At 51.3% G+C, this 140,442-nt stretch overlaps 4 protein-coding genes, 1 long non-coding RNA gene and 1 pseudogene across 9 annotated transcripts in view; 4 read left to right on the forward strand and 2 right to left on the reverse strand.

The window, feature by feature from the left end:
- MCAT (malonyl-CoA-acyl carrier protein transacylase) overlaps positions 1–3,971 on the forward strand; it is a 14,186-nt gene extending 10,215 nt beyond the window's left edge. Inside the window, exons 3-4 of the mRNA XM_040233148.1 lie at positions 254–471; positions 2,707–3,971. Of these exons, the coding sequence (XP_040089082.1) occupies positions 254–471; positions 2,707–3,135 (647 nt within the window). The 3' untranslated portion in view covers positions 3,136–3,971. The remainder of the gene's footprint in view (positions 1–253; positions 472–2,706) is intronic.
- A 3,921-nt stretch (positions 3,972–7,892) lies between these two features.
- On the reverse strand, positions 7,893–41,563 carry LOC120857677. Its single transcript, XM_040233361.1, has 7 exons — positions 41,313–41,563; positions 40,952–41,013; positions 26,744–26,912; positions 11,200–11,349; positions 9,849–9,956; positions 9,051–9,168; positions 7,893–8,410 (listed from the first exon to the last, which is right to left on the reverse strand). Exons 1-7 carry the CDS (start codon positions 41,561–41,563, stop codon positions 8,330–8,332), a joined length of 939 nt encoding a protein of 312 aa, XP_040089295.1. The 3' UTR covers positions 7,893–8,329.
- Positions 41,564–41,659: 96 nt separating this feature from the next.
- On the forward strand, positions 41,660–42,480 carry LOC120857678 (annotated as a pseudogene).
- A 6,867-nt stretch (positions 42,481–49,347) lies between these two features.
- On the forward strand, positions 49,348–85,774 carry TTLL1 (tubulin tyrosine ligase like 1). Of its 4 annotated transcripts, XM_040233151.1 has the most exons (12): positions 49,382–49,518; positions 52,530–52,562; positions 54,594–54,667; positions 58,767–58,883; positions 65,595–65,803; positions 67,176–67,356; positions 68,535–68,669; positions 69,900–70,008; positions 73,627–73,770; positions 77,756–77,842; positions 80,290–80,453; positions 85,485–85,774. In XM_040233151.1, the coding sequence occupies exons 4-12, from the start codon at positions 58,771–58,773 to the stop codon at positions 85,612–85,614; spliced, it is 1,272 nt and encodes a 423-aa protein (XP_040089085.1). In that variant the 5' UTR covers positions 49,382–49,518; positions 52,530–52,562; positions 54,594–54,667; positions 58,767–58,770; the 3' UTR covers positions 85,615–85,774. The 4 variants fall into 4 exon arrangements, with proteins under 4 accessions (XP_040089084.1, XP_040089085.1, XP_040089086.1 ...); XM_040233150.1 differs by lacking the exon at positions 52,530–52,562 and having other exon boundaries at positions 49,348–49,518; XM_040233152.1 differs by lacking the exon at positions 52,530–52,562 and having other exon boundaries at positions 49,383–49,401.
- A 1,454-nt stretch (positions 85,775–87,228) lies between these two features.
- On the reverse strand, positions 87,229–90,317 carry LOC120857561. The gene is made up of 3 exons (XR_005719696.1): positions 90,218–90,317; positions 89,986–90,130; positions 87,229–87,644 (listed from the first exon to the last, which is right to left on the reverse strand). It is a non-coding gene; the product is annotated as an uncharacterized LOC120857561 (long non-coding RNA).
- Positions 90,318–106,881: 16,564 nt separating this feature from the next.
- PACSIN2 (protein kinase C and casein kinase substrate in neurons 2) overlaps positions 106,882–140,442 on the forward strand; it is a 112,103-nt gene continuing 78,542 nt past the window's right edge. For both annotated transcript variants that reach the window (XM_040233154.1, XM_040233157.1), the window contains exon 1: positions 106,882–107,046. The gene's annotated coding sequence lies outside the window, so the exon portion shown is untranslated. The remainder of the gene's footprint in view (positions 107,047–140,442) is intronic.

Raw genomic sequence — 140,442 nt, forward strand, 5'->3', positions numbered from 1 at the left:
CCTGCACCAGCGAGCTCTGAGGCAGGAAGCTCCGTGGGTTCGTTTGTACTATGCCAGGGACCATGCCTTGCTCTCTGATGATCGGGGGACCATCTCTGCAGTTGGGATCCCTAGAACGGCGGCTTGTGGACTGGTGATGGATCCAGTACCAGCGTCTCCAGTGAGGGTGGAATTTGTGGTTTGTTTCTCAGGCCTGGGCTTCCCTTCTCCATCACGTGCCCTGATTTTTCCAAATGCGCTTCTCTCCGTGTAGGTCTGTATGCAGTGAAAATTCGAGCTGAGGCCATGCAGGAAGCCTCGGAATCCGTGCCCAGTGGCATGTTGTCCGTCCTCGGCCAGCGTCAGTCCAAGTTCGCCGTTGCCTGTCTGGAAGCCCAGGAACACTGCAAGACTCGGGGCATAGAGAACCCCGTGTGCGAGGTGGCCAACTACCTCTTTCCTGACTGCAGGGTGATCTCAGGACACCTGGAGGTTGGTGTTGGCGGGAGCAGCCTTCCTAGAACCCAGTCCGATGCAGAAGGTGGGACTTACTCCGCACCTGGGACCCTGCTGAGCCTAACGGGTGCTCTGCTCAGCCCTGGTCTTGGCAAGTGTTTGAGGGCCAGCGTGTCTGTGGTGGGGCGCGTGCTCCAGCGGGAGGCTGGGTACTGTCCCCACTCTGCCACGTGCTCCAGTGATGAGGGACGACCGGACCCCGGGCAAATCCCCAGCCCACGTGGAAGGTAAAGGGGCTGAACCAGGTCATCTCCAGGGCCTCCCTGTGATACGCTCTGGCCTCCTCTCAGCCTCTCGTCCCCTCGCTTCCTCAGAGGAGCAGCTGCCTCCTGCTGGGTTGCTCTGCTTTTCCTGAGGTGTCTGTTTTTGCACACTTGCCTCTGTCCAGCCTCCACTCACTGCCGACATCCTTTCTCGGGCCGAGGACACACAGAAAGATCAACCAGGGTTCCTGCCATCAAAGGAAGGCAGCTGTGAACGGAAAACTCCAGGGTTTCAGGGCACCGTAGGGGTCAGGCTGGCTACCAGATGGGCCGAGGAGGCAGCGCAGGGGGCGCTGCGCAGAGGGTGGGGTTGCCAAGAGCAGGGGCACCCCAGGCCGAGAGGCGCCCTGAGCAGCAGGGCCGGCTCTGTGGGGTGCAGAAGTCAGGCTGCTGCGGCTCCGTCCTGTCTCAGCCCATCCAGTCCTCACGGCCAGTCCTGTGCTCTGAGCAGGGCGGCTCAGCTGCAGGAAGCTGAGGCAGAGAGGCCAGCGCCCTGATGGTGGAGGCGGGACGCACCGGAGGCACGTCCTTTGGGGTGATGGAGACAGATGGAGCGTGGTCTTGGGTGTGGAGCCCCAGGTCAGGCTGGACTCTGCTGCAGTGAGGGCCAGACCCCGCTGTACTGCCCACACGCGTGGGTCACCCTCCGTGATGGCTCGCTATGCTGGGCTCTGCTCCACGTGGCTTTTGCTCCAGGGCTCAGACAGCTAAGTGAGCTTGGTGTGGAATAGACAGACTCAGGGCACAGGCTGGTGACCTCTGATGAGCCACAGGCTGCACTGGCCATGCGTGGGCACAGACTACACTCCTGCAGGGTGGGGCCCTCGGAGCGGACCGAATGAGCACCATCCAACCGAAAATATTAACCCCTCCTACCCTTTGGGGGCACAGAGAGCTACCCTGCTATATTTTTTCATGTTACCAATCCCAGGGCTTGGTAACAAGGCAGTAATTGCTAACCCTTCTGTAGAGCTTGTATACCAGGCATAGTTCTTATCATAGTCCTGAGATAACTATTGTTGTTATCCCCATTTTTACAGGTGAGGAAACTGAGGCAGAGAGAGGTAAAGCAAAATTTCCCAAGGTCACTCAGCTACTGTGACTTCCCTTGAGTCTTCAGGAGCAGCTGGCCCAGCTTCTGAGCAGGCCATGGGTGGCGTCAGGTTGGAGGGACACAGCAGACAGGCCTAGGAAGCCCTTTGCAGGATCCCAGGGAAGGGCTGTCAGGGTCGTAGGCCTTGGGCTGTGTCCTGAAGGCACAGGATCTCTTAAGAATATACACCGTTTCAAAGATATTTGCCAAGTATGTTGTGGTTCTGAGGCTGGGCCTGTTAGTCCTGGGGGCCCCTCTGGATGGAGGAGCCTTCAGGGAGTGGCTTCGGGCTGCAGGGAAGGAGAGCTTTGGTCTTCTCTAGAGAAACACCAGATGAGAGCTTTCAGACCCTGGATTGTGAGATGAGACTCGGAGCCTCCTGAATTGTCATCCTAAAGTTTATGGAGAACAAGGAAACAAGCGTCAACAGTTATGACGAGTAGCAGGGTAGATGCTTTTTCGTGTATTAGATCCTTCCACGCCTCCTGTCTGGTCACTTCCCAGCAGTCTTATGAAGTAGATGAAATTGTGTTCATTTCACGGATGGAATAAAAGAAGTTCAAAGACTTGCCTGGGGCCACCGAGCTAGGGAGTGACAGAGCTGGGGCAGGACCGCGTTTCCGGGTCTCGGCTCTTTCAGGCATAGGGCGGCCACCTGCCAGGTGGGGCTTGTGAATGGCCAGGAGGGCTTCTGGGACACCAGCTTCGCAATTGTGCGGGGTGAAATACGCGGGTGTGCAGAGAGACGCATATTCTCTACGGAGGACTGATGGCGTCAGTCCGAGGTGACCCCCTCGCTGTGTGTTTCTTCCCCTGAGACTCGCTGGCTTAAACCTCCCTTCTTTTTTCTTCCAGGCTCTGCAGTTTCTCCAGAAGAACTCCTCTAAGTATCACTTCAGACGCACCAAGATGTTGCCAGTTAGCGGTGGGTTCCACACCCGCCTCATGGAGCCAGCCGTGGAGCCCCTGGCGCAAGTGTTAAAGGCGATTGATGTCAAGAAGCCCCTGGTGTCCGTGCACTCGAATGTCGATGGGAACAGATACATGCATCCCAGACACATCCAGAAGCTGCTGGCGCAGCAGGTGGTCTCCCCGGTGAAGTGGGAGCAGACGATGCACGCCATATACGAGCGGAGGAAGGGCACCGCGTTCCCCCAGACGTTCGAGGTGGGGCCTGGGAAGCAGCTGGGCGCCATCCTGAAGAGCTGTAACCTGCAGGCCTGGAGGTCCTACAGCCACGTGGAGGTGCTGGAGGCCAGCAAGGACGCAGAGGGGCCCCTGTAGGGCCTCCCGCGGGCCCTGGCGTGGACGGGCCCCGGCCGAGGACTCGGGCTCTAGGGGGCTGAGCCCAGCCTGGCCTTCCTGTCAGGCCGCTGCCTCCGCGTGAGCAGGAGAGTAGTGTGCTTTGAATGCCCTGTGGAAAGCACTAGAAGCGAGTGTTTCTTCACACGCTGGTGTCCATCTCTCCCCGGCATGCCCGAGTGCTGGGGGCTGCAGCTGTGCTGGTCCTGTGAAGACCTGCGGGTTCCACCCCTGCCTCCTGGGCAGCCCACGTTGCCTCCCTAGGGCCCAGGCGGCTGCTCTGTAGGCAGGAGTGTCCTGAGGCCCAGGAAGGCCTGGCCTGCTGCCGTGTGGGCGCTGTGGGCCATGGCTTGAGGCCAGCGCCAGACACCCTCCTCTGCTGGCCCAGCCTCCCCTGGACACAACGCAGCCAAAACCTTAGCTCCTTTGCCCCTGAATCCAAAGGGCTTTAGGACCCAGCGGGCCTTGGCAGCCATTTGGTCCCCATGACTCAACAGTTGGGAGATGGTGCCCCATATGTTTACTTACCCAACAGAAAGCATCGAGTGCCTACTGTATGCCAGGGAGCAAGTGGCCACTGCCTTGGTGGGGAAAAAGGCCCTTTAGCAAGGCGGGAGCTGCGTGGGGAGGGCAGCCCTGCGTCCTCCCCCACCCCGACGTCACCCCTTCCGACTACAGTCACCGAGTGCCTACTGTGTGCCCAGGGCCGAGTTCAGCTCGGGCCCGCCCACCGAACTTATCCTCAGCCTGCTCCACACCGGGAGCACGGCGCAGGGTCCCCGCTCCTAATATCAGTATTAAATGTGATTAGTTCTCAACTTCTGGGGTGGTTTTTTCATTACACAGTGATACTGGGAAAATTTCACTGGGGATGAAATGTCTGAGCTCGTCTTTAAACATCACTGTCGTGTAGGCATACATCAAACCCTGGGTAGGGTGTCTTTTTTAATTAATTGAAGTCTAGTTAATCTACTAATCTGAAGATTAGTTAATCTAATCTAGTATTAATTTCTGGTGTACAGCAAAGTGATTCAGTTATGTATATTAATATATATATACATTCTTTTTCATATTCCTCTCCATTATGGTTTAATCACGGGAGAACTGAATATTGTTCCTTGTGCTGTACAGAATGATGTTGTGGTTTATCTGTCTCTTATGTGTAGTACTTTGTATCTGCGAACCCCAAGCGCCTAAGGGTTTCTCATTTTTAGTTCTGTTTCTCAACTAGAGTGCTGTTGGCCTTTGAGGAGAACCAGTCTTCACTGTGCGGGACAGTCGCGTGCTCGTGGGCCGCTGTCCTGGCCCCTAGCGATTCCACGGCAGTCGCATTTCTGGGGATTGTGACCCTAGCCACGCCCACCTGTGTCCACAGCCCGCAGCCCTCCCACGGCTGAGAATCACTGCCGCAGATCCTTGTTTCACCAAGGCCTAGGTTTGCATGCTCTTTGGAGCACAATGAAGAACTATTTCTTCAACTTTGTTTTATTCAGTTCAGTTCAGTCGCTCAGTCATGTCCGACTCTTTGCAACCCCATGGACTTCAGCATGCCAGGCCTCCCTGTCCATCACCAACTCCCAGAGTTTACTCAGACTCATGTCCGTTTAGTCAGTGACACCATCCAACCATCTCATCCTCTGTCGTCCCCTTCTCCTACTGCCTTCAGTCTTTCCCAGCATCAAGGTCTTTTCCAAAGAATCAGTTCTTCACATCAGGTGACCAAAGAATTGGAGTTTCAGCTTCAGCATCAGTCCTTCCAATGAATATTCAGGACTGATTTCCCCAGGATGGACTGGTTGGATCTCCTTTGTTTTGTTAGAGAATTTCAAATCTTCACAAAGAACTTTGATAAGTTTGTATTTTATTTATTTTATTTTTGGCTGTGGTGGGTCTTCCTCACTGCCCAGGCTTTCTCTAGTTTCCGTGAAAGGGGCTACTCTATAGTTGCAGTGTGCGGGCTTCTCACTTCTCTCTTGTTGGGGAGCACAGGCTCTAAGATTCAGGGCATGGGCTCAGGAGTTGTGGCAGGTGGGATCTTCCTGGAGCAGAGAACAAACCCATCTCCTGCACTGGCAGACGGATTCTTTCCCACTGAGCCCCCAGGGAAGCCCTCATTACTTTGTAAACAATTGCTGGGTCTGCTGGAACCCCCTTGGCTGAGAGCTTTCAGTAACAGGCAGCCTGGGAGACCAGGCTGTTTCCACAGTCCAGTCCAGGCGCAGGCATCTGGCTGTGCCTCAAGCAGCTCTGAGGAGCACAGCCCCACAGGTGGGCGGCGGAGGGCGGGCTGTCCAGGCTGCAGGCCTCACTGCTCCTCTGGGCACAACTGTCTGTCTCAGGGGCCGCCCAGTAGGAGTCATGTAGCCAGTGGGTGACCACGTCACCCCTGCCCTCTGCCTGACGGGGACAAGCCTCTGGCTCTCCCTTTTGGACACTGGAGAGTCATTTCTGGTGGTGGTGTGGACACAAGATTGAGACCGGTGTCAGCTCCTCTGCTCCTGTGGAAGCTGCCACGTGGAGCATCCAGAGCGGGTTTCACTCTGGATCTCAATCTGACTGGATTGGAGGATCCTGGGGTGATGGAAGTCTGGGCCACCTCGGTCAAGTCCCCTGCCTCTGGGCCCCAGTTTCCCCCATCACAGGTGCAGTGGGCAGGGCTCCACCTCTGCTCCAGGAGCCCTTGGTTGGGGGGAGGGGCCCTCTCCCTGCCCAACCCCCCAACCTCCAGCTGAATCCTGCAGAGATGGCAGATTGTGCCGGGAGTTACAGCAATCATCCTGGGGTGAGGGCCCGGGACCTCAGTGGGTCCTGCATCCTGTTTCTCGGCAGGACCTTGGTCAGCTCCTGCCCCCACGGGACGATACCAGCGCTGTCCTTGGTCTGAGGGCTCTCACTCACCCTGAGGTGGGACTCGCACCTGCCACCACCTCTCTGGACCCCACGTCAGTGGAGAAGCTTGGAGTGCTTCTCTTTCCAGCCACCTGCCTCCCCGGGTCTGTCTGGGAAGGGGCACTGTGCCCTCGGTGGTCTGCGTGTTCACCGTGCATGCAGCGTTGCCCTGGGGCCTGCCAGAGACCTGCCGCAGGAGATGGGGGGTGAGAGGCATTGTGTGAAAATTCTCTAGGAGTCATATGGCCAGTGGGTGACCACATCACCCCTGCCCTCTGCCTGACAGGGACCAGCCTCTGGCTCTCCCTTTTGGACACTGGAGAGTCGTTTCTGATGTTGCTTGGACTCAAGATTGAGACCGGTGTCAGCTCCTCTGCTCCTATGGAAACTGCCACGTGGAGCAGCCAGAATGGGTTTCACTCTGGATCCCAATCTGACTGGATTGGAGGATCCTGGGGTGATGGAAGTCTAGGCCACCTCGGTCAAGTCCCCTGCGTCTGAGCCTCAGTCTCCCCCATTAGGGGGGCTTATCCAGGTGGACAGGAGTGAAGTGCTGGCCCTCCACGGCCAGATCCACATCGGCTCAGAAGGTCAAGTGCCATGTGGGAGCTAGAGCTGCGGCAGGCAGCTAACCCAGGCCCGGGCTGGCGTGAACCAGGAGACACAGTGGGGCCGACGCTCGCCCGTCTGCCTCCACGCCCCGGCCTGTCCCCGCCCCAGGGCCTTTGTACTTCAGTCCAGCTCCCCCAGCCCCTCTTCGGAGAGGACTCACCTCACCCTCTGCAGGCCCCGGCGTTTTCTCAGTCCCACACCCTTAGCCATTCTACAGTGGGCCCCTGGGCCTTGGAGTCAGCAGCTCACACAGGGTGAGCCCGCGGGTCACTCCCGGGTCTACAAGCTTGGTGGGAATGTGGTACCAGCCTGGGATGGAGAGTGAGCTCCCCAGACAAAGCCGGCTGCACAGATGGGGCATCCCGGCCATTGCCTGGGAACAGGGAGATTCTGGGCTCCACCCCTCAGCCCCGCCGGGAGGTTCTCGGGGCCTGACATGGTGACACCTCACAGGAAAGGGAGTGAAGTCAGGCCTCAAAGCCATGGAGGGCCAGACCTTGGGGAGCTGCAGCATAAGGCCTGGGGCAGTCCCTTCAGTTATGAAGGTTGGAGGTGTGCAGGGGCTCAGGCAGGATGGAGGGGCAGGGTCTGACTAGCCAGTGGAAGGTGGCGGGTAGCTGCACCTACTGGGTTGGCGCCAGGGCTGAGTGGGGGTCAGCAAAGACTCACCACCCCTGAGTGCTGCTGGGGGTGGAGGGCGAGCAAAAGATGCTGAGGGCCGGGGAATGGAATGGGGCTGGGGGAGCTGGAAGGTGGCGCACTCCAGCCCAGGGCTGGCACGAGGGGGTGGGGAGAGACAGCACCAGGGGAAAAAGGGCCCGCCTCTCAGGGTTTAGAAACTGCCCCGGGTCAGGTCTGGGGTGGGCTGAGCCCACAGGGTGGGGGCCTGGCTTCCTGCCCTGGGTGCCCCTGCCCAGCCCGCTCTGCACCTCGCGGGCGTGACGATCCCCAGCAGGGAGCCCTGGATGAACAGGCATGAGGAGGGCAGACGGCCCGATTGTAAGAGGCGCTGACAGCCGAAAGGAAGGTATCCCTAACGGCAGGCTTCAGGCACCAGGACATGAGGAGGCAGTAATCCAGCTCATGTAGGCCAAACAGCATGCCAGCCGTGAAAGGTGCAGGAAGGAGCTGGGAGCCGGGTGGTACCGCAGGCGCACTGGTGACCCGGAGCACGCCCTGCCTTCCCCACACCCCACCGGCAGGATGCAGCCCACTGACCCCCAGAGAGGACAGAGGCCGGCTGGAAACCAACATTTTATTGAGCTCTACTCGCCCCGCAGAAATCCATTCCAGCAGATTCCCTGTGTCACGGGCATCCCAGACACGGGGGTGTGACCAGCACTCCCCCCGCCACCCCCTGTTCAACCAACCCATGAGAGGGAGGCTCCGTCTCAGGACAGGCCACCGCAGAGCAGGCTGGGGCCGGGGGAGTGGGTCGTTAACCAGTAACGACCCCAGAGGTATAATAAATTCATTTCTCTTACAAAAAAAAAAAAACAGGAAAAAAAAAAACTAGTATGAACCTCAGTGTCCCAGCACTCAGAGTTTAAATTAAAAAAAAAAAAAAGCATCATCAGAAAACAGTTAAAAGACAACACCGCCAAAACAGGGCCACCGCCAGGGTGGTGGTCGAGGGGGAGGAGCCAGCCCCACCCCCACACGAGCAGCCGCTCGGTCAGTGGAGGCGGTACCCCCAGCTGAGCATCGCCACCACCAGCAGGGACAGCGCCAGCTCAGGCCACAGGCCGGGCGACACCTGTGGGATGAAGGTGGCAACAGGTGAGGACCTTCAGTCGGCAGGAGGCCCGCCCATTCAAGCCCCCGCCCTGCAGACGCAGGGAGCCAGCCAGGCGAGGGTGGGAACGGGGGTGGTGTGGGGAGTCGTCGGCTAACGTGGGGGCCGCAGGAAGAACTGGGGGGGTCTGGGACGGGGTGACCAGAAAGATGAGAAACACGGGAGGGGTAGGAGAGGACCGTGGCCCGGAGGGTGCAGCAGGAGAAGAGGCCGGCCCACTGGGGGCTGCTGGTCTGCCAGGAAAACCGGTGTGATATTGACAGAATGGACTGGGGCATTCAGGCCGCACTAACGGGGTGGGAAGGGGTGGGGTCCGGAAAGCTGCTCGTCGGGACAAGAGGCAACTGTGAGCAGCCGGTCTGCCTGATGAAGGCAATTCCTGGCAGAGGGGGAAAAACACAGCCCAGATGAGGAAGCAGATGCGTGCATCCAGCCCACGAACCACAGCCTCAAACCCAGAGGCCCCTGGGGACCAGGCAGCGGTAGAAGATGCAGGGAGCGGGCAAGACAAGACAGTCGGGAGTGACATCCGGGAGGGGGAGCCCCAAGCAGCCGCTTCAGAGCAGTCACCACTCACCGGATGGAAATCAAGGTCGCTTACCTGGTCCCTGAGAGTCAGGAAGCTCCAGAGCCTTCGGTTCTCCCTGAGGTTGGTGAAAGCCACCATAAAGCTTCTCAGAACATCCCTGAGCCCTACATGGCTGTAGGGGAAAAACAAGCTGCAAGACAGAAAAGGGGGCAGGGCCGTTACACAGGAGCAGGGGCAAGAGGTGGCCCCCAGGGACCGCTGGGGAGGAGAGGGCCTGTCCCCTCCCACCCACTGTCACCCGGCCCTCTGGTTCTAAATTCATCCCGTGGGGATCTGGACTTTCGTCCTGGGAGCTGGGCGACGCCCCACCGCTCATGGGCTCCCAGAGGCTGGTGCAGGAGGAGTCGCGTTCCGAGAGAGACCTGGGCCCCTCTAAGGCAGGCTGCTTCCCTGGACACCAAGACCCCCTGCCAGCTTGCATCCTAGTCTTCAGTAGTCATGGTTCTCTCTGGTCTCACCCGGGCAAGTCTGCGAGGCTCTGAGAACCCACAGGGAAGCTGGCAAATGCTGGCAGCTGAGTCTTCCTGCAAGGACCCCCACCCCCACGCAGAAGGCTCTGCCCATAACGCTGGGCAGAGAGCTCCATCCCGGCTCCCTGAGCACTTCCTGTCGTCTTCAGTCAAGACTCTCCTGGAAAGGGGCTATCTTGGCTTGAGGGGAGAGGGGAGAGGAGGGCACTGGGGTCTGCGGCCTGGGACAGCTCCAGGGACTAGAGGGCTCTGGGCTCCGGGCCGCCCCCAACACCGGGAGTGGAGCCGAGAGGGGCCAGCCCTGGTCTACGGGCGTGCTGGGCCCAGTGGGGCTTGTCACCTGTACATGGTCATCCAGAAGGGCTCAACGAACTGGGGCAGCAGCAACCTCAGCTCCATCTCGTCGGCAATGGAGGCCAACTGCATGGCCAGGTAGTGTGGACTGTCACTGTGGGGAGGCAAGGAAAGGGGCCTGGGGTGGTTGGGCTGGTGACCCCATGCCCCCAGACCCCCAGATCCACCAAGGTGGGGGCAGCAAGGTGGGGGCAGGGAACCCTCACATGCCCCCTCCTCTGGCTCCTACTTTGCTTCAGAAGAAGCCAGTGAGGTCCCATCCCCGGGGGAGGTCCCTGGAGCACAGATGCTGGACCCTGGGGAGGGGGCTGCCCTGGTGGAGCCTGCCCCCACCCCCCCACTTTGTGGGAGGGCAGGGAGGTACTCAATGCCTGTGACAACAATTAGCCTCCCTTCCCCTCCAAGGTAATCCGAGCACCCCAGAAAGTCCAGGGAGGCACCCTGGGACGTGTTTCCCAGCCCCTAATCCCGAACCCACCTCTGATGTCACCACCCCTTCTGAGAAAGGAGGGGCTACGTGGCCCTCCCCCACCCCTGACTCCCTGATGGAAATGGAGATGCTCACATTCACACTCTGGGCACCTGGGCCAGCTTCAGCCTTGCTTCCAGGGTGCTGCCCACATTCCAACCTGGTGACTTGGCTGGAAATTCCCCTGACTCCAAGTCCCTCCCAGCCTAGCCCCGGCCACCTGCCCAGTCTGGGCGGGGAGGTGGGGAGGAAAGGAGGGGGGACGGTGACGCTAGGGAGGGCCGGCAGGCAATCAGGTGGCAGGCTAAAGTCAGGACGACACCGCCCCCAACTCCATCTACACAGAGGGGAAGGGGGCAGGTTCCCAAGTCCCTCCATACCTAAGATTCCAACCAGCCCCAAGCCCACGCCCAAGGCCTAATGGCTAAGAGTTTTCCGAGGCCTGAAGCAGGAGGGAAGCCTCTAGAAGCCTGGCACTGATGCTGGGACAGTCTCCTCCTCCCTGCCTTGATCGCCAGGGTTGGGAACTGCATCTGAAGCCACCTCCTGCTGGTTCTCTAAAACCAAATCCATCTCTTATGAGACCTTGATGTGACTGTGATCAGAAGGGCCAGGAGGCACTCTGTCAAGGCCACGAGCTTGAGTCATTCTGATGGCCAGCACTGCAGGGTGGTCCTGGGACTGACTATGCTGGGTGCTCGGAGGGGTTCCTCTGTGAGCAGCTCCGCCCAGGGCGCTTGCCTCCGTGACCACGCCTGGGGAATTTCCACGCTGCAGCCCTGCCCAGAGAATGCAGAGGGCTCTGCTAACCACCTGCCACAGTCATTGACCAGGAATGAGGGTGGGCCGGGCCCAAGGCTACCCCTACCTGTAGGGGGAGATGGGGTGGACCTCCAAGATACTGGTCACGCCGGGAAGCCCCGAGTCTTGGTCATCCAGGAAGCCTGGGCCATGGTTTTGTAGGAAGGTGTACAAAAAGAGGTTCCTAGAGAGGGGTCTTGCTTGATACATTTCTTCTCTGGAAGAAAAAGACAAGGACTGGAGGCTCAGAAGTGTGCAATCTGGGGTATCACTTACTAGTCACCTTACCTCCACCCCGGCTCCTCCTAGCATGAATTCTGCTGTGCACCTCTGGGAGGGTCACCATGCCTCTCTGTTCTCTCTCATCCATCTCTCAGGGATTTGGAGATTTATAAGGGGTCTCGCCTTCTTCCTTTGTGAAAAGAGAATCAGGGACTTCTTCCCTGGCGGACCAGTGGTTAGGACTTGACACTTTTCACTGTCGTGGCCCAGGTTCAATTCTTGGTTGGGGAACTAAGATCCCGCAAGTCATATGGTGTGGCCCCCCCAAAAAAGAGAAAATCAGACTATAAATGCAAGGCTCTAATGCTATCCCCAAGAGGCCTATAGTCAAACAAAAAATCCCAAATGTCTGATGTCATAGAGGACTAAAGCTGGGCTCCATCCAGAGTGCCAATTCCTTGGATTCTGCCAGCTTCCTACTGCTACTGCCCCTAAGCAGAAAGAGGCAAATATCACAGGCTAAGCAAGGAAAAGTCACTCACAATCCCAACTCCCAGAGAGATAGTGTCAGTTTTTAAACACATGCACAGCACAGCACACACATTTTCAAAACCGGGATCACGCCTAGGGGTGGGGTTGGATGAACTGGGAGATTGGGATTGACATATATCAAAGCTGTGGTTTTTCCAATAGTCATGTATGGATGTGAGAGTTGGACCATAAAGAAGGCTGAGAGCCAAAGAACTGATGCTTTTGGACTGTGGTGCTGGAGCAGACTCTTGAGAGTCCCTTGGACAGCAAGGAGATCAACCAGTCCATTCTAAAGGAAATCAACCCTGGATGTTCATTGGAAGGACTGATGCTGAAACTGAAACTCCAATCCTTTGGCCACCTGATGTGAAGAACTGACTCACTGAAAAAGACCCTGATGCTGGGAAAGACTGAAAGCAGGGAAGAGAAGGGGACGACAGAGGATGAGAAGGTTGGATGGCATCACCGACTTAATGGACATGAGTTTGAGCAAACTCTGGGAGATGGTGAAGGACAAGGAAGCCTGGCGTGCTGCAGTCCATGGGGTCGAAAAGAGGTGGACACCACTTAGCGACTGAACAACAAAATGTATAAAACAGATAACTAATGAGAACCTTTAAAAAAAAATGGGATCACTCCTTCCGCAGTATTTTACAACCTCCTTTCTCCAGTTGACAGTCTCGCCTCTCCACTGCCCGGGCTCCTTGCTAATAGAACTAGCTTTCACTGGGGTGGCCCTGACATGTGCTCATCTACGCCAGTTCTAATACTTCTGTTCTCACTTTCCTGGGCATGCCTTGCAGCTAGTGGTGGGCCTGTAACCCACTTCTGGTCAAAGAGGTCTCAGTCTGAGCCGGGGGTTGAAGGGGAGCAGACACAGACTGGGCAGCTCTGTTTACATCATCAGGTGTGACAGCTGGTTAGGCCTATGACCGCGCTCACCAGAATTTACCCCATGCTGTATCAAACAGCCTTCGCTCCAGAACACAATGAAGAGCCAAAGGGCCCGAGTTCAAATCCCAGCTCTTCCACTCAGGAGCTGTGTGACACCACAGTTTTCTCATCGGCACACCCCCCCGGCCCACTAGGCTGCTGGGGGATGAAGGAACCTCCTTTAAGTGTCAAAACAGTTTTGAAAACATTGATCCATTTATTTGGCTCGGTGTTGGGTCTCAGTGTATCATGTGGGACCTTTCGTTCCGGTGCTCCGACTGTCTAGTTGTGACGCGCCCGTTTAGTTGCTCCAAGGTATGTGGAATCTTCGTTCTCCAACCAGGGTACGAACCTCCATCCCCTGCACTGCAAGGCAGATTCCTAACCGCTGGACCATCAGGGGCGTCCCAAGTACTGATACTCTGAGCACAGTCTGGTGGGGAGCAGCACTGTTATGACCTTGTACCTCAATCCATTATTCTTTCAATAACAATTGATGGTGGGGACTTCCCTGGAGTCCCGTGGCTAGGACTCTGTGCTTCCACTGCAGGGAGCACCAGTCCCACTGCTGGTCAGGGAACTAAGATCCCACATGCCATGGATGTGCCCCCCGCCAAATTAACTGTATCAACAGTCAACTGGTTTACACCCAGGCCTCCTGCTCCCCAGGCCAGGGTGGACCAATGTCCATTCCTGACTGCGGCTAAGAGGTACGCAAGCACAGGGACGCAGAGCCACACACAGAGCGCACGTGCTCTCAGCGCTAAAGGGCGACGGCCGGAAACACAGACAGGGCAGGGGCTCGTGGGCAGGCAGGTCAGTTTCCTGGGTCCTCCAGGTGCCGCCGGGCGAGTCTAGACAAGTCATTCTCAACAGTGCGAGCAAACTGCACGCAGAGATGGACATGCCATCATCTGACGGCGCACACAGGTGTCTGGGCGTCTGGGGCACCCTGGCCTTTGAGAAAGAAAGCGCACAAGGACAGCATTGTTCCACAGAGAATGCGTGGCCAGAGCCTGCATCAAAGGGAGCGGCCTGATTCAGTGTCCTGGGAGAGAAACAGTTCTACATCTGTTCCAGATGAAAGCGAGACGTGAAAGGCAGGTCGCGGGCGCTGGGGCTGCAGAGAGCTGACGTGTAAACACAGCCACGGGGGCCACAAAACAGCCCCAGTCTGACAGGTGCCACCCGCACCTGTCAGGACAGCCCCTTCCCCCGTGGGCTGAAGGGCGATGTCAGCTCAGACCTGGTGGGTGGAGCCAGGAGGTTGGCCCCTGGCACCCCAGGCGGGCTTCGGGGAATGGTGCAGCCACCTGCTGAGGGCGCCTGCAGGCAGAGTGTCAAAAGCAGGCTGCCCCCGCTGCCAGCGACCCCACCCCAACCCCGCTGCCAACCAGCAGGCCCGCCACACAGACAGGGAGGGTCCCGGGGACGTTTCTAAGACCCTAAAAGGCTGTTAGCAACACAGACACCCAGCGCAGGTGGCACTCTGGGTGCCTAAATCTTCACCCCTTCGTTCTGGGGTCTATCAGTTAAAAGCTATGGAGTGAGTCCAGATCCACCTGCCACACTGCCCAAGAGTAGATGATATAACTAGTGCGGTTTGAAGCCACTTCTGTAGCCAGGGATGACTCTTATCCCTTCCCCTTATGATTAGGAGTTGCTGAACCAGGGCCACAGACCCTGCTCCCAGGTCAACCCCCCTGGAAGGAGGGGCACTGATGCCATGGTCGGGGAGGCGAGTGGACTTGTTAGATTTATGGGGAAAAATGGTAAATGAGTCTTTTTCTTTGGGGCCTCCCTGGTGGCTCAGTGGTAAAGAACCTGCCCGCCAAAGCAGGAGACTCAGGGTTGATCCCTGGATGGGGAAGACACTCTGGAGGAAGAAATGGCCACCCACTCCAGTAGCCTTGCCTGGGAAATGCCATGGACAGAAAAGCTTGGCGGGCTACAGTCCATGGGGTCACAAAGAGTTGGACACAACTTCCTAAAGAATGATAACAACAAACTTCTTCTTTCTTTTTTGGGCCATGGAGTGTTAACCACTAGACTGCCCGGGAGTCCCATAAATGAGTCTTAACAAGCTAGATCAACACAGAAAAATCAAGAGCATTCCTACAAGACAACCTGAAAATATTGTAGACAGTAAATACAACTGTGGAAATATAAGGTTTCTGATCAGGAAATAAATGATTTTTTTTTTAATCTAAGAAAGGATACTTAAAATCTGTATGGACAAGAACTTCCCTGGTGATCCAGTGGTGGAGACTCCCAGCTTCCACTGCAGGGATCACGGGTTCCATTCCCTGGTTGGGTAATTAGGATCCCGCATACTGTGCAATGCAGGGGGAATGACCCCCCCAAAAAATGCCTTCATGGATAAATACAAATTCCATTAAAGGACTTAAAAGATCCAGATAAATAGAGACAGGTTTTAACATTAAACAGGTTCTAAGCCCAGTGAACTTGACCTTGTGTTCCAGCATTTCAGGAACTTGACCAGGAGCTCTCTGAGTGTCTATGCAAATGGCCATTTTCAAGGGAAAGCTGCCCCAGCCCTCATTTGCATCTGTCTCCCTGCTCCCTTAGCCCCTCACTCCCCCTTCAAGCCCCTCTGCATGGGGCTGTTCCCTTCCCAGAGATGGCTTGTGCTCCCACAGACACCTTTGCCCCACTGGTAAGGGGTCGCTAGGGGACTTCATTGGGCACGTGGCCTGAGCTTCACCTTGAGCCATTATCCCAACATCCCTCAGTTCCCAGCAGACATGCCTAGAATCCTTGGGCACCTTGGGTACCAAAGGATGAGGGTCCCTGAGTCCTATAGGACCAGTGCCTGACCTGGGACAGTGACGACTGGCAGCTCGGGCGTGAGGCCTAAACTGCGTGTGACCAGCTTCGAGGTGGCTGAGCATCATGAGTGGTGCCTCCTCAACTGGACTCAACGTCTAGGGGCAAGGCCTGCCCCTTCTGCACCTTCATGTGGGTCCCCAGACCCTTCTGGACCTCTCTGATCAGAGCTGGCTTGGGATAGACACCAGACTCTCCTCTTCCCTTGATCATCATCTGAGCCCTGCCCTGATGCTCCAGAACAGGTGGGGGGATGTTGAATTGACATCCTAACCAACCACTCACTTGCAGTGAGATTCCTTATCTGCTAAATAGGCATAATGGTCCCATGCTAATAGGGTTCCTTTTCCAGGCAAGAACCAGCACTAGAGACTTCCCTGAGGGTCCAGTGGCTAAGACTCTGCACTCCCAATGCAGGGGGCCCAGGTTCCCTGGTCAGGGGACTAAAGATTCCACATGCCACAAGTAAGACCCAGTGCAGCCAAATAAAGAATATTTTCTTTAAAAAGAACCAGCCCTGTCTTATAATCCTGGCTGATGTTTGGGTATCAGCTATGGTCAAGCACTGATTTAAGCCCTGTACGTGAATGAAAATGCTCACCACTTAACCCTGTATCTATTAAAAAGAGAAGTGAAGAAATTCAAGTCCTTAGCCTTCTTGCCCCAGTCAGTCAATGGTTCTGGCTGGTACTAAAGGAAGAGAATCAACAAGTAGACCTAGGCTGGCCTTGGGGCTCTAGATCCGAGCGAGAGGACAGTGTGGCCAAGAGTGGGGACAGGGGCCTTGCAGCAGCCCCCCAGAGCTGGTCCCTCCCAGCGGCCGCCTCCCTCCAGTGGAGGCTGAGGGTTGGGCCCGTCCCGTCTGGCGCATCTCCTGCTGGGGGCCTCCAATCTGACCTCCACGCAGCAGCCTCAGATCTGACCCCTCCACCTGCTCCATCGCTCCCCAGGCCCCTCAGGGGACACTACCAGGAGCTGCTTCTCCCCCTGGTCACCTCAGCCCTGCTGCCCCAATCCTAACCCAGCTCCCACCACACTAAACATGTCAGGCCTCCAGTCTTCGCCTGGGCAGTGCCGCTGGCCATTCTCGCTCTCCTCTGACACCCCTGTTGGCCCCCGCTGGGTGTCCTGGGGGACAACCCCTGTGCCCAGCTCCCTGACTCCTCAATGAGGACACCAGCAAGAGCCATTCCACGGGGGACAACCAGGAGCTGGGACTTCCCTAGTGGTCCAGGGGTTAGGACTCGGAGCTTACCCTGCAGGGGGCCCGGGATTCCATCCCTAGTTGGGGAGCTAAGATCCTGCAAGCCCTGCCTGTGGTGCAGCCAAACAAAAGTTAAAAAAAAAAAGGAACTGCCGTCACTATCGTTATTAATGCCTGCTTCCCAGCCCCCAGCACCGGGCAGACAAATGCTTGTTGAGTGACTAAACGGGGGGCGAAAGCTGACATCACTGCAGCTGCAGATCCAGGAACCTGGACTGGTTTCAAGCGTCTATTTTTTTTTCCCAGCGTATTTGCAAAGGAGGAGTTTAAAACTCTTCTTTGGTGTAAAGGAAGGCACACTCACGCAGGCGGCAGCCCACGCTCACCCTCCTACACACGCAGTGGAAACCCATTTTCCGCTGGATCTCAGGATGCAAATTGAACCTCACTGCCCCCACAGTCACGAGGACGCCTGCGGGGCTTGGAAGGAGGGGGCATCAGCTCTGGACCAGCCAGGCTGCAGTGTCACGGGCGTGCCTCTTCCACACACACCCTGGGATGGAAACAGCTGCCCCCGCCTTGTGGGGGTGTGAACCCTGAGTCGACCCCCAGCCCAACCTTCCCCATGTCCCTGAGGGCCTTGCAGCAAAGCAGGAACAGGTGAGGCCCCCTCTGGTAAGTGAGTCCTCTGGGCCAGGCTGGTGGATGCTCTGGACCCAGATGCAAAGCCCTGGCCCCCAGTCTTTGCCTTCGAGGGCCCCCACATACACATGGCCCCTCCAATGCCATGGCGTACAAAGTACTCAGTGCCCACAGCATCAAGCAGAAAAGCCCTGACTTGGACAGGACAGAGGCAGGTTCCTGTCCCAGCCCTGTCACTGCTGTGAGACCAGGAGCAGTCACCCAGCTCAAAGAGAGTTCTCCTGCACAGAAGCAGCACAGCCTCCAGGGTTACAAAGAACATCAAAAGATACAACGGTTGCCCATTTTCTGCCACCTCGCGGGAGCGGGAGGCTCCATAGCTGGTTAAGGAATCAACAGATCCAGAAGGGAGTGAGAGACCGCTAGTCCCTACTTCTCTGGGGGTCAGTTTGACAGTGTCTATCAAAGTCACAAGCGCACAAGCCCTTTGATTTCTAGAAATGTGTCCTCTGCGCAGGCCTGCATGTACCTGGCAGGTACCACTGCGCCAAGATCTTGAAGGCACGTGAACACAGCGGGGAACGCAGATTAACTCTGCTGGATTATTACTGTTCAGTGGCTAAGGTGTCTGACTCTTTGCCACCCCATGGCTCCTCTGCCAGGCTCCTTTGTCCTTCACTATCTCCCGGAGTTTGCTCAAATTCGTGTCCATTGAGTCGGTGATGCCATCCAACCATCTCATCTTGTCATCCCCTTCTGCTTTTGTCTTCTGTGCTGCACACATGTTAAAAAAAAAAAAAAAAAGACAAACACCTCTATCTGCACAGATCCATCTCCCAAAAGAGAAAGATCAGGAAAGAGGGGAAGGGGCCTCTCTGGCACAAAGGTAAGAAGGAGACTTAAATTTTTTTAACTCTATATGTTTCTATCTTCCTGAATGTTGGGGTTAGTCTCACTGATTCAAAAAATCGAGCAAAAATAATTGTTTCCAGTTCATCACCTGAGTTTTCGTTCTGAAAGGATGATGTTTGTCTGAAAGGGTGATGTTTGTCTTCAAGGTCTATTTCAGGAATCGAGCATCCAACCCGTCCCAGCCCCCACCCCACCCACGCCCTCCCCACCTGGCAGGGGAGGCCAGACTTAGGAACCTGCAGATGCCTGAAGCAGCTGGTCTCAGGTGGGCGGGACTCACTTCCCTTAAGTGATGGAGAAACAACGGGGTGGGGGGGGTAGGGGCGGGGGTGGGGCTGGGGGGGTGGGAGGGAGATGAGATGAAGGTAAGAGGAGGGAAAGGTATTTTAAGCAAAAGGCTGGAAATTCAGCGTAGGAGTTGGAAGCCAGCAGGGTGACAGCCCGCTCCAGTAGTCTTGCCTGGAGAATCCCCATGGACAGAGGAGCCTGGCGGCGCTATGGTGCACGGGATCACAGAGAGCCGGACATGGCTGAGCCACTGAGCACAGCTTGAAACAGGCTTTCTCAGCCCTACTACTGCACCAGCATCTCAGCCCTCTGCCCCGAAGCCTGGCGCAGGTGCTGCCCTGGGCCACCTTGAACCAGGTGCAGACACTGCAAGAGATCCAACCTCAGGACTGCCCTAGGAGTCCAGGGGCTAAGACTTCGAGCTCCCAGTGCAGAGGGCCTGGGTTCGATCAGGGAACCAGATCCCACTTGCCAAGACCCGGCGCAGCCAAATAAATAAGAATAAAATATATTAAACAAAAGAGAGAGTGAGAAAGCCAACTTGGCTTCTGGCTAGGGTGGCCTCGGGCAAAGGCTTGCCCTCTCTGGCCTGTAGTTTAAAGCTCAGTAACCCCACGCCCTTTTGATTTGCATCTACTGAGTCCAGCCTCCCTCGGGACCAACTAAGGGTTAGAACAGTGAAGGGCTGTGAGAGACTATTGGATGGATCTGGAAGGTGAAATAAAACCAGGAAGAAAAGGTACTTCTTTAAATCCTGAGCAATGGAGCCAGCTGAAGGAACAGATTTCTGACACTGGTGATGCAATAAGAAAACCGTAAAATCAGAGCCATATAAAGCTTGTACTGTTCTAGCTGTTTTAATCCGTCTCTTACATTGGTTTTTGTTTTCTAAACATTATTTTCCAAGCTACTATATATCTGGATTGCGGGACAATTTGTAAGATAAATACTTTTTTTTTTTTTTTTAAGAAATGTGCATTATTAAAAATGTTCAGGACTTCCCTGGTGGATAAGAAGCCGCCTGCCAATGCAAGGGGAAATGGGTTCGATTCCTGGTCTGGGAAGATCCTACATACCTCAGGGCATCTAAGCCCAAGCAACTCCAGTGCAGCCAAAAATTAACTTAAAACAATATTCTGAGTGGAGCTGAAACAAATAAAAACGAACAGTGAAGGGTTTGTCGCCCACTTAAGCAGAGGAGCTCCATGAAATCTGGCCCCAACTCCAGGACACATTCTTGGCCAGAACTGCTGTAAGATGACTGGGCTCCAGGTCCCCAGGGCCTGACCCAAGGATCTCAGGATGTCAGCGGAAAGAGTGATGCAAAACCAGTGCCCCCTTCTCCTCCCAACCTGGCAGGTTGACGGCCTCCGAAATGGAAGGAGGTGGGCCTCCACGTTTCATGGAAAGAAGTCAAGGTTAGCTGTGATTGACAGGAGCAAGACATGGAACCTGCCCTGAGCTGTGTTTACATCTCACTGGTTACACATTATTTATGAAGGAAAATGCTGAGCCAAGGGGCCCTGGGCTGCAGGCACACCTGGGTTCTGGTCCAGCTTGGCTGTGGTCCTCTGGACAAATTCCTTAGCCCCTGTGCTCAGTCGCTCAGTCGTGTCTGACTCTTTGCGACCCCCTGGACTGTAGCCCACCACGCTCCTCTGTCCATGGGATTTTCCAGACAAGAATACTGGATCCGGTTGCCATTTCCTCCTCCAGGGGGATCTTCCCAACCCAGGGATCCAATCTGCTTCTCTTTCGTCTCCTGCATTGGCAGGTGAATTCTTTACCACTGAGCCACCAGGAAATTCCCACACTACACTTGATCTTAGCCAAAAGCCCAGCTGGACCCCCTAATTCTTCACTCACTAAACAAGCACTGGGGACAGATTCTTTTCTGTTCTTTCCCACTCAAATATACATTAAAAAAAAAAAAAAAAAAGAGAAAGTGTAACAGATGAATAATTCTCTTGACAACTGATTTTGAAATTGGCTTTAAACCAGTCGGCTGAGGTCTGAAAGTTTTTGCCCCGCCCCAAATTCCTCTGTGGAAAACCTAATGCCCATGATGGAGAAAGGAGGGGAGGGCCCAGGGAGGCAAGGAGATCCCGAGGGCTCTGCTAATGGGTTAGGACTCTGCTAAACCAGGCCCAGGAGTGCTCCCTTCACATATTCCACTGGGGGCACAGGAAGTCTGTGGCACCCTGACCTTGGACTTCAAGCATCCAGAACAGTGAGAGAGAAGTATCTGTGGCTTATGAACCACCCAGACTACAGTGTTTGTTAGAATGCACACGTCATGAAGTGAGGAGGAACCGGGTGGGGGAATCACGGTGAGGAGACTTTGCAAGCCCAGTCCGGAGGGGGTCCCAGTGGACCTCGTCCCTGTTGCCCCCTGAAAGGGGCCCCGGGCTTCCCATCTCATTAGAAAAAGAGCGGCCATCAAGGTACTGCTTGGGCCTGCCACATACGTTTAGAAAGGCTGTATGTCACACAATAAACGCTCAAGAGGGTGTGGGGAAAGGGAGCCCCCCGACACTGTCGGTGGGAACGGAAACTGGTACAGCCACCATGCGTGGAGGCTCCTTAAAAAACTAGAAACAGAGCTACCATATGATCCAGCAACCCCACTCCTAGGCACACACCTGGGAAGGATGAAAACTCATATTCGCACTCGTGCTATTTACAATAGCCAGGACATGGAAACAATCCAAGTGCCCATCAACCGATGATTAGTTTAAGATGTGGTGTGTGTGTGTGTGTGTGTGTGTTGCTGTTGTTAAGTTGTGAAGTCATGTCCGAGTGGGTTGGGCTGCCATTACCTTCCCAGGGGATCTTCTCGAGTCAGGGATCCAGCCCCCACCTCCTGCATTGCAGGTGGATTCTTTTGCTGCTGAGCCACCTGAGAAGCCCCCCCACACACCTGGGAAATCCACCCCCAACACACACACACACATGAAATATTACTCAGTCATAATAAGAATGAGGGCTTCCCTGTGGCTCAGACAGTAAAGAATCTGCCTGCAATGCGGAGACCCAGATTCAATCACTGGGTTGGGAAGATCCCCTGGAGAAAGAATTGGCAACCCCCTCCAGCATTCTTGACTAGAGAATTCCATGGACAGAGGAGCCTGGTAGGCTACAGTCCGTGGGATCGCAAAGAGTCAGACACGAGTGACTGACTTTCACTTTTTTTTTTTCCCCCAAAAGAATGAACTATTGCCATTTGCAGCATCATGTACGAACCTAGAGATTATCATTCTCAAACAGAGAAAGACAATTGATATCACTTATATGTGAAATCTAAAAAAACAGTACAAATAAATCTATTTACTAAAGAGACTCAGCCATAGAAAATTTATGTTTACCAATGGAGAAACAGCGAGTATAAACCAGGAGTGTTGGATTAACAGATCTACACTACCATACATAAAACAACCAAGGACTTACTATATAGCACAGGACACTACGTTCAGTGTTCTGTGATAACCTAATAGAAGAGATTATATATATATACATATATATATACGGATATCCAAATCACTTTGTTGTATACCTGAACACAATCCTGTAAATCAAATATACTTCAATTAAAGTTCGTAAGAATTTACATGAAGGACTATGTGCTCCTGGGTCCAGACACTAAGGGCTCAGAGAGACGTGGCCCTCATGGTCTCCTTCCTGCCAGACAGTTTTGGGTCTCCCCAGCGCTGCGGGGTCTCAACCACTTACCAGATCTGGACATGGCCCCCTCCAGTCGGCAGCCTTAGGGGCTCCCCTTTCCGAGGACAGATCCTGGGCTGCCTACTCCTCTCTTTCCACGCCCTCAAGCCCACCTTTACACCTCCTGCTACCTCCCCAGGTTGGCATCAGGGACCTGCGTCTTCCTCCAGGCTCAGAACTCACCTCCTCCCAGGACAGAATTAATTGCTCCTAACCCAGCACCTTGTGTAAACAGACCTGGATTAGGCACACAGCCCATGACAGTCTCATTAAATGTTTACCTGTCTGTCTGCCCTGGCTCAGAGCAGGAACTAGTGAATGAGGACAGCCCAGGGGAACCAGAGAATACAAGGTCCAACAGAACGAAGAGACTGGGCTCCCAGGACAGTCAATTCCTGGCCAGGGCACGCTGGACTGGACACACTCAGCTTTCGAGAGGAGGCAGAGGTTGCATACATGTTATACAGCAGGGTCCCAACCCCTGGCCCACAAACCCGGACAGGCGTGCGGCCTGCTGACAACCCAGCCACGCAGCAGGCGAACGAGCAAAGCCTCATCCGCTCCTACAGCCGCTCCCCGACGCCCGCATGACCACCTGAGCTCAGGAGAACAAGCTCGGGGCTCCCACTGACTCTGCATGATGGTGAGCTATATAATTATTTCATTCTATATCACAATGGAATAATAACAGAAAGAAAGAGCATGATCAGCGTAGCGTGCTTGAATCATCTCCAAACCATCCCCTCCCCGCAAGTCGGTGGAAACCGATCACTAGTGCCAAAAGGGTTGCGGTATACAGTCAGTGCTCGCTAACGGGAGGCTCTTGGTCCATGAACTTGGAGCTGAGCAGAGGTGCACGCCCACCCAGTTCACCGCTGGGATTTCCCGGATGCGTCATTGTCTGCAAATGGGAAATCCGCCCATCTCCCTGGCTGGCCTCGAGCCTTCGCTGAGTTCCATGCCAGACCCAGCGCCTCTGCCCAGAGAGCCAGGTGGGCTGCCCGCTTTGGCCCCAAGCTTGCCTCTCCTCTCAGACTCTGGGTGACCCCGTGTCTTCTCCCACCTCCAGAAAAACAGGTTTACCAGCAGCGCCTGGCAAGGCCCAGCGGTGTTTTGTGTTGTCACAGCCCAATATTGACACTAGGGAAATCAGCTGCCCTCCCCAAGCCTGCCCCAGGGCCCTGACCACCAGGCCCGGCCTCTCCTGCCCGCCTCCAGGCCAGCGAGGGGCTCCGGCCGGGGACTTATTGGCTTATATTCTGTATTTCACCCAGGGCCCGGCCCCAACCAACCCACGGCAGGACAAAGCGCCAGCCGCACACGTCCACTCAGACCCGCCGCAGGCTTCCTGGTGGCCGCCGACAACAAAACCCAAGCGTGCCGGGAACTTCCTTGAAACACCGAAGAATTGTTCTGGGCCAAGAGAAAAACAGCCCGACTCTCGTGGGATCCACTACGGCCACGGGAGGGGAAGCCAGAAGCCATTAATTGTCTACAAACTTAATGGGATCACTAAAAACAGGATGCTTTCCAGGGAGAGGGGGAAACACCTCGGAGGTCAGGGTCAAGACTCACTGGTGGATGGAGCCGTTCACCGAGGACCCCCGTCCATTTCCTAGACGACCAGACGTGAGAAGGCAGACGACCACTGCTCTCTCCTTTCTTTGCAGCTCAATTTCTGTATCTACGCCTGTGCTCAGTCGCGTCTGTGACCCTGTGGACTGTAGCCCGCCAGGCTCCTCTGTCCATGGGGATTCTCCAGGCAAGAAGACTGGAGGGGGCTGCCATGCCCTCCCCTCCAGGGGAGCTTCCCAACTCAGGGAAGGAACTCAGGTCTCCTGCATTGCAGGCAGATTCTTTACCGTCTAAGCCACGTGGGAAGCCCAGTTTCTACACTTACTGACCACCTAAGAAAACTTACAATAAACATATTGATACATACAACCAGCTATGTTTAGAAGCTCTAACCAGCTTCTTCCCAGAGTGCCCAGGTTGTGACGGGCAGAGGGGATACTCTAGTGTGATCTTTCTCAACTCCTGTTATGGGACTTCCCTGGCAGTCCAGTGGTTAAGACTGCACTTCCAGTGCCAAGGGGCTCAGGTTTGATCCCTGGTCGGGGAACTAAGATCCCACAAGCTGTGCGGCATGGCCAAAAAGAAAAAGAAAAAAATAATAATAAATTCCTGTTCCAGTGGAGCTATGGGCTTGTGTAAATCAGACTAAGTGAGCATGTGTAATTTCCACACTGTCTTAGAGTCCCGAAAACAATTCAGTAAAATCCCCGGCCAGCCCACACTGTCAGTAGAGTGTATTTCTCCCAAGGCCGTTCTCACTATTCTCTATTCTGTCTACGGCATGTGTATCTCTCTAAATAAATTCACTTCTTACTTATCCAAAAAAAAAAAAAAAAAGAGAGAGAGAGAGAGCTTTAGGGCAGAGGAACCCCCCGGGAACAGAGGGAGGGCTGCAGCTCTAGACCAGGTATTCACAGAAGGCTTCTCGGAGGAGGAAGCAATTGAGACAGTGAGTCTGGCATCCACAGGGGCGCTGTTACAGTGCATCACTCCACTTATTTTAGGCCTCACCCGCTCCCATGGAAGGCTGCACAGAACCTCTGGTGCTTAGAGAAACATTCCCATCACAAAAATAAAATAAAGTCACCTGGCAGCCATCTTAGAGGGTAGATTAAAAATGTTTCCTGCCCCGAAGGACATTCCAAGGCCCTGCCCCCCAGAAACCACTCTCCCTAGACCCCACTCCTCCCAAACCAAACACAAGCAAAAGTAAACGTGTACAATCTAATGTTGGTTAGGCTGGAGAAGCCACAGTGACCTTGAGGTTAAGACGGCGGGAAATCCCCAAATCCTGGACTGAGAAGGGAGGGGAGATGAGACCGTGGGGAAGACCGGCACCACCAGCCCAGTGCTAAGACTGGGATCCCAGCCACTGAGGCATCAGGTGCCAATCGCCCCAGATGTGCCGCTCCTCCTAAGAACTCATTCCAAGGGCAGCCCAGAATAAGTAGAATAGAGTTAAAGAGCTAACTCCGGAGAAGTCACTAACGGCCACCAACACTCGGGAGTGTTATTCCTCCAGCCCTGGTGGGAAACCTCATGGACTCATTTTACAGAATGAGCAACTGAGGTTCAGGGGTGCCAGAACCCACCGAAGACAACACAACCAGAAAGTGGCTGAGTGGAGAGCTTGGCTTGGCTTTTAGGAAACAGCTCTGGGCTTTTTGGCTAGACAGCATTTATAATGCCTCCTGAACTCAGGCTCAGTTTCTCCAACCGTACAAGGAGGCCTCCCGTCCTTGGAGGCCGGCCAGCACAGAGCCCTCCCTAAAGTGGTAAGGATAAAGCCATAACCCTCCCTTCCCGGGGAGCTGCAGCAAAGCTTAGGAAGGAAACCAAGCCGCATAGGTGCTCGGAAAATGCTACAACAGCAGCAGCGGCAAGAACAACAACGTCCTGGCAAAAACTATAGTAACAATTAACGGTTTACAAAACGACTCACACCCAGGAGGTGGGGAGCCCGGAGCCTCTCGGGGCTGGTCCTGGCCGCGCGGGGCTGGCGACGGGACGCCTCGCGGTCCCCGGATGGGGCGCGCCCGGTGGTCCCTGCTTTGCACCAGCGGCCCGGGCGCCTTCCCCGCGGGGCGCACCTGCCCCGGGCGTGGGCAGGCAGAGGGCGCCGCGCCCGCCCGGCGCGCAGTTCCTGTTCCGGACTTCCCCGCGTCCCGCGTCCGGCCGGGCCCGGGCCCCCTGGCCGGTGCGCGGCTCCCGGGCACCCCGGGGCCGGCGGGAACCGGTGCCCGACGCCATCTTCCTCCCCCCGCCCCCATCCTTTTTCTTTTTTTCTTTTTTTGGTGGCCGCGCTGTCGCGGCCCTGGGCTGGCAGCCCTGCGTTCGGGTCCGATGCCCAGAGGACCTGGGAGTCCAGCCTCGGAGGGAGGAGAAGGGCGATCGGGCGCCGGGTCCCCCGGGCGCGGCGCAGACCGGCCGCCCCATTGCACAGATGCGGAGACTGAGGCCCCCAGGGGGCCGCGGATGCCAAGATCGCCCACCGGGAAACTGGAGCCCCCCTCCCCCGCCACCTCGGCCAGCGAGATGGGTGTTTCGGAGCCGGGGTCCCCAGACGTCGCCCGCAAGTAAGTAATCCAACCGGGACAGGAAAATATGGGGCCACTGGCCTCTCTGCCTTCCAGCGGGCGCCCAGGGCAGCCCCGGGGCGCTCACCTGCCGGGCTCGGACTGGGCGGAGGGGCGGCTGGCAGCGGAGCGAGGGTCACAGCAGGGGCGGGAGGGCTCACCTCGCGTCCGGCGGTGGCAGTGGCGGCGGGTGGTGACGGCGGCGGCGTCCACAGCGCTCGAGCCGCGAGGCGTATTGTCTGCGGCTAGGGGCCCGCGTGCGCCCGGGTGTCAACCGCCGGCCCCGCCCCGGCCCGCCCCCAGGGCCGCCTCCTCGCCCGACTCCAGGACCTAGCGGGGTCCAAAAGGCAAACAGAACTGCTAGGGGGTGACCTGTTTACTGGTTTAGTGTCTGCCTCCTGCGCTCTACAAGTTTGTGGTGCGCTCCACAGAACTGTCCGGATGAATCCCCCTGACTGCATTTGGGTGGGTGATCCAGGGTCTTGACATGGATTGCCTCCAAGAAGTCCTTAGGGCTTCTTGATGCCTTTTTTTTTTTTCATCCACATGCAAGAAAGAGAACTTAATGACCTGCTAAATGACAGCGTGACTTCAGTGCTCAAATATCCCAGCTCTCTGTGCTGGCAGCTTCAGGAGTTCAGTTTTGTTTGGGTTTGTTTTTTTCTTCAACATTTTTTTTTTAATTGCGTGGAAACGCACAAAACAGAATGTACCGTCTTTACTATTTGGAAGTGCACTGTGTAGTGGTGTTCACATCGTTGTTGAGTCCCTACAGTCGTGTCCGACTCTTTGCAACCCCATGGACTACAGCACGCCAGGCTTCCCTGTCCTCCACTATCTCTCAGTGTTTGCTCAACTCATGTCCATTGAGTCAGTGATACCATCCAACCATCTAATCTTCTGTTGCCCCTTTGCCTCCTGCTCTCAGTCTTTCCCAGCATCGGAATCTTTTCCAATGAGTCAGCTCTTCAAGGGTCATGGTGAAGAGTTCTGACAAAACGTGGTCCGCTGGAGAAGGGAATGGCAAAGCATTTCAGTATTCTTGCCTTGAGAGCCCCATGAGCAGTATGAAGAGGCAAAGCACATAGTGCTGTTCAACCATCACTACCAGCCATCTCCATAACTTCCCATGTTTGAAAACACCTGCTAAACAATAACTCCTCCTCCCTCCCCCAGGCCCTGCAACCATCAGGCGTTAGGCTTTTTTTTTTTTTTTTTACAATTTATTTATTTATGGCTGTGCTGTGCCTTCATGTTGCTCCCGTGGACTCTTTCTAGCTGTCTGCGCTTCTCACTGCAGTGGCTTCTGTGGAGCAAGGGCTCCAGGCAAGTGGACTCAGTAGTTGTGCTGCAGGGGCTTCATTCCTCTGAGGCATGTGGTATCTTCCCAGGCCAGGGACTGAACTTGTGTCCTCTCCGTTGGCAGGTGGATTCTTTCTTTCTTTATTTGGCTGCGCCAGTTCTTAGTTGCAGCATCAATTCAGTTCAGTCTCTCAGTCGTGTCTGGCTCTTTGCGACCCCATGGACTGCAGCACGCCAGGCCTCCCTGTCCATCACCAACTCCCGGAGCTGCAGCATGCAGGATCTTAGTTCCCTGACCAGGGATCGATCCCCAGGCTCCGTGCGCTGGGATCTCAGAGCCTTAGCCATTGGACCATTAGGGAAGTCCCAGCAGGTGGATTCTTAACCACTGGACCACCAGGGAAGTCCAGGCTTTAGGTATTTTTAAGTCTTTTTCACAGATGTGAAAAGTCAGACCCCAGCTCTGTAGAAACAGCCTCAGCAGCATCCTACCAAAGCCAGGGGTCTTCCTGCCCCTGCTTCCTCCCACCCCCTATCCTTCCAGCTGTACCATCCACCTCACCTATGTTCCTATTGCCATGGTGAGGACAGCCCCCCATTGCTCTGGGGCTCCTGGGTCTGGGGGAAATGGGTGGCAGAGAAGGGCCCCAGAAACCTCCCAGGAGAGAGGAGACATCAGAAAAATTCCAGGAGGGGTGGTCCCCAGCCCTGGGATGGTTAGGGAGGAGTAGGGTCTTGAGTTCCCAGCCTGATATTAAGCTGGAGTGTGTGGAGGTGAAGGAGGGCAGGGCAGAGCACTGGGATTACAAAGTAGCTGTTGTCCCAGGAACACGCAGGCTTGTGTGCCTCCATCCTGCTGCCTCTTCTGAGAGAGAAACAGCAGGTTCCAGGGCGCTCCCCTCCCCTGAGTTCTGCTGTTTGCTACCTACTGGGAGTCCCCCTGCCCCTTCTCCCCACCTCTGGATTGACGACATGGATATACATATGTCTTTTTTTCTTCATTGTTCTCATCTGTAAAATGGGATGGCGGCATGCCCCCTCCCACCTCCACCCTACAGGGTTAGAGGGAGGGTCAGAGGAGATAATCATCAAAGTGAAGTGAAGTGAAGTCGCTCAGTCGTGTCCGACTCTTTGCGACCCCATGGGCTGTAGCCTACCAGGCTCCTCTGTCCATGGGATTTTCCAGGCAATAGTCCTGGAGTGGATTGCCATTTCCTTCTCCAAGGGATCTTCCCAACCCAGGGATTGAACCCGGGTCTCCCACATTGTAGACAGACGCTTTACTGTCTGAGCCACCAGGGAAGTCAATCATCAAAGGTTTAGTGAATTCCCAGTGGAGTTTCGGCTTCAAGACCCCTCCTTCCCTCTCTTCTGGCCCTTCTGATTTTGTAATCCCTTCTGTGAGAGCCTCTCAAATCAGGTGAACTCCAAACCCTACAAAGCCTGGATTGTGCTGGGCTGCTTTACAGACAGAAGGAGGAGCCTTCCAAAATAGGGACTTCTCTCTAAACGCGCTCAGCAGGTGAGAAAACAGATGCAGAGAGAGGAAGCACACCCCCCTGCTGGTCCAGCGGCTGAGGCCCCATGCTCCCGATGCTGGGGGCCTGGAGCTCATCTCTGCTCAAGAAACTAAGTCCACTTGTTGCAACTAAGACCTGGCACACACAGCCAAATAAATACAAGTAAGTATTTTTTTTAAAGAGAGAGGTGCGAAGCAAGCCATGATCTCATTGCTATGTGTAAGAATGTTTCCAGAGGGGTCTCCAAGGTGAAGACATGGTGTCAGGCAGATAGTAGGTGTGCTGTGCTCAATAGGTCAGCAAATTTGGAAAACTCAGCAGTGGCCACAGGACTGGAAAAGGTCAGTTTTCATTCCAGTCCTAAAGAAGGGCAATGCCAAAGAATGTCCCAACTATTGTACAACTGCACTTATTTCACAGATTAGCAATGTTATGCTCAAAATCCTTCAAGTTAGGCTTTAGCAATACATGAACTGAGAACTTCCAGATATAGAAGCTGAGTTTAAAAGGCAGAGGAACCAGAGGTCAAATTGCCAACAGTCACTGGATTTTGGAGAAAGCAAGGGAATTCCAGAAAAACATCTCCTGCTTCATTGACTACACTAAAGCCTTTGACTATGTGGATCACAACAAACTGTGGAAAATTCTTAAAGAGATGGGACTACCAAACCACCTTACCTAACTCCTGAGAAACCTGTATGTGAGTCAAGAAGCAACACTTAGAACTGGATACGGAACAACAGACTGGTTCCAAATTGGGAAAGGGGTATGACAAGGTTGTATATTGTTACCCTGCTTATTTAATTTATATGCTGAGTACATCATGAGAAACGCTGGGCTGGATGAAGCACAAGCTGGAATCAAGATTGCCGGTAGAAACATCAACAACCTTAGATAAATAGATGATACTACTTTAGTGGCTGGAGAAGGAAAAGGCAACCCACTCCAGTCTTCTTGCCTGGAGAATCCCATGGACAGAGGAGCCTGGCGGGCTACAGTCCATGGGGGTTGCAAGGGTCGGACACAACTTAGCTACCAGGTCACCACCACCACCACTTTAATGGCAAAAAGTGAAGAGGAACTAAAGAGCCTTTTGATGAAGGTGAAAGAGGAGAGTGAAAAAGCGGGCTTGAAACTCAACATTTAAAAAACTGAAATTATGGCATTTGGCTCCATCACTTAATAGCAAACAGAAGGGGGGAAAGTGGAAGCAGTGACAGATTTTCTTTTCTTGGGCTGCAAAATCACTGGGGACAGTGACTGCAGTCATGAAATTAAAAGACGCTTGCTCCTTGGAAGGAAAGCTGTGACAAATTTAGACAGCACATTAAAAAGCAGAGACATCACTTTGCCGACAAAGGTCCGTCTAGTCAAAGCTATGGTTTTTCCAGTGGTCATGTACAGATGTGAGAGTTGGACCATAAGGAAGGCTGAGGGCTGAAAAATGGATGCTTTGGAATTGTGGTGTTGGAGAATACTCCTGACAGTCCTTTGGACTACAAGGAGATCAAACCAGTCAATCCTAAAGGAAATCAACCTTGAATATTCATTAGAAGGATTGATGCTGAAGCTGAAGCTCCAATACTTTGGCCACCTGGTGGAAAGAATGACTCATTGGAAAAGACCCTGATGCTGGGAAAGATTGAAGGCAGGAGAAGAAGGGGACGGCAGAGGATGAGATGGTTGGATGGCATCATCGACATGAGTTTGAGCAAGTTCTGAGAGATAGTGGAGAACAGAGGAGCCTGGTGTGCTGCTGAGCAGTCCCTGGGGTCACAAAGAGTCAGACACAACTTAGCAACTGAACAACAACAAACATTAGCAGAACAGATAGAGGAAAAAGGACAGTTTAGGGACAGATAGGGGATAGAAGTGCCCAAGGAAAGGGTGGGTGAAAATATTTGCCTTGCAAGATTCCCAAGTAATATGCAGATTAAATGGACAGGAGGAAGCAAAAACTGTTTGAATAGGAATTGGGCCTGTAGAAGGCCTTGGCTTCCTGTCAGTCCAAAAAAGGATCAGATGGCACATGATAATAGCGATAACAATAACAATAGTAGCTGCCATGATCCATTCAGATCCCCCAATCCCAGTGCCAAGCATGTTCTATTATTGCCTGCAGTCCTTACCTCTGTCCCACGTTACAGACACCGGTGCACATGAACAGTCCACGTATCAGTACAGGCAAGAGAATCCTGGTGGCCCCATCTTACAGATCAGAAACCTGAGGCTCTGAAAAAGGCCAGCCACTTGTCAGAGACCAACCAGCCCATGGACAGCAGAGGCAGATTCAAGCCCGAGTCTCCCTACTCCTGCTACAGTGTCCTTTCCACCCACCATAGCTGGCCTCAGCTTCCCTTTCCCAACTGAGATTTGCTGGCCTGTCCCAGGGCCAGTGGACTGTGGATCCTGTTATCAGAGAGCAGCCCAACCCCACAGGGAGTCCCTTCCTCGCCTGGGAGCCTCCCTCCCAAAGACTCTCTGGATCCCCCCAACCCTAGGTAAGCCCCTCCTGCTGGGGCCATAACCACATCTCTCTGCAATTCAGGGATCCATGGGCCAGCAAACCCTCTGTGCCAACTTAGGGTTGAATTTTATTCTTACTGTGATTTGCTTTGATCATTCATTTAGCAAATATTGACTGACACCTACTGTATGCCTGGCTGGGGTGTGGGTGATGGAGATCTAGAGATAACGCGTTCAGGCAGTGATACAGGGCTCACTGCCAAATGGGGGACCCAGTGGAGGAGAAACCAGCTGACCAGAAAATAGAGCTCTGGGCAGCTGCGCACACAGCAAGCACGCAAGGCAGAAGAGTAAAGCCAGGGAGTGCAAGGAGAGTGGGGGAGGGGTGGGTCCTTTAGCCACGATGTCAAGGGAAGCCACAGTGAGGATGCAGTCTTCCTGAAAAGACTTGAGAGACGCGAGGACATTCCCATGTTGAAGGCCCAGGACAGAAGGAGAGGGCAGCTGGGAACCCCAGGGAGAAGGTTGACCAAGCATGTCTGCCAAGCTCTGGCCTCGGCATCCAGGGCCCACCCTGGGGACCCAGGGGTCAGAGCAGGTTTTATTTAATTTTATTTTTCTTTACTTTTATTTTATGCCTTGCCATGAGACATGTGGGATCTTAATTCCACCACCAGGGGTCAAACCCATGCCTTCTGCTTCAGAAGCATGGAGTCTTAACCATTGGACCGTGGAGATGACCCCAATGCAGGTTTAGAATGGCTGTCTCTCCATGTGCTATCCCAGACTTTTGTCCCAGCCTTGGGAACCTCTTGAGAGTTCCTTGGACTGCAAGGAATACAAACCAGTCAATCCTAAAGGAAATCAACGCAATATTCATTGGAAGGACTGATGCTGAAGCTGAAGCTCCAATCCTTTGGCCACCTGATATGATGAACTGACTCCCTGGAAAAGACCCTGACGCTAGGAAAGATTGAGGGCAGGAGGAGAAGGGGACGACAGAGGATGAGAGGGTTGGATGGCATCACCGACTTGAAAGACATGAGTTTGAGTAGGCTCCAGGAGTTGGTGATGGACAGGGAGGCCTGGCATGCTGTAGTCCGTGCAGTAGCAGAGTCAGACACAACTGAGCGACTGAACTGAACTGACTGGGAACCTTGTCGGGAAAATCCTGCAGCTTTGACAGAGACTCTGTGATACCAGGAGAGACCCATCGGAGGGTTTCAGGGTTCTCTCCTGAGCTGGGCCTGAGCTCCTTGCCAGGAGCTAGAGCAACCAGCTTCTTACAGTGTTCCACTCGTGCCTGCTTGGTGGACGCTTTGTGGGGGCACCTTCCCAGGACGAGAGGCCATTGAGAGCCTGGTGGGCTGGGTGTCTTGCCTGGATGGCCCCCTGCAGGGTGGATCACCCCATTGCAGAGGTGGAGAAACTAAGCCTCAAAGAGGGGTCCTGATGGGTCCACAGCCACACAGCCAAGAGACTGGAGGGCTGGGGCTTGAACCCAGGACTCTCTGACCTGTCTGACCTGGGGGTTTGTAGCTAAGCTTTGGGAAGTCTGTGAACCCCTTTGTTCTTCAGTCGCCCCACCCAGTCCTGTCCGACTCTTTGTGACCCCATGGACTGCAGCACTCCAGGCTTCCCTGTCCTTCAGCATCTCCCAGAATTTGCTCAAACTCATGTCCATCCAACCGTCTCATCCTCTGTCGTTCCCTTCTCCTTCTGTCCTCAATCTTGGGTAAAAGCATTTTCTGAGTCAGGAACCTGCAGCCTGGTTGGCGAGGGCTGAGACTCCGGGTCACACAGCCCTGAGTTAGAATTCTGTCTCTGCCAGCTATAACTTGTGTAGCCTCAGGTAGCAATTGGGCCTTTCTGAGCCCATCCTCTGTGAAGTCCCCATCTCCCAGGGCTGCTGTGAGGATGAACGCACAGTAAGCTCTCAGCATGATGCCCGATACATAGTAGGTGTTGGATAAACCCAGAGGATGTTATTGAAGACAGGGTTTAAGAACTGATGAAGAGTTTGAGAGAATCCCCTGGTTGTCCAATGGTTAGGACTCCACGCTTTCACTGTCGAGGGCGTGGGTTCAACCCCTGGTCAGGAACGAGGATCGCACAAGCTGCATGGTGTGGCCAAATTAAAAAACAAACAAAAAAAACTGATGAAGAGTTTGACATTTCACACAGAAACTGTTATCTTAGAGGTACATCATCTATTTAATGAAATACGCTTTACAAATCAGTGTGTCCAGTATAGTCCAACATTTAAAGGAAATCCATACAGAAAATTCTGGAAGGAAATTCAGTCCTGGGCTAAGACCCCACGTGAGGGGTGTGTGTGTAACACTTCCGTGGTCATCCCTGGAGCTGTGGGGGAAGGAAGGAGTATTCACGAGGAGCCCATGGGGATCGGTCTCTCTCGAGCCTGGTGATGGTGGTCGAGGGTGGGAGAGTTGAGCGTGTGCGTGGGCAGTGCCCCCTGGGCCTTGGGCTCAGAGCCTGGGCTAGCCCAGCCCCACCTGGACTTGCTGCCAGGCTGGTGTAGGCTGACTCTGCAAGGACCAGGCTGTGTGACCTGTGTTGCAGCAGGACCCCGGGCTCCAGGGTGTGGGGTCCAGGCTGTGTGACAGCTGCGGGCACTCTGAGAACTCCCAGGGACCGCGGGGCTGACTGAGATCTAGACTCAGGGCTGGGACCTCACCGTGTGGTGGGCCTCCGGCCAGGGGCCAGTGGACATGGAGAGGAAGTTGGAGGTGGGTTGAGAGCCCTGGGTGCCCGTCTGGAACCAGATACTTCTCCAGGTCCTGGGGAGAGGCCTCTGGGGACACGAGACCGCAGCAGTGAGCTTCTTTTTGAAGGTCAAGGCTGGTCCTTGGCAGCCTGAATGACACCTGGGAAGCCCAGAGGAGGGAGGGATCCCCGCCGCCATTTCCCTCAACTCTCCCCCGAAGCTTTGGCAGGAGCCTCCTCACAGCCCTGAAGACACATGCCGACGGATTTCTGCCCTCCGCGGCCCCCTAGAATCTCCCATCTGTTGCAAACCCCTGAAAATGAGCCAGTCCGGCCCAGGCTCCCCGGAGCTGAACTCCTGGGCCCCTTGCAGCCTCAGCCGGCTCTGCTCAACCAGGGCCTCCGAGCGTGAGGAGCTGGTGTGGGGGGTGCGGGGGGCACCAGACGCAAGAGAGGCTCTGGCCTTGGAGGGAGGCCACAGCGCTGGCTGGTCTACAGCTGGAGCGCCACAGAGAGCGGGACACCAGGGCCCGAAAACAGAGGGCTAAGACCGCCCCCACCCCGCCCCGCCCCCGGGAAATGGAGTGGCGAACAGAAGTAGGCACATCCTAGACGACAAAGAAACTCCTCCATCTTGCAGCCCGATCTGGGGGCCCTTCAGCCCCCGTGCAGCCAAAGGAAACTCACACCCCACCAGCTTACATCTCGCCCAGTCTTCCCATCTCAGCCGAAGGCCGCTCTGACCTTCCAGGCACTCCAGGCAAAGACTTTGGAATTGTTTTCGGCTCCTCTTTCTCCCGTCTTCCAGCTTTCCCAGATCTGGGGACCGTTTTCTAAGGAACATAATGTGAAAGTCTGAGGTCGACCCACCACCACTAACTCAGAAAGCCATCTGTACCTGTGCCGTCTCAACTGAGATTCAAAGGCTGTAGAATAGGTCTTAATATAATGTGAGTCGATTCACATAGAAGACTATTTTTCATTTGCCTTGAAAGTTGTGTGGCTCAGTTGGTAAAGAATCTGCCTGCAATGTGGGAGACCTGGGTTTGATCCCTGAATTGGGAAGATCCCCTGGAGAAGGGAAAGGCGACCCACACCAGTATTCTGGCCTGGAGAATTCCACGGACTGTATCCATGGAGTCGCAAAGAGCCGGACACTGAGCGACTGAAAGTTGTGTAAGGAACATACCAGAAGGTCAAGATCGGATAACAGGTGTGGGGATCACTCAGTGGTCTTTTCTTTCTCTTGTACAGTATTTGTAACTTTTGCTATGCATATGTGTTATGTTTCTAGTCATGAAACAGTAACTTTTTTAAATAAAAAATTTTGACTGTACCATGCAGCTTTCGGCATCTTCAGTTCTTAAACCCTGTCTTCAGTAACAGCGTTTGGGTTTCTCCATCACCTACATCATGCTGAATTCCCCAAACACTAATTTTTTTAAAATATATGTATTTACTAATGCATTTTATTTTTGGCTGCACTGGGTCTTCGTTGCCGCGAGGGCTTTTCTCTAGGCGCGAGGAGCAGGCTTTCATTGCGGTGGTTTTTCTTATTGCAGTGCATGAGCTCCAGGGTTCTCAAGCTCCAGAGCGAGGGTTCAGTAGTCCTGGCGCTCGGGGCTTAGTTGCTCCAGGGCGTGAGGGATCTTCCTGGATCAGGGATCGAGCCCATGTCTCCTGCAATAGCAGGCTGATTCACTGAGCTTCACCGCTGAGCCACCAGGGAAGCCCCCTCAACAGTAAGTTTTCAATAGACATTATGCTGAGTGAAGGAAGGTGAAAGAAGACACAAGAGAGAACACACTGTCTGATTCTGTTTGTATGAAGGTGGAGAGCAGGCGAAGTGCGTCTGTGTGATGGAGGGGCCAACAGCCACCTCTCGAGGTGGGGTGGGTGTTGGCTGGAAAGGGGCACGAGAGAGATTTCTGGGGATTTCTGTCCCACATGGTGGTTGGAGGGGTATGTGTGTGCGTGCTCAGTTGCTCCGATTGTGTCCAACTCTTTGCGACCCAAGGACTGTAGCCCATCAGGCTCCTCTGTCCATGGGGTTCTCCAGGCAAGAATCCTGGAGTGGGTTGCCAGGCCCTCCTCCAGGGGATCTTCCGGACCCAGGGATCGAACCTGCATCTCCTTGCAATAGCTGAATGCTTCAGATTTGTGCACTCTGGGGTTTGTAAAGTAAAGCTTTTTACAAATTAAAATGCAATAAAACAAAACACAATGAATCAGACCTGAGACAGCCAAGAGTGAGGATTTACTCAAGATCCAGATTCCTGGCTGCCAGGGGGTACTTGGCAAGCTGAGCCCATGGTGGAACCTGAGGAGAAGCCAGCGGTGCTGGTGACAAGGGGACTATCACAGTTGAAAACAGAGCCAGCACGTTTCAGAGCAGATTACGAGGCTTAACCAGCCAGGCCACTCCACTCAGAGCCAGGACAATTTAATAGACACGCGCTCTGGCCAAGAACCGAAATGGCCGGTGTGACCAAAATAACCTAATCTCCTGCAACCTGTCAGGGGGATGGAGACCAGGCCTCCACTCTGTCAGACAATTCCAGGAATCCGGGGTCAGAGAGGGGGTGATATCTGCTCCTGAAACACTGTGGAGGCCCTGGGCAGCCGACTGTGGACATCCTGCAGCGATGGCCACCAGTGTCCCCTGCCAGGAGCAGGCTCAAGGCCCCAGGTTATCGCTCAAGTCGGGTCTGGCGGGAGGGACGAGACCCACGTGGGTGCCGGCAGGAAGGAGCCCCGGTCCTGCAGAACCTCCCTTCACCCAGAAATAACATCCCTCCTGACAGCCGAGTTTATCAGCACGATAGCAGATTTTTTCAAAACAATAACAGAGGTCCTAGCGGCTCCCTCGGCCCACACTCGGCAGGGATGACGGGCCATGGTGTCAGCAGCCGCTGCTGTCCACGCCTCTGCTCCAGGAAGGCCCCGTCTGTAAACCCCTGGAGGGGAGGCCGTGTACGCGTTCACCCCACTGCACCCCGCATGATGAGCCCTCGGTAAACGTCTGTTTCACAGATGAGTGAATTTCCCCTTGGCCATCCTGGTTTTCATTTTGATGTTATTGATTTGTTTATTTTTACATGTACACACTGCTCTATATTTCTGGCTGCGTTGGGTCTTCATCACGGCACGTGGGCTTTCTCTGGTTGGGGCGAGCGGGGGGCTACTCTTCCTTGCGATGGGCGGGTTTCTCGTTGCAGTGGCCTCACTCGTTGTGCAGCACAGCCGCAGAGTGTGTGGGTGTGGTAGTTGTGACACACAGGCTTAGTCCACATGCCCTGAGGCATGTGGAAACTTCCCAGACTGAGGGTCGAGCCTGCGTCCCCTGCACGGGCAGGAGAATTCTGAACCCCTGGACCACAAGGGAAGTCCTTCCATCCTGTTTCATCATCAACAACAACCCTATAGGATGAGACCTGCAGCTCCCATTTTACAGAGGAGGAAACTGAGGGCCCGCAGGTGATGAGGTGCATGCAAATCAGGACCCGGCTTCTCATTCCAGGTCCTGGGGTTTCCTCGTCTCACAACTGCTAATCATGGCTATCTCAGCTTCCCTTCCCCTGCCTGGAAGAATGATGAGGGGCTGGGAAACCACAGCATTCAGAGCTGTTTTCTCTCATAGGAATTGTTTATTTATTTATGGCCTCCCCACCTAGGGATCAAACCTGGACCCTTGGCAGTGAGAGTGCGGAGTCCTAACCACCGGACTGCCGAGGAACTCCAAGGAAATAATTTCATTTTATTTAAAGTCCTGCAGGGGGAAATTCCCTGGCAGCCCAGTGGTTAGGAGTTGGCAGTTTCACTGCTGAGGGTGTGGGTTCAAGCCCTGGTCTGGGAACTAAGATTCCCCCAAGCTCACTGGAAAAGACTCTGATGCTGGGAAAGACTGAAGGTGGGAGGAGAAGGGGACGACAGAGGATGAGATGACTGGATGTCTTCACCGACTCAATGGAGATGAGTTTGAACAAGTTCCAGGAGTTGGTGATGGACAGGGAAGCCTGGCATGCTGCAGTCCATGGGGTTGCAAAGAATTGGACACGATTGAGTGAATCAACTGAACTGAACTGAAACTTCACGGAGCAGCCAAAAAAAACGATGTTCTGCGGTCTTGTCCTGTTTTCTGAAGAAGCGTATGTCCCCATGAATAACGAAAGAAAAGCACATAAAACAATACTGATACCGCCCAACGTGTGAGCCGTTGATAACACCCCACGCGGGCAGAACTGCGGAAACCCTGTCTTCTTGGGCAGCTGTACTGGGAACACACATGGATGCAGCCTCTTGGGAGGGCAGCTCGGTGTCTCAAAACATGCCAAACGCACGTTCTCTGACCCTGATCATTCACGGGGGGACATTCTGGGCCGGAGGGTAGTGTGAGCAAAGGTGTGGGGGCTGGAAGCTCAAGAGTGGACGTTTGCCTTGGAAGGAAGGGAGCTGCTCACCTAGCAGGTGAAGGGACTGGGCTGAGCCCCCCTGAGTGGACCGTGCTTCCAGAGAAGCAGAATTCTGGAGAGGAGGCCCTGGCCTGAAACCTGGTTGTAGTGTTGTTCAATGGTTCAGTCGTGTCCAACTCTGCGACCCCATGAACTGCAGCGCGCCAGGCTTTCCTGTCCTTCACCATCTCCCGGAGTTTGCTCAAACTCATGTTCACTGAGTCCGTGATGCCATCCAACCATCTCATCCTCTGTTGCCCCCTTCTCCTCCTGCCCGCAATCTTGCCCAGCATCAGGATCTGGAAACCTGCATAGCCACCTGCGTTGAGCTGGTGCCCACAGCCCGAGGAGCCCGTGCACCATGGAATTCTCTTCTCTCTAATCTGGGGAAGCACTCTTTAGGAGCCCAACTCACAGATGAGGAAGCCGGCAGGCCAAAGCCCCAGCTGGAACTCGGGTGGGACTGACTCCCAGCTTCAGGGTCCCTCACCTGTTCACTCCCAGCCTGCCCTTGGTGTCTCCCCTAAGCAGCCTGACTCTGGAGACAACACAGGGCATCCAAAGCCCCTGTCCTTGGCGGCCTTAGCATTTAGTTGGGTGGTTGGGTTTGGGAAAAACTATTCAGCCGACCGTGTACAGGTCTGAGTCCTCTGATACCCAGCGTCTGTGAGGTCGGACTATTGATTCTGAGGGAAAAAGCGAAGCCCCATGCAGCCCAGTCAGGACCAAACATCCGCCCCTGTGAATCTTCTGTGGGGCCTGGGCCAGATCTACATGAGCCCCAGGAGAGCCGTGGGACCTGGGGCTTCCCTGGTGGCCCAGTGGTCAGAGTCCGCCTTGCCGTGCGGGACTTGTGGGCTCCATCTCTGGTGGCCCAGTGGTCAGAGTCCGCCTTGCAGTGCAGGACTTGTGGGCTCCATCTCTGGTGGCCCAGTGGTCAGAGTCCGCCTTGCCATGCAGGGCTTGTGGGCTCCATCTCTGGTGGCCCAGTGGTTGGAGTCCACCTTGCCAAGCAGGGCTTGTGGGTTCCATCTCTGGTGGCCCAGTGGTCAGAGTCCACCTTGCAGTGCGGGACTTGTGGGCTCCATCTCTGGTCGGGCACCTCTGATCCCACACGCTGCAGAGCAGCTAAGCCCACGTGCCGCAGCTAAGACCTGACACAGCCTGATAAATAAACTTTTTTTTAAGTTTTTTTTTCTTTAAGAAGTGTGAGGCCTGGGCCAGCCTCCTTGCCCCCATGAGCCTCAATTTCCAGCTGTGCTGAACAGAGAAATGGTGTCAGCCTTTGCAGCCATGGAGGTGTGATGCAGAGACCACGGTGTGAACTGGGCCAGGGGTGGGGGGCGCCATTTAATTCATCAGCCGCTGCTTAGTCGCTCCATCATGTCCAACTCTTTGTGACCCCATGGACTGCGGCCCGCCAGGCTCCTCTGTCCATGGGGACTCTCCAGGCAAGAATACTGGAGTGGGCTGCCATGCCCTCCTCCAGGGGATCTTCCCGACCCAGGGATTGAACCCACGTCTCTTGTGTCTCCTGCATTGGCAGGTGGACTCTTTACCACTAGCGCCACCTGGGAAGCCCACTCATGGGGTGAGGACCCAGTAACTTATGTTTCACATGAATTGTGTGCTTTCTAATGCTGGTCCTGCCCTCTGAACAGAGCTCACAACCCACTCTTGGGCAACCACGGTGTCAAGAAATAAGCTATTCCTGAGAGGTTTTCCCAAGGGGGTCCAGGTCTTGATTCCCTCACCATTTCTGTTCTCACTCATTTCTTTCTTTTTCTGGCCGTGCTGTGCAGCTTATGGGATCCTAGCTCCCCAACCAGGGATTGAGCCCAGGCCCTTAGCAGTGAAAGCAGAGAGTCCTAACCACCTGACCGCCAGGGACATCCCCTCTTACTGAGCTCACAGGAACTCTGCTCCTTTGGCTCCAGACCAGATGGCTCTCGCCCCCGACTCCCACTGTGGGTCAAAAATGGGCGTGACAGAACCAGGGCTGGTACCAGAGCCCAGCCCCCTCCTCAGTCCTTAGAGCAGGGGTCCCCAACCTTGTGGGCACCAGGGACCAGTTTTGTGGAAGATAATTTTTCCATGGACCAGGGTAGAGGGGTGGCTTCGGGATGATTCAAGCACATCATATTCACTGTGCAGTTTGTTTTTATTATTGTTACATCAGCATCATCTCCGATCATCAGGCATAAAATCCCGGAGGTTGGGGACCGCTGTCTTAGAGGATGCTCAGTCTGGATCTTGGTTCTGGCCTTCTGGCCTCCACACAGCAGGGGATCCGAGTGAGGGTGCTGGAGGCCTGGCTACACCAGGGGCTGAGCGTGGCACTGAGGCTGTAGGAGGCTTTGGGGGGGTGGGACAGCATTGGTGGGGGGCAGGTGGGGCGGCTGTGCAGCTGAGGGCCGTGTGCCTGCAGGGCCAGGCGTGCCGGCTGGCCTGAGTCTAAGTAGGGTGGCGGCTTGTGCTGGTTGTCGAGCAACACTGGGCACCCCTGGAGGTTCATCATGGCCTCAGGGAACTGGGCTGGGGCTCCACCAGAACCCTCGAGTGGTTCTCGCTGGCACCTTGACAGTGGCAGGCTGGCCTCCTCCTGACCAACATGAGTCGGTCAGGGCAATCAGTGACCATCACAGCTGGACTGATGATACGAATGGACTTCATGGCCTTGGGCAAGCTATTTCCTGCCTCCACGCTTCAGGTTCCTTTTTTTATTTTTTCAGATACCATATTTAAAGAGTAGGGAAATCATACCATATCATCCTTGCTACTGAAATAAATAAATAATAAACCTAACAGCAGGAAATAAGTGTTGATGAGGATGTGAAGAGATTGGGACCCTTGTGCCTTGTTGGAGGGAATGTAAAATGGGACTTCCTTGGTGGTCCAATGACTAAGATTCTGAGTTCCCAATGCAGGGGGTCCAGGTTCGAGCCCTGGTCAGGGAACTAGACCCCCACACGCTGCAACTAAGAAAAAAATAAATGCTGTAGCCAGGGTGGTCAGGTGTGGAATCGGTGGCTGTGGCCTCTGGGCCACCAGGCAGGCAGGGGAGCCGGGCAGGACCCACGGCCAGTAGAGCCGGCGCTGCTGGACTGATCACTCCTGCTGCAGGAATTGCAGGCCGTTTTATGCCTCCACTCAGGTCAGGAAGCATATGGAACCTCAAGCAAAACAAGTGTTTCAAAGTCTACCAAAATGTGCCTTCCATGGTGGTTATGACAGAGGTGGGTTTGAACCCAAAAGGACAAAATGCGAAGCAGCACCAGAACTGGGTGTGAGTCTTACTGCCAATAAGGAAAGATGAGCAATGTTTATCAGTGAATTATGCTTTTAAATCACAAGTACAGGGAGAATCTCCTCACATAGCAGTCGAAAATCAATGATGCTAAAGATTTACTAGAGGGTCAAGTTAAAACATGAAGTAAATGGATGATGAATTTTTTTTTTTTGGCCAAGCTGCACAGTTTGTAATATCTTTGTTCCCCAGAGATTGAAATCAGGCCCTCCACAGTGAAAGTATGGAGTCCTAACCACTGGACTGCCAGGGAGTTCCTGTATGGTGAATTTGAAGTACTTATTCATTTATGTACAAGCTTTTTGGGCTTCCCTGGTGGCTCAGATGGTAAAGAATCCACCTGCAATGCTGGACACCTGGGTTCAATCCCTGGGTCAGGAAGATCCCTGGAGGAGGGCATGGCAACCCACTCCAGTATCCTTGCCTGGAGAATCCCCATGGACAGAGGAGCCTGGCGGGCTGCAGTCCATGGGGTCGCAAAGAGTTGGACATGACTGAACGACTAAGCCCACACTCACGCACCAGCTTTTTTTAATAATGTGCCTCAAAACTTAAAAAAAGTTGTAGCCACTGTGGAAAACAGTATGGCAGTCCCTCAAAAAAAATGACACATAGAATTGTCAAAGGATCCAGCAAGCCCATATTTGAGAATATATCCAAAAGAAATTGAAAGCAGACCCTTGAACAGATAGTTGAACACTCATGTTCAGAGTTATTCACAATGGTCAAAAGGTCATTCACAACTCAAATCCATGTCCACTGGCTGATGAATGAACAAACAGCATGGTGAATACATACAGAGGAATATTACTCAACCTTAAAAAGAAAAATAAACATTCCCCTACAGGCTACAACAGGGATGAAGCGTGAGGATATTATGCTAAATGAAACAAGCCAGTCACCAAAAGACGGATTCTAAATGTTTTCACTTGGGTGAAACACCTGGAGGAGTAAGATTCGTGGAGACAGAAAGTAGAATGGTGGTCGCTAGGGCTGGGGGAGGAGAACAGGAATGAGTGTTCAGTGGGAAAAGTTTCAGTTTTGCAAGATAACTAAGTTCTAGAGATTGGTTACCCATGGATATACTGGATCACAACACTGAACTGAACACTTTAAAATGGTTAATATAGGAAATCAGTCCTGACTGTTCATTGGAAGGACTGATGCTGACGCTGAAGCTCCAATACTTTGGCCACCTGATGCAAAGAACTGACTCACGGGAAAAGACTGTGATGCTGGGCAAGACTGAAGGCAAGAGGAGAAGGGGACGACAGAGGATGGTTGGATGGCACCATCGACTTGATGGACATGAGTGTGAGCAAGCTCCGGGAGTTGATGATGGACAGGGAAGGACAGGGAAGCCTGGCGTGCTGCAGTCCATGGGGTCGCACAGAGTGGGACACGACTGAGTGACTGAACTGACTGATTGATAGTAAATTTTATGTTGCATGTATTAATATTTTACCACATTAAAAAAAGTATGAGATAAAACCATTCACCAGGTAGGGTCCTTGAGAGGGTGTAACGAGGGGAGTTCTGGCAAAGATCTTAGGGTGCTGTCCCGTACGCAGGAGGGCGGGCTTCATGGGCTGGCCACATGGGCAGCCGCCCAGGGCCCCCATGCTCAGATTGGCCCCTCACATGGTTAATGCTGCTGTAGTTGTTTTGAAATTCCTAATAATTTTTGAACAAGAGTCGCCACATTTTCATTTTGCATTGAACCTCAAAATGACGTAACTGAGAGTTCTGGCTCTCAGTCAATGAGAAGCTGGTGGTTCTTAGCAAAACAAAGACACCGGGACAGACTTTGTCATCAACCTTGTTGGGATGAGCTGGGTGAAGGATGTGCCGTGTTCAGGGTGGAGAAGGGTGTGGGGGCTGCATGAAGACAACACCCCTGCCTGGGGAGGGGTGGGCAGCAGGACCACCTGCCAAGGAAGCAGAGGGCCATAGACAGTAGGGGCTGGGAAGGGGCTGGGCCAGATCACCCCAAGGTGGGGTCTTGACCCCACGGTGTTGTTCAGTCGCTGAGTTGTGTCTGACTCTTTGTGACTCTGTGGACTGCAGCACGCCAGGTTCCTCTGACCTTTACTATCTCCTGGAATGTGCTCAAATTCATGTCCATCGAGTCACTGATGCTATCTAACCAGCTCATCCTCTGTCTCCCCCTTCTCCCCCTGCCCTCAATCTCTCCCAGAATCAAGGTCTTTTCCAATGACTTGACTCTTCGCCAGAGTATTGGAGCTGATCCCACTTCTTGCTGCTATTTCAAGACTCCCTTGGCGGAATATGACCCCGAGGAACCGGCCTCAGAAACCAGTCACTGCAGGGACGTCTCATCTGGGAAACAGTGTTTATTGAACCCCTGCTACGAGCCAGCAGTAAGCACATCATCTGTGAACTTCTGGTTCTCATTATCTCCCGGGGTTAAGGGCTGAGGCGGGAACCAAGGCGGAGCAGGGGCAGCAGCGGGGTGCACATTAACTCTGGCTCCACTAGATGGCGCCAAACACAAATGCTCATGGACCCAAAGCACTCCCCGGGCCTGAGCAAGGCAGTGCGGAGGCCTCCGGAAGCCTGCAAAGCTCAGAGCATCACCTTGAAAGTGCACCCATCTCTCCCGGAGGTGGCTCTTTGTTTTTTTGCTTTCAGGAGGCAGTAGTGTGAACCATCAGCCTTTGTAGGTTCAAATCCAGACTCTGCCACTTAAAAGTTCCACACATTTTCACAACTTAAAACTTTTATTTATTTGCTTAATGTAAGTTTTATAGTCTCATTAGCTTTTCATTACTTTTTTTTTAAATTCACAATTTTTAATTGATTAAATCAAAATAGAATAACAATTGAGATCTACAAATGAGACGAATGGATTTCTTTGGGGGTAGGAGGGGAGATAATTTCACTTATTTGGGGTACAAAGTTAGTGTGTTCGCTATCATCAAATCAGTTGCAAGTGGTCACAAGGAAACAGCATTCTTAGCTTTCTGGAGAAGGTAGTGGGCTGGATTTGACCGATTGTTTGCTGACTCTTGATCTTGTGTATTAACTGTGTTAATATAATAGGGAAGAACATTTTTGTATTCTATTACAAGTTAATCACTGAAGGGATGCTGCCTATAAACTTAAGTCATACATAACGGCCCATCTCTGGGGATCCTGCTCTCCGGTAAAGAGTATTAAGCTAAAATACCTTTGTTTAGCTCATAGGAAACCTCCTGACCAGGCCCACCTGTGAATGGTGGCAGGAGGGAGAAATTAACAAATCCCATCTGGAGGCTGACAGAAACCAAGAAGTGTTTGACTTTACTCCCTTCCCTTTTTAGTACAGGAGGAGTCTGAATTCTAACTCAGGCAAGGTGGTTCTTTAGGACACATGCCTACCATCTTCTTGGTTAGTCGGCTTTTTCAATAAAGTCATTATTCCTTGCTCCCAAAACCTGTCTCTCGATTTATTGGGCTTATTGGCCTGTCATATGACAAGCAGTATGAGCTTAGACTCTGTTTCCTTGGCATTGTTTGTTTTTTCCAATTAAAGGTTTGTTTTCTGATGTCTAGACCTACATGTGCACTAATTATAAAAAAGTGTTCTAAGCAGTGAACTACTGCAGAACGATACGCATGGCAGCTGCAGATTTGTGCCCTGTAATAATGACGTTGGTGATTAACAGATTCAGAAGAGTGACAAACACTAATGCATTTTGCATGTCATAAATAATGAGTTACTCTTTCAGGAACAAATGCTAAAAGAAAGGTAAAAAAAGAGAGAGAGACTGCAGAGCAGGTTTGTAAATTGTTGCTCCTGTTTTCACGCTGCCTTCAAGGATATTTTCATGGCTGACAGATGTCTGGGGTACATGCTGTTTTATTGTGTATGAATTCAACAAATATTTGAGCAACTAGTGTGTGCTATACAGAAGCACCTTTTAAAATTCCTTTAAAACTAATCTTCCCAACAACGCTTCAATGTAGGTGCTATTGTCTCCATTTATGAATAAGAAACTGAGGCTCAGACAAGCGACCTGACCTACCACAAGCCACAAAGCTAGTGCATTCTGGAGTGAGGATTCAATCTAGACCTACCTTCAGTTTTAAATTTATCACTAGCCAGGTTGCCTTTTCCTAACAGATGGAGTTTTAAAACTTTTCATGCAAAGTTGGGCACAATGAAGGACAGAAACGGTTTGGACCTAACAGAAGCAGAAGATATTAAGAAGAGGTGGCAAGAATACACAGAAGAACTACACAAAAAAGATCTTCATGACCCAGATAACCACGATGGTGTGGTCACTCACCTAGAGCCAGACATCCTGGAGTGCGAAGTCAAGTGGGCCTTAGAAAGCATCACTACGAACAAAGCTAGTGGAGGTGGTGGAATTCCAGTTGAATTATTTCAAATCCTAAAAGATGATGCTGTGAAAGTGCTGCACTCAATATGCCAGCAGATTTGGAAAACTCAGCACTGGCCACAAGACTGGAAAAAGTCAGTTTTCATTCCAATCCCAGAGAGGCAATGCCAAAGAATGTTCAAAGTACCGCATAATTGCACTCATCTCACACACTAGCAAAGTAATGCTCAAAATTCTCCAAGCCAGGCTTCAACAGTATGTGAACCATAAACTTCCAGATGGTCAAGCTGGATTTAGAAAAGGCAGAGGAACCAGAGATCAAATTGCCAATATCTGCTGGATCATCAAAATAGCAAGAGAGTTCCAGAAAAACATCTACTTCTGCTTTATTGACTACACCAAACCCTTTGTGTGGATCACAACAAACTGTGGAAAATTCTTCAAGAATGGGAATACCACAGATGCGAATACCAGACCACCTTACCTGCTTCCTGAGAAATCTGTATGCAGGTCAAGAAGCAACAGTTAAAACTGGACATGGAACAACAGACTGTTTCCCAATTGGGAAAGGAGTATGTCAAGGTTTATATTGTCCCCTTGCTTATTTAACTTATATGCAGAGTACATCATGCAAAATGCCAGGCTGGATGAATCACAAGCTGGAATCAAGATTTCCGGGAGAAACAGCAATAACCTCAGGTATGCAGATGACACCACCCTATGGCAGAAAGCGAAGAGCAACTAAAGAGCCTCTTGACGAGAGTGAAAGAGGAGAGTGAAAAAGCTGGCTTAAAATTCAACATTCGAAAAACTAAGATCATGGTATCTTGTCCCATCACTTCATGGCAAATAGATGGAGAAACAATGGAAACAGTGACATAGTTTATTGTTTTAGGCTCCAAAATCACTGCAGATGGTGACTGCAGCCATGAAATTAAAAGATTCTCGCTTCTTGGGAGAAAAGCTATGACCAACCTAGACAGCATTTTAAAAAGCAGAGACATTACTTTGCCGACAAAGGTCCATCTAGTCAAAGCTACGGTTTTTCCAGTAATCATGTATGGATGTAAGAGTTGAACCATAAAGAAAACTGAGAGCTGAAGAATTGATACCTTTGAACTGTGGTGTTGGAAAAGACCCTTGAGAGTCCCTTGGACTGCAAGGAGATCAACCCAGTCAATCCTAAAGGAAATCAGTCCTGAATATTCATTGGAAGGACTGATGCTGAAGCTGAAACTCTAATCCCTTGGCCACCTGATGCAAAGAACTGACTCCTTAGAAAAGACCCTGATGCTGGGAAAGACTGAAGGCAGGAGGAGAAGGGGACGTGACAGAGGATGAGATGGTTGGATGGCATCCCTGACTGGGTGAACATGAGTTTGAGCAAGCTCCAGGAGTTGCTGATGATCAGGGAAGCCTGGCGTGCTGCAGTCCATGGGGTCACAGAGTTGGACATGACTGACCAACTGAACTGAACTGAACAGGAGTTTTAAAAATCTAGTTTGAGGAATTACACCTGTCCCATGCTCAGGGAACACTTCATAAATGAGGTGACCTTTGAGTAGGCCACTTACTACTACTTGCTGATCGCAACTTGTATGTTATCCCTATGACAAGCCCTACGTAGTTGGTGCTATGAACAGTCCTAGTTTTACACATACTGAAGCTGAGCAACAGAGATAAAGAGAGGGACTAGAGCCCAGGGCCCCAGGCATCATACCTGCTCTACCTGCCACTATCAGGCTGGATCCCAGGCCCCGATCCCTTGCAGTCTCATTTCTGGGCCCCTGAAGGTTGCGAGACCCCTGGGGATGGTGGCCTGGGTAGTTCCTCGCAGAACATCAGTCAGTCAGTTCAGTCGCTCAGTCGTGTCCGATTCTTTGCAACCCCATGGACTGAAGCACACCAGGCCTCCCTGTCCATAGCCAATTTCCAGAGCTTACTCAAACTCATGTCCATTGAGTCGGTGATGCCATCCAACCATCTCATTCTCTGTCATCCCCTTCTCCTCCTGCCTTCAGTCTTTCCCAGCATCAGGGTCTTTTCTAAAGAGTCAGTTCTTCGCATCAGGTGACCAAAGTATTGGAGTTTCAGCTTCAGCATCAGTCCTTCCAATGAATTCAGGACTGATTTCCTTTAGGATTGACTGGGTTGATCTCCTTGCAGTCCAAGGAACTCTCAAGAGCCTTCTCCAACACCACAGTTCAAAAGCACCCATTCTTCAGCGCTCAGCTTTCTTTACAATCCAACTCTCACATCCATACATGACTACCAGAAAAACCATAGCCTTGACTAGACGGACCTTTGTCGGCAAAGTAATGTCTCTGCTTTTTAAAATGCTGTCTAGGTTGGTCATAGCTTTTCTCCCAAGAAGCGAGAATCTTTTAATTTCATGGCTGCAGTCACCATCTGCAGTGGTTTTGGAGCCCCACCCCAAATAAAGTCTGTCACTGTTTCCATTGTTTCCCCATCTATTTGCCATGAAGTGATGGGACCGGATGCCACGATCTGAGTTTTCTGGATGTTGAGTTTTACGTCAACCCCCGTGCGTAGCGGGCTGTGCAGGTTGGAGGCGCAGCTGCAGAAGAGGGGACAGTCTAACCCCGGAAGCAGTCGCGGCGCCGGCAACGCCGCGTCTTCGGTTGCCAGGGCGCCGCCCCGGAAGTAGAGCGCGGCGGGTGGAGGGCAGGTCCGCGCCGGGTAAGCGGGCCGTGTCCTCCAGCGATTGCTGAGTGGGGCTGGAGGCGGGGCCGGGCCGTGGCGCGGGGCCGCCGTGCTCCGCGCTCCCGGGCGCTTCTCAGCGCTCTGCGCCCACAGGTGAGGCTCAGCCACCGGCGCCGCCGCCTCCGGGACCGAGGGTGTGGCCGTGCTGGGTGGGCGAGTGCGCATGCGCGAGCGGCTGTGGGCGCTGGTCTCCGGGGTTTAGATGCTGCTGGCTGGACTCGCTGTCCCTGGGGGGAATCCCGCGCTGACCACTGTGCTCCTTTTCTTCCTCCGAGTTCCTATGACTTGTGCCTCTCGATCCTTGTAATTGCATTCCTCTTATCAGTTATTCCAGAATTTAATTGTGCCTCGGCTTTTTCATTCATTTGCAATCTGTATTGTTTCTGTAGGCGTCTTGCAGGGCGCAGTGTACCTGTGGCTAGCGCTCTGGACGGGAGACAGGAGATGAGTGTCCCGCTCCGCTCGCCTCTCTCTGGGGATCTGAACGTCGGCGTTTCCCCTCTTTTCCCTCCCTGTTTTCCCATCATTAGAGGGGGTGGGGTAGACATACCCCCTTACAGTAGCCGAGGCATAGGGGGATTCATTCTGGAACTAAAAGTATCTTATTGCTGTAAGCCGTTTGGGGTTTGCAGAGCGGTTTTTCGTAAAGGGAATATTCAGAAGCGTAATTGGGGACTGGGTTGTGGCGGTACTAAAAAGATTGGCCCTGCCCTGCTCTCAGGGAGTTACGTGCGCCGGTAAACACGTGCGAGCAGTGGGAATGAGGAGACTGACCCGGCGACGGCGACGCAGCTGCAACCGGATGCATCGCGCCCATGTGAAGTTTGCGTTTCTCTTATGATTTTATTTCTAGGTGGCTCTTTTTTTTTTTTTCCTTCAAAAAAGACAAGCTAAAAAGGGATGCACATGTCCTGGGATCCTGGCACAGCTGGGACTTTATTGAAACTGATAGTGATCAGACTGACTGGGAGAGTGGGATGAGGGCAGGGCAGAGAGTGTGTCCATGGTCCTATAGCTGGAAGAGTGAAATGATTCCCGCGAATGTGGGTTCTGCCCACAATCTGCTGTTTCTCCTGAGAGGTTGTTCTGGCTTTTGTCCGGGAATAGTCGTAACTCCAGGAGGTAGAGGCCTCTTGGCAGAGTTCTGTCCTCCCTGGGCACAGAGATTCCCCAAGACGTTCCACTGTTCAGCGGAAATCAGCTGGACTCCCTCCCGGCCTCCTACTTCTCGCCCGGATAAATCTGTAGAAGTGTTTACGGATGATCGTTTCCTGGGTGTCCCCCCTGCGAGACTGATGGCCACTGTAGGGCTAGGCTGAGCCTGCTTCACTGCTTGGATCTTGTTTGTGTGTGGCGGGAATTCGTGCCTTTTCTGGCCTTGCAGGGTCTTTTTGCGGCATGTGGGATCTTCAGTCTTCATGATGGCATTCGGGATCTTTAGTTGTGGCATGTGCGATCTGGTTCTCTGACCAGCGATAGAACTTGGGCCCCCTGCATTGGGAGCACAGAGTCTTAGCCCACCAGGGAAGTCCGTCATGTCTTTTGTTAAGTCATCAAATACTGACTGACAGCCTGCTGTTACCAGACGCTGTTCTGGGTGCTGGGGGTTCGGCAGAGATAAGATGGAGCAGCGTTCCTGCTTCCATGGTGACATATATGTATTGAAGACAGGTGGTCACCAAGGGACCAAACAGTGAACTACACCCGGTCTTTTCAAACTTGAGCACTCAGGAATGCCCTGAGGACTTAAAACACAGATTCCTGGGGCCCACTCCCAGAGATCTGAATGTGTTACCCTACTGCGTGTGCGTGGGTTGGGGTGGAGGATTTGTGTCTCTAATAAGCACCAGGTCATGATGCCGATGCTGCAGGCTCACAGATCATGCTTTGAGTCGGCACCGGATTAAACAGTCGTGTACACCATGATCGCCATAGAGAAGTGACAACTTGGTAAATGGGGAGGACTGAGATGGGCTTGGGAAGGTTGCTGTGAGGGATTGGCCTTTGAAAAAGGGCCAGATTTGGGGGACGAGCAAAGGCTTAAGAGTGGACATCACTTGGTAGGTGAGAGGGCTGAAAAAGGCTGGAGCCTGGAGAGGGAAGGTGGGTGGAAGGATGCTGGGGGACAAGACCTGAGAGGCATGGGGGGCTGCAGGTGGACTGCGAGCTTTAATCTCGGCACAGCGGTCGGCTGCTTGCAGGCTCGTGAGCAGAGTGACAAGGTTTGCTTGTGGTGTAAAAAGATCGATCTGCTGCTGGGTGAAGGATGGCTGTAATGGGGTGACAGTGGGACCAAGGAAGCTCGTTATCGGCCCTGCTGTGGGTGTCCCTGATTGTGGGGACACTGGGGAAGTCTCTGAACGTGGAATCTTTTGGGTAAAGTGGGCATGATTTGCCGCTGGCCTGGATTGATGGTCACTTTCTCCCCAGGACTGCAGTTGAATTTTGTTGGGCTCTTAAAGCACTTTGAACACATCTCTCTCTCTTTTTTTTTTTTGGCCATACCTTATGGCATGTGGGATCTTAGTTTCCTGACCAGGGATCACACCATGCCCCCTGCATTGGCAGTGTGGCATCTTAACCAGTGGACTGCCAGGCAAGTCCCTGAATGCATCTCTTGCCTCCCCTGGGTCAGGACTGTCCAGGAGCACCTGGCCCCAGGCAGCTCTGTGTCTCTCGTCACCCGTCTGACACAGAGTGGCTGTCAACGCCGAGTGAAACCAGACAGATGAGAAGCTAGACTCTTGGTGGCCCGGACGCCCAGGGGTGTCCCTGGGGAAACCAGTTCTCAGGCTTGAGCCCATCCTGCCCACTTGCCCCAGGAGCGGGACCCTTAAATAACCAGTAGCTCTCTGGATTCGGGATGGCCAACATACCTCAGCTGGTGACAGCCCGCTCTGACTTCGAGCTGTGCTCAGCATGAGGGCTGTCTCATCAGTCTCTGCTTTTCCTGCTGAGGTTTTTATGGTGCTCAGTTTTGAAAGTAGCCGACCTCGTGGCTTGAAAGTCTGAGGCGTCAGTTCCTATGAACCAGTAGAGAGGTGCGGTGTTAAGTTCATTACACAATACCACTAATCCTGCTTGGTTATTTTTCTCTATTTTAGGAGGAAGTCTCAGGAAAACAATCTGACAATCAGGTATTTATTTACTTTTCTAAGGAAAAGGATTTCTCAGGTTTGAGGAAATGACAACCCACTCCAGTATTCTTGCCTGGAGAATCCCATGGACAGAGGAGCCTAGTGGGCTACAGTCAGTCCATGGGGTCGCAAAGAGTCGGACACAACTGAGCGACTTCACTTCACTTCACTTCACTGGCTTCTGTACTGCCGGGGACTGGGCTGATGGCTCCTTTGTTCTAAGACGATTCCTGAGCCCCCTCACTGGCCCTGGCTGGGTGCTGGGGGACCACCTGCTGCCCTGCGGGTGGTCGATGATGCCTGACAAGGGGGCTGCATGTAAACTGAGGGTTGACATCCCATGTGGGAGGGAGGCCGTGTGCGTTCCCTCTTATTCTCCGAGCCCCACTCTCCCGGCTGTAAGTGGGGACAGTACCTGCCTCCAGACGTCAGGTGAGCTGTAACGGCGTGCCCAGTAGACAAGGATCTGCACAGACTGCCCAGCCCGGAGCCCGGCGTGTCCTGGTGCTTCGTGAGTGGTGGCTGTCATTTCAGTGATGACAGAGACATGTCATCACTTCCTGCGCGAGGCGGGCTGGTCTCTGGACCCCAGTGGCGGGAGTGTGCAGGGCCGAATCACGGGCAGCTTCACAGGGAATCTCTTTCCGCCTGACGCACTCGATTCAAACCCAGTTGACTGGAGAACCTGCTGTGTGCCAGGGCCACGCCCGCCTGACCTTTCGGTAATCCCTGCAGTGCCGCTGAGGGGCTGTCACTTTCTTTTTCCATTTATTTCACTGGAGAGGCTGAGGCCCCAAGGACTTGCCAGGATCCGTGGCTCAGACGTTTCCGTGCGGGAGCGAACCGGGTCTCTGAGCCTCGGGTGTGGAGGACGCCTCCATCCCGCCTTGCGCTTCTCAAGGTGCCTTTGCATCAGCTCGGTGGTGGAGTCCACGTCGATTTGGTGTATTTCTGAAAAGAGGTTCTTTTAAAGGAGAGGGGGCCTTACTTCTTTCTTTCCCTTCTAACCATGAATGACTGTCTTCTTGCTCAGCACCTTATACCATACTCTGCTTCCCAAATTCATATGCATGCAGCTCCTTTTGTGTGTGAGTTTCTTCTTCTTTTTCCCCTAGTGTTTAGGATGGTCGTGTCTTGTGTTGGTTTCCTAGGCCTGCAGTGTCAAAGTGCCACAAACTGGGCAGCTCTGTGAGGCAGGAGCCTGGAATCGGCGGCGGGGCGGGGGGGCGGGGGGGCAGTGGGCGGGTTGGCAGAGGTGTGCTCTCTTGAAGGATTCCAGGGGAGGGGCTCCTCGCGGCAGCCAGTTTCCGGGAGCCCCAGGCATCGTGGCAGCAGAGCTCTATAATCTCCGCCTCCATCTTCCCACGGCCGCGTTCCCTCTGTATCTGTCTGTCTGTCCCCTTGTCTCCGCAGGGTGTTATCTGCCCCGTGTGTGTCTGTGTCCAGCTTTCCATCTCGTAAGAGTATGTGTCGTTGGATTAAGGCCGACCTAAATGACCTCATCTTTTTTTGAGAACAGTTATTTATTTGGCTGGAAATTAAGCCCTTGTCAGTCACATGATTTGCAATTATTTTTTCCCAGCCCGTAAGTTGTCTTTTCATTTTGTTTATGAGTTCCTCTGCTGTACGAAAGTTAATAAGTTGATTAGGTCCCATTTGTTTACGCTTGCTTTTATTTCTGTTTCCTTGGGAGACTGACCTAAGAAAACATTGGTACCGTTTACGTCAGGATGTTTTGCCTGTATTCTCTTCTAGGGGTTTTATGGTGTTGTCTCTTGCATTTAAGTCTTTAAGGCGTTTTGAGTTTATTTTTGTGCATGGTGTGAGAGTGTGTTCTAACTCTGTTGGTTTACACGTAACTGGCCAGCTTTCCCAGCACCACTTGCTAAAGAGACTGTCTTTTCACCGTGGTACATTCTTCCCTCCTTTGTCAAAGATTAATTGACTGTAGGTTGTGTGGGTTTATTTCCGGGCTCTCTGATCCTTGTATCTGTTTTTGTGCCAATCATTTGTGTATTCATTTTGTTTTAGGTAAGAACCCGAGGCAAGAGTCAGGGAAACTGGAGAGAAATTGGATGTTCGTGTTGGCTCCATAAATACCTATGGTAGGTCAGGCGTGAGATGTTTCCCTGGGTGACCGCCTGTCCAGGTGGCTGAAGGAAAGGGCAGGGGGCCGGGAGGAAACTGCCCCTCCTTGGAGGCTCCACTCGCTGCTGTAAAGTGAGGACGGGGCTTCCCTGTAGCTCAGACTGTAAAGAATCTGCCTGCACTGTGGGAGACCTGGGTTCAGTCCCTGCGTGGGGAAGATCCCCTGGAGAAGGGAATGGCAACCCACTCCAGTACTCTTGCCTGGAGAGTCCCCATGGACAGAGGAGCCTGGCGGGCTACGGTGCATGGGGTCGGGAAGAGTCGGACACCATCGAGCAGCTAACAGTACAGCGCAGTGCTCAAGTGAGGGTGGGAATATTTGCCCCATCCGGCTTCCTGGGTTTGGGGTCGCACCCCTGGAAGCATCTTCTGCCTGTTTTGTGACTGGAGCACAGTGTGGATATAAAGCGCTGCCCGTGCAACTGCGTAATGTTTCTGCTCTTACTTCTGCGTCATCTCCAGGTGGACGTCCGTGACGGGGGTGAGGTCGCCCAGGAAGGCTGATGCTCGAAGTGCAGGGCGTAGGGTGTGGTGTGGGCCCTGCCTGGCTTCGGGGTTGGTTCTCACCCAAATCCTGTGTCTGCGGTTGGACTCTAGGGGGCAGAGTCGGAACAGGATCCCTCAAGGAGGCAGGGCTGTTCGGGGTGAAGTCAGATTACAGGCTGGCCTCCCAGATCCTGCAGATTCCTGCCCAGACTACCCCAGTGAAGTGAATATTGCAAGAAAGCAAGTCACACGAATGTTTGGTTTCCCTGGGGTATAATAGATAACTTTATACCATACTACAGACTGTTCTAGGCATTAGCTACTTGTCTAAAACCGTGTTGTTGCTGCTGCTGCTGCTAAGTCGCTTCAGTCTTGTCCAACTCTGTGCGACCCCATAGACGGCAGCCCACCAGGCTCCCCTGTCCCTGGGATTCTCCAGGCAAGAACACTGGAGTGGGTTGCCATTTCCTTCTCCAATGCATGAAAGTGAAAGTGAAGTCTCTCAGTCGTGTCCGACTCTTAGCGACCCCATGGACTGCAGTCCACCAGGCTCCTCCGTCCATGGGATTTTCCAGGCAAGAGTACTGGGGTGGGGTGCCATTGCCTTCTCTGTAAAACCGTGTACGTGGCCTTAATTAAAAAATGCTGCTGCTGCTGCTGCTGCTGAATTGCTTCAGTCATGTCTGACTCTGCGACCGTATGGACTGCAGCCCGCCAGACTCCTCTGTCCATGGGATTCTCTAGGCAAGAATACTAGAGTGGGTTGCCGTGCCCTCCTCCAGGGGATCTTCCCAACCCAGGGATCGAACCCAGGTCTCCTGCGTTGCAGGCAGATTTTTTACCACTGAGCCATCAGGGAAGCCCTAATTTAAAAATACCTTATTGCTAAAAGTCTTCCCTGGTAGCTCAGCTGGTAAAGAGTCCGCCTGAATGCAGGAGACCTGGGTTCGATCCCTAGGTTGGGAAGATCCCCTGGAGAAGGGAACAGCTACCCACTCCAGTATTCTTGGCCTGGAGAATTCCATGGACTGTGTAGTCCGCGGGGTCCCAAAGAGCCGGACACGACTGAGTGACTTTCACCTTCAAAAAATGTTAATCATCACCTGAGCCTTCAGGGAGTCATGGTAGTAACACCAAAGATCACAGATCACTGTAGCAAACAGATAGTAACGAGGGACTTCTTGGCAGTCCAGTGGTTAAGACTCTGTACTTCCAGTGCAGGGGGCGAAGGTTCAATACTTGGTCAGGGAACTAAGATGCCACATGCTTCACGGTAGGATCAAAATAAATAAGTAAAAGGTAACAATGAAGACATTTGAAATATGATAAGAATACTGTGACGCAGAGACAGGAAGTGAGCAGACGCTGTTGGAAAAATGGTGCTCATAGACTTGCCCCATGCAGGGTTGCCACAAACCTTCGGTTTGTATAAAAAACAAAACAGTGCCTGCAAATTGCCTGTAGTAGAAAAGCACACCCCCCGCCAAGTCGGCCTCAACACCACGATGGGGGCCGGGCTGGTGGGGTTTGCTCGGGTGCAGACTGAGCTGCCAGCAGGTGGGGGCCTCGTGGAGCTTCTGGCATCACCCCAAGGCAGTGGCGGCTGCTGACCTTCACGCAGACCATGGCTGATAGGTTAGCAGCCTCCCGTGGCAGTTACATGACACCTAGCGTTTGCAGAGAGCAGTTCCGTTTACCCCTCACTTTGACCTTGTGGGCATTGGCAGTGTCCTGAGGAAGCCGCATTCACAGAGGGAAGGGGTGATGGGCTGTGGAAGAAGCTGCGAAGTTAGAGTAGGGTCACTCAAGCCGCCATCGCGTCCTTTGGTCCTTTCTTACACCGGCTCTTAGGAGCCGTGGCTTCCTCATCCGTAAACAGGGATGATGACGTGATTCCTTATGTGCCAGGCGCCCTTCTCAGTGCTTGACGCGTGTTCACTCGTTTACTTCTTACTTTGACCTGTGACGCGGGTCACTACTGTCGTCACCCCCATTTCACAGATGAGGAAACAAGTTCAGAGAGGTCAGATAACTTGCCCAGCGTCACACAGTGAGTGCGTGGCAGAGCTGGGCCTCAAGCTCCACAGGCTGAGCTTGCCCACAGCCGCGCCCTACTGGGCGCCCCGCAGAGGGTGTGGCTGCCCCCTGTAGCTGCGCCCCCAGCTGCACCTGGCGGACACTCTCAGAGACTGCCTTCCCGTTTCCTCTCCCAGGCAGCGCATACCCGAGTCCCCACCTCCACATCCCATGCTTTTTTCTGCCTGGTGACATTGTTCCAAACGTGAAGTCATGACAAGGAGGGTGTGCGTCCTTCATAAAAGGCCCTCAACGTTCATAGGGCCCCAGGGCTTCGAGCCTGGGCTGGGAAAGCCCTTCCCTTCCTGTCTTCAGGAGTGCAACGAGGCAGACTTGGTCTGGTAGGAGCTGGGGGGAGCCTGGAACCCTGGGCTGCTTGAGCAGCTCAAAACCCACAAATTCAGAGGAGGAACTGGGTGCAGAAAGGTCCCATAACTTGCCCAGAGTCATATGGCGGCACTGCCAGGCCTGGGACCATGGTCGCTCATTCTCCCTGAAGTGATGGTCTGCCGCGTGCCAGGCATGTGCCAGGCTGTGGGCACGAAGCGGGGACAGAAAAGAGGCGACTCCTGCCCCCCGAGCAGGGACAGAACTGCAGGTGCCGAGGGGCCGGGCAGCTGGTCTGGAGAGTCAGAGAGGCTCTGCGGGAAGTGAGACTCACTTCTGCCTGAAGACAAGTGGGCAGTAGCTTAATTGGGCAGAAGGGAGGCCAGAGTGCTGCAGGCAGAGCACGTGCCAAGGTCCTGAGGTAGACAGGAGTCCGGGGTGGCCAGAACAGTGGGTGAGCGAGACGGTGGCACGTGCCGCATCTGGAAAAGCAGGAGAGGAACAGGGCGCTGCACATTTTAGGGGCAGTGGGAGTCACGTTGGTTGTTAAACAGGAGCGATGTGGTCAGATAGACGCTGAGATCACCCACTGTGAAGGAGTGCACTGGTGTAGGGCAGGGAGGCAGCAGGGAAAGTATAAGCAGGACTTGAGGGGCCGGGTGAGGGGTGGTGCACGGATTAGAGTAGGTACTCTCATCTCTGCCCGTCAGAGTCAACTCCAGGGTCCCCTGCCCAGGATACCCTCCCACCCGCTGACCCAGCCCCCACGGCCCAGGCACGTCCCCTCGTGGCACCTGTCACAGCTGCTGTTCAACGTGTGTAGCCTTCATTGCCTGCTTGAGCAGACTCTCAGGCTCAGCACAGCTGGTATTTGGGACTGGGCGGTTTGCTGTGCGGGGGTGAGTAGGCATCCTGCACGTTGGGGGGTGTCAAGCAGCTTCTCTGGTCTCTGCTCACAAGGTGTCAGAGCCTCCCCTGAACCCTGGTTGGTCCTGATGAGCGAGATGCCTTCAGATGTGGCAGGATCCCCCAGGGGTGTGTTGGGGGGACCTCATCCAGGCTGAGAGCCTCTGTCAGGGAGACGGAGCTCGGCGCACAGAGGACTTCTTTGGGCGAGCGGAGGTGAGGCATTGATGTTCATGGCTCTCATGAGGCACTATCTTCCAGGATTATGGCAGGAAAAGTGAAGTGGGTCACTGACATCGAGAAGTCGGTGCTGATAAATAACTTTGAGAAGAGAGGATGGGTCCAAGTGACAGAAAACGAGGACTGGAATTTCTACTGGTGAGTATGGAAGGCAGGCTTGCCTCCGAGCCCGTTCACGAGTGTGATGGTGGCGTGTCCCGGGGCAGTGTCCCGCGAAGGCCCCGCCGCGCTGTGTGCCGCCCCCACTGCACGCACTCTCGTCCCGGGCCCTCTGTGCGCATGAGCAGGCGGCCCTGGAGTAGTGCACGTGCTCGAGTGACATGGCTATCAAGAGGCCTGGGGGGCGTCTCAGCCCCGTGAGTGTGTTTGCACTGTGTGTGTCTGGGTGAGAAACGGGAGCCCCCGCCCCCGGGGCCGGTGCTGCTCACAGAGGTGCCCTGTTGCCTGGACCTTGGGGTTCCCTCGAGGAAGTTAGCGTCCTGTGGGGTGGCGTGGGGGGTGGGGCGGGCTGTGGGAGGGCTCCCTGCTCCCTTTCACTCCATCATTAGGCCAGCAGGGTGCTGGCGGACTGAGAAACCCCAGAAGGGCCAGTTAGGCTGGAAAGGTAGCATTCCGCCACTCAGCCCCAGGCGGAGTCTTCCCACTTCCTCTGGGTGAGCTCCCCTGTCCTGCTTGGTCCAGGCCTGGGCTGCTCCCTCCCGCGGGACAGCATCCACACAGCTGGCAGGTGACTCACCAGAACGCTTCCCCAAGCTGCAGCAGCTCCTGGGTGCAGAGCGTGGGAGTGAGGCTTTGTGGGGACAGTGGGGGGCCGGTGGGGGAGCACGTCAGGGCCTGCAAGGGCCTTTCCACCCTGACTCCACCCAAGGCTCACTCCCCCTGCCGCTGCCCTGAGAGATGGTCCTCGGCCTCTCTCCAGCCCCTTCCCTTCTCCCCCGCTGCCCCCCCGCCAGTGCAGCAGGCTGCACGTTTTCCCCACTGACCCACTGAGAACACTGTCTTTCTTTTGCACTTTTGTACACGCTGTGCTTTCTGCCTCTCCTCAGCCTACCCTCCAGAGACAGCGCACCCGGGTGTTAGACGTCCAGACCCTGGAGCCCGAGCCACGCGTGGCTTCAGCCCTGGCGCCTTCACCCCACTGTTCGCGGAGGCCTTGACCTGTCTTCCCAGGTTCGGTTGTTTGAGGTTTCAGGGAGCACGGAATGTGAGGTGGTGCTGGCATAGGGCAGGAGCCCCACCGGCACCTCCCTCACGTGCCAGCGCATGTGCCCTGGAAGCCAGCTCTGCCCGGCAGGCCCTCCCGGGCTACCCTGCTCAGGTGGCAGCAAACGCCATGTCTGTGATTCCCCACCTGTCCCCTGTCGGTGTCCCTGCGAAGCCCGGAAAATTGAGGACCCAGCCTAGCTTCTGTCAGCCTCCCCGGCACCTGGCCGGGCCCCGGGCACAGTGGGCAACCCCCAGCCCCCAAGCTCCGGCAGTGGACAGAGGGATGACATGAGCTGTGCTCCCGACAACTCTGAAGTCACCTGCTCTTTAAACCTGATTTGCCCCTGCAGGAGCGGGGCGGCAGGCAGGGAGGGCGTTTGTGAAGTGGGTCAGCATCTGCATATGGTTCACCTCTCGGAGGTAAAGTGACGTCATTTGTCCAGAACGCTGCTTCACAGGAGCTCTGAAAGGAAGGCTGAGCGCGACAGCATTTGGTACTTGCTGTCTCATGTCCTGCTGCCTGGTGCCGTGGACCCAGCAGAACTCAGTGTGTGCTTTCGGCTTCTCATGCCGGGGTGGGGGGTGAGGGGGAGTTCAGTGCTGCCATCTTCACGCTGAGAAGGGTTTTGGAGTGCTTTTATTTTTTTTTAACTTTTTATTTTGTATCAGAGCATAGCCCATTAACAGTGTTGTGACAGTTTCAGGTGAACAGCAAAGGGACTCAGCCTTATACATGTATATATATTCAGCCATATATGTGTATCCGTTCTCCCCCAAACTCTCCTCCCATCCAGGCTGAGGATAACACTGAGCAGAGTGGAGCTCTCCTGAACCCAAGAGTGAGAAGAGGGAAGGGCTGACCAGTTTAATAGGAGTTGGATATTTGGAGATGTTGAGAGCTCATGCTTTAAGCACTGAGTGTCCGGTCAGGTCTTGGAAATTGGTTAGGGAAAATTACTTAAAACAGCTAAATATTAACCAATCGGGGAAAGGTAATACAGTAACCAAGCAGATTAAGGTGCAGCCATTAAAATCCTGTGATGATCGTAAAACAGTTTGGGAAACTGAACAACAATAAATGAGAAGAAAAACATATTATGAAATTGTATTTGTATCCTGACAACAGCTGTGCAAAAACACCTTGTGCGTGGGCAGGAAGTAGACGGAGCATGAAACAGGTAAACAGTGGCCATGCTGGAGGGAGTGCATGGGTCATCCATTGCCAGACAGCGAGGAACAAGCACCAGAAACCCTAGGGGCCTGGGGACTTCCCTGGCCGTCCAGTGGCTAAGACTCTGCACTCCCAGTGCAAGGGGCCCAGGTTCGATCCCTGGTCAAGGAACTAGATCCCGCATGCCTGAACTAACTATCCCAGATGCCGCAACGAATGTACGTGTGTCACAACTAAGACCCAGCGCAGCCAAATAAATAAATATTAAAAAACAAAACTTAGGGGCTCGAAACAACCGCTTTCCGTTAACATGAGTTTGTCGGTTTGGTGGAGCGGTTCTCTTGGTCTTGCCTGCTTCACTGACCCTGCCTGGGCTCACGCAGCATCCGCTGTCTCCTGGTGGGTCATCCAGGACCTGGCTGGTCTAGAGTGCCCTTGGCCAGGACAACAGGGGCTCCTCTCCACAAAGCTCTCACATTCCTCCAGCTGGCTAGTCTGGGCTTGTGGGGTGTCGGGGGCCCAAGAGAGAGGTGGCAGCTCTCAAGGCCATTAAGGGCCAGTCTCGGAAATGGCATGCCATCACTTCTGCCGTTCTTTTTGGCCAAAGAACTGCATTGAAGTGAAGTGAAAGTTGCTCAGTTGTGTCCGATTCTTTGTGACCCCGTGGACTATACAGTCCATGGAATTCTCCAGGCCAGAATACTGGAGTGGGTAGCCGTTCCCTTCTCCAGGGGATCTTCCCAACGCAGGGGTCAAACCCAGGTCTCCCACATTGCAAGCAAATTCTTTACCAGCTGAGCCACAAGGGAAGCCCAAGAATACTGGAGTGGGTAGCCTATCCCTTCTCCAGTGGATCTTCCCAACCCAGGAATTGAACCGGGGTCTTCTGCATTGCAGGTGGATTCTTTACCAACTGAGCTATCAGGGAAGCCCAAAGAACTGCATTGGGTTGGCTCAAATTCAAGGGGAAAGTTATTTTACTTCTCCAGAAGGGACTTGATACAAAGTGACACAGGATATGGAACAAGGAGGGTGGAGCCTTAGGACCCTTTAACAGTCAGGCTACTCAGTAGGTAAATGTTTCCCTTACTCCTTGCAGAAGTGTCTGTCGCCAGGCCTCAGGAAGGCTTGTACAAGGTGAGCTCAGAATAGCTTGTCTTATGGGAAAGCAAAGACGTGGTCAAGGACTACTAGATTCACATTAATAAGACTCAGAAGGCAACTTAGAGAGTTCCTTCTGCCCCAAATAAGGAGAACGAGAGCTTCAGTAAGAATAACTGAAACAGATTGAAACTCATGATGCATGTTTGAATCTGTGAGTTCATAAACATGCCCCCCAGAAGAACTGAAACCAAACACCATGCCTGCCGCTCAGTCGTATCCAACTCTTGTGACTCCATGGACTGTACCCTGCTAGGCTCCTCTGTCCATGGGATTTTCCAGGCAAGAATACTGGAGTGGGCTGCCATTTCCTTCTCCAGGGGATCTTCCCAACCCAGGGATCAAACCTGTGTCTCTCGCATCTGCTGCAATGGCAGGCAGATTCTTTACCACCCGCATCATTTGTGACACATTTGAAATGGCCACAGTGGGGAGCTCCCTGGTTGGCTAGTGGTTAGGGCTCAGTGTTTTTCACTACTGTGGTCCAGGTCCAATCTCTGGCCGGGGAACTGAGATCTCGTAAGATATGCTGTGTAACCTCGCCTCCCTCTACAAATAGCTGTGTTTTTGATACTACTTCCCTCTGGAGGTGGGAGAAGGGTCTTGTCCCCTTCTCCTGACCTTGGGTGGGCTCTGTAATTGCTTTGACCAGTGGGACATGGTCAGTGTGTTCTTTGTCGGGGCCCAGACCTTAAGAAGCCAGCAGCTTCTAGTTCCTGTGTGGGAAGCCCCAGCCGGAGCCTCAAGCTGTCAGATGAGAAGCCTGCCCATCCCAGGACTGTCGTGTGGGGGAACCGCACCCCGCCAAGGTGCCAGCTGTGGACAAAGCCTGCTCGGGCTCCCAGACCAGTTGGCTGAATCCCCCTGAGTGACCTCAGTGCCGCGTGGGGCAGAGCGCTCAGCCGCACCCTGCCCAAATTCTTGACCCCCACAGAACCTAGATAGCATACCATGGTGGTTATCTTAGGTAGCGAACGTTGGGTCGTTTGTTCTGCAGTGATAGGGGCCCAGAACACAGCTCGTCACACATCCTTGGTCGGGGGGTGGGGGGCAGGGAGCCAGCTCACCATTTGGAAAACTGATGCAGGAAAAAAGTCACTCAGTCTTCCCTGGAGAAACCCTTCATGGGCTGTCTGAATTGTCCAGGAAGGAAAATTTCTCCTCATAGAAACATTCCTGCCAATAAATGAAGGAGGAATGAGAAAGGAGAATTTTCACCATTTTGTAACCTCTCACAAAATAAGGGTCTACGTCTGTGCAGGACGGGAGCCGCTGACCACAGGGCGAGAAGGCACTTGCGTGTGACTGATGCAAACAGTGGTGCCCGAGTGGTGTACACTGCCGGCTCCAGCTTGGAGAAATGAGTGTAAAGTCTCTCACCACTAATTTCTGTGTTGATTATATGTTGAGATGATAAGATGTTGGACTGTTGCTTGTTGTTCAGTCATTGAGTCGTGTCCGACTCTTTGCAGCCCCGCGGACTGCAGCACATGGCAGGCTTCCCTGTTCTTCACGGTCTCCCAGAGTTTGCCCCATTGAGTCGGTGATGCCATCCAACCATTTCATCGTCTGTCACCCCCTTCTCCTCCTCCTGCCCTCAAACTTTCCCAGCATCAGGGTCTTTTCCAATGAGTCAGATTAAAATTATTCTTGCCTCTTTAACTTCTGTTTTAATGTACCCACTAGAAAATTCACCATATGACTCAGCTGCGTGGGTCACATTGTATTTCTCTTGGGTGGAGCTGCTGATTAGTCACCGACATCCTGAGGGGAAAGGCTCCAGGATGGATGTGCTGGTCCGTGGGAGCATGCGCTGCCCCGGCCACAGCTCTGCTCCCCGTCCACCTGCAGCTCACTGGGCCTCTAGGTCTGACACCCAGTTTATAGGAAGTGCAGGCCCCCCAGGAGCATGGTAAACAAGGAAGCTGTGAGAACCCCTGCAGAACAGGCACCCAGTGTCTTCAACAAATAAATCGCCTAGAAAAAAAAATTAAGGAAGGTGGGGGAGAAAGTATAGATTTAAAGACATGTGAGAGAGAGCAACTAATGAGAAGGCCTGGCTTCTCATTTGCAAAAGCTCTGAAAAGTATTTATCGGACTATCGGGGAGATTTGAACCCTGAATAACATTTGATGGTATTCAGGAATTACAGCTGCTTTTTTTTTTTTTCTCCTCGTTGTGGCAACAGTGTAAAATAGGATATCATATAACATAAAAAGGAGTTCTTGGGGGTCCAGTGGCTAAGACTCCATGCTCCCAATGCAGAGGGGATCCCTGGTCACTTTTAAGTTCGAAGGATTCATTAACAAAAGAAACATTATACACACACAGTTTCAATATTTAGTAGAGGATTACTTGGCTTAATTTCAATATACAGTCATTAAAAGAAGAAAAATAGGAACAGCAGAGGAAAGTAACGGCACGCGCATCACCAAATTGGGCCGACCAACTCCAGACTTGACCAGCACTGGCACCCCTTAGGATCTAGAGTCTCAGTTGGGAAAAGGTCCCAGGTGGTGTGCCCACCTCACGGGTGAGACTTCACATTGCAGTTTGGGCAGCTGATATTATCAACAGTTTGCGTAAACTTCAGACATGCAGCTCTGGTTTCACTTTCACAATCCTGTTTGTCTCAAACCTTGTGAGATACAGGATTTTCCTGACCCAAGAGGGCTGGCCAGGCCTCCAGGGGCTCAAGAGAAAACCCAGGGTCCTCTCCCTCTCTTATCCAAAGTGCCGCCTGACTTGCTGGTAGCAGTGGTGTGCTTGCAGGCAGGCGTGTAATCCAGGCGGGGTGACGAGTCGGTCAGAGGCCTGCTCTCCGGCTTCTGAAGCCTGAACAAGACTGCTTCCATTTTGACTTCCCTGACAACCGCGAGGGAAGTCCCTGGGGCTTTGGTTTTAAGGGGTCCCTGTCCTTCCTGACTTGGAGTGCAGATACTGAGTTAGTGAATTTCTTGACTTCATAGTCAGAAAGGGTCTGTCTCGTTTAGTGTTGATAATCAGCGTTATCATTAACCGAGAAACATTTATTGAGCATCTACTCTGTGCCAGAGAGTGCAGCCAGTCAGGGCACAGACTCAGAGCAGCCCCCGCCCCCAGCCCCCACCCCAGACTGTGCAGGTATCCTCACAGATACACATCTGCTGCCGTAGGCTGGACCCCTCTGGGCTCAGGTACGGGCTGGGGACAGGTAAGCTCTGAGGAACATGCTTCCTGGTCAGAGGTTCCTGGGCCTTAATGAGTCCTCCTTCCACGTGGACACACCCTGAGCTTTCGTCCCGCACGTCCCTTCTTCGCTTCTCTTTCAGGATGAGCGTGCAGACCATCCGCAATGTTTTTAGTGTCGAAACTGGCTACCGGCTCTCGGATGATCAAATAGTCAACCATTTCCCAAACCACTATGAGCTGACGCGGAAGGACCTGATGGTGAAGAACATCAAGAGATACAGGAAGGAGCTGGAGAAGGAAGGGAGCCCGCTGGCGGAGAAGGACGAGAGCGGGAAGTACCTCTACCTGGGTTCGTGTCCTTTCAAATAAATGGCCGTGGCGTTTTTTCCCCCGTTGGCACACGGCACGGGGATGGCAGCTGTTGGCTCTGAGGGATGAGTGTGTTTGTGCGAGTTTTGAGCACCTCTTTCTTTCCGAGTGTTTACAGGCTACGGAGGAGCAGGGCAGGGGGCGGGGAGGGCTTCAGCTTTGGAATCTTGAGTTTGTGTCACTGCCTTGGAAATGTGCTCAGGAGGGCGGGGGCCACTCCATGGGCTGCAGACTCCGGGAGGGGTAAATCCTGTGTCTGGGAAGGCCCAGAGAGAGCGGTGTGTCCATGCAGCATCCTGTGAGAAAAACTGGGCTGGCGGAAAGTTTCAGAATCCCTTTGCACACTTGGGGAAAATGATATGTGACTTCTCTGGGCCTCAGTGTCCTTGTCTGATAAATGGGAATAATAACAATGCCGAGCTCAGAGGTTGCTGTGGGGATTAAATGGCACAGATTTACAAAGTAACTGGCACACAGCCAAGAGAGAACTCATTACAGGCAGACCTCGGAGAGACGGTGGGTTCAGTTCAAGAACACCACAAGAAAGCAAATTCCACAGTGGGAATTCGCTGGCGGTCCAGTGGTTAGGACTCCATGCTTCCCCTGCCAGGAGCCTGGGTTCAATCCCTGGTCAGGGAACTAAAATCCCACAAGCCGTGCGGTGCCACCAAAAATAAATAAAAAGAACAAAATTATAAAAAATAAATGAAGCGAATATTGCTGTACAGCAAGTCACATGAATTTTTTTGGTTTCCCACTGCATGTAAAAGTTACCATTACACTAAACTGTAGTCTGTTGAGTGTACAATAGCATTATGTCTTAAGAAAACAGTGCACATACCTTCATTTAAAGATACTTTATTACTTAGAAACGCTATCCATCATCTGAACCTTCTGTCAGTTGTCATTTTTTTTGCAGTCGTATTGGCTTAGCCAGAAAGTTCCCTTGGGTTTTTCCGTAAGTCTCAGCCCACCCAGTAACATCAAGATTGCTTATCATAGTTCACCAAACATAATAGCAAACATAATAATGAAAGAGTTGGAAATAGTGTGAGAATTACCCAAATGTAACACAGAAACACAAAGTGAGCTGATGCTGTTGGAAAAATAGACTTGCTCCCCGCCAGGTTGCCACAAACCTTCATTTTGTCAAAAAACACATTATCTGTGAAGCGCAATAAAGCAAGATGTACCTGTCTCACATGGATTGAACGGCAGAAGTCCTTGCTCCATCAGATGCTGGGCAGGGGGTGCAAGGTAACGACACAGGCCCTGGAAAGGCAGTGGCGGTATTTCTCTGCCGTGGCCCCTGTTGGGCTGACTCACCGCTGTCCCCTCTCCCATATCCTCAGACTTTGTCCCCGTCACCTACATGCTGCCCGCCGACTACAACCTGTTTGTGGAGGAGTTCCGGAAAAGCCCCTCGAGCACGTGGATTATGAAACCCTGTGGCAAAGCCCAGGGAAAGGGCATCTTCCTGATCAACAAGCTCTCGCAGATCAAAAAGTGGTCCCGGGACAGCAAAACATCTTCGTAAGTGGACGGGCGTCCCGTGCGCTTCGCAGCAGCTGTCTCGTGTCATTAGGCTTTCGGCCACGGGCTGGTGGGCTGGGCGGGGAATGGGGGGGTGGCTTGCTTGCTTTCCCAGGTGTGCAGCCCTTGTGCATGTGTACACTTGGTGGCAGGGCAAGGCCCTGTGGCCACAGCAGCATCACCAGGCATAGAATCTCACCTGGAGAGAGATGTGTAAAGCAGGGCAAGGTCACAGGAGCAGGGAGCCTTGCCAGCTGCTCTTTGTTCTGAAAGCTGGGGGGAGACCCGTCCAGTCCTGGTGCTTCTGAGGGGGCGAAGCACGTGCTTAACCCCTGGGTGCCTGGGCTTGCACCCTGTCTGACACCCACCGCCTGAGTCAGTTTTGTTGTATGGACTCTCTGGTTTTTCATCCGGGTAAACTGGGGACACAGTGGCACCAGCCTCACGGGGTCGAGTTGGAGATGGACCCTAGCACCGGGCAGTATGTGTGGCCAGGGTGAGAGAAGACCTGGGCATGGTCAGGTCAGGCCTCCTCCCTGGGTTGGGGGCTCCCTGGGGCAGAGGACCCCAGGAGATTTAGGCTGAGCCTCACTCCTTGCCTCTGTGAGGTTCTTCACTGCTGAGGAATGCCTGGGCCGTGGGTGCCGTCCTTTAGGGGTGGGCAGTGTCAGGATTTCCCAGGAATGGCAGGGACACCACCTCGTGTCCTGCATTGAAGTCTGACCACATGATGCCAGCCCCCGGGGGTTCCTCCATGGATACTGCCCCCAAACCCCAGCCCTTGTTTCCTCCCCACAAACCAGCCTCTCACTTGATGAGAGGCAGCAAGCTTGTCACCAGCCAACTAAAGATCTCTGGTCTTTAAAAATTTATTTTATTGAGGTAAGGCAGATTTATAATGTTAATTTCTGCTGTTCAGCAAAGTGACTCAGTTATATATGTATATTCTTTTTCATATTCTTTTCCATTATGGTTTATCACAGGATATTGACTACAGTTCCTGTGTACCACAGTAGGACCTTGTTTATCCATTCTGTATATAATATTAATGCCGCTGCCGATGCCAAACTCGCCATCCATCCCTCCCTGACCCCCTCCCCCTTGGCACACTCAAGTCTGTTCCCTGTTAAAGCCCTCTGGTGTTTGCATCTAAGCTCAGCCTTCTCTGCCACACCCAGGTTTGTGACTCAGTCCACCAAGGAAGCCTACGTGATCTCTCTGTACATTAACAACCCGTTACTAATCGGTGGCAGGAAGTTCGACCTGCGCCTGTACGTTCTGGTGTCTACGTACCGCCCGCTGCGCTGCTACATGTAAGAGCTGGGGGATTGTTTCCATCCTTAAAACTGTGCTTTGGGAATTCCCTGGCAGTCGCCTTCTTAGGACTCAGTACTTCCACTGCAGGGAACCTGGGGTTCGATCCCTGGTCAGGGATTAAGATCCTGCAAGCCACGAGGTGTGGCCAGAAAAAAAGACCGATTTGACATGATTCCTCCTACTCCTCAGGACCCTCGCAAGGGTTGTTAGGTTGGTCGTTGGTCAGGTTCCTCGAACTTGCGGTGCCTGGCATGTGGTCCATGTTGAGTAAGATGGTGACTTTGACAGTAATGTGAATCTTGAAAATAAGAAGCAACTCTTTGCAACCTTGCAGACATACTCAGAGAAAGAAACCAGACACAGAAGGCCACGTGTTGTACAATTCCATTTCTACCACATGCCCAGAATAGGCAGAACTGTAGGAACAGAAAGTAGCTTGGTGTTTGCCCAGCACTGGGATTGGGAAGTGACCACTGATGGTCACAGGGCTTCCTTGTGGAGTGTAATGGTGATTGTTGCACAACTCTGAATATACCCAAGACTGTTGAGTTGTACACTTTAAGTGGATGAGTTTTATGGCATATAAATTATATCTTAATAAACCCCTTATATAAAAAGAACCATAAAAATTTTACAAGGCAACTCTTCTGAAAAGTCAAAACAAAAAGCAACTCTTTTCTTTTTTGCAATTTTTTATACGTTTATTTATTTTTAACTTTTTATTTTTATTGGGGTATAGCCGATTCATAATGCTGTAATGGTTTCAGGTAAACAGTGAAGGGACTTAGCCATACATATACATGTATCCATTCTCTCCCAAACACCCCTCCCATCCAGGCTACCATATAACATTTGAGCAGAGTCCCCTGTGCTAGACAGTAGGTCCTTACTGATGATCCATTTTAAATATAGCAACGTGTACATGTCCATCTGAAAACCCCTAACTATCCCTTCCCCCATCCTTCCCCCGAGCCCTGACAATCATAAGTTGGTTCTCTTGAGTCTGTGAGTCTCTTTATGTTTTTAAGTAAGTTCATTTGTACCATTTCTTTTCAGATTCCACATATAAGGGATGTCATATGATATTTCTCCTCTGTCTGACTTACTTCACTCAGTATGACCATCTCTAGGTACATCCATGTTGGCAGCTCTTTTAAGACAAGAAAGTGTGATATTTTGTTTAAGCGTGTCCTCAGAGCATTGAGTTAATCCAAATTCCCGCCTAGGTATAAACTTGGATTTTGCCGCTTCTGCACAGTGAAATACACCCCGAGCACCAGTGAGCTGGATAACATGTTTGTCCATCTCACCAATGTCGCCATTCAGAAACACGGGGTAAGTGTTTCTTTTCAACTAAGCTTGAGGAAACGGACTGATTTCGTGGGTTTCTTTGTTTTTTCTCTTTGCAGGACAGGGTGGGTGGGTAGAAGACTTGGATTCAAGATGCCCTGGCACTGATGAGGGGGAGCCCCAGGTATCCAGTTTGGTTGCCCAAGCCAAGTGCCAGCCTGTGTCAGGGTGGGGCACTTGGAGAAAGAAAATCCCATGTCCAAGCCCTGTCTTTCTAGTTCTGTGACCTTGGGGGTAAGTTAACTGAGTGTCAGAGCCCCAGTCTCTCCAGTTGTGAAAGGAGGTAATATTATTACTGTCTTTCTAGTTCTGTGACCTTGGGGGCAAGTTAACTGAGTGTCAGGGCCTCAGTCTCTCCACTTGTGAAAGGAGATATTATCACCTTATGGCAGTTGGGAGGATTATAGGAGAGGATTCAGGCATGGTCATTCACTCACTGAGCACCTCCCTGGTTGGCCCCATGCTAAGGGCTACAGTGTGGGCAGTATTCCCAGGCGGCTCAGGGGTAAAGATTCCACCTGCCAGTGCAGAAGACGCAAGACACTCGGGTTTGATCCCTGGGCCCAGAAGATCCCCTGGAGAAGGAAATGGCAGCCCACTCCAGTATTCTTGCCTGGGAAATCCCATGGACAGAGGAGCCTCGCGGGCTCCAGTCCATGGGGTCGCAGGAGTCAGACACAATTTAGCGACTAAACCCCAACCACCACCACCACCTCAACAAAATCCTAAACCTGTAGTTTGCCCACAGAGCTCTGGGTCTTATACAACCACCAGCTGGCCTTGTCTCTGTACATTTTCCTGATGGCTCAAGCGGTAAAGAATTCGCCTGCAAGGCAGGAGATGCGGGAGATATGAATCAAATCCTATGGGTTGGGAAGATTCCCTGGAGGAGAAAATAGCAGCCCACTCCAGTATTCTTGCCCGGAGAATCCCATGGACAGAGGAGCCTGGCGGGCTACAGTCCATGGGGTCAAAAAGAGTTGGACGTTACTGAGCGCACACTTACACGCACAGTGATGGGAAGAAATTCCCTTCATCTCTGCACTCATGGAGGCAAGAGCCTGCGGGGGAGATAGTTGTCCGGTAATCGTGTGGAGGAATGTGTCACAGTTTGCGTGCTCTGAAGGTAGAGCCTCAGAGCTGGAGGAGCTTGGAATGAAGGATCCCGGAGGCCAGCTGGCCAGAGGCTGCTGTGCAGAAACAGGCTTAAGCAGACACCTGAAGTCTGAGCCAGGGGTTCCCCAGGTGGAGATGCAGAGAGAACATTCTAGCAGAGGGCACAGCCCGTGTGGAAGGAGCATTGCAGGAGCTGAAAGCAGTCAAGGCTGCTGGAACCCCGAGCGAGGGCGCTGGTGAGAGAGGACCCTGGAGTGGCCAGTGAAGGCTGGGACACCGGGCGCTATGCCCAGGCTCTGACCAGTCCTGGCAAACAAGTCCCAAAGGCCTCATGTCTCTATGAAAGACCCTCTTCTACTTGCATCTTGCTTGAATGGGAGCCTGAATACCCTGGTCTTTTTCTGTCATTGGAGCAGAAAGAGGGTAAATATTGATCGAAAACAAGCTTTTCTGAGTAACCCTACTGAAGAATTTGGTCAGACCCGCTTGGGCTCAATCCGATGTCCATCACTCACCCGCTGTGTGACCTGGGCAAGTCACCCAGCCTCGCTCTCAAACAGCAGCCCTGATTTCTACCTTGCTGGTCGTGGAATGATGTGACCCCAGCCACCTGTCACTGGGGGTGGCAAGTGGCTTCCACGTGAGGCCGACCCCACGTCACCTGCCCGTCAGGTTGTTCCGAGAGCAGCATCGTTACAAGGTTCACAGAGGAGAAGGGGTGACGCGGCCAAGATGTCATACTCACAAGAAGGGGAAAGCGATCTTTCAGGTGACACAGCACAGAACTTACGAGCATTTGGGGGACAGCTAAGCAACGACAGGCCCTTCGTAGCCAAGTAGCACATTCCCTGAGGTCTGGTTAGAGCTGGGGAGTGACAGTGACTGACCTTGTCCATTTCACGTCCTAGGACAGTGCACAGTGGTTGACCTACAAAGCCGCCTCGACCCGGGGGTGCCAGACTGAAATTGGGAGGGTGGTCTCATCTGAGGAGCCTTCTCGGGACATCAGTCACTAGGTCACCATTTCCATCAATAAGGAACAGAAATTATTCTTTCCTTTTTTTCTTTTGGCTGCACCACCTGGCATGCGGGATCTTAGTTCCCTGACCAGGGGTCGAACCCGCATCCCTTGCGTTGGAAGCGCAGAGTCTTAACCACTGGACTGCCAGGGAGGTCCCCAGAAACCATTCGTTTAAAATGGCAGAAGAAGAGAGCAGAGGCAGTACAGTCAGTCTGGCATCTCTCCACGTCCCAGACGCAGCAGTACTTGCTACATTGATCCTAATTGTCAGTGCTTTGCTTTTTAACGTAAAAAATGCTTACTCCGAGAAACCTCAGTTTCAGCCTTGCATGGCTCTAGTTTAGCACTGCAGAGAGAACTGATGTTATATGGAGCACGGAAAGGCTGTGAAGTAGTGTGACGGGCTGTCCACCGGGGGCCCCAGGTGCAGAGTGCCACCCCGCACCCCGTACCAGGATGGCAAGACAGTCTCTGCTCTCAGGAGGCTCAGATTCCAGCCAGAGGGGCCGACTGCAAAGGCCTGCCTATAACCGAAGGTCAGGAGACCTCAGAGCTGCCCTGGGAGTGCCCGCCAGGAGGCTAGATTCCTCCTGACTGCTGGAGGGTTTCCCGTGGTGGAGGATGAGCAAGAGAAGGAGATCAGATACCAGGGCCAGGTCCTGAAATGCACAGTCTTGCAAGTTGAGAGGAGAGCAGTGCTGTGAGAGCATTCTGATAAAATAACGTTCCTACAGGCCCAAAAACAGATGTGTCCTTGTGTTATATATCTCTGCCTATGTCAGTGTTTTGCATAAAGCGTATACATCATGCCTCTAGAATTTTTTTTTTAAGTAAGCACATTTTTCTTGATGGTAAAAAGAATCTGTGACTGGAAAAGGAAAGGTACTTCTGGACAGTTGGCCTAGTTTTTCCTATGATTTCTCTTAGGGATGTTGTTGTTAGTCATGTCTGACTCTTTTCCACCCTATGGACTGTATAGCCCACCAGGCTCCTCTGTCTGGGGGATTTCCCAACCAAGAATACTGGTGTATGTAGCCATTTCCTTCTCCAGGGGATCTTCCCAGGGACCAAATCCATGTCTCCTGCATTGGAAGGTGGATTCTTTACCCCTGAGCCACCAGGAAAGCCCGATGTGTAATCCAGAGGTGATTTAAAGGGCACGGGAGATGGGGAGGATGTATGTAGGTTACACGCAAACGCTGCGCCATTTCGTGTAAGGGACTTAGGCATCCAGGGATTTGGGACTCTGAGTGAGCCCTGGAACCCATCCCCTGCGGATACCCAGGGATGACTATTTTAAGAACACACATCCCAGATCCCCAAGGGGCCCAACCCACGTGCCTTGTCCCCATGTGCCCGCCCCCCACGGGGGAGGGCCCCAGGAAATGCTCAAGGGTGAGAACAACCCCTGGGTTTCCTGGGTGCCTTGCCTGTGCCCCACCCCACCCCGTCATTTCCGTGACCAGGAGGACTACAACCACATCCACGGGGGCAAGTGGACCGTGAACAACCTGCGGCTCTACCTGGAGAGCACCCGAGGCAAGGAGGTGACCAGCAAGCTGTTCGACGAGATCCACTGGGTCATCGTGCAGTCCCTGAAGGCCGTGGCGGTGAGCCCTGTGCCGGGGGTGGGCGGGAGCCCCAGGAGCGGAGAGAGCGAGGAGACAGCACAAACCCGGGGACGGTTTGGGACTGGGGGGTACTTGTGGCTCTTTTGCTAAGAACACTGGTTTTTATGGCCTCACCTCCTGCAGCCACGGCCTCGGGACCTCCCCAGACAGGCCGGGTCCCCTTGACGTCTGTCACCCTGGCTCTTCTGTGCCCCCTGAGTGGAGAGCGAGCCTTTGTCACAAGCTGAAGCTTTGGAGATAGACTTTTCAGCAGCCTCCTTGTTTTTAGGCCTCCTGCTCTGCTGTTTCATAGACATTTAGGGCGGGAGAGAGTCCGCTCTCTTTTTTCACTCATGTCCCCTATCTGTTGGCTGGTTTGCAGTTTTTGTTTTGTTTACTGTCCTAAAGCAGGTGCGCCTCTGTTTTCCAAGGAAAAGTAAAGAGTACACCTCGGAGCACCAGCACGCAGGCCGCTAGTTCTAGCGTAGAAGCCGGTGGGCAGACTGGAGTAGGCGCCCACTCACTGGGGGTTGACGGGGCCGTGGGCAGAGCTTCACTCCCCGGACTCAGAAACGTGGGGAGGCGAGCTCTTGGAGGAAGTGTGATACGGGCTTGGCAGCGAGGTGGATGTGTGTGGAAATACATGTGTGCAGTCTTCTCAGTGGGAGAGTAAGGTCTTCCTCGACCCCCTGTTTGTTTTATTTTTTGGCCAGGGCACAGGACCTGTGAGATCTTAGTTCTCCAGCCAGGGACTGAACCCAGGCCCACGGCCGTGAAAGCACCGAGTCCTCAGCACTGGACCCCCAGAGAATTCCCTCTCTCATTTTTTTAAAGCAAAATATATCTGTTTGGCTGGGCTGGGTGTTAGTTGCATCATGCGAGATCTTTCAGTTGTGGCACGTGGGCTCTCGTTCCCTGACCGAGGATCGATCCCGGGCCGCCTGCATTGGAAGCACCGCTGGACCATCAGGGAAGACCCCCAACTCCCATTTTATCTCGGAAAATGACAGTTTATGCTGTTTCCCCTATGTGTGGAAGGCTATGTTGAAACAGCCTAGTAAAGAAAATTATGGATGGAAAAATGGTGCTTCTGGTGGACACCCTGGCTTTCCCGTGTCTTGAATCGAGCTCTTCCTGTTTCACCAAGCGCTACAGAGCCCTGCCAGCTCCTCCAGTGTGTGTCTCGGGCTCACAGGGCAGACTCGACAGGGGAGAATGCGGGGTCTAGTTGGTCTAGTTAACTGTAAGAGAAAGACGTCTCAGGGGCCACATTCCAAGTCTCTTCCCCCCCCGGAAGCCACGTCTTGAACTTCGACACTTGGGTGGGGTTCACGGTGGGGATGTGTGTGGAGTCCTGGACTCAGATTTCAAGCCAGGCTGTAACTTGGGGATGCGGGCGCCTTAGTGCCTGGTGAAACCAGCTCCCTCCACCTTCCTGGCTGGCTTCAGTTCCCCTGGCTGGCAGAGCTCTGAGGAATCACTGGCTGTCCAAGAACGCCTGTACCCTGGCCCCGGGAGGTCAGCCGTCTCAAGGCCGGTTCCCCTGGCAGGTGCCTCTGAGGGTCTCCTCCTGCACTTTGGGCTCCAGAGCTGAAAAGCTGTGGCATTTCTAAGGCTCTGAGGGTTTGGGGAGCAGCGATTCATTTACTCCATTTTTATTCATTTAGGATGTCTCCTTGTTTTTACCAAGTGTGTCGCCTTCTGGGAATTTAGGGGAGAGATAGGGACACGGGCGGCTGCAGTACCTTGTGAGAAGGGCGTGGTGCAGGGGCAGGGACACAGGACGTGGGATGTGCTGGAGAAGCTGGGAGCCACAGCTTGCGGGCAGGATGCTCGGAGGGCCAGAGACAGCGGAGCTGGGAGATGACAGAGGGTTGTGACTGCCTGTTCTGCAGAGGCTTTTTGCGACTGTGGTGTGGGTGGTATCCGGGTCAGGACACCAGAATTCAGCGTAAATGCAGTGGTTCCATTAGATTTCGATGTGATGAAACAGCCCACCCCGCAGGCTGGTTTTCCTCCAACAAGTGGGGCTGCACTGGGCTCCCCCCTCCGTAGGTGTTTCCTGTTCTGAATCCAGCGTACTAAGTAGAGTCCACGCACCCACTGCCGCGTAAGAAGCCCTCACGGTCCTCACGGTCGTGCCTGTGTTTCTCCCTCGCTGTGCGGTGCAGAGACAACCCCAGAGAGCACTACTGTTTGCTGGCCTTCTCCCAGAGGGTCTCATTCAGGCAGCATGGAGTCTGTGTCGTAAGCAAGCAGCTGGTGGGTTTTTCATACACTTGGAGAATAGTTTATGAAGTGGAATTAAAAACTGAGAAGAGGATCCAAAAATCTTAAGTAAATGAATTTGACTTTTGTCACAGAGAACAGAGGTTCATAAGCTGCATCCCAAGGGGCCTGTGAAGGGACTGGCAGCCTAGCGGGCCCTGTGCCTGTGTGCGTGCACGTCTGTGTATATACATGTATGTATGCCTGTGTGTGTGTGTCTGTGCGTGTGTGTGTCTCTGTGTGTGTACGTGTGAGTATATGTGAGTGTTTGCATGCACGTGTGTGTGCGTGTGTGCATCTGTGTGTATCTATGCGTGTATGTGTGTGTGCATGTGAGTATATATGTGTGTGTGTGCATGTGTGTATGTGTCTGTGCGTGTGTCTCTGTGTGTGCATGAGTGTGTGCGTGCATGTATCTGTCTATGCGTGTGTGTGCACGTGTATGTGTGTGCATGTGTGTATGTGTGTGTCTGTGCGTGTGTGCACGTGTATGTGGGTGCATGTGTGTATGTGTGTGTCTGCATGTGTCTCTGTGTGTGCGTGCATGTGTGCGTGCATGTATGTGTGTCTGTGTGCGTGTGTGTGCACGTGTATGTGTGTGCATGTGTGTGTGTGTGCGTGTGTGCGTGCATGTATGTGTGTCTGTGTGTGTGCATGCGTGTGTATGTGTGTGTGTTTCTGTGCGTGTGTCTCTGTGTGTGCGTGTGTGTGTGCATGTATGTGTGTCTGTGTGTGCATGTGTGTGCACGTGTATGTGTGTGTGCGTGTGTCTCTGTGTGTGCGTGCATGTGTGTGTGCATGTATGTGTGTCTGTGTGTGCATGTGTGTACATGTGAATGTGTGTGCATGTTTGTGCATGTGTGTGTCTGCATGCACGTGTGTGTGCGTGTGTGCATCTGTGTGTCTCTGTGTGTGTGTGCATGTGAGTATATATGTGTATGTGTGTGTGCATGTGTGTATGTCTCTGCGTGTGTGCCTGTGTGTGTGCATGCATGTATATGTGTCTGTGTGTGCGTATGTGTGCACGTGTATGTGTGTGCATGTGTGTATGTGTGTGTATCTGCGTGTGTCTCTGTGTGTGTGCGCATGCATGTATGTGTGTCTGTGTGTGCGTATGTGTGCACATGTATGTGTGTGCATGTGTGTATGTGTGTGTATCTGTGTGTGTCTCTCTGTGTGTGTGTGCATGTATGTGTGTCTCTGTGTGTGCACGTGTATGTGTGTGCATGTGTTTGTGCGTGTGTGTGTGCGTGTGTGTGTGCATGTATGTGTGTGTGCATGTGTATGCACGTGTATGTGTGTGCGTGCATGTGTGCATGTGTTTGTGTGTGTGTGTCTGCATGCATGTGTGTATGTGTGTGCATGTGTGTATGTGTGTGCATGTGTATGCAAGTGTGTGTGTGTGTGTGTGTGTGTGTGTCAGGACAGTCTTGTGCCGGTGGAGACCTTCACTGCTGGTTGTTGAGCCTCTGATGAATGAGATGCAGTGGCTGCTTCCCAAACACCCTATCTGAGGTTGAGGGGAACGTCCACCCTGGAGCCCCATGGGAGGAGCAGGGAGAGGGAGTGGGGCGGGGAAGGGGGAGGCGGAGAGCCGCTGGTCTCAAAAGTGAGACCCACGCATGGGGCCCTGCTGCCGTGCCGTGCCGCGTGCCCACCACATCAGGGGCCTCAGCCGGGCCCCGACCCTGGCTCTGACCGCAGTCCTCTCCCACAGCCCGTGATGAACAACGACAAGCACTGCTTTGAGTGCTACGGCTACGACATCATCATCGACGACAAGCTGAAGCCCTGGCTCATCGAGGTACCCGTACCCCACGGCCTCGCGCCCGGCCACCCCACGGCCTCCCTGCGCCGCTGCCCAGCCCCGACTCTGAGGCCCCAGGCCAGGCTGGGAGGAGACGGGGGTGGAAGGACGAGGACAGATGATCAGGTCTGAGGGTGTGCTGATGCCTGGGAAATGTGCACACTGCCGTCAGTCGCCTCCTGCAAGCCCCGCCCACAGCGCCAGAGCCTGTGGTTCCTCTTCCGTTTGGGGATTTTTTTTTTTTTTTGACCATACTGTGCAGCTTGCAGGGATCTTCGTTCCCTGACCAGGGATTGAACCTGTGGAAGCTCAGAGTCCTAACCACTGGACCACCAGGGAATTCCCCAGAAGGACTTTATTTTTTTAATTTTATTTTTCTCCCCCTTCCAGATGGGTCCTTCCGGGTGAGTCCAGCTCCAGAGGCCCCAAACATCCTCTTGGGGGACACTATTCCCGTTCAGGAAGGGAGCTCACAGCCCCAGAAGTCCTGGGAGGCAACAGTGTTCTGTCCAGAGATCAGGAACACCATACTCTGGGGACAAAGGCACAGTTTGGAAGTGGACTTCTCGGCCCATCTGAAGGCACAGACAGGATGTGGTGGTGGCTGTTCTGGAGAGGGGTGGGGCTGCTGTGCCCTTTTCCTATTGACAGCGGCTGGGGGGGGCTGGCATGTCCAGCAGGTCCACACACAGAGCCCACCTTGCTGGGTGGTCTTGCTTCGCTCTGCTGCCGGGGAGAGGGGCATGGGGCCAGGCGGACAGTGGGAGTGCAGGCATCCACTCTGCCCACTCATCTCCTTGTGTGAGCCTTGTGTGACCCACGAGGTGGGTGCAGCTCATGCCCTTTAGCTCAGGTTGTTTCCAGCCAAAGCTGAGTCTCCGGAGCAAGTCACCGTGAGTGGTCCTTGCAGGGAAAGTGAGGACCTCACGAGAAGCTGCCAGGAGAGCCAGGTTATAGAAGAAAGTGGTGTGTGTGTGTGTGTGTGTGTGTAGACATATGTACATGTAGAGAGATAGCTGGGCTTCCCAGGTGGCGCTAGTGGTAAAGATCTTGCCTGCCAATGCAGGAGACAGAAGAGAGGCGGGTTTGATCCCTGGTTTGGGAAGATCCCCTGGAGGAGGGCATGGCTACCCACTCCACTATTCTTGCCTGGAGAATCCCATGGACAGAGGAGCCTGGCGGGCTACAATACATGGGATCACAAAGAGTCTGACTGAGGCAGCTTAGCACATCTGCAGAAAAATAGCTAAGTCAGTCTTATCTACAGACATAAAATAATTTATATTTTCTTTTCCTCCATCTTCAGTTCAGTCGCTCAGCCATATCTGACTCTTTGCAACCCCATGGACTGCAGCCTGCCAGGCTTCCCTATCCATCACCAACGCCCTGAGCTTGCTCAAACTCATGTCCATCAACATGAAGTTTCTCCATCTTATGTAACTTCAATGGAAGTCAAGTTTTCCTTAAAGAACTAGAATCTTAACTCTGAAGGTTATTGCTAAGATAATATAATAGATCTGAACTGTAGCATGTTTGTAATGAGAATCGCAGCATGGCCTGATAAAGCACAGTGGTAATTTCCAGGGCACCCGAGGTCCGCACTGCCCCTGCCACTGTGCACATCAGCTGCCTCGCTGGCAGCACAGACACATGGTCTGACCATTCAGGGGAGGAGCCTAAACGACTTTCAGATGTGCTGCCTCTTCCCTCCCAGGCCTGAGAAAGCAGCCCGCCAAGGTCGTTACAACTGTGCGCAAAGTAAGAGTCAATAGGCGCTAACCAAGGGCCCGTGGGATTCTCTGCAGAGTGAACGTCTGTGCTTGGTGACTTTGCTTACTTTCCCAGAGGCCTCTGGGACTAACTTTCCACTTGCTGGACGGGCTTCTCCTTTGCTCAGAATGTTGCTTTGCTGGGCAGGCAGCACACAGGTGCACTTCCTTTTACTTCAGACCATGATGCTGCTTGGTCAGGGTCACTGGGTCACCGATTGCAGCAAAGCTCTGGGCGGCTCTCCATGCTGAGGATGGAGCTCACCACACAGGCAGACGCTGAAGTTCTGTTTGTGGTGGACGCTGACCTAAGATTTTTATTTGTGTGGTGACTGATTTGTAGGTTCTGTTCCTAATCCTGTCTTTAAATGATTATTATTTTCTTTTTTTTTGGCCGAGCTGCACAGCTTGTGGGATCTTAGTTCCCTGACCTGGGATCCCAGCCGTGAAAGTGCCAGGTCCTAACCACTGGACTGCCAAAGAATCCCCTAAGTTATACTTCACCTAAGGAAATAGATCAGAAAGTGCTTCCCGAAGGTGTTAGGTATGACAGTGTAAAGCAACCACCTTACCTGTGCTGTGGGGTGGCCAGTGTTTGCTTCTGCCCTGCTCACCCATGCTCCAGAGTGGGTAGGTGATCCAGCTGAAGGGCATGGTCTGTCTCCTCTCTTGCAGGTAAACGCGTCCCCATCCCTCACCTCCAGCACTGCCAACGACCGAATCCTTAAGTACAATCTGATCAATGACACCCTCAACATCGCGGTCCCTAACGGTGAAATTCCAGACTGTAAATGGAACAAGTCACCCCCAAGGGAAGTCCTCGGCAATTATGAAATCCTGTGAGTTTGTGGGTCTGTGCCACTGGCTACGTGAGTGTCAGATTGGGGCAGCAGGGGGTGGAGGGTGTGCCAGGGCCCAACCAGGATTTTCTAGGCGCATGTGAACTCGCCTTATTGGGTAGAGTATTTTGCCTTTTGATGTTATGGGAAAGATCTTGTTGCCGATGAGTGTTGGGTGCTGAACCAGGCCTCTGTCTAGTCTCTGTCTAGTGCATGAGAAATATTAAAGCATTGGCCAGGTGAGCTGTCAGGGCGGAGCTAGTCACTCACCATGGAGCAGTGACCAGCCATGCCAGGCCCACCCCTGAGACCCATGTGACACTGGGGAGCTCAGTCTGCACACCTTTGAAAGCATTACTCGCTCAGTCTTTGAGACCCTGTGGACTGTAGCCCACCAGGCTCCTCTGTCCAGGGGATTCTCCAGGCAAGAATACTGGAGTGTTTTACCATTCCCTTCCCCAGGAGATCTTCCTTACGCACCATTTGAACCTGGGTCTCCTGCATTGCAGGGGGTTCTTTACTGCCTGAGCTGCAAGGGAACTCGGTGCACACCTTTTGATGGGGATAATACTGTTGAGAGGAAGGCAGACAGCATTTAGGGCCTGACACCCATTGTCACAGCTCATTTCCCCAGCAGCCTTGTGAGGTGAGGGTTGTCACTGGCTCCGTTTTACACATATGGGAACGAAGGCACGGCCGGTTACGTGGCACCCTGATAGTGACGTAAAGCGGCAGAAAGTGAGAACCCATCAGAAGGGCAGTGGCTGAGCGGGTCCGACTCGTTCCCAAGGTGGAAGGGTGAGAGGACGTTGGAAGGACCGGGGTGGGGCTGTGCTGGGGGCTGGGAGGCGGGGGGAGGAGCTGCAGGAAGGGTGTGCAGAGTGATCCGTGTGACACGGGCGGTGGTCGCCGTGCCCCCTTCCCCGGTGCGGCCAGCATTTCCGCATGTGGCGGCTGGTCCGAGAGTGGACGGGGCAGGAAGTGTGGAGGGACACTCCGTAGGAGGTTGTCACGGGTACCACTGCTGCAGAAGGTGTGGGCTGGGGAAGGGGGGCTAAGAGGAGAGAAGTAGCGCTCGAGCACAAGGACTGAAGCTGTTAGGGTCGCATTGACTATTTCTGTAAAGTGAAAACGTGCATTTAACGATTTCATTTCTTTAATTTTTAAAAAATATTTATATCTGTGTATGGCTGTGCTGGATCCTCACTGCTGAGCGGGCTTTTCTCCAGCTGCGCGTGGGGGCGACTCTAGTTGCAGGGTGCTCGGGCTTCGCACTGTGATGGCTCCTCCTGTGGGGCACAGGCTCCAGGGTGCTCGGGATTCAGTAGTCATGGCTCGTGGGCTCAGTGGCTACAGCTCCCGCGCTCTAGAGCTCAGGCTCCGTGGTTGTGGCCCACAGGCTTACTTTCCCCACAGCATGTGGGATCTCCCTGGAGCAGGGGTCGAACCCACGTTCCCGGCATTGGCAGGCAGATTCTCCACCGCTAAGCCACCAGGGAAGCCCCTCACTTCACATTTGAAAACAGTGAAGAAATAGTTGTGAACTTTAGACCCGTGCACCGATCCCAGGCCCCTGGCGGGTAGCCCCGCTGCTGTGTGGATATAAGCGTGCAGCCCCAGGAGCGCAGGTGAGTCCATGAGAGCAGCACTCGGGGCCCGGGGAGGGTGGTCACAAGCCTGAAGGGCGACCAGCTGGCTGGTTGGTTGTATCTTCCAGCACGTCTGCTATCCAGACGAGGCATAGAGTAGGCAGAGTGTGGAAGTACCCAGGGTGGGGTGCTCGCCAGGTGAAGGGGCAGGACAGGGAAGCAGCAAGTCTGAGCAGCTGAGGACAGGAGAGGGCAGGCGAGGGGCTGTCGGACACCGTGCTGGGAAGAGAAAGGGCAGAGGTCAAGGGGCAGAGGTCAGGATAAGGCTGACGGCTGAGGTTTCGCAAGGGGTGTGGTCACTGAACGTGGTGAGGTCGGGTGCCCCTGAGGTGGGGCTGAGCTGGGGTGGAGGTCATCAGAGAGGGCGGTAGGTCAGGGGATCAGGGTCTCATCTGTTTGGTCACTGAGGTCACCAGCAGCAGTGAGCCGAGAGCCTGAATCTTAAGGAATTAGGGTCAGTGACCTGGAGGATTAGAGGTGACCAACATGGTGGAGAAGGCTGGTGGACTCCGCTGACCTGGGAAGGAGGTTTTGGAGAAAAGTTGCGGGGGGAGAGGGGGTTCCCCTGCAGACCCAGGGGCATGGTCTGTGGGAGAGAAGACAGGCCCACTCGAGGGTTCAGAGCAGGAAGGTGACGGGAACCTTCCAGGACGAGGCGGAGGACGGGGGAGGCTCTGTCCATTGCTGACGACGGACAGAGAGTCCTTGGTACAGAGGAAGAGTTTGGGCGTGGGGCCAGGTGGGGGCATGTCCAGAGCCTCCCGGGGTTGGCACTGTGGGCGGCTCAGGGTGACAACCGTGATGCTTGGCCTTGTGGGCTCCGTCCTGACAGCCCTGAGACAGGCGAGGGGGCCCTGGGTGAGCCCCTCTTCATCGAGCTGAGGGTGCTGGGGAGGTCAGGGAAGTGGGCTCTAGGCCCTTGGCCCACCATCAACCCGTTGCCCCCTTGAGGGTGTGGGCAGACACTCCGTTTCAGTGAGACGCATGGTCAGAAGCCTCAGTGCTTCCAGTTGGAGGGACAAAAAGGTGACCTTCCTTGCAATGCATTCGGCCACCCTCTCCCCGGGTGAGGTAGTAAGGAAAGGTTCCACTGCAGAGCCTATGGTTCTGGGTCCTTCCATTCAGGGCTTGCTCCCTAGCGCTTCAGTGACCCGTCAGAGTCTCTGGGCTTGCAGCCGAGGTGCTGGGGGATCAAGGAGGATGGGTCTGGGGGTGGGGGGGGCGGACGGGCCCTGGACATCACAGTCTCTGTCCTGTCCTGCCATGCCAGGCACTCTGCATTCCACTGGGTGCCCTCAAGAGCCCTTCAGGTGTCCCAGCGGGGGCCAGCTCTCTTGCCTGTGGTTGCAACCCTGGTGTGCCACCTGGACGTAGACACTCTTGTTGCCGCCCCAGCTCCCCACCCCAGCCTCAGAGCTGCAGGGCTGGTACTTTGCATCTGCTCCGTCCAGGGCCCAGCTCAGAAGATGCTGGTCTGCTTTTACGGTCTTCTAAAAATGACTGTTCTGACCCCTGTGAGTGGATCCTGCCTGTGAAAAGCCCCAGAGAGCAGCCCACCAGCCCAGGAGGGGCCTGAGAAGGGCCATCTGGTCTCTGACCCTCCTTCACGCTCACCCCGTCGGTGGGCACACCACCCCCAGGAGTCACGCATCCCAGATGGCAGCTGCTCACCAAGTGCTCATTTCCGTTTGTTTTTAAGCTGTACAGACCACCACCAATCCCCAGGGAAACAGGAAACCCACCTGTGTGTCTCCCCTCTGCTTATTCAGCAGGTTCTTACTGCATACACTCTCCCCACGAGAGGAGTGCTGGGGATGAGCCAGACAGAGGGGGTAGTCACTCCAGCGCTTTGGTCAGTAAGGTAGACACAACACAAGCAAATCGAGTGATAACGTATGAACAGGAGTCCCTGGCGGGAAGAGGGGCCAGTACACCTCCTGGGAGACCCCCCCACACACAGGCGGAACCACCAGCATCCCTGGGGAGTCCTCTGTCCAGCATCGTCTCTCCTTAGGGAGACAGGAAGGGGAGGGGCCCACAGGTCTGACCTCCCCATGTCTGGCAGAGGGAAACCCCATTGTGTTTGCCATGAAGATGACACTCAGCGGACTGGCCTCCCTTCTCCCCACCTTCCCCTTTCCCCCCCAGTGCGGAAAATGCATCCTTCATCCTCAGAAATCTCTAACCCAGCCCACCCTCAGCCCACACATGGTGATTCTGGGAATAAGCTTTAATGGAAACACACCCTCTTTCAGAGGTCAGCAGAACGTAGTTAATACAACATCACTGAGCATCTTAGTACCTTTTGCATTTGATGTGGACATCTTGGTGGGTACTCAGCCAGGGTGTGGTCAGCAGTGACACCTATACACACATTAGAACAGTGGACAGAAGCTTCACACTCTGAGCCTCAGGTTAAAATGTTCCAAATTAAGAATCCTAAGTGAAGTTAAGTTGCTCAGTCGTGTCCGACTCTTTGTGACCCCAGGGACTGTAGCCTGCCAAGCTCCTCCATCCATGGGATTTTCCAGGCAAGAATCCTGGAGTGGGTTGCCATTTCCTTCTCCAAGAATCTGAAGTCCTGGGTTTCATTTAACCCTACCTCTGCCACGTACCAGCTGTGTGACCTTAGAGCACTGAGTAAACCTCTCTGAGCCCCAGTTTCCTCCAACAGGAAGTGGGACTCATGATGCCTACGGATCTGAGTCAGGAGGGTGATGGAAGCCCTGGGAGGGATAGGAGACCCTGTCCATGGAGGTGCGCAGTGCCGGGGCCCGAAACACCTGTTGTGGGTTTCACCCCTCTCGTGGGGGCCCCACCCCAGCAAGAAAAGGTCACCAGATGCCTTATGGTCAGGGTCGCTGAGGTTCTAGGTTCTTTCTGGTTTAGAAGCGCCAGCTGTACGTCGTCCCTGGGCCGTGCTTTAGCGCTGCACAAGCCCGATACAGGAGCGTTGATGGGGAGGGGCGGGTAGGTCATAGCTGGTGGAGGTGAAACTGGCCTCTCCCTGTCCTGGCTGCCGCCTCTGGGCTGGTCACTCACACCCTGTGCCCTGTCTGGACCGGGGTTAGTCATCGTCGCCCCACAGATGCTGAGCGAGGTGCTGAGTGTAATGTATTTTCAGACACCGCTTGTCTCCCTGGCTACCCTGGTATGTCATGCCTTTCCCTGAGGCCATTGCCAGACTCTGTCTGGTGGCCTGTATGAAAACATCAGCTGCAGGGTGTGGGACCCGTCCACAGTGACAGTTTAACAAGGTTGTACTTGTGTGTTTTGTGGCCTGGGATGGCCCTTGAGGGGCTGCCAAGGCCACCTGCTGGGCAGGTGGGTTTGGAGGCCCGTGGGCTGCTTCTTAACCCTGGAGATGGCCCTCTGTCTCTAGGTATGACGAGGAGCTGGCGCAGGGCGACGGGGCTGACCGAGAGCTGAGAAGTCGGCCGGGCCAGTCGCTGGGGCCCAAAGGGAGCCGAATGAGAGATGCCGGGAGGACCGTCCTCACCACCTGGAAGTGACCACCGCCGAGAGCGAGACTTACAGCCCGGACCCGGTCAAAACCTGTCACCGCGCCCAACCCTTGCCGAAGACACCTATTTTGGAATTTCCTTTTTCTACACCTTTTTTTTCCTTTCCTAAACCCTGTAAATAAATAAAGGCACTTCTTTAAAAGGTTAAGGAAGTCTGTTGTTGGGGGAACGTCCCTGTTTCTCCGTCACTCCCACCCTCACCATACTTCTGGCTCCAGGCTATCAGGATTTTTCCCACACCAAGCAATTGTGCTCTGGCCCCAGATGTCCTACCCTGTCCTACCCCTGGAGGCAGGGGTTCCCCAACCTCCAGGATCTAATGCCTGATGATCCGAGGTGGATCTGATGTAATAATAATAGAAATAAAGTGCACAGTAAACGTAATGCCCTTGAGTCAACCCGAAACCACCCCTCACCCCCCAGTCCATGGAAAAACTGTCTTCCATGAAACGGGTCCCTGGTGCCAAAAAGGGTGGGTACCACTGTCCTGCAGTTAACTCTGTTCGGACACCTGGAGATGGAGTCAGATCCCACAGGTAAGGGCTCAGTCCCACAAGACTGCCCGCCACACTCACAACTTCAGGCACCAATTGCAAGTCCAGTTGTTAACTGCTTCCTACCAAGTGGCTACAAGTTGGAGGTTCCCACAACCCTATCCTTGGGTTCAATTAATTTGTGAATGGGGCTTGCAAAATTCAGAGGAACAGTTTACTTACTCCATTACCAGTTTACATAAAGGATACAACTCAGGAAAAGCCAGAGGGCAGAGATGCACAGGGCAACGTGTGGATGAAGGGGCCCCGAGCTCCCATGCTCACACGGAGCATCACCCTCCCAACTCGTCCATGTGCTCAGCAGCCTGGAAGCTCTTCCAATTCCATAGTCCGGGGATATTTATGGAAGCCTCATTACATGGGCATGCCTGCGTGCATGCTAAGTCGCTTCAATCGTGTCTGACTCTTGGCAACCCTATCAACTGTTAGCCCCCAGGCTCCTCTGTCCATGACATTCTCCAGGCAAGAATACTGGAGTGAGTTGCCATGCCTTCCTCCAGGGGATCTTCCTGAACCAGAGATCAACCCTGCGTCTCTTATGTCTCCTGCGTTGGCAGGCAAGTTCTTTACCACTCGCGCCACCTGGGAAGCCCCAGTACATGGCAATGATTAATTAAATCACTGGCCATTGGCGACTGACCCCACCTCCAGCCCACTCTCTTCCTCGGAGGTTGAGGGGTACGCTTTGGTTCCCCAGGCAGCCAGTTCACATCCAAGGCCATCCAGGAGCCCCAGCCACCAGTCATTAGCACAAACTGGTTTGCTTGAAAGGGACTTTTTAGGAATAACAAAAGATACGCATTTCACCTTTCTGCTCTGTAGCAGTTTCAGTAACTGGAAACAAAACTAAATATAACAGAAAGATGTCCCTGTAGCTCTTAGAAAGAAAATTACAAAGGTTTTGTATGCTGGGAAAGGGGATGGAGACCAAATACATATTTCCTAAAAATCACAGTATCACAGTCTATTTCATTAGGGCTGAATAACTAATTCACGAATGTATAAGACGAGCCCTTTGGACAGAAAGGAACAGCTTCAGAATGTGATTTAGTTTATTATAAGGTAGGTCACATTTTTAAAATTTGGCACTAAGTTCAAACCCAAACCCAAACCTGAATATCTTACCGCTGCTGTAAAGCAAAAGTATTTAATCTGACAACTACTTTGGTTTCATTCCTTTCAACTCGACTGTGATCTAGAGGAAAACAGGCAACTAGAAATATCAACACCTCAGCATTTATCATTACAAAGGCCCTTGTCTTGGTGCTCTGAGGAGATGCACTGGGTTTTGTAGGTGAGTCTGTCAGTCAGATAAGCCCAGACAATTCCTGCCATGTGGCTTATATGACATCAGCCTCCGGGCTTGCCGCAGACGCAGAGGTAAGCACTGTTGGCAAGTCACTGGCGGCAGGATAAGCTCTTGACATGATGTGTTTACAGCAAGCCAGCCTGGACTCCAGTGACCTACAGAAAAATACAGGGAGGCAACCCATGTACCTCTGTAGAGCGATCGATGCGTCTGAATCACCCCGGGGGTATTCTAAGAACATTTTATTGTCACGTTTGACACCTGTTCACTAATGCTTCACTCATTGACCTGAGTTTCTCTTTCAACTCCCCACCTATGTTCCATTACAATGTTAGGAATAAGATTTTCTTGTTATGTAATTGTGCCAAGGACATAGAAGATAGAGGTCTTCTTCCCGGGTGGTTCAGTGGATAGGAATCTGCCTGCCAGTGCTGGGGACACGGGTTCAATTCCTGGTTCAGGAAGATCCCATGTGCCACGGCGCAACTCTTGAAGCCTGTGTGCCCTAGGGCCCTTGCCCTGCAATAAGAAAAGCCGCTGTAATGAGAGACCCAGGCGCAGCAACGACGGAGTAGCCCCCTCTCGCTGCAACTAGAGAAAGCCGAAGAGCACCAATGAAGACCTAGCGCAGCCAAAAATAAAATAATTTTTTTAAAGAATATAAAGCATGGATCTAGTTCAATATGTGTGCTGTGTGCTCACTCGCTCAGTCATGTCCGACTCTTTGCAACATCATGGACAACTATACGTAGCCCGCCAGTCTCCTCTGTGGGATTTTCCACACAAGAATACTGGAGCAGGTTGCCATTTCCTCCTCCAGGGGATCTTCCCTACCCAGGGATCAAACCTGCGTCTCCGGCATCCCCCGAATGGCAGGCAGATTCTTCACTACCAAGCCACCAGGGAAGTCTCTGCTGCTGCTGCTAGGTCACTTCAGTTGTGTCTGACTCTGTGCGACCCCACAGACGGCAGCCCACGAGGCTCCCCCATCCCTCGGATTCTCCAGGCAAGAACACTGGAGTGGGTTGCCATTTCCTTCTCCAATGCATGAAAGTGAAAAGTGAAAGTGAAGTCGTTCAGTTGTGTCCGACTCCTATCGACCCCATGGACTGCAGCCCACCAGGCCCTCCGTCCATGGGATTTTCCAGGCAAGAGACCTGGAGTGGGCTGCCATTGCCTTCTCCTATTTCAATACAAAATGAGTGAAATGTGGTACAAAATTCAAATAAATTACAATTTGTAGGAATTTGTCTGCTGTGTTCATGTTAAGCCTGAAATGGTCCCAGCTTATTGATCAATGTACTTTGTGTATTCTCTGACATTCAGACCTGGTGTGGATGGTGGGTGTGGCTTTGAGCCTCTGAATCAGACCTGGGCTTGAGGCCTGGCTCTGCCATTTATTAGTTTGTTCCTTGGAACAAACTGACAGTGACTCCTTGGACCTTGGCTTCCTAGTGGATAAAAAGGGGATTGATTTTATTTGCCTCAGAAATAAGAAGTGCTACCACCCACCCCAGCTGGTTCTTGCTCCAGCTCTGACCGTGTTTTCTTCCCCAGGAGGGGGCCTAATCCTCCATGCAGCTGGTGGCTTCCACCCTCCACTTCTGATCACAGCTTTTCCACCCACCAGTTCTTCCAATCCAGGTTCTCTGTTATGCAGCCTGGTTTTGGAAAGGGTGGAGTCCCCGGCTGGGAATGTGCCCGCAGCCTGAGCGTGGGGGAAGTTGAATCACGGAGGGGAGAAGTCAGCGAGCCTGTGACCAGGTTGCTAAGCAAGAGCGAATGCCTGTTAAATATATTTATATCAAATATTGACGGTGACATGAGTGATGTCATGTTCTAGAGCAGATGTTTCCTCTGGATACTTCCAGTACACGCACGGGGAGGAAGTACGTGGTGTCCGAAGCAGGCCTTCAGAAACCGTCGGGCTGTAAACAGACTGTGAGATCACTGGGCCCAGGCCTCCAGCCATGGTGTCCCCCTTTGCAATCGTCTGGGTTAACAATTTCTGTTTTCTTATCAGCTCCCATTACTTTTTTCCATTTGATAAGGTTGAGGGGTGAATTTCAGGTCCCAAAGTCTGAAGGCCATAGCATCTGATCAATTTCAGGATGATTCTATTCGATTTTCCCAGAGGAAACTCATCATTTGCCTGCTTCTTGCATGGGCTGCTCCCCCAGTATTTTTCAGCAGGTGCTCAAGCCCAAAATGAAGGAGTCCTCCCACCTGTCCCCCCCTCCCAGCGTAGCAGTCCCCAAGCCTGGTGGCAGACTCCTCAATGGACCTCCCACCTGGACCACTGCTCAAGCCCCACTGAACTCGGCCCTCAGCCCCCTCCCATACAATCAGGCTGCACCCTCCAGCCCAAAGGATTTTCCTGACCTGTGGCCATTTCCCCCAGCACAGGGCGGTTCTTCAGTGCACCCTACAAAGCCTCCCGTGCTTGGAAGAACCTGGAGGCCCTCCATACATCCTGTTCACCAGCCCCAAACTCACCTGCCTTGTCTCCACTGGGGTCAGTCTTCTTCCAGGACACTGGCAGGGTGCGTTCTCCCTCCAGGTACGTTTTCCAGCTCGGCGGCCTCTCTAGCCATCCAGGGGAGGTGCTTCCCCGTCTCCCCAGCCTCAGGCCATCAGCCTTCTGTGGTCCAGGGAGGCGGGTGATCGTCTGCTGCAGGGACCCTGCCCAGGGGCCAGTGCCCACAGGGTGTCCTTTTGTGGCACTTACCAGGAGCTGTGTCCAAGTGGGGTGCCCTGGGGCGTTTCAGGATCCCTGTGGGGCAACAGGAACACCATCAGATTTTGCCTCCTGTTTCTCATTAGGCAGACTAGGTGCTTCTATGGACACAATCGCCGATGTAGGTTGGGGATGACTCTCTTGCCTAAAGGACAGTTAAGGCACTGACCTGGCATTTCTGTTGATACAAGCCCAGGTGCCCCCGGGGCTGTCCTGGTTCGGGTGTCCCGTTGGACACTCAGTCCCGTTGGGAACTGCATCTCTGGAGGTTCCGCCCCCTGAATTTGGCCCCCTCTGTCACCACTGCTCCCGTTTATCCCACCATGCCTCTTCCCTCCAACTGCGGCCAGCGCCTCCCACTCCCCCACCCCAGGAGCTGCCTGTCTGATGTTTCAGATGCAGCTGGGGCTCCTCCACGGGTGAGGGTGGGCTGCAGAGAAGTGACTTCAAGGGCTCCCTCCTGCCAAGGGTCTCTGTTGTGGCCAAGCACAACTAGACAGCTCATGCCTTGGGATCCAATTCCCATTCCGGCTGGAAGGGTGAGCCGGGCTGTCACAGGGCTCCAGGTGGGCCTCCTACCTGCCCAGCCCCAGGGCGAGGGTTGTGGTTCCCCAGTCACCTTATGTCCCGAGCCTTAGGCCCTACAGCAGAGTTGTGTCCGACTCTTAGTGACCCCATGGACTGTAGCCTACCAGGTTCCTCCATCCATGGGATTTTCCAGGCAAGAATACTGGAGTGGGTTGCCATTTCCTTCTCCAAGAGATCTTCCTGACGCAGGGATTGAACCCCGGGTCTCCCGCATTGTAGGCAGACGCTTTACCATCAGAGGCACCAGGGAAGTCCCAGTTTTGACGTGGCTGGGTTTTAAGAAAGATTGGCTCCTTCCCCAAGGCTAGCAGAAGCCCTGTTCAGTCTTAGAAACAGATAAACACATTTTTCTCTTTAGATGGTGCCGCAGGCACTGTGAGTCGGGAGGACCACTTCCCCGCCACCACACCAGCTTAGGAAGGAAGCTGGCCTCCGGTGTCCCTGCCCAGGAATGCAGCCACCTCCCTTACTGGCAGGTAAGGGGAGGGGAAACCCAGGTAGGCCCAGGTGCAGCTGGGGACAGCAGTATAGTTCTTCAACTTTTCCAAATTACATTTCCCACAGAGCCTTAAGGGCCTACTAAATTAAAAACAAACAGCAGCAAGGACAAAAAGCCAGCCCCTAACTTGAGAGACACAGAGTGCTTGCTGCCCAGTCCTTCCTGGTGGGAGGAGGTGACTCCCCAAGGTCACACAGCCAGGGAAGGGCAGAGGCTCGCTGGGATCCGGTGCTCGTGACTTCTCATCCAGCTCTTCACAATGCCCTGTGCTGTCTCCTGTGGAAAAGGCAGGGGAATACCAGGTCATTGTGGGAATTCAGGGGTTGAAATTGGAGGCTATAAAATCAACAGACACTGGTTGTCACTTGCCATTCAGAAGGCTTGGGGGGACTTCCCTGGTGGTCCAGAGGCTAAGACGCCTCGCTTCCAGTGCAGGGGGCCCAGATTCGATTCGTGGTCGGGGAATTAGACCCCATATGCTGCAACTAAAGACCCGGCACGGTCAAATAAATAAATAAAAGTAAACAAGAAAAAAAAGTTTGGGGAAATTGGAAGGTGTGCCAAGGAGAGTGCAGGGGGGAACAGCATGGACAGACTCTGGTATCAGAAGACCCGCGCCCGCTCCCTGCTCAGCTGCTTGCTTGCTGTGTGACTCTGAGTTTTGCTTTCTCATCTGCATGGTGAAGATTAAAATCTCGGCCCCATCTAGCTCACAAAGCCATCGGAAGAAGGGAAGGTGAGGATTGCAAAAGTGCCGAATCCGTATCGTTGTCGTCCAGACTGGATTCTTCTCGGGTCCGACTCTGCGACCCCCTGGACTGTAGCACACCAGGCTCCTCTGTCCTCCACTATCTCCCAGGGTTTGCTCAAATTCATGGCAGCATTAGTTAACAGTTTTTGCTGTCGCTTTAGTTTCAAGACCTGGGGCCTGCCCTCTAGGAGTTCACAGACTGTTTCTTTAAGAACAATGAAAGAGCCAGCTTAGGCTCAGTGCCAGAGAAGTGGCATAGATAACGCATGCCCCAGTGGGCAGGGTGACCTGGCTCATTTCCTTGAGGTGTCTTTTTTCTCTTTGGAGAAAGATCTTTAATTGCTTTACACAGCAGTAGAAAGCGTGTATTATACGTTGCATGTATGCAGGCTCAGCCAATAAGGCATGTCCAGCTCTTTGGCAGCCCCATGGACTGTAGCCCACCAGGCTCCTCTGACCATGTAATTTCCCAGGCAAGAATACTGGAGTGGGTTGCCTTTTCCTACTCCATCCTTGAGGTGTCTTGAAGAATGAGTGGACACTGGATGGGGGTTGGGGGGCAGGGGGATAATGAGAGATGGTTTCAGAAAAAGGATTCAGGGCCAAATTATGAAGGATCTTGGATGCCAGGCTCAAGAATTTGGCACTAGGGAGCCACTGAATATTTTTGAGGAGCAGTGTGACAAGGGAGATGTTCTTAGAGATATGACTCTAAGGGTGGTTCAGAAGATGATCAAGGTGGGAAGAGGCTGCAGGGAAGCACAGAAGGGAAGAGCTGAGGGTGTGCACTAAAGAGAATATGCGGGGTGGGAGGACTGAGGAAAGAGGTGGCTTCATTGGGTAGTAGGTCTTGAGAGCCAGGAGCAATTCTCAGTTGACCAGCAGGGGGCATGTGTGTAAAAGGGGTTTGAACCTTTAAAGCAGAATTAAGTAAACCTTGCCAAGTATTTTTCCAAGAGCTGTTCAGTGAGGTCATATCATTCATGGCTATGAAATAATACTGTTTCCATGTAACAACTGTGTATCGAAAAAGTCACTGGTTTGCTTCAGTTCCTGAGTCTTGTACTCAGAATAAGAATGAAAATAATTCTGGACTTCCCAGATGGTCCAGTGGCTAAGACTCCGTGCTCCTACTGCAGGGGACCCAGTTTGATCTCTGGTCATGGAACTAGATCCCACATGCTGCAACTAAGACCCAGCGCAGCCAAATAGATATAAATAACTAAACATTTTTTAAGAAGAAAATCATTCTACCAGACTTATAGGCAAACTCTTCTCATACACAATCTTCCCCCAGGCAGAAATGTCTCCACTGCACCCAGAATTCCCCTGCTTTTCCACTGTTGCTCAGTCGCTAGGTCGTGTCCAACTCTGTGACCCCATGTAACATGCCAGGCTTCCCTGTCCTTCACTGTCTCCCAGACTTTGCTCAAACTTATGTCCGTTGAGTTGCTTTTCCATTAACCAGGGATGGAACCCCAGTCTCCTGCATTGCAGGCAGATTCTTTACGGACTGAGCTACCAGGGAAGAAACTTTCCATTAAGTCACCCAATATCGAAGGAGCATTAGTGGTTTGACAGCACCGGGTGCTGGGTCACACTGCTGAGCAAGACAGGGAAGTAAGTCCTTGCCCTGCAGAGTCCAGTTTGAGAGAGATGAAGAAGGAACATTCTCAGAGGTGGGTGAGCTCAAAGGGCAGGCTGCTCCGGTGGACCCTTGGAGGGTCCACGAAGAGCCTGGAAAGAGCTGACTGTGGCCCGGCAGGGGTTTTGGATGGGTCGGAGGCAGTGGTCGAGAGAGCCGGCTCTCTGGGTTGTGTCTGAACAGAGATGCTCAGGATTACAGGGCCAATACGATCTGCTGGGGGGATGGGAGGGCTGGTTGCAGGGCACAGGTGATTTCTCCTGGTCTGGAAGGAGCTCAGTCCCCAAAGTGGGTCTTGGTGACATGTTCGGGCTGCTCAGGTCAGGCTGGGCCCCTCACCCCAAGCTGGCCCAGCGGAAACCCTTGAAGATGTGTTTCAGCAAGAACCATGAGGGACTTCCCTGGTGGTCCAGTGGCTAAGAAGCCATGCCCAATACAGGGGGCCTGGGTTCAAACCCTGGTCAGGGAACTAGATTCCTGCATGCTGTAAATAAAAGATCCCTTTTCCTGCAACGAAGTTCCTGCACGTGGCAACAAAAGGCCATGACTAAGGCCTGCGCAGCAGAATCAGTGAGTTTTTTTTTTTTTTTTAAAGAAGAACCAAGAGCTTCAGAGGCTGAAGCTGGGGGTTGTCTGGTCACTTTCTTCCCTTAGTCTTGACATTTCAGTTCTTCCTTTGATTGCACGAAACACCACTTGTCTCCTTCCTGTGACTCCGCTACTATTTTTAGTCAGCTACACACAGTTGGCCACCGTTCTAAGGATTTTAACCTGTACAAGTTCACTCAGGTTACAGTCTGGAGAACAGATGGGAGAAGCGTCATCCAGACAATAGCTGGTAGTGTTTGGGAGAGAAAAGAGGTGTTTGGAAGGAACGTTGGCAGGACCTGGTGGGGAGGATGAGTGAGGAGGCGATGTGAGAACTCAGGTTTCTGGAAGGAGGCACCGTTTATGCCGGGCTGAAGGGAAGAAGATGACTTTAGTTTTAGAGATGTTGAGCTTGAGGAATCTTAGGGACACTCCATCGGGATGTCAGGTTGGCCCTCAAGGATCTGCTGTTGCACTGTGACATAGAATCAAGGACCCATGGCACGCAGCTGGGAAGGGATGCTCCCAGAAATTGTCCGAGGGTGGGGACCCCAAGGAACAACAAGAAGAGGGTGGGAAGGAGCAGGCAGAGGAGCAAGGCCTCTCATGGAAGGCTCAGCATCTCAGGGAAGCCAGGATGCAGGAATGAGTGACCAGAGCTTCATGCGATCATTGACCTCAGTCTTGAGAGGGGCTCTGGGACTTCACAAGTAGGGTCTGTGATGGGCCTGGTGACAGCAGGGTCAAAGTGCGGCAGGGAAATCCGAGGGGAAGTGGATCAGCCGTGAAGGCAAGTCTTCCAAGTAGGGGGGTTAGGGAGAGAAGTAAGAGACGGTGGCTTCGAAGGGCTGTGCCCCCAGCTGAAGACTATTACTTTTTATAGGCTTCCTTCCTTCCTTCCCCCATTCCACCCATTGGGTGCTCACTGTGTAACTTGGCTGTTTGAGGTCCTGGGGACACTTTGCTAAACAAGATGGGTCAGTCCTGGTTATCACGGAACATAAAATCCAGTCGTTGCGAGAGGAGAAAGCATCTTTCTTGAATAGTTTTATTGAGGTCTGATTTACATATCAGGGCTTCCTCGGTGACTCAGCGGTAAAGAATCCACCTGCTAATGCAGAAGACCCATGTTCCATTCCTGAGTCAGGAGGAGCCCCAGGAGGAAATCGCAACCCACTCCAGTATTCTTGCCTGGAGCATCCCTTGAACAGAAGAGCCTGGCAGGCTACAGTCCATGGGGTCGCAAAGAGTCAGACACGACTTAGTGACTAAACAACAATAACAACAGTTTACATATTATGTACTTGTGTTTAGTCGCTCAGTCGCGTCCGACGCTTTGTGACCCCATGGATTGTAGCCCACCAGGCTCCTCTGTCCATGGGATTCTCCAGGCAAGAATACTGGAGTGGGTTGCCATTCCTTCCTTCAGGGGATCTTCCTGACCCAGGGATCGAAGCCACATCTCCCGCACACTCATTTTAAGTGTCTAATTCAATGATCTCTAGCAAATTTACAGAGTTGTACAGCGATCATCAGAATCCAGTTTAACAACATCTTCATCACCCCTGACAAGACCTCTCAGGCCCATTTGCGATAACTCCTTACTTGTACTTCTGGCTTCCAGCAACCACTGATCTATTTTCTGTTTCTACAGACTTGTCTTTTTTGAACATTTAATATAAATGGAATCTTATAATATGTGGGATTTTGGTTGGTTTGTTTGCTTCCTCTTGTTTCTTCCCCTTAGCCTCACATGCTTGAGGTCCATGCATGTTGCAGTGTATCTCAGCATTTCATTTCTTTTTATTCATGAATGATATTTCATTGTATGACTAGATACACCACATTCTATTTACCCATTACCAAGTAGATGACATTTGAGTTGCTTTCACTTCTTAGTCACTGTGAGTAATGATGCTGTGACCATTTGTGTATAAGTTTTTATATGGACAAGTGTTTGCGTTTCTCTTGGGTGGATATGTAGGCTGCTAAGTCATAGGTGTGTGTGTGTGTGTGTGTGTGTTGCTCAGTTGTGTCTGACTCTTGGTGACACCATGGACTGTAGCCTGCCTAGCTCCTCTGTTCATGAAATTTTCCAGGCAAGAATACTGGAGTGGGTATCTTCTCCAGTGGATCTTCCAGACTCAAGGATCAAACTCAGGTCTCACAAATTGCAGGCAAATTCTTTACCATCTGAGCCACTAGGGAAGCCCAGGCCATAGGTAAATGTATGTTTAACTTTTGGGGAAACTGCCAAACTATTTTCCAAAGCAATTGCACCATTTTACAATCCTACCAGCGGTGTGTGAGGGTTCCAGTTTCTCCACATCCTGAATAACACATATTATTTCTCTTTTTAGTTATAGCCATCCTGTGGATGTAATGTGGGGTCTCATTGTGGCTTTGATTTGCCTTTCCCTGACGACTAATGATGTTGAGTGTCTTTTCATGTGCTGATGGACCAACCATTCCTCTGTTTTCTTGATAGAGACGGTTTTAAACAGGTGAATTTTCCATTCCCCCTAGGAGATTGGACTTTTCTGGTTCTGTGGTAAGAAATTTCTGTTGACTCTTCCATGAAAACTTCTCTGATTCTCTTGTCTATGCTGCTCTCCCTTTTCTCTTAAATTTTAAAGCAAAAGTCAGAGCATATCTGAGGCTTCAGGCCCTCCCAGAAAACTTCTCCTGTAACTTAAAATAAACTCCAGCTCCAGTCTCATTTCCCACCATGCTCTCCCTTCTGCCCTTTGGCAGGAGCTGTAGTGACCTTTCAGGATTTCACGTGCACCCCTGCCTCCGGGCCTTTGCATGCACCGGCAGACCCCTCACCTGGAATTCCCTTCCTCTTGATCTCCATGGGGCCAGTTCCATCTGATCATGTGGAGCATTTTCTCAGAGAAACTTTCCTGATTATCAGTCTCTTACCATCTTTTTTGACTTTTTTCAAAGCACTGATTACTAGGCAAAGTTATCTTAGGTATTTCCTTGCTTTTTCACTTTCTCCATCACAAAACTATCAGCTCCGCAAGGGCAAAATAGCCCTGGCCCGATCGGTATGGCACATAGAGAATACCATGGGAAGAGGAGTCTAGAGGGCTACAGTCCATGTGGTCACAGAGTGTGGCACGACTGAGCAACTGAGCATGCACACCCATTTCCGGAGAAGTCACTCCAGGGCCTGGGGAGGGGAGAGAGCAGGGTGCCTCTGCCAGACCGGCACGGCTGGTGAGGAGAGGACAGGACAGGCTCCAGGGCGCTGAGAGCTTATCCTCTGTTCACTGGCTGAGTTGTGAGTGTCCCTCCCCGCAGAGGGGCTTGTCCTCTCATTCAGCACAGTACCCAGAACAGTGGCCAGTGGGTAGTAGGTGCTAAATAAGTCTTTGACTTCAAAGTCTGACTCTGGAATCTGAGTCTGGGGACGGAAGGGAGCTCCTGCCCACTGACTGGCTGCGTGACTGTGGGTCTGCTCCTTCCTGTGCCTGAGTCTGTTCCCTTGTCTTCATAGCATGCCTGATGGCATGAGGGTGAAGGCCATCCTTCCTTATCAGGTGGAAAGAGGCCGTGCCTGAGCTTGTGCACCTGGCGGCCCTGGTGGCTGTCAGGCTATTTTTAGCAGTGATGATGATCACACAGCTTTGTTCTTGGATCTGCTGCCTCTGTTCCCACTGTCCCCAAGGGCAGCAGGCTCCAGACCCTACCCGTGGGCTTGCAGAGAAGAGCTGGAGAGCAAGGAATGTGGGTGAGTGCCAGGGGAGGCTGACCGGGCAGAGGCTGGGGTTGGGTGAAAGCTGAGTCACAGCCTTAAAAACTGGGGGAGGGGGTGTCACGGTGACATTAGGTTCACTTCCTGACAGCATGCCTCCAGGTGACTGAGCCCAAACAGAAAGGCTTTGAGAAGGCCAGGAAACTGGAGGACAGATGAATGGAAAATTTTAATGAACAGCCACCCAGGAATCCCTTCAGCCTGGAAGCGCATTTGGAACAACTGGAAAGGCCTCTCCCTTGGCTGGAGTGGGTTTCCTACTTGCAGATACGGTAGGAAACCTCTGGGCATCCTTCTTCCCCAGCCATTCAGGCCCTGTCCTAGCCTCACAGCTCTGCCTGGGGACCATGGTGCTGGCCCTACAATCTGACATTCTCCCCTCCCTGTCCCCACCCATCGAAATCCTTCCCATTCCTGAGACCCAGTTAAAGCTCCATGTCCTTGAGGCTTTAAACCCTCTTCTGGTTCGGCACCTGCCGCTGTCATCTGCCTGCCCTCGATTTTTCAGTTCATGTTTAACTCACTCTCACCTCTCTCTCCTCTCAGTAAATCATCCTGCCCTTTTCCCCCAGCTTGAGTATGAGTCTGATGGCCTGAAACATTTTCATATAACTCCTCACATGTTTATCCAAATTTCTCATAGATGCTTTTTCTGATCTCAGAGTTCAATGACACCAAAGCCTGTAAATACAAAACAATTCCTTACTGGGAAAAAAAAAAATCACCATTCCTTAATATTTCCCCAAATGAGAGCTTGTTCTTGCAGTTCCGTCATTCAGTTGTGTCCGACTCTGTGACCCCATGGTCTGCAGCACACCAGGCTCCTCTGTTCTTCACTGTCTCCCAGAGTTGGCTCAAATTCATGTGCATTGAGTCAGTGATGCTATCCAATCATCTCATCCTCTGTCATCCACTTCTCCTCCTGCCCTCAATCTCTCCCAGCATCAGGGCCTTTCCCAGTGAGTCATCTCTTCACATCAGGTGGCCAAAGTATTAGAGCTTCAGCTTCAGCATCAGTCTTTCTAATGAATACTCAGGGTTGATTTCCTTTAGGATTGATTGACTGGTTTGATTTCCTTGCTGTCCAAGGGACTCTGAAGAAGTCCCTTGGACTTCTCCAGCACCATAGTTCAAAAGCATCAATTCTTCAGTACTCAGCCTTCTTTATGATCCAACTCTCACATCCATACATGACTACTTGGAAAACCATAGCTTTGACTAGAGGGACCTTTGTCAGCAAAGTGATATCTCTGCTTTTTAATACATTGTCTCAGTTTGTCAAAGTTTTACTCCCAAGGAGCAAGCATCTTTTAATTTCATGGCTGCAGTGACCATCTGCAGTGATTCTGGAGTCCAAGAAGATAAAATCTGTCACTGTTTCCACTTTTCCCCTTCTATGTGCCATGAAGCAATGGGACTGGGTGCTATGATCTCAGTTTTTTGAATGTTGAGTTTTAAGCCAGCTTAAGCCTATGACCTTGACCAAGTCATCTTACCCCCCTGAGCCTCAGTTTCCCCAAGTACAAAGTGGAGCTGGTGTAAGGAAGCAGGAGTTCTCATATATAAAGCACCATCACAGGGCTGTCCCCATGGAAAGGGGTCCTTTGGGTGGCAGCTGTGATTGGTACTGAGGGCTGGGAGAAGTCAGGGCCAGTTCAGCCTCTCGGGTCCTCCCCAGGCACCCCGCAGGTGGCATGTCCCTGCAGGTGCTGAGTGAAGACTGCCTGAATGAGGGTGCGATAGCAGTCTCCCAGGCCTGGTCCCCGGGAGGGCCTGGCTAAGGGTGCCTACTGTCTGGGCACCTAACAAGAAAGCTGTGACCTGTAATTAGCAGGGCTGGGCTTGGCAGGCTGGCTGTCCCCAGGGCCCACATGATACTTCCATCAGCCTCAATGAGTGCTCGGGTGAAATCTGAAACCCGAGCCACGGGCTGGAACCAGTTACACAGAGAACAGAGTTGTCACAACAGGAAGGGTGTGTTCAGAGGGACAGTGGGAGGAGCCTTGGCTCTGCCGTCTTACACCCCAGGCCAACCAGGAGATGCCAGGACCCACATACTCAGAGGACGACTCCCAGGAGCAGGCCCTTGGGTGGATACCCCTGACCTTGGTCTTGAACTGTTGGGAGGGACGTTTCCCTCCCACCTCTAAGGATCTGCCAGTGTTCCACCACCTCAGGCTGACAACCCTGCATGCATGGCTCCCATGACTTGCCCTTCAGACATGTCCTTCCAAGCCCTGCCGTGCCTAATCTTTCAGAGTCTGCTGAAATGTTGCTTTTCTTGGGAGCCCTCTTGCTTGGACACTTCAAGGTCATTGTTCACAGGCTCCCCCCTCTGGCGCCCACTAGCATGAGTTGCTGGAAAGTGGAGAAAATGTTATTTTTCATTCATGCCCAGCTCGGTACCTGGTATCCCATGTCTGCTGTGTCAGAGGGAGAGAAAGACTTCATGTAGGGAAGGAAGGAAGGAGTCAGAAAGCCCAGGTTTGAGAAGGTCTCTGGCCCTGATGGGTGGAAAACCTCCAGCAGCTCACCTGGCTTCCCTGGGCCTCTGCCTCCTCACCTTAGGAAGACTCTCTTGCTCATCCTTCAGGGTCTTTCGGCTTTGATGTTCTGTGATCCGCAAAGCAGCCTCCTCCTGCCAATCTCTCCCACCCACCCCACTCCTTGCCCAGTACTGCACTTCAGTGTGAAATCATTGCCCCTCTGCCTGTTACCCGGCTGACCACACATTCTGAGCTGCTGTCCATCAGTCATTCTCCTAGAGAAGAAAAGGAACATTCCTTCGTCACACACTCCTGCCTTGTGGCATACACGGCTCCAGCTCAGAGAGCTCAAAACCCATCCAGGATCCACTCTGGCAAGCTCTGGTGTGGATTGACCATTTTCTGCCCAGACCCAGAGAAAGTAGGTGACCACGGGCAGTCCACTGGGCATAGAAACTGGTTGAACTTGACCTGGAGGTGGCCTCTCCCACCCCCTGCCCCCAGTGGGGCTGTCTGGATTGGAGCGTGGGTTTCAGGCGGGTCTCAGACTTTGTTGGAGGCTCCCACCGAGTGAGAAGGGTGGACAGGAAGTGAGGCAGGGGCAGGAACAGGGCCCAAGGAGGAGCAGAGGACCATGGGAGTGGAAACAGGGCAGCAGGGTGGGGTGGCCTGTGATCTGGGGGGATGGTGCCTGCATTCCTTCTCGGGTGATAATGCCAGTGGGCCTGGCACTCACCTGGGCAGGAAGCCCGCCTTCCCTGCATCGTGTCCACTCTCAGGAGCAGCACCCGCGGCTTTGCTCCTTGTGGGGCAGGGAGTGCAGAAGAGGGAGAGGGAGCTGGCATGTCTGCCAGGCTCCTCCCTCCCCTTTACAGATGAGGATGTGCCTGACCTGACCGTGTGGCCTGATGCCAGCAGCATCATTGGTCGGGCAAGTGCCTCTGTTGCACTGGGCACCGTGCGAATCTTTTTCATCTATTAAGATGTTTAATTCCTCTACCCCTCCCACCCCACTGTTTCTCTGTCGAGACGAGGACACTGAGGCCGGGAAGTGTGGTGACATGCCCAAACCTGTAAACCTAAACCTGCTTGGAAAAAAAAAGAAAAGAAAAGAAAAGGAAGAAAAAATGCTGCAAAAACAAAGCAGAAAAGAACCATGAACCCCTGAGCCTTTGACTGAGTCCTAGGCTTGATTAATTGCTGGGGGTGGGGGGTGGAATCCTTTTTTAGCAAAAGATAAAACTGGACCTGTGGTGCTCAGACCTCTCCTCTTTTCCTCTACCATGAGGAAGGGACTGGGACCCAGGTGAATGTTTAACCAGAGTTGGGTGGGAGCCCAACTGCAGTGCTACTTCTTGTACCATTGCTGTGATTGTAACATAGAGTCATGTACGTCCCAAGCCCTGGCTGGGGAGGGAGCCCAAGTCCAGCCCACCTGGAAGTGCCCATGCAGATGCAGACACCTCCAAGGCAGAGCCCCTGTCTAGCGTTCCCGGATGGTAAGTCAGCAAGTCAGGCACAGATACACGGATGAAGGTCACTCTGGTCAGCAGAACCTTTGGTAATAGCTGGTCTGGGAGCCAAGAACAGCCCTTGATGGCTCCTCACTGTCTCCAACTGTGATTTCAAACCCTCTTTATGTTTTTAATGGTGGGAGTCTTTCCATAACATCCTATATGTAAGCAATAGCAGCATTTTATTGCTGTACATCTATTTTATAAGTATTGGTACAACTTCTTTTATAAGTTCAAGTTTGTAACATTTAGGTATTTGTTACAAAATTAACCAACAAGAGCAATGTCACTTCAAATAAAAAGAATTATGTATTGATTGATTGATTGGACTGTGCCTGGTCTTAGCTACAGCACACTAGATCTTCTGTCTTTGTTGTGGTGTGCAGGATCTAGTTCCTTGACCAGGGATGGAACCTGGGCTCCTTGCATTGGAAGCCCAGAGTCTTAGCCACTGGACTACCAAGGAAGTCCCACAATGTCACTTTTTTTTTTTTTAATGAATATGCATTTTGAGACTGCTCCGGTTTTTAAAAAACAGTTAGCTTCAGTATCTAGTTTTATTTTGTATCAAGGAAATCTGGATTCACATTAGTAGATAAACACGATAACATCATAAACAAAATCTTATTTTACAATCACAGGGTGACTTTCAGTTTATCTGATCCAGGAGCCTGAAAGGCATAAGATGATACTTTGCATTCAGAATGGCATCACTGTGGTGTTCAGGACCTCATCCTCCTGAAATGCAGGGACTCAAGGAAGGAGTCCCTGAGGGAGTTCAAATCTTTATCACATGATAAAAAATACTTTACAATGTATCACATATGAAGTCTGGGCAGGACAGGTCTCCTGTCAGAGTTTCAAAACACCCAACTTGAAAGTATTGGTTTCATTGTTGATACTTTCTCCACTTTAGCACCAATGGCAACAATGTAACCCTATCCACTTAGAAAAAGTTATCAGTCAGCATCCAGAAGAGTGCTTCAGACTGTGTGAGGCAGAAGAATCAGCTGAGGAACTTGTGGGAAATGTGGTGATCCCAATGCAGAGCACCCTGGAGATGCCCACTTTGGGAAATGCTGACCAGATGCTGCTGACTTTGGAAGGGAGTGGTTTCCAGGCCCCGGTGTCTTGCCCAGTGGTGCTGACTTGAGTGTGGTAAGTATGAGAGAAGCCCTGTACTTGCTGGTACAGCTTTATGTAAGCAGATGTGTGCAGTCCAGCATGGAGCAAAACTATTCAAAGGAAGAAAGGCTGGGGTAGTTGCCTCCTAGTCAATGGCACATTTATAAGGAATTCAGATCTTTATACAACTTGGCAGGGAGCACTTCATTCCAAGGTGTATCCAGAGACGTATTCCTGTGGCCCCAACAGTTAACACTCTGATGTCTCCAGAGTATTAACAGTTGGTGCACAGTACCTGTTCTCGTTTTGTTTTGTTTTTTAATCACTTTTTTTTGTTGTTTGCAGTCAGCTTGGCTTAAGGGATCTCAGTTCCCAGGTTGGGGCTCCAACCTTCAACCCCTGCAGTGGAAGCACAGTCTTAACCACTGGACCACCAAGGAAGTCCCAATCACATTTTTTTTTTTTTTCCTCCTGGGCTCAAACCATTTTAGCCAGGGGCTTCGGGAGAGGGTCCAAACCCTGGGAGGACGATGAAATCTGAAGCCCTCCTCCAGGCCATCTGCTCGACTTCTCAGCTGCTGAAAGGCCAATCACAAATGTTTAAAAAGAATACTTTTACAAACTGCAAAGAGGTCCTTGTAAAACCCTTAACAGCCACTGGCTGTACCAGCTATGTCCTAAGAACATCACAGGAGTGACCTCAAGAATCCTGGCAATTTCTCTAAACATTAGACTCTGTGATTATGCCCATTTTACAGCTGAGAAAACTGGAGTGGCAAAACAGATTGCCAGAACGGCATGGCTACTCGCTGCTCAGCTGCATGCTCCAGCCAAGAAGAACCCACCTGTCTCCCTGGACAGCAGAATCTCTTGCCTCTGGGCCTTTGCTCATCCTTTCCATTCACCTTGGCTCACTTAAATATCACTGCCTTCAATACAGCAGGGCTTCCCCAGTGGCTCAGTAGTAAAGAATCTGTCTGCAATACAGGAGACACAGGAGAGTCAGGTTCAATCCCTGGGCCAGGAAGATCTCCTGCAGAAGGAAATGGCAATCCATTTATAGTATTCTTGCCTGGGAAATCCCATGGACAGAGGAGCCTTGTGGGCTACAGTCCAAGGGGTCACAAAGAGTTGGACATGAGTGAGCGCCTGAACACTCACACACTCAATATGGTAACCCTCTGGGGATCACTTGGAGGCCTTTTGTAGGTTTGATATCCTTGCTGAGTCTTCCTGGAAGCAAGACAGGACTCAAATCCATCCCGCCCTGAATCCACAATCCACCCTATCTCCTGTCCTGTAATTATCAATCAAATAAGTATCTATAACAGATTTTGAATTTTTTCTTGGAAGATGTACCTGTACCACTGTACAATAACTATCTGGACATTTTAATTTTTTGGAGACTATTTTATTCTCTGTGAAAATATTTTTTAAATTATTTTATTCATTTGATTGGGCACAGTGGTAGGGAATCCATCTGCCAATGCAGGGGGCCCAAGAGATGCAGTTTGGATCCCTGGGCCAAGAAGATCCTCTGGAGGAGGGCTTGGCAACCCCCTCCAGTATTCTTGCCTGGAGAATCCAATGGACAGAGGAGCCTGGTGGGCTAGCCTGGGGTCGTGAAGAGTCAGACACGGCTGAAGCAACTGAGCACCATTTATTTCACTGCTCCGGATCTTAGTTGCAACACGTGGGATTTAGTTCCCCAACCAGGGATTGAACCTGGGTCCCTGCATTGGCAGTGCGAAGTCTTAGCCACTGAACCACCAGGGAAGTCCCTGTGAAAGTGTTTTCACTTGGGCTGCCTCTTTATCCCAGTTGTTTAGTGGGAAATGGCTAATAAAGGACCCGTCAGCCTTTGCCCCAGACTTAGGTAATGAGCATGTTTTTCGAGAAGGAGGGAGCAAAATGATGGTGACAGAGCGCAACTACATTAACTGATCAGATATCAAGCACCCACATCTGCCCATCCAGAGCGGCTCCCCTCGCTTTCACCTGATTTGCCCCATTTATTCCTCACCCGGTGTGGTGGTGGGCCCTGTCATCACCCACATGCTAAAAACTGAGACACAGAGGTACAGAGAATGTCAGTGACTTGCTCAAGGAGCAGAGGCAGGATGGAGCTTCAGGGATGTTTGGATCTGATAGTAGGGGGCTGGATGCAACATTGTGACATTTCTGTAGGGGTCAGAGTTGGAATGTTCACAGCTTGGAAAGGGAAGCTCTTTTGGGAAAAATCATCTGATAAGCTGTGGGGACAGAGGTGAGACTCAAAGAGCTGATCAAACTGCTGGGGAAAGAAATGATAGGAATTTTGTTTTTGTCTTTAGAAGAAAGGAGAGAGAAGAGAAGGGAGCCAGAGGCCAGAGGCCTGCCTTGGTCAGGTGGCCAGGTAGTGGGCTCAGGGTCAAGAGGCCAAAAGGGCTCAAGAGGTGTCTTGTGTTGCCAGGCAGCGCCAGGCTTGATGCCTCCCAGTGGGGTCCGGGCTGCAGGAACCCCTGCCGGCCTCCCCAGTGCTTGGTGTGATGGGGGACTGTGTGAGTGTGTGCACTTGGAGACAGGATGATGGCAAGGACCAGCAGGCACCTGGAAAAGAGCGGGAGGCTGGAGGGAGGGGTGATGAGGACTTGTTCAGAAACCATGGCAATGACTTTAGATCCTCACAGGAAAAGCGGTGCAAACTGCAATTTACCCAGTTCTCAGAGGCCTGGGAGACCTCAGGTGATGACTGGGTTCTGTACACACGATCCAGAGATATTCTGGGTGGCAGAGTGGCCCCTGTGGGCTGAGTCCTGGAGAATGGCCGGGACTTCTTGACAGTAGCTGGATCTGGCACAGCCTTTCTTTCCCTCTTTCTCAATGATTATTATCACAACCACATTGCAACCGAACAAATACTTTAGAAAGGGAAAAAAACCCCACTCTGTTTCTGTCCACTAGAAGAGACTCTTGTGTAAACACAGTAGCAGTTTTAAGAGTCCCTGCCATTTCCTATCCGGCTTTTCCTTTTAACATTTTAGTTTAAGCGTTTTTCCATATTGCAGCACCATCATCCAGTTGAATTTCAAGGCGGTTGATTCGGAACCAGAGTACAGGCCTGGGGTACGGCTGACCCCGCTTCTGCCGTTTATTTACTGTTTACCCCGGGTCGCCGCCCTCCTAGGAAGTTACTTGGCCTGGGATCCCCAAACCTTCGCATGAGCTCTGTACACGCGCGCGCGACCGCAATCTGTCCTGCTTTTAAAAATTAAGCCGGCTCAAGTGAACCTGAGAAGCCCTGATGACACTGGCGTCTGTGAGTGCCATCGGAAAGGAAACTTTCAGAAAGACTACCTTCCCTGAATTCCCATTAAGCGCGGTGCCACCCTCCCTCGGCCCCCATCTAAGCGCGTCCGCAAAGCTGAAACACTCCTGGATCCTGGGAGAAAGTCTCACGGACCCACAGTTTTGGAGCGACTCGGGGAAGTGACCCCAACCGCCCTCTCGTCAGCTAAGTAGGCACGCCCCCTCCTTTGATGGACAGGCGAAGTCGCCAATGAAGCCCAGGGGAGGTCCCTTTGGCTCGCTAGGGGGCGTGCCGCCTTGGCTCTTCTCCGGTCCATTCAGGGGAGCCGAAGGTGCCGTTGGGGCGGGGCCCGACGCTTAGCAGCCAATGGGAAGAGCACAGCGGAGGCTGGGGGCGGGGCGTTCGGGGCTGGCGGCAGGAGCGGCCGCGGCTGGGTTAGGGCAGGGCTCGGGCTGCGCGGCCGCAGCGAGGGCGGGAGCGGTGGCCGGAGCCGGAGCCGGAGCTGGGGCTAGGAGACGCAGTCGCGGCAGGAGCGGGGCGCGCGGAGTGTCGGGAGACGAGCGGCGGCCCAGGTGAGGGACGCCCGGCGACGGTTGGGGCTCTGCGGGATGTGTGGGTTGGGGGGACGGACGCGGGCGCTTGTTGGCAGCGGGGCCCGCGCCCTGTCAGGCCGCGGCCGCGCTCCGCGCCTGAGGGCAGCCTCTGGGGCCGCGTCGCCCGCGCGCGAACTTCCTGTAGCTGAGGGAGCTGGGGGTGGGGGAGCGGTGTTGAGCGGCGCCCGGGGGCCGAGGGGAGCGCCGGAGGGGACGTAGAGGGGCCTCCGGAGGGCGCGCGGGGGCCGGGTTTCGAGGTGGGGTGCGGGGTCTGGGCGGGGAGCGGGGGGCGCCACAGGGGAGCGGACGAGTCCTCCTCGGCTCGGCTGAGACAGAAGTTGCAGAGCGGGACCCGTGGAGGTAAAAGTGCTGCTGCCCTAGCAGGATGGAAGACTCTCTGAGGGACTTAGCGAGGGGTGCGGGGGTTCCCGGGGCGGGGGGGGGGGGTGCGGGGGGAGCGCAGGAGGCGGTGGCGGGCCGGTCGGCGTCACTTAGAAGGCAGGGCCCGGACCTCGGGTGTCCTGGAGGGGAGGGGCGGCCAGAGCAGGCGGGACACTTATGCGGATGCGCTGGTTTGGGGCGCTTTGAAGACCGTCCTCCATTTCCTTCCTCCCCACCCTCCCTGTCCCTCACCCGGCTCTACATGGGGTGGGCGAGGGGGCGGCGTGGGGAGCAAGCCCTTCCTTGTGAGCAGGTCCTAGGACTGGGGGACAGGCAGGAGAGAGGCTGGGGGTGTTTGCCCCGTTGGCCCAAGGGGTCTTCCCAGATCGTACTTTTTAGAAACGGGAGCTCCCTCCCTCCTCTGGAGTTTCCAGCCGCTGGGGCACCCGGAGAGGCCTGGGATTGGAGAGGTAGTGATTTCTGCCGCTCCGTTTCAGCGGCTCTTTGAGTTTCAGCTTCCACCGGAGGAGGCTGGCTTTCTTTTCAGAGGGAGTTGGTCAGGGGGAGCGAGCTGTGCTGTCTCCTCGGGTCCCACACAGCTGCAGCCTTCGAGGGTTAGGCGCCTGAGGGAAGATGGCCTTCAGGTGCGATCTGCGCACCATTCCTGGGTCTTCCCTTTATCTCCTTTACCTCAGTTGTCCTGTATTTCTGTGGTTAAGGAGGATTGGCTGCTCTGAGTCTCCACGGCTACTCATTACGCTGTTTACCAGACACTCCCTGGCTGTCCTGATGAAAATCAGGAGGCCAGCCCAGAGATTTTAAACCTGGGCTACAAGCAGTGAGCTCACACCAGTTTTTCCCTTTCTCTGCGGTTCCTTGGTACCCAGTATTCCCAATATGCTGAAGGATGGGCAGGTTGGAGCCCCGGGCGAGGGAACCAAGCAGGTGGTCCCTGTTGAATGCTGGCCTTCCCCTTCCTGCCTGAAATTTCTTATTCCGCTTGAATCACCAGCCTGCCGGCAGCCTCCCCATAAAGTCATTGAAGGGGAGCCACTACAACTGGGATTTCTCTTGAGTCACGTGGGAAACAATAATCTGTGTGCACTTAATTCTAGAGTTTCACAGTCTCCTCGGTGAGGTTATGTTAGTTGAGATATGAGATCATTACATCAGAAACTTTTCTGTGCTGTGTTTTTCTCTTGACAATCATCTGAGAGCTTTAAAGAAACTGGCCATGAGGCTGATGATATTTATTATGTGGGAAAGGAACGAAGCACAGAAGAACAGAAAGATTAGGTCTGTACTCCAAATTCACTTTTTGGGAGAAGAATGATAACTCATTTGAATGGAAATGTCATTCTTAACTCACACTATTGGGGAACTGGAACTTTATTATTTTTAGCCTCAAGTATGTAAGATATAGGTCATAAGATTTAAATAATCTAAAAGTAAGTATGTATAAAAGCAATATCTGGGTTTTGAACACAGCTTGTTGCTGAAACATATAGCTGGCTTTCCCCAGTCCTGGATGCCCAGTCCAGATTTCTGATGGCCAGGCAGTTTCTGGGGTGGGAGCTGAGGGGCATTTGTCTCTAAAATTTCTCATTTATTTATCCACTTGGAAGTCTGTTCAGACAAGGGCCTCATGCTCAGGTTTCCTTCCTCTGACTAGGTCACGGTTGATTCCAGGATGTTATGGAATTAGCAAAAAGATGGCATAGATTCCTTAATAATAGTAAGAGCAGCTTGTGTTTAGAGATCATGATAGCTGTTACCAAGTGCTCTCTGGCCACCCTCACCTGGAGCTCTCATCTGACTCGGGCCTGCCTTATCTGCCATCGGATTGTGCTGGTGACTTTGTGAAGGCCACCCTCTAGATTATTTTTGTAATGACCATATTCGTGTGAGTGATGGTGCTGGCATTTTTTCTTTTTTCCAATTAAGATTGTTTGGAAGTGCAGCTGAATGCCTGAAGGCACCAGGGCAGTGCCTTCCTTAGGAAGTCAGCTTGCATTCCATGCGTAGAGACCTTTCTTTATGGCCCTGGCTGGGATCTTTCACATACCTGAAGGCATGTCAGTGCCTGAAACCTGGTTGCTGATGGGCTCAGTTCTGGCCCTGGGATGGCTGTGTAGGAATTCCTTCAGATTTTTGTATTCAAACGATTGTGCTCTGCCAACTGGAGATGATCTTTAAAGAAGAACTCAAAACATTCTGTGCAATGCAACATTCCTGGCATACATGTAGTTCCAAAGGTAACTGTTTCAGGGACAATGGCCATCTAAGAGCACAGCTTTAGTATTTTGATTAAAGACATAACATGACAAAAATGCCTTACTTTAATATATTATCTTGCATTTATTCCCATGAGTGTATGTTTATCTGTTTGCTTGGTAAAACGGAGCATCGTAGATTCTAGTTTTCTTGTTTCCTAGAATAAAAGCTTTAGTTTCAATATTAAAATGTCATTTGAGAGTGTCCTGACATTAGGCACGGAGAGAATAAGATATGAGAGTGTAGAAATGAATAAAATGCTGTCTCAGTGATCAAAGGCCTCAGCAAGAAGCCTTAGGAAAATGAAGGGAAGGAAATTTTTCTATAACTTTAGAAAGAACATATGCAGTGGTTTGTATAATATTAATGTGCTCTATGGCTGTATGAGATTTATGTGACTTTTTCCCTCCCTTGAATGTGGGATTGTAGAGTGTAGATGGAGACTAGGAGCCCTGGGCTCGGTTCAGCCTCTTCCTGACTAATCCTGAGCCCAGGACAACCACATACCTTAGGGTCTCAGTTTTCATGTTTGTAAAAGGAGAGCCTGAGTGGTTCTTAACTGTTTGAGAAACTGATAACAAGTACAGACCTCTTCCCAGAAAGCACACCTGTGGACAGCATCGGAGGCCTGGACCCCAGATTAGGAACTCCTGGATCATCTCACCTCTAAGCTCCCTCTCACCTCTGAAATTCTATAATCCTATTTTCCTGGTCATCTTTGAGCTAATAATAATAATGCCTCGTATTTATGGAAGACACTCCAGAGCGTTTTCATCTCTCTCTCTCTTTTTTTTTTTAGTCCCCCAAACATTTCTGAGCAGTGTGGGTGGTGATGGATACTCCTTCTTAAGATAGGAGTATTCTTCTCCCCTAGAGAGAGGGGTACCAGGCCTGGCCACCACTTTAGTAGGATTACATAGCCAGCAGCCTGTCCTGGGACCAGAGTCAGGGCTCCTAATTGCCAGCCTGGGGTTTTTCCATTAGGTTTAGCTTCCTTGGTGGTTGTCATTATGAGTTATGTTTGGCAGTGTAAATATCTCAGAGTGTGTCACTTACAGAGGAAATATTTGTTCATCTGCTGAAAGGACTGTTTTTTGTTTTTTTGTTTTTTTTGGTCTGAATTTGGATCACTAAACACCTTTCTTGACTGTCAAAAGGTTGCTTATTATGTTTTTGTTATTTTTTTTATGCCATACTTTTCACTGGGAAATGTTTGTAGGACTTGAGTGTTTTGAGCATACTTGTTTAATGTTTATTGATTAAAGAGTACATCGAAATGATTACTTTCCAGTTGCATGGCACTTGAGAAACTTGTGAAATAAATATTAAAAGAAAATTCCTAACATTTGACTTGTTCTGGTAAATCTGTCCTCACAGATGAGACTTTTCCTGCAGCCTGAGAGGCGCCTCCCTGAGCCCAGAGCCACTGGGTGGGTGGGTGGAGGTGGGGTGGGGAGGGTGTTTGAGAGTCAGGTGTGGATTGTGGCAACCACCATGACTATCCATAGGGCTTCCTGTGGCCCTCTGGTCAGATTCTGAATAGTTTAGGGACTTTTTTTTTTTTTCAGTTTATTAACAGAGTACAGAGTATCAGCTACGTAAAGAAGTTGTGTACGCAAAAGTATACTAAAGTTTAAAGCCTCACAGATATTAAGTGGTTTATTACTGATGAAAAGACTCATCATAATGAAGATGTGTTGAAGAATCAGACTTGGAGGAACTAGGATGGTCTACAGCACATATCTCTCAAATGTAGTATACATATGTGTTCTGTTACGTCTGATACCTGTAAGGAGACTGGACAACTCTCCAGGCATGGAAAAGGGTTATTTGGTCATGTCACAGTGCATTTCTTTAGAATACTGGAGAGACTGAGGCAGACCTGCACAGCCTCACTGAAGTCCAACGTAGCCTGATGTCATGTGTCAGCTTCCTGGGAATTGCTCGCAAGAGGCAGTGGTGAGGTAAGGCTGTCAGAGGGCAAGGCTGATGATGAAACGTAAACTCCAGGCAGCTGCTACTGGGCAGAGGTGGCATCCAGTTAACTGTACTGCCTGCCGTGAACTCTGCTAGTGTTTATGGGCCCTCCTCTGACCTGGGTCAGGAAGATCCTCTGGAAAAGGAAATGGCAACCAGCTCCACTGTTCTTGCATGGAAAATCCCATGGACAGAGGAGCCTGGTGAGTTACAGTCCACAGGGTCACGAAGAGTTGGACACAACTGAGCACACGCATGCTATGAGGCGCACACACCGTGGCCAGGAAACTGGCATCTGTTGGCTCTTTTCTTCCAGAGGCCGGTCTGTGATTTAAATATTGATAGAGTAGCAGAGCTGTTAGTAGTGAGCTGGGGAACTCCATTTCCTGAGCTGTTTGAAGGGAGTGTGCACTGATGAGGGGAAGGGTGCAGGGTGGGTTGAAGGGAGCCTTCCTGGCCACTGTGTGTGTAGCGCCCCTGATGCTTGGCTCTACTCACAGTTCTAGGATACTGAGATTCAGGTGACTGTTAGGAGGTGAGCTTAGAGGCCATCCCATCTTTGTGACAGTAGCAGATGGGAGTAAGTACAAAGGAAGGGCAGACAGGAGGGTGGATCTGACTGCCTTCAGGACACTGCAGAGAGCTGACCTTCAGGGAGGTGACCTGGCAATGGTTTTACTCTCCAGGAGGATGATGACTGGAAGGAGAGTCCCAGGCAGAGGTATGGAGTTGTAAAGAATGTGGAGGTGTGAGAGGGGCCCCCGAGGGTGGGCAGGCTTCATATTGTGTGACCTGCCTTGTAGGCCAGGCAAGGATTTGGGCCTCCTTCTGGAGGATGGAGGAGCCGTTTTGGGGTAGCAGACACAGCAGGTTGAAGCTCTGAACAGGAGTGAGACGTCAGGCGAGATGTCAGGGATGCAGATGGGCAAGGGGTGTTTCAAGTGGCTCATTTTAACAAAAGTCACTTATGTCCCGGGAGGCTCAGGGGTTTCCGTGGAAATTCTTAGGGAGCAGTGCTAATCTCTAATGAGAGGGGCTTCCACAGTGGGATTGGCATCAGTCCTGACTCAGTTTCTTTGCTTGTATTCACATTGGTAACACAGCAGCTGCCTGGGTTCTGCTTCTCTTTCCATATGGTTTATGCTCACAGATCCACACAGTTAGCGTGTATCTTTTACTGCCAGTTCCCCCCCACAGACACAAAAGTAGTCTTGCAGTAGATATAGCAGGTAGCATGGCTTCAGAGCCACACAGCCCTGAGTTTGAGTTCCAGCTCCACTACTAGGCAATTTCCTTGGTCAAATGCTTCAATATCTCCCAAACCAGGGTACTGACAGCCCCTCCTCATATGACTTGAGGAGGGTGATGTGTGGGAATGGACTGTAGACCCTGAGCTCAGCACCTGTGCCTGGTCTGTGGTGCCAACTCAGTAACATTGGTATCCCTCGAAGTGCAGTGCCTACTGAGTGAATTGGCTAATTAAGAGAAAATACGCCTTTAAAGGTCTCAAACTGATGTTACACTATCCAATTCTACTGAAAATCCTAAAATGCAGTATTCTTTTCTCAGCCTAAGTCTATTCAGTATACTCAGACCTTTCCTTGGTGACTCAGGGTCACAGGGATGCTTTTGGGGTGGTTGATGTGGACGAGGCTTCCAACCCTGTTTGGAATACCCTCCCATCCTGCCACTGACAAGGCCTGTCTTGTCTGTTCTCTTCCTCTAAGCTTCTCTCTGATTCTGTCCCCTTGGTTGGGGTGAAGGCCTGAAGGCGATCTCTCCCTGGATTTTGAGGGCAGCCTGCCACACAGAGGCCTTGTTCCCATCTGGGCTGGTGATTCTGTGCTCGAGTTGAGCATTACATAGGCTATTAGAAAGCCTGACCTTTGGTGTTGTGACTAGCTTTAGTGACTCAGAGTTGGAAGGGACCCTGTTTGATGGTGACAATAGCTCATACTCAGGTAGTAAAAAATATAAAGACTTGAAAAAGCAAATTGTAAAGCAGTAGGTACACTCATCACATGTGTAAAATATTAAAACAATATACAGTGACTATAGTTTTAAGGTTGTAGAATAATGGAAAGTTTCTTCTTGATTTCCGCACTGTTACATTGCCTTTTTACTTTAAAAATTAATATTTAAGCAATAAGTTGACTCCATAATTAAATAAATAAACAGCTTGGTTGCATAGGCATTTTCAGTTTACCAGGAATCTTCCCATAGTCCTCATTTTGTTTTCAAAACAGCCTTGTTGGTCTGCTCCCCTCTTCATTTCCAGAGGAGGATAAGAAGGAGGTATGGAGGGTCAGTGGTTTTGCCTGAGGCTGGCCAGCCAGGACCCCATGTGGGCCTCAGCCTGAATCCATAGTTCTTAGACAGCCCGGTTATGGCGGTCTCTGCTGCAACCTGCAGGGTGGTCTTTAACATAGAGAATAAACTGTGGCTAGTGCTTTGAAGTTTTCTACTGAATACATGAAATTTTATTATTGTAAAGTGATACCCAAGCCATAGTTTGTGAACATTTGCATATTTTAAACAATGCTTGTGTTCCATGGTATCCAATTATGTTGTCGCCAACTAAGTGTGCCAAGTGTGAGCTGTGATCTTCAGAAGAACCACAGAGCAGGCTCCGCAGCCCATGTGGACCTCCGGGCCTGCTATTAGTGGGTTCTGTAGCTGGCAGATTGCTGGAGGAGGGAGCGGGCCTACCTGGGTGCTGTTTAGCTGAGACATGACGATGTTTTAATTAATGAAGTGATTGTGCCCTCCGCACCAGTGAAGGTGTCATCAGTTAAGGAGCCTGGCAGCCAGTGAGGAGGGCAGAGCAGAGGCTGGGCATTGCCATCTGGGACAGGCCTCTGGCTGTGGGGGCTCGTGGGGGACCCTACAGGAAGCTTTATGCTCCTGCTCATTCAGTTTTTGCTAAGATGGAGTTAACTCCACTTTACACAAGAGTAAACCAAAGCTCTGAGAGATGAAGTGACCTTCACAGGGTCACCGGCAGAGCTGGCCCTCGGCCTGACTCTGAAGCCACACTTATCTGCTGTCTTGAATAGGTGCATTCTGAGTCACTTGTCCTCAAATATGAAAAAAATCTGTAAGTTAATCTTCCTTCCCCCACTCGCGGAAACACAGAAAAGTGGCAAGTTATGTAGTCTTTTGTTTAAGACAGGATCTCTGCCTGCAACTAACTTGATAAAGATAATCCAAGAGTTTGCGCTAATGTATGCAGTGGGGAGATACGGCATAAAGGGAGAGGCTTTTGAACAGCTGAGCTGGGACTTCAGAGCTCCTGGCTTCGGTGGGAGTGCTCCTGCCTCATCTTCCACTAGCTGCTTTCTGAAAGGTGCTGTATGAGATTGAAAAAGGGCTCACTTAGGGGAGAAGAAATTACATTTCTGTCAAGCGTCCATTTGCACTACACTGCGTAAAATTGCAGAAAAGCGTCACATTTCATTGGCGTGACAGCATAGGAAGATCATCTGTACAGGTAAATTACAGCAGATGTTTGCTTTTATGCTTGTAAATATCAGTCACTTTTATGTTAAAAGACTTCCTTTGCTTTCTGGTCTTTTAAAAATTGAAGGCACAACATAGAAAATAGAGTTCCTTTGAATAAAGAACTCTTTGTGTTCTACTTTCCATATGCTTTGCGGTTTAAAGTTATCTTAGAAGCAGTAGCTGCACCTACTAACTGACTGCTTTGTTCCCAGCTTCAGAAGAGGCTGGAGAGCTGCGTTGCCCCTGTCTGTCCTCACAGAGACACTCGAGACTCCCAGGTTGCCAGTTTGAACATGAGGGTACTGCAGGTAGTGAGACCATGTGCTGAGCCCAAGGTCCCCAGGGTTGTAGACAGGGGAGAGAGTTTGAAGCCTGCACTGGCTACATTGTGTTGAGGGTGAGAAAGATTCCTGGTGAACTGAAATTTTACCAGTGGTAAAGAATCCACCTGCAATGCAGGAGATGCAGATTTGATTCCTGGGTTGGGAAGATCCCGTGAGGAGGAAATGGCAACCTACTCCAGCATTTCTTGCTAGGAAAATCCCATGGGCAGAGGAGCCTGGCAGGCTACAGTCCGTAGAGTCGGGAAGAGTAGGACATGACTGAGTGCACACACCCCCCGCCTGGTTACCTGTCCCTGTCTCTCCTCATCAGTCTACACTGTTACAGTTGTGTTATTCAGATCCCCTTAAATATTTTATCAAATATTTTTCCATGTTATTGTTCTTAAAAAGATTTTTAATGGTTGTGTAAGCCTGTTGATGTAATGAGATTAAAACATTCCCCTGATAATGGACATTTTATGTTATTTCCACTTTTATTTTTTTGCTTTATTGTAGATGCATTTGCAGTTGACAATTTCATTTTTCTTTTTTTCATTTGTATAATTAATTCCTGGGTATAAATTCCCAGAACTAGAATTCTTGGATTAAAGGATATGAACATCTTAGAGTGTTCTGAAAGCCTGCTCTGTCACTTCTGGGTTTATATTTCTGATTTTTAAGAGAAAAAAATTGAGATTTCTTTTTCCTCTTTAAATTACTTTGGCCTTTAGAACTTTCAAGTATCTGTGAGATAAGCTTTTGTGAGGTTTTCTTAAATGAGTCATATTTCCTCCCAAGTTTCTGGATATAATTTTACTTGAATGAGATGTTTTACTTCATAAGCAAGAAGAAGTCTTTGAAAAAGTCCTTACTACTTTCTTTATTAATCACCTGAGCTAATGTTCTACATTCCCTTAGTGGTGAACAGTTGTGATTGCATCCTTTCATCAGCTCAGCTGTTATGATTCTCTGAACCAGGGTCTGACTCAGAACTTGTTTTCTTTTCCTCACTTGTAATATGCGTATTGGGAAAGACCATGCAAGATTGTTTCTGCTGATGTCATCTCCACCAGGACAGCCTAGGGGATCTCGCCATCCTTTGCATTTCTCTGTAGCTCTGAGGGACATTCCTATCTCTGCCATTACTAGAGGCAAACATTCCAGAGAAGTACTGGGACATTCATACTGTTGGTGTTTACTCTTTTTCTTTTCTTCCTTTCTTTTTGGCTTGTTTGTTTTTCCCTTCTGAAGTCACCTTGTCCTTTACCGAGGATTGGCTTACCTTTTCACATTCCACTGTTCTTAGGTGTTCACCTGCAGATTAAGCGGAGTCTTGTTTTCTTTCCTGGTGGCTCATTTCTCAGGGTCTGCAAAGGAAAAACTGCTTAGCAAGGACAGGAGGGCCCTGGGTGGGGAGCAGTGGCCCGACCTCAGCCCTCATCCTCGGGTCCCCGCCCCTGGATGCCTGCTGCTCGCCTCTATTGCACCCGAAGGAGGCTGTTTCCTCTTAGTTCTCTGGCCTTGTCCTGGGCAAAAACTCCTCTTTTCTTGGTTCCTCTTATCCTTGCTAAGAAAGTCTGATGTTCACAACACAACAAAACATCACTACATATTAAGGCAGAAATAAGAGAAAATAATCACAAACTACACAGAAGCATGGCAAGAGCTTTTTTCTTAGCCAGTGCTGTGGGCCTGACTGTATTAGCTCAGCTAGTGCTGCCTAGCTTCCTGCTTCCCTTTGCCACCTGTTTATTCAGTCAGTAAACCCAAATTTTAGAGTAATGCTTTGTTCTGTGCTTGGTAGTCTGTGTTTTTATTACCCACATGGAAATTGTACTTTGCCCTGGTTTCCACAGATGCCTAAACATGTCTGGTGGCTGTTGCCTGGTCAGCTGGCTGAGCTGTGGTTTGTGTGTAAGGTGAAGATGCTGGTAGTGGCTGGATGGAAGCCCTAAGTCTTCCTGTGGCTTCTCAACCAAGCTAGATGGTAACCACTAAGCTCCAGAGGTACACGGTCATACTTCCCTTTGTCCTTTCCACATTTCCTGTTTTATTTCCTGAGAAAGCTCTGCCCAACTGCCCCAGCTTGGCAGGGTGTGGCACGGAATGGAATGGGGTGACTATTTCAGGACATGGACCTTTGAACCATGAGGCATGATTCCTCAGCAGCCCTTAGCCCCAGCTTTATTCTGGGTTGGACAGGTTGCACATTGTTCCATCAAGTTTCTTCTGCTTTTTAGAACTAGGGCGGGTGACTGGAGCCCAGAGTTAGGCCTTACCTGATAGTCTCACAGAAAAGTGGCCTTGAAGTGGGGCCAGAGCTGGTAGTCTGGCCATGCAGAGGTCGTGGAAAAAAAATTTGATTGGATGATTAGAGTGCTGCAGTATGCCTCCTTTTATGAAAATGTAGTGAAGTAGTTGGTACAGTAAATTCCAGACTTTTGTTATCTTGCCTTTTAGATTTCTTTCTTTCTTGGTCTTGCAGGTATAGGTCTGAAGTTGCTTAGTTGGGATTGGACTGGGCTGTCTCATTACCTCCCTTTAAAGCTCAGACAATTTTGTTTCCATAATTGGAATAAATCTCCAGAATTGCTATTTTGGACCTGAGCTAGTTTGTCTACAGCTTCCACTAAGAACTTGCAGGTTCGTGAAATTTAGAAATAGTTAAAATAGCATGCCCTCTTAACTTATAAGTAAAAGGCAGGGGGGAAAAAACCCCAAACCTTTAAATCCTTGCCTTATAAAAACTTAATATTAGTGGTGTGACTGGAAGAGGGGGAGGCCCACTCTCAAGAGGCAAACTCTGTCAGCACCCCTGCCCCGGCCCAAACTCCTGGGGAGTGGGTAAGAGGAAGGAGCTTTCCCTCCTTGGGGTGGAGGTGGAAGACTCCAGTATCCAGTCTGTGAAGTGCTGCTTCTGGGCTCTCTGCAGGCTCCTGCTGTTGATGGGGGCCTGACTTTTCATCTCAGGTTGCTCTCTGCTATAGGAGGGCCTTCTTGGAGCAGTGGGTCAAGCCCTGCTGAGGAATGGTCATGGGCCAGCCCAGTGTTCTGTGCTGCAGGTGTATGTCACGAGTTTATTGTCTGGGCTTGAATCCCAGCTCTGCAGTTTATTGTGGGTCCTTGGGAGGTTCCTGATCTTTCTGTGCCTCAGGCACCTCACTTCTAAAATGGGCACAACGAGAGGATCGCTGTGAGGGCAGGATGAACACGCATGTGTCGTATGCTTGCCTGGGACAGTGCTGCACTCTGAGAGCCCCGTTCAGTGTGGCCATTGTGTGCCTCTAGCCTCCCAACTGGCCTGCCAGGTGACTCTTTGATTTTGACTTTGCAGCTGAGGAAAGAGGCTCACAGAAGCTTAGTAAGTCCTCAGACCCAGATCTGCCTTAAAGTTCTCCAGGGCATTAGAGGATGATTACAAAGGACTATACCCACTAGGTGTACTTTGTAGATGTTTTTTTTTTTTAACTGCCCTTGTACACACACAAAGATACACAGACACACAAAACATTTATATGTTACTGTATAAAAATGATGCTATTATTATGATTAATAAAATAACAATTCATTTTAAAGCTTGAATTTATTGTAGTCTTTTGTCACCTTGATTTCCTGAATCATTGAATCAAAAAGTACTATCGTTTAGGAATCTCAGGACCTTGTTAGTCTTAAAACAAAGCATCCTTTTGTAGGGAGAATTCAGTAACTGTCTATTGTTGCCCTTTTCTTGCCCTGTATCTTCGCGTATGTCCTTCTATATTTCTGGCATCTGGATGCCTTCTCAAGGACCACTGGGCTTAAAACTAAACATTCAAAAAGCGAAGATCATGGCATCTGGTCCTATCACTTCATGGCAGATAGATGGGGAAACAGTGGAAACAGTGATGGACTTTATTTTCTTGGGCTCCAGTATCACTGCAGATGGTGACTGCAGCCATGAAATTAAGACACTTGCTCCTTGGAAGAAAAGCTATGATCAACCTAGACAGCATGGTGAAAAGCAGAGACATTACTTTGCTGACAAAGGTCCGTCTAGTAATAACTATGGTTTTTCCAGTAGTCATGTATGGATGTGAGAGTTGGACCATAAAGAAGGCTGAGTGCTGAAGAATTGATGCCTTTGAACTGTGGTGTTGGAGAAGACTCTTGAGAGTCCCTTGGACTTCAAGGAGATCCAACCAGTCTGTCCTAAAGGAAATCAGTCCTGAATATTCATTGGAAGGACTGATGCTGATGCTGATGCTGAAGCTGAAGCTCCAGTGCTTTGGCCACCTGATGCCAAGAGCCAACTCTTAGAAAAGACCCTGATGCTGGGAAAGATTGAAGGCAGGAGGTGAAGGGGACGACAGAGGATGAGATGGTTGGATGGCATCACCGACTCAATGGACATGAGTTTGAGTAAACTCTGGGAGTTGGTGATGGTCAGAGAAGCCTGGCATGTTGTAGCCCATGGGGTCACAAAGAGATGGATGTGACTGAGCGACTGAACAGCATATGTATATATATAAATAATTCAATGAATTCCTGCTCCCTCCTCTGAGGCTCTAGTTTGCAGAATACAATCCTGAACCCAAACCACGGGACTTAAAGGCTAGGGCCTGCCCCCGGTGAAGCTGCCTATTGCATGGTGGCCACCTTGAGAGGCCTTTTCTCTTCTAGGAGAGCCCTCCTCTTTGTTAGATTTTGCTCTGTAATTTTACTGCCCTACTCACCTAACCTTGGTCATTAGTGTTCTGATACATGTGCTTGAAACTCAGCACTATGCTTTTTGACCTGTATTTGGGTCTCAGATCTCCTTCAGAATTTCATGAAAATAGATCCCATGCCACCTCTCCACCCTACTAAGGGGCTCAAACATTTTTTGCATGCAGTTGCAAGAGATTCCTAAGTCCCCATTCATTTTTTGAACAAATAGTTGAACTTCTGTCATGTGCAAGGCACAGTTCTAGGCTCTGGGGCCACAGAAGGAACTCAGTAGACCAGGCCTTACATTTCACTTGGGGGAGACAGAGCATGGTTAGACAACTTGTGTCCCATACAGAGGGAAGGCCAGCCTCGGGGGCTGGAGCCTCCAGGCCTCATCCCCTCTGCTTAGGGGTAGGCTCTTTGCCAATCTCCCAGTTCCCTTTCACCCTCCTGAACTGGATTTTGAGGTTATCATCATTGTTATAAAGATTTTAGAAGATTTAATGTTTATTGAGGCTTATTTTGTGCCAACACTATACCTTTCCATGCATGATTATACTTATTCTTGTGACAACTTTGTTTTGAGGTGGAAAACTGGCCTTAAGAGAGGTTAAGTGACAGGTCTCATAGCTAGGAAGGGTGGTGCTTATGATCAATGTGCAGTTTAGGATTGTGGAATTCATCAGAAATGGCAACCAAAAATTTAATGTGACCATTTTGCCCTGCACATGTCCATTCTCTGACTGGTTCCTTTAGTAGTCAGATATTTAATGTTTACCTGACTGTCACATCAAATTGCCTTGGTCAAGGGTGGAAACATGAGTGGAACATGCTTTCAGGCCTCTACATGGTGGGCGTTATAGACACTTGGAGTTACCAGATATATATATATAGAGAGAGAGACAGTTGTTTTCTTGTTTCAATTTTGAAGGCACTACCCAGTGAACAGACTAACTTCCTGAAAAGTTGCTTTGAGAAAAACTTTGTATCCTCTGCAGAGGGTGGAATAAAACAGGGTTTGTGCTCTTGACTCAGCTCCTGACATAACAGGATCATTATTCTGACTGGAAATTTGCAAGCTGCCATTGCCCTGGCATTAGCAGCTGTTAGTTCCTTAAATATTTGCATTTAATAACTTCATATCTCAGCTTTCTTCTACGGCTTGCTGCAACTTCATGTCATACGCAGAACTGCACCTTTGCAGTTATTTTGAAACATGACTAAGTGCTAGGGTGAAGTTTCTCTATAGCCATCTCATGTCATGGAGGAGCAGCTGGACTGTGGGTCTGGCTCAGTGTTACTTAAATGCTGCAGTGTCCAGCCATTCTTCCTGGGATTTTTGGGTTCGGAGAAGCCCTGAGGCTCGGAGGGGGAAGTTGTCCCTTTGTTATTTGACCAAGGGGTGCTTGTTGGAAGTCTAGTCCTGAGAAAGTCCAGAAGATATTCTAAGTGGAGCTTCCAGTCTAAAGGGTGAGGCAGGTTTGGAGGAGTCTCAATTTGAAAGCCCAATAGAATGGAGATTAGAGAATGAGGGGTTAGGGTGGTGGACAAGAGAGGACCTGTAACATTTCTGAGCAGGATGGGATGGACAAGGCAGCTGTTGTGGCTTCTTTCCTTGGCTTCTCTTCTCAACCATGCGCAGGGACAGAGGCCCTGGAATTCCCTGTTCCAGTAACCCCAGCATGATTTCAAGACGTGTTTGGGCCTCTTCCCTGGCTGTGTTCCACAGAGGGTGGACCGTGCCATCATGGACACATGCCTCAGGCTGAGACGTGGCCAAACGGTGGCTGTGTATAGGGTGTGTACGTGTTGATGTGGCTGGGGTGCCCCACAGGTACACCAGGGGTCCTTGTGGTACAGGCCCCTCACTGTTGTGGATCCACTGTGTATTTGACCTCTGTAAATGATGAAGTCCTTGCTTAGTTACTGAGTGTGCTTGTCCCACACCATCTCTGCTGCTTATGGCCACGTGCAGAGCTTGAAGTTGTCCCTCCCTGTCTGACAGCTGGGACTTGGGGAGGTGGGTTCAATATCAGGCCTGTTTCCTACTCAGCTGTTCTTAGCATTAATTCAGCCACACCAGAGGAGGACTGCTTGCGCTGTGCCATTTACGCAAAACCTGCTTCTCGGGCTTAGCTGATGGAGGTCTTTGGGATTTTGTTAGCATTCTGGCACAGTATCAGAAGGATTCCAGTCTACATCACAGTCTTTTTTAGAGCTCACATTTTATTTCCTCTCTAGCCTGGAAGATTCAGTAAACAACTTTAATACTGTCATATAGAACTTTAACTTGCAGCATAGCACAGATCCTCTGGCTCGGGGGTAAATAGCTCTTCTAGAAACAAGTCAGTTCACTTCAGCAGCAGCAAAGCAGTGTTTACAAGAACCTTTCTGGGCACATTCTTCTTGTGCCTTCTTGTCCTCTGGGAGGGGAGGGACACCGTGTCTCAGTCACTTGCCCAGCCGCGGTGTCGCCCTGTGACCCAGGGCTGCTGGGGCTGAAGTGCCCCTCGGGTTGGAGATGGAGGTAAGTGTGGGACCTGCCCGAGGACTGTGGAGCCTTCAGTGTGTCCCCAGCTCAGAGAGTCACTAGAGCTGGTCTGAAACTGTGTCCTCACCAAAGAGAGAAAAATAAAGACTTGGTAGTTTTTCTGTGTTAAGGTTAGCAACTGTCTTTTCTTGGGAAGGAGTCTTTTGGTATAAGCTTATGACCTTTGTATCTCTTAGTCTGAAAATGTCTTTTCTTTTGGTGGTGGTGATATGAGCTGGTAGTTTTTTAAAGAGTACACTTACTTGACAAAATAAAGTTAGCAGCCTTCTGTAACTTGCCTCCAAAAGTCTATAAAGGACTTTGGTATAACTCGGACAATCAGTTGCACGTATGTAAAGTATATGGTGTGATAGGTTTGACACATGAGCACGTCCGTTAAACCATCACCACATGCAAGATAATGAACATGTCTATCACCCCCCAAAGTTTCCCTGAGCCCCTATAGCCCCTCCTGCCTGCCCCTCACTACTCCCAGGTGGATGTTGGTCTGCTTTCTGTCACTGTAGATTAGCTTGCACTTTCTACAATTTTTTATAAGTAGAATCATACGCTGTATCCTTTTTTTTTTTTTTAGTCTGGCTTCTTACACGTCTTATAAATTATTTTAGGATTCATCCCTGTCATATATCAATATTTCATTCTTTTTAATCCAGTGTATAGATACGCCACACTTTGTTTATTCATTCACCTATTTTTTTTTTAGTATATTAAAAAAAGTCACTTTCTTTTTTAAAATTTTAACTTGTTTATTTTTGGCTGCCCTGGGTCTGCATTGCTTGGCATAGGCTTTCCCTGTTGTGGCGAGCAGGGGCTACTCTCTTGTTGCGATGCGTGGGCTTCTCACTGCGGCGGCCTCTCGCTGTGGAGCCGGCCCTCAGTACACAGGCGTCAGTAGTTGCGGCACAGGAGCTCAGTGGTGGCCGACGGGCTTAGCTGCTCCGTGGTACGTGGGATTTTCCCAGATCAGGGATTGAGCCCAGGTCCCTGCATTGGCAGGTGGATTCTTATATACAGAGCCACCAGGAAAGTCCCTCATTCACCTACTGATGGACCTTTGGGCTGTTTGTAGTTAGGGCTATTACAAATAAAGCTGTTATGAACATTTGTGTATCCAGACATGCTTTCATAGCTCTTGGGTAAATACTAGAATGGTACACCTTGATGATGGCAATGTTGGTTTAACTTTTTAAAACACTGCCTAAATATTCTCTGTTTCTAAAGTGCTGTACCATGCTACATTCTCACGAGCAGAGAATGAGAGTTCCAGTTCCTCCATGTCTTTGCCAATACACGATATGGTCATCTTTTTAATTTTTGCCATTTTAATAGGTCTGTAGTAGTGTCTCACTGTGGTTTTAACTTGCATTTCCCTGATGACTAGTGGCGTTGAGCATCTTTTCAAGTGTTTGTTTGCTGTCTGAATATCTTCCTTGGTGAACTGCCTGTTCAAATCATTTGCCCATTTAAAAAGTTGGGTTGCTTATTTTATTAATTAGTTTTGAGATTTCTTTTGTATATTCTGGATACAAGTCCTTGTGAAATTTATGATTCACAAGTATTTAGTCTCAGTCTGTAGCTTGCCTTGTCTTCATTCTCTTGGTGGTGTTTTTTGAAGAGCAGAAGTTAAAAAAAATGAATAAAGTCTGTTCTTCTGTGGTTTGTGCATTTGTGGTTGGTGTCATAGCTTGAATCTCTGCCTAACCAAGGTCACATGTTTTCTTATAGAGGTTTTGTAGTTTTAGTTTTTACATTCAAGTCTGTGATCCACTTTGAGTATTTTTGTGTGTATGGAATAAGGTATGCTGCTGCTGCTAAGTCGCCTCAGTCGTGTCCGACTCTGTGCGACACCACAGACAGCAGCCCACCACGCTCCCCCATCCCTGGGATTCGCCAGGCAAGAACACTGGAGTGGGTTGCCATTTTAAGGTATGGATGAAGTTAATTTTTTTGCCCATGGATGTCCAGTTGTTTCAGTACTACTTGTTGAAAATTCCTCCAAATTTGTCGGGGGCTTAGTTTTTAGTCAGTGAAATCCAAAAGTCTGGGAGTTGAGGCTCTAGGCACACAAATCTTGTCGCTTTCATGACTGTTTCCTGTTCTCATCAGGTTTCACGTAGGCTGGCTTTCTCTTTATTTTGTGTGTGTCTTAAGCCCCTTGATGGCAGAGGTGCTGTCGCTGGGCAGTGTGTGAGTAAGGGGCTGGGAGATGCCTGCCGTGATCCTGTGTAGTCTCATCCTCAACTCTGGGCCTTCCAGAGGTCTGGGCACAAAGCCTGAAAGATCTTCCTGGTGGGTGGGTTCCAAGCAATGCCTCTTTTCCAGAGGTGACTGTGGAGGCCTGCCAGGTACAGGGAGGTGCAGGGACAATATGCCTTCTGTGCCTGGGTGGGTGGGGATGCACCCAGGCTGGGGTGTGGCTGCCGTTGAGGAAGTCGGGGGGCGGGGGGTTGGCGAGGGGGCATTCTCATCTGTGTGGCCCGGCAGCAGTGTGACCTGTCATCAGCCTGAGAAAACATGGCTCCATTCTGGGCTCCTGGTTCCCCCTCAGCCTAGCTTTATGACTGTCTGTGAGGGAATGGGCATTCATTCTTTTTTCTTCAGTCACACAGCGGTCCGAGAGGCCCCCACTTTTGCACCGCTACCCAGCAGCTTCACAGGGGCAGTAAGATTCCTGTCCACTCTTTGGCCTGTGCACAGTTCTCTTGGCTCGCACACTGCTGGTCACGCTGGTACTAGCAGTTAGTGCATCACCTGCACCTAAAAGCAGTGGACCCTTTCCTCTGCTCTAAGCCCCTTTCTTGTATTATCCATTTAGTCCTCACAGCAGTGCTATGCGGTGGCTACATTTTACAGATGAGGAAACTAAGGTACAGAGAAGGCCAGATGTCAGAAGTCTTTTGGCTGTGCTTTCCATTATTCAGTGTTGGAGAAGGGATTCATTTAACATTGGTCATTAACTCTCATTAAACAAAATAGAGATAGTGGTTTATGAGGCTCTCTCTTCTAAGTCTTCATTTCCTTATCAGCAGTGGGGAGCAGTTGAACCATTTGATCAGATTAAGATTCTTTAGTGGCTCCCAATAAACTCCAAACTTCTGATCTGGCCCCTGCTTACCTCCTCAGCCTCATCTCTTGCCACACTGAACTTTTGCGGGTTTCCCTCCTCACCTATATCTTCCACAAACCCTGTTACATTGGCTGTAGATGCCCTTTCTTCCCACTGTGCCTACTGAACTTCTACTTATCCTTCAAAACCCAGTTCTAGTTTTACCCCCTTCTCCTCAACTTAAGGTGTCCTGTCCCTGGGTCTGCAGACTTCAAGGTCCACACTTGCACCAGTGCATCTCAGGTCTGGTATGATTGGCCTACTGTCTGCTGGTTTCCCACTGGGCCAGGTGACGTGGAGGGCAGGGACTGCCTTGTACCTTGGAATTCACTGTTCTTAGCTTGGTAGTTGGTAAGGAATCCACCTGCAATGCAAGAGACCCCCTGCAGCGTAGGAGATGTGTGTTTGATCTGTAGGTAGGAAATATCTGTTGGAAAATGGCAATTGGCACACACCCCAGTATTCTTAACCTGGGAAATCCTTTGCACAGAGGAGCCTGGCAGGCTGCAGTCCATTGGGTCACAAGAGTTAGACATGACTTAGTGACTAAACCACCACCACCAACAGCTTGGTAATGGCATATAATAGAAGGCAAACATTTGTGGAATGAATGAATGTGACATGAATGATATGAGGACCCTCAGTTCTCAGGCTTGTTAGTTTGTCGTCTTCCGTCTGTGCAAGTGCCCAGGGCAGCCTTCGTGGGGGATATGATGTTGATGCATTTAAAAAGCATTATTCAGTGATTCCTTTCAATCCTGAATGAGGCTTACATAGATCTTCCCCACCCCCCCTCTGAGAATGAGTTCTTCTATTGTTTTAAAAATGCATATACGATTTCTTTGACCATCTTTTAAGTGCTTGCTGTGCTTGTTCGTGCTGTTGCTTCAGCCGTGTCCGACTCTTTGCAACCCCATGGACTGTAGCCCGCCAGGCTCCTCTGTCCATGGGATTCTCCAGGCAAGAACACTGGAGGGGGCTGCCGTGCCCTCCTGCAGGGGAGCTTCCCGACCCAGGGACTGAACCCGCATCTTCTGCATCTCTTGCATTGGCAGGTGGATTCTTTACACCTAGCGGCACCTGGAAAACCCATCTTCTAGATCATAAATTGGGCCATCTTTTAGATCATAAATTTAAGTTTCTATATTTTCACAAATGGGTGTGATGCCATTGTAATTTTTGTAGTAAACTCAATAAATAATTTTTGAAATTTTCTTGGCAGTGTTGGGGCCAGCAAGGATTGATTAGAATGGATCAAGTTTAATCTGATGTCTCTTTCTGAAGGAGAAAGAAGTTTGGCAAGAAATGTTAACTGTGTTTAAGTACAGAGAGCTGCTTAGAGATGTTCTGCTGCATTTCACTGTAGTCCACATGCCCGTGGCTGTGAGTTTTACCCCTGAGCTGCTTTAGTTCAAGGACTTTTAGACTTTTGGCTGATGGACTCTGAAGCTGGACTCCCCTGGGTTGTTGAGATATGAACTTTTGAATTAGTTCCAGTTCATTGCATAATGTATTTTTTGCTTTAATTACTAGGAGGCAGGATTAATCAGTTTCTCCTGTCTACTTTCATAATGCTATGTGTGGTGGGGGGAAGGAGTTAAGAGAACAGAAGGTTGAATTATATCTTTGTGAACATAGGTTTCAGTTTTATTTGGTGACAGTCCATTCCTGCTCAGCACACATCTGACTTCCGAACATGGTGCCAGTGTGTGTAGTCTTTCCTCCTGAACTCAGAATGGGCGGTCTTGAACCACCGTGGTGGATGGCCAGGGATGTCCCTGAGGGGAAGAGCCAGCTGAGTTTAGGGGTGTTGTCTAGGGGCTTGAGATAGAATTCTCCTCCATGGAGAGCTAACCAGCTTGAATGCTGACAGTAGAGATCAATGTTCCAGCCCCTGCCACATGGGAGGTACTTCACATGCCTTATATCCAGCCCTTACCACAGTGCTTCCAGGCTAATACTATTGTCTCCTCTTTATACATAAAGGAAACCAGTTCAGAGGTAATTAAGATACTCACTCAGTATTATGCCTCTAGCAAGTGCAGAGCCAAGGTTTGAAGCCAGATCTGTCTTGGTCTTTCCCCTGTAACATGGGGCTGGTGAGGGAGCTCCTTAGCCTCTTCTCTCAGTGTCCAGCTGCAGAGCACAGTTAGGACAGCTGGGGATGTGAGCATGTGGTCTCTGCTCGCACAGCCCTGCGCTGGGCCATCAGTGGTGGCATCTGTCCTGTGTCCATCTCGGTGCTGTGAGGTGCATGGCCGTGTCCTGGTCTCTTGGGGGGCAGAGATGTGGACATGCCCCAGCCATGGGAAGTGTCTTCTTAAGCAAGTGTGAGGAGTGGTAGACTCTACAGTCAGGGTGGTATGAGGGGCCAGTGCTGTGGATGCAGCCAGCAGATGGTTGTCAGGGGAGGCTTCATGGAGACAGTGGAGATGTCTGTATCTCTATGTGTAGAGGCCTGTATAATTTCCATACAGTAAAATTCATTAGAAATTTAGGGACTTTATAGGCGTTGGGAATCAATGAAGTTTCTTAATCAGAAGAGTGGGATAAGATCAGACCTGGGTTTCAGGAAGGTTCTCTGAAATGGCTAGAAAAGGGTAGAGTTTGGATGTAGAGGCAAATCTTCGGTCCAGTCGCAACTGCCCCTTCTCAGGGTCTTTGCTCCTGTGGTTCCCACTTCCTTCCAGTTATAGCACCAAAGCCACCTCCTCCCTGTGCTTTCCCTTACTCCTCAGTCTAAATTTTCTCCCTGTCCTGCTGTCTGTTGTATGTCTGACGTGCTCCCACATGGGCCTCCATCCCTCTCTAGTAGACCATCACCCAGGCCATGACCTGTTTACTACTCTCTCCTCTCAGAACAGTGCCGGGCCTTGCCAGGCCCTGATGAACAGGGTGGGGTGTGAGATCTCAGGTGGGTTGGAGCTGGTCTGGTGGTAGCATGGCTGGAAAGGGGAGAGGGGCTTTCTTTTCATTCTTTTCAACTTTGTTTAACCAGATGAATCCTGCCCTTGACTATACTTGTGGATGTTCCAGTTGGGTGGCCACTGCTCTTTCCTAAACAGCTGGGATGTTTGCCAGAAGTGCTGACCACTTCTGTGGCTGAGCTTTGTGGCTTAGGCAGCGGCATCATTTTGTTTAGTTTGGATCGCTTTTCCTTTCCTGTTGAGCAAGTTTTCTTTTGCTAGCTATCATCGCCCTCTTTTAAGTCTCCCAGTGAAGCTCCTGGTCTCCCTTTCCATGTTTCTCCCTTGTCTGATGCTCGTTTTTTTTCTATGTTAACTCTGGGGAAAGCGAAATCAACTTGGGGTTGTTTGGCCAATGCTATGTAGAGCAAGGGAATTGTGGATTTTGAAATTAAAGTTTGAGCTTCCTGATTCTGGGCTTTTGCGGAGTGCCAGACTCTAGGCTCAGCCAAGATGACCTTGATCTGTCCTTTGTGTGGGTGGTGTGAGGGTGAGGACAGATGTCTAGTGGCTCTTTACGAACCCACAATGAACAGGAACCCTGCAGTCCGCATGGGAGGACATGGTGGGCCTGGAGGCGGGTAAATGGCTCCAAGTGGAGATAGGGCTGTGGAGCCTGTGGAGAGAATGTGGGTTTACTCAGTCATTTCTGGGTGGAGAGCACTTGTCAAATTTCAAGGTCTTTTCCAGACGTGACCCCTTCTTTCAGCATGTGCTGTGGTGGAGAGGTGGGGGTTGACACCACCTGAGGCTGGATGGCAGGCATCGGCGTGGTGTGGCGTGAGAGAGGTCGCTGTTCTTGGTGCTGTTCTCTCTGTTAGCAAGTGTTTCAACAGGCCCTTCCGAGCGGTTGGCTGAGGGGTGGTGTGTGTGATTGGATGGGGGTGCTGGTTGGTAATGGGTAACCCTACTGAGCCCTGGAGCTGGGTCTGGGTGTAGAAGGAAGGGAAGCCAGGGGTGCGTGGGAGGCTGGGACCACCACAGAGCCCCTGAGCACACCCATCTGCTGGCTGTAGTGGATAGGGTATGGAGCCCAACAGGAGCAGCCTGGGGGAGCCAGCCAGTCTCTCGGGGTGAGCACCCCGTCCTGAGAGGTACGCAGCTGCAGGGAAGGGTCTCTGTGGTCACGTCATCCCTGCACACTTCCTGATTTCATTTTTTATAGGAAGCATCTGGCTTTCCTGACCTTTGGCTATCAAACAGAACAAACAAACCAATAGATATCCATCTCTAGGGTTTAATTTAGAATAAGAAAAATTTAAGTATGGGCCCCATTTCTGTTTTCCAGCCACTCTCCCACCCCCCTGCTTTTGGGGGGCAAGCACTTGCCTCTTTTGGTGTAGCTAAGTCACAACAGCTTGACTTCTGGATCCCATCGTTATGAAATTGGTGGGAGGAGACCGTCTGTTTCTGCATAATGGGGAGGTGTTCAGCACTTCCCCAGGCTAAGTGAATCTTGTAGCAGGCAGATAAGCCAATGCTTTGTAATCTTTTGGCACAGGTGAAGTGAGACAAATTTAATTTCCATTTCCTTCTGGTTTGCTTTGCCCGTTATCCCCAGATGTCCTGAAGCACCAAATAAAGGGAATGTTTCCCACTTGGAGCCGTCTTCGCGCCAGGCATAGCTCACCAGCTGTCCTGGTCCCCACACCATGCTTCTGTCCCTGGCAGACGGGCTTCATGTTGTCTCCAGGCTCAGTCTGGGGAGGTGGGTGAGTGCCGGGGGAGCAGGGTTCTGTTAGGTTAACATAGCAATGTCAGAGCACCTTCAGGAAAGCCTGGACCTTTTTCTTTTACTCATTTTACTTTCTGGCCACACTGCGCAGCTTGTGAGAGCCTGGTTTCCCGACCAGGGATTGAACCTGGGCCCACCAGCAGTGAAAGCACCAAGTCCTAATCACTGGACTGCTAGGGAATTTCCTGGGGCTTTTTCTTTTAGATTGGAAATTGAGAATTCTGAATTAGGTATTTTTATTAATTTGCCCAACCTTGAAGCAAGTTATATAGCTGTTCTGTTTCCACTGATGGCAAGGAAGAACGTTTTTAATGCCATGCTAAGTGAGGTGCCTCTTAGCATGTGCATAACTCCTTCAGCCAACTGTTACACTAATTCATTCTATACAAGGCAGTGCTGTCCCCAGTACTCGACATGACCCCTGACCAGTGGTCACTTAGCCTTTGTCTCATAGGACTGGGACTGGCCAGCAGTCAGCTCACTGAAAAAGTTAGATAAAGCAAGAATCGTTAAAAACATAAACAGTTTAGGCATTTTATTTCTAACTTAAAAAAATTATATTTCATGTGCTAATCTTTCATTGACCCTTTCTTTTACTTTGAATCTGCTGATCTGTATTGTCAGTTGTTTTCTTCCATAAACCATGCCTGTTATTTGTGTTTGATATTCAGTTTTTGCCTGAGAAGGATTCAGAACTTAGATGCATGAAGCAACTTGAGTTGCACACCCAATCCTTTACTCGTCTTACCTGTCTTAACACACACCTATAATTTAGTTATGGTTTTTAAAGTTTTTAAAAATCTTAGCAACTGTATACTTATTTCATATTATATAGTTAATTGTGAATGTATGGGAGTGTGTGTGTGTGTGTATATATATATATATATAATATATATTATATTATGTTTGAAAAGACCCTGATGCTCATTTGAAAAGACCCTGATGCTAGGAAAGATTGAAGGCAGGAGAAGGGGACAACAGAGGATGAGATGGTTGGATGGCATCACTGATTCAATGGACATGAGTTTGAGTAAACTCCGGGAATTGGTGATGGACAGGGAGGCCTGGCGTGCTGCAGTCCATGGGGTCACAAAGAGTCGGATATGACTGAGCGACTGAACTGATATATATATATAATACACACACACACATACATTCACTATACACTTCCATATATGTTGGGTAAGATGTTACAGAAAACCCGAACAAACTCTTTGGCCAACCCAATATTTACAAGTACATATGCATTTATGTGTGCCATTGGCATGAATGTGTTTGGGGACAAACATTTGTTTAACACACGGGGCAACATATAGTTCTGTTTGCCCCATGTGGCCACAGTGCCAGGGAAGTCTTTTAGTAAATTAGACAGGGATTCTGATCTCAGGAAGCCTCCAGCCTCATGGGGGAAGTTTCTGTACTTCAGAATCTGTAGCACAAGCTAGAAAGTGGCAGATACCTTCAGAGAGAGTGGGTACTCCCAGCAGGAAGGGATCAGAAAATTCGTGGAGAAGCAGTATTTGACCTGGGCCATTTCTTTCTGTCTTCAGTTGAATATTTTTCTGTAAATAGAAGTATAAACAGATGTGACTATCACTGGGCCTTGGGCAGTGATAAGAATATCTGAAGTGTTTTTGAGGTTTCTGTGTCTATCCTTTGTGGAATTACTTGCTATTTCTCCTAAGTGACAAAGTGTCGTCATACCCCTGTTGTAGGGGGTTGGTCAGGAGGGATGGCATTCCGGTCACAGTTCTGTGGGCCTAGGCTAACCTGAGCGTATAAAAGCACTGCCTTGGGAGACATTGGGTGGGGCGGCCTCACAGACTCGGTGAGTCCCTGCAGAGGAGTCAGGGGAGGGATGGTTGTTTCCAAGGGGTGGGGGATTCTGCAAAGCCCAGTTACAATGCCATCGCCAGAGGAGAAGGAACGGGTGCTGGGCAAGGAGCAGCCTGTTTGGAAACGCTTTGTGGAGTGCCCATGAAATGGATAACACATTAACCAAGGACCAGGAGGCAGCCCGGTGGCAAGTGTATTCTCTCAAATGAGTCCACCTGAGCTTCTAGAAGCTAAAAAACATAACACATCCTTCAAAGAAACTCAAGAAATAGGTGGTTCTCATGAATCCAAGAAATGCTGCCAAACGGCCACCTGCAGCTTACTGTCTGGGTGAGCAGAGCAGCCGTCCTGAGTCCTATCCTGCGGGGATGGATGAGCTCAAGTGAAGAGAAGCGGCATCATCCAGGGGCAAGGGGCCCAGCTGTGTGGTCAGCCAGCCGGGCAGAGGGTGGACCCTTGGCTCTTCCGCCAACGTGGTGTGGACCTTGTGCTCCTCTTTGTGATGTGTGACCACAGCTGTTTGCAATATTCTTTATTAGATTTCTCAGAGTTACAGGTTATTGCATTTGTTAACCTACGCTCATGCCAAGAGAAACAAAAAGATGTATACACAGAAAGATGGTAATAAACCTCCCGCCCCAACTCTCTGAGATGAACCAGCATTGACCCCTACAGTGTTGCGGGGCCTCCACAGCTTCCCCCAGGCTCTCTCACACACCAGCGTGTATTTTAGTAAAAGGAAGAAGGCTGCGGGCATCACTCAGCAACTTGCTGTTTTCACTTCCCTTTGGCTTTCACGCTCCTGAGTTTAAACTCTGAGAACAAAAATCTAACGAAGTGCTGTGCGCGTGGCAGGTGTTCATTGTTGAGTGAAGCAATGAACGCTGTGCTCTGGGTATCTCTCCAGGTCAGTAGTTTCTGGAAGTTAGGCCAGATTAAGTTGCTTCAGCCTTTCTGTAGGACATACTTTCTTACTAGCAGTGTATAAGGACACCCTTTCCTGGGGATTTCCATCAACACTAGATGGTTTTTTTTTTTTTTTTTTTTTTTGCTAATCCGATGGGTAAAAATCATATCCTATTGTTATTTATTTGGCTGCATTGAGCCAATTGCGGAATCTTAGTTCCCAACTCGATAATGAAAGCAAATGCTGCTCCCACTGCTATTTTAATTTATACTTTCCTGAGTACTAGTGAAGTTGAGCTTCAGTTCAGTTCAGTCGCTCAGTCGTGTCCGACTCTTTGCAACCCCGTGGACTGCAGCACACCAGGCCTCCCTGTCCATCACCAACTCCTGGAGTTTACCCAAAGTCATCATGTTCATTGAGTTGGTGATGCCATCCAACCATCTCATCCTCTGTCATCCCCTTCTCCTCCAGCCTTCAATCTTTGCCAGCATCAGGGTCTTTTCCAATGAGTCAGTTCTTTGCATCAGGTGGCCAAAGTATTGGAGTTTCAGCTTCAACATCAGTCCTTCCAGTGAATATTCAGGAGTGATTTCCTTGAGAATGGACTGGTTGGATCTCCTTGTAGTCCAAGGGACTCTCAAGAATCTTCTCCAACACCACGGTTCAAAAGCATCAGTTCTTTGATGCTCAGCTTTCTTTATAGTCCAACTGTCACATCCATACATGACTACTGGAAAAACCATAGTTTGGACATGTTTGTTGGCCATCAATATTTATTCTGTGAATTCTATATCTGTGTTCCCTCCCCCAACCTTGCATTGAACTGTTTTTCTTTTCAGTTTTTAGGAGCTTTTTTTATATTGGGCTGTAAATCCTTTGTTGTTTGTATAGCAGATACAACAGCCCCCCTCACTATTGTGTCTATAATTTGTGTCTTTTTCCATAAAATTTAAAGATTTTTATGTAGTCAAATATGTCTAGGGCTTCCCAGGTGGCTCCGTGGTAAAGAATCCGCCTGCCAGTGCAGGAGACGCAGGTTCAGTCCTTGATCTGGGAAGATCCCCTGGGGAAGGAAATGGCAGTCCACTCGAGTGCTCTTGTCTGGAGAATGCCATGGACAGAGGATCCTGGTGTGCTACTATCCATGGAGTTGCAAAAGAGTCGGACACCACTTAGTGACTAAACAACAACAAATATGTCTAAATCTTTATAGCGTTTAGGTTTCCTCTTCCATCCATGATCTACAGAAAACTATAGACCTATCCTCTGTATGTGTGCATATATATGTTTATATATATATATCTACAACATTTCTAAATATATTTCTAAATAAAAAGTAACTTGAAGATAGTAGTGTACTAAAAGACTAATTCTCCATGACCAAGCAAGGTATATTCCAGAAGTACAAGGGGCATCACATGAAGAATTTTGTTGGCTGGAGGAAGTTCTTGCCCAGGGTATATCCTAGCCCTGCCATGTACTCACTCTGACTCTGGCCAGATTGTTTAACCTCCCTGAGCTTCAGTTTCCTCATCTGTAAAATTAGCAGGACAAGAATGCCATCACACAGAGTTGATATCAGGAGTGGATGGAATAATACATGCAAAGTGGTTAAAGCAGGGCTTGGTACATAGTCAGTGCTCGATTAATGTCATGGATCGCAATTCACTATGCAAAAAGAAAACTTATGTTGACTATATCAGCAGATGCTTGAAAAGCATATTATAAAATTCTACAGCTAATCCTTGTAAAAATCTAAGTGGTCATAGAAGGAGTGCAGAAATATTTACCAGAACCCAGCAGCCAGCAAGTTAAGTGGCCAGTTCATTAAGCTCCAGGTGTGACAGGGAGGCCTTCGTGCAGCACTCTCCCCGACGTCTGTGAATCCTCAGATGATACTGTGGACCTGACAGGCTCGTGGGCAGAGGGGCCGCAGGAGCAGTGTCAGCCAGCCTGAGCTGGCCCTGTGTTTCTCTTCCTCTCTGTCTGCAGCATGTAATCACCTGTCCCTAAGGCCTGCCTTTCCCATTGCACCATGCGTGTGGCTTCTGGTCTCAGTCTGCAGGAGCCAGGAATAAATTCCTGAGATTCGAGTGGGGAAGAGGATTGTAAAAGTAATAAGCCACCTCACGATGGCCAGGGGGGCGGCTGTAATGGTAGGAGCCCTGGGAACCAAGCGTCACGTCTAGGACACTGCAGATCAGCACCAGACGGGTGAGCCTGCCAGGTGCCTTCTCTCTGCAAGGAATTAGCCCAGTTATAATTCTTAAACTTCCCCGTCCTCTTCTGCACTCAATAAATAAGTGGACCAGTGTGCTAAAAATAAGAGAGGGAGGGAAGGCCTCCTGAACCCTGGAGGGCTTCAGTCAGATTAGCCAACCTTCCCGATTGGCTCGGAAAGCCTTGGTGCGAGGGGTGAGTCTCAGCGTTGGTCTGATCTTAACCTGGCATTTGTTGAACACCTGTGTTTTTTTCCGTGTCTTTCTTATGACACTTTTCTTCAGATTCTTTACCATCTGAGCCACCAGCGAAGCCCACTTCTAGTTTAGGAAGATTTTATTAGATGACTTAAAATTCATGTAAACAGTGGGTGATGGATATGTAAGTTCTGAAATGTAATTATAAAAACCTTGAAATCAGTCTCCCAGATTGAAACCATTGTGTTCCACAGGGAGGCTCTTATTTGGGGCTTCCTGCCAAGGTCAAAGGTATTCCAGGATATTTGATCATTCCCTTGCTCTTTTAAAAAGAGAACACTTAAACACATATATCAGTCAGTCAGTTCAGTCGCTCAGTCGTGTCCGACTCTTTGCGACCCCATGGACTGCAGCATGCCAGGCTGCCCTGTCCATCACCAACTCCCAGAGCTTACTCAAGCTCATGTCCATCAAGTTGGTGATGCCATCCAACCATCTCATCCTCTGTCGTCCCCTTCTCCTCCTGCCTTCAATCTTTCCCAGCATCAGGGTCTTTCCCAATGACTCAGTTCTTCCCATTAGGTGGCCAGAGTATTGGAGTTTCAGCATCAGCATCAGTCCTTCCAATGAATATTCAGGACTGATTTCCTTTAGGATGGACTGGTTGGATCTTCCTACAGTCCAAGGGACTCTCAAGAGTCTTCTCCAACACCACACTTCAAAAAAAAAAGTATGTGTCTATAAATAATATATTCAGTTCTTGTTTATGAGCTTTATCAAAGTAATCTGAAAATTTCATTTTTACTCCTGAAGAGTATTCTGTTGTGTGTATCGTATTAGGGTTCTCCAGAGAAACAATCAATAGGATCTCTGTATGTACAGAAAGATTCATGTTGAGGAATTGGCTTCCGTGATTATGGAGACTGGTGAGCCCACCTCTGCATCGCAGGCGGGCAGGCTCGGGCCAGGAGAGCTGATAGTGCAGTTCTTGTTCCCTGCAAAGGCTGGCAGCCCAAGGGACCTGGGGGAGGTGATGGTGCAGATGAAGACAGAGGGCTGGCAGGTGGAGAATTCCCTCTTACTTGGGGGAGGGTTGGCTTTTTGGTTCTATCCAGGCCTTCAAGTGATTGGATTGGTACTCACCAGCATTATGGAGGGCAATCTACTAATTAACATGTTAATCTTAACTGAAAACACCTTTGCAGAAACACCCAGAATAATGTTTGATGAAATATCCATGCGTTTCATAACATACAAACATAACCATCACATGCATAGACCACGATTTATCATCCTCCTCTCAGCAGGTATTGGGTTGCTTCTTCTTTTTTTTTTTTTTTTTTTTTTTGACCCATAGGAGTACTCTGGTTATGAACCTTTTTTTGTAAAGGTCTCTTTGTGCACTCAGTTTCTCTAAGGTTTATATAGGAGCAGACTTGTTGCTTCTGGGGTGAGTGTGCTCAGCATACAGAAATGCCTTCTCCAAGCAGCATGCCAGTTTCCTCTCCGACCTGGCCCAGGAGTTCCCGTTGCCCACATCCTAGCCCAGTTGGGCTAATTGTCACACTTCATAATCATACCCACACAGAGGATGTCAAATGTTATCTCATTCTGGGTGGAACTTACCTACTTACTAGGGGGATGAGCATGTTTCCACGTGGATGTTAGCAATTTGGGCTTCCCTGGTGGCTCAGATGGTGAAGAGTCTGCCTGCAGTGAAGGAGACCTGGGTTTGGGAAGATTCCCTGAAGAAGGAAATGGCAAACCACTCCAGTATTCTTGCCTGGAGAATCCCATGGATGAAGGAGCCTGGCAGGCTACAGCCCATGGGGTCACAAAGAGTTGGACATGACTGAGCAACTTCACTTTCTATTAGCAGTTCATGGGTTCTATTGGTGACATAATTAGGTCTCTTGCCATTTTTCTCTTGGATTGTCTGTAGTTTTCTTATTGATTTGTATGGTTCTTTATACATTCTACAACCCAACCCAGGGATCAAACCCAGATCTCCCTCATTGCAGACAGATTCTTTACTGAACTGAGCTATCAGGGAAGCTCTATACATTCTACAAATACCAATCAGTTTATTGGTTCTATGAGATACAGGAATCATCTCCTAGTTTGGGCATGTCTTTTTACTTTCATTATGTTGTCTTTTGTTAAACATTTAAATTTCCAATGTAGTTGACACTATTTTTTTTTTTTTTTTAACATGATTGGTATTTTTAAGGACTTTGAAAAAGAAACCCTTTCCTGCTTGGAAGTTATAAAGATATTCTATATTTTCTTTTAACAGTTTTAAGATTTTGCTTTTCATATTTAACCCTTAGTCTTTCTGGAGTTGATTTGTAACTGATTTTGGGGTTTGGTGTGAGGTAAAAATCTAGTTTTCTTTTCTTCTGAGTGGACATTCGATTGAGTCAGCATAACTACTGAATTGTCCTTCTACATCCGGGGTTTCTGCCTCTGTCACCTAGGGAATCAAGAAATTTGTGTGCCTGTGCCTTTTTGTAAATTAAAACTTTTTTTCTGTTTGGTAAAATATGCATAACATAAAATTCACCATTTTGAGTATTTTAATATATAATTTTGTGGCATTAAGTACATCCACATTGTTGTGCAGCCAGCACCATCATCCATCCATCCATCTCCAGAATTTTTTCATCTTTCTAAACTGAATCTCTATCCCCACTAAATGAGAACTTTCCCCTCCTTTCTGCCCCCAACCTATGGGTCTATTTCTAGTCCATACCTGGTTAATACAGCACAAGAATAGGCAACCTTCCCTTCCTCTCTTCTGCTTTTAAATAGAATTATTTTAGCTTTATCTTCCTGATGAGTAAATCACAAGAAAGAGAGCTTTGATGGAAAGGATCTCTGTATCCCTTGAAAGCACTTAACTTTGTGGTGGGCGTATGGTGGGAGCTTAATAAATGTTAATAATTGAGCATTGGCACTGGGCTTGAGAAAGTGTGTAAGTCCATCTCACTCAGGTTTGGACCTGTGAGAGAGTCAGAGTGTGACCAATACCGCGCCTTTGTAACAGGCCCGGTGGATGTGGTGTGACCTAGCTCGTACTCAGTGCTTGCCAGTGGACTTGCTAATCCTCCCTGACCGCCGTGCCAGGCTTTGGCACAGCCTCCACGGAGGGCAGGGTCTGCAGAGCCGGCTTGCTCCAGAGGCCACCTCACGTCGGTGTCGGGTGGAGAGAAGAGAGGCGGGGGGTGCTGACCTTCTTTGCTGCAGTTGAGCAGACTGGCGCGGAGCAAAATGAGCTCGTGATGCCATGGCTGGCAGGTGGTGAGTTGGGGTTTCTTCTTGGCTGCAAGTGGAGGCTTGGCATTCACACCTGAGCTGCATGTGCCCAAGGGCCAGGCTGCCATTTCTCTCATGGATTTTTCTCCCCTTCTTTTGATAGGTGCTGTGCCCCTAGGTGCTAAGCGCTGTCCTCGGTGCCAAGGAAACAAGGGCTGTGAGGCAGGTTGGGGAAGGATGGGGGGACAGGCACAGCCCTTGGATGGAGTACAACAGCCTGCTTCCGCAGCAGCTCGAAGAGGGGAGCACCCACCCCGCTGGGAAGGGGGCTGTGCCTGGCACTGGTGTGGGCCTGTCAGACCTGCTGGAGCCCAGGCATGTGGCCCAAGAGCTTGCCCTCGAGCCCTGTAGAACTGACAGATGTGTAAAGTCGAAGGTATATTTGGAAAGTTTCTAGTTTAAGAAAACGTAAAAAAAAGAAATGGGGAAAGCCTCTGCAGACTTTCGTAATGTGGCATTAAAGGGTGGAGCCTCAGTGGAGGGCGGCGAGGGCAGCGGCGCTCTGTGCAGCTCCCAGTTGTGCACTTCAGAGCACTGGGGAAGTTTTGCCCAGGATGTTGTAAGACGCTCTCAGGGACGGGATAAACAGAAGGAATGAAGTTGCTCAGGACGAATTGATTGCCTCATCGACGGGAAACATGCAGGTCTGATCCGTTTTCAAACGGTTGTTACTGAGAACAAGCACAATCATTTTAGATTGTCATCTTTTTTAAAGCTTATTTTAAAAACATTGGTGCTGGTTTTCTCTGTCTTCCAGTGACTTTGTTGCAGGGCATTTTGGACAGGAATCTGTCACGTAGATTGTTCTTTGGGCTGACATACAAGTGCACGACATGTTTGCTCCTGTATGAAGGCAGACGTCCGGCTGCTCTACCACAGGTGCTTGCTCTGGCATTGCCCGCAGCCACAAAAGTCGTCTTAAATCTGGCTCAGAATGCACGAAACCCCACGTACTGTTCATAGTTTGAAAATCCAGGTCTGTGCTTTTGTTTCTGGAACTGCGTCCAGTTTCAAATGTAGGACCGTGCTGTTATAAAGAAGCACAGACAAAGCTGTTTAAAAGCATGAATGAGCTCTCACAGGCTTGGTTGTTCCAAGCATGGTCTCCTGGCCAGAACGACCAAAGGTAGAATACTGCTCTGCTGTGCCCACACCCCCTCGTTGAGGGCGGCACCTTCAGGTCTCCTGGTGCTCAGTTCTGAAGGCAGTTCAGCCCTTCTCAAGAAACATATAAACTGCTGTTTTTTAAAAGGGAATATTATATAGTAGTGTGTAATACCTCCTCCTTCTATTGCTTTCAGGTTAGTGGTAACCTGCAGCCCCTCAGAGATTGCTGCATGAATGAAGAGAGGCGCTGTTGGGGCGGGTTGGCAGGGAGAGGACGTGGGGGACCTGGGGGC

This window comes from Oryx dammah, unplaced genomic scaffold, assembly GCF_014754425.2.
Source record: "Oryx dammah isolate SB20612 unplaced genomic scaffold, SCBI_Odam_1.1 HiC_scaffold_29, whole genome shotgun sequence".
NCBI lineage: Eukaryota > Metazoa > Chordata > Mammalia > Artiodactyla > Bovidae > Oryx > Oryx dammah.

What these genes read in the sequence shown, in the direction of transcription:
- LOC120857677 (XM_040233361.1), bottom strand. Translation starts at nt 41,563, where the DNA reads ATGAACCTCCAGGGGTGCCCAGTGTTGCTCGACAACCAGCACAAGCCG. An exon ending in TGCTGTGTGGAGGCCAGAAG is followed by an intron (nt 41,014 to 41,312) that starts GCCAGAACCAAG and finishes TTTGACCCACAG; the next exon opens with TGGGAGTCGGGGGCGAGAGC. An exon ending in CACCCCATCTCCCCCTACAG is followed by an intron (nt 9,957 to 11,199) that starts GTAGGGGTAGCC and finishes GCCTCCCCACAG; the next exon opens with TGACAGTCCACACTACCTGG.
- TTLL1 (XM_040233150.1), top strand. Translation starts at nt 58,771, where the DNA reads ATGGCAGGAAAAGTGAAGTGGGTCACTGACATCGAGAAGTCGGTGCTG. An exon ending in AGTCCCTGAAGGCCGTGGCG is followed by an intron (nt 73,771 to 77,755) that starts GTGAGCCCTGTG and finishes CCTCTCCCACAG; the next exon opens with CCCGTGATGAACAACGACAA. An exon ending in CTCGGCAATTATGAAATCCT is followed by an intron (nt 80,454 to 85,484) that starts GTGAGTTTGTGG and finishes CTCTGTCTCTAG; the next exon opens with GTATGACGAGGAGCTGGCGC.